Source organism: Leopardus geoffroyi, chromosome C1 (genome assembly GCF_018350155.1).
Source record: "Leopardus geoffroyi isolate Oge1 chromosome C1, O.geoffroyi_Oge1_pat1.0, whole genome shotgun sequence".
Classification (NCBI taxonomy): Eukaryota; Metazoa; Chordata; class Mammalia; order Carnivora; family Felidae; genus Leopardus; species Leopardus geoffroyi.
Window position 1 is genome coordinate 6,468 of NC_059328.1, and position 121,896 is coordinate 128,363.

At 55.8% G+C, this 121,896-nt stretch overlaps 6 protein-coding genes and 1 long non-coding RNA gene across 13 annotated transcripts; 3 read left to right on the forward strand and 4 right to left on the reverse strand.

The window, feature by feature from the left end:
- Positions 1-40,906: 40,906 nt before the first annotated feature.
- Positions 40,907-46,735, reverse strand: LOC123596981. Its single transcript, XR_006711908.1, has 2 exons — positions 46,527-46,735; positions 40,907-45,952 (listed from the first exon to the last, which is right to left on the reverse strand). It is a non-coding gene; the product is annotated as an uncharacterized LOC123596981 (long non-coding RNA).
- A 393-nt stretch (positions 46,736-47,128) lies between these two features.
- Positions 47,129-72,011, forward strand: SAMD11 (sterile alpha motif domain containing 11). The gene is made up of 14 exons (XM_045482063.1): positions 47,129-47,389; positions 47,947-48,587; positions 49,754-49,845; positions 53,808-53,988; positions 55,347-55,397; positions 59,376-59,500; positions 62,698-62,787; positions 62,961-63,095; positions 65,074-65,236; positions 66,321-66,436; positions 66,666-66,744; positions 66,830-67,344; positions 68,072-68,182; positions 68,300-72,011. The coding sequence occupies exons 1-14, from the start codon at positions 47,129-47,131 to the stop codon at positions 68,542-68,544; spliced, it is 2,805 nt and encodes a 934-aa protein (XP_045338019.1). The 3' UTR covers positions 68,545-72,011.
- Positions 68,620-82,212, reverse strand: NOC2L (NOC2 like nucleolar associated transcriptional repressor). The gene is given in 20 exon segments (XM_045475167.1): positions 68,620-69,355; positions 69,669-69,767; positions 70,147-70,282; positions 71,264-71,377; positions 71,502-71,645; positions 72,940-73,041; positions 73,364-73,440; positions 73,443-73,476; positions 75,070-75,181; positions 76,057-76,196; positions 76,551-76,739; positions 77,441-77,554; positions 78,040-78,150; positions 78,278-78,356; positions 78,972-79,062; positions 79,149-79,269; positions 79,950-80,072; positions 80,161-80,335; positions 81,778-81,930; positions 82,081-82,212. Coding segments are annotated over 20 exon segments (2,247 nt in total). The 5' UTR covers positions 82,107-82,212; the 3' UTR covers positions 68,620-69,248.
- Positions 82,213-83,620: 1,408 nt separating this feature from the next.
- On the forward strand, positions 83,621-89,669 carry KLHL17 (kelch like family member 17). 2 transcript variants are annotated; one of them, XM_045475170.1, is made up of 12 exons: positions 83,621-83,867; positions 84,749-85,008; positions 85,096-85,217; positions 85,370-85,591; positions 86,069-86,185; positions 86,392-86,605; positions 86,925-87,069; positions 87,154-87,321; positions 87,745-87,833; positions 87,945-88,018; positions 88,202-88,383; positions 88,784-89,669. In XM_045475170.1, the coding sequence occupies exons 1-12, from the start codon at positions 83,758-83,760 to the stop codon at positions 89,010-89,012; spliced, it is 1,932 nt and encodes a 643-aa protein (XP_045331126.1). In that variant the 5' UTR covers positions 83,621-83,757; the 3' UTR covers positions 89,013-89,669. The 2 variants fall into 2 exon arrangements, with proteins under 2 accessions (XP_045331126.1, XP_045331127.1); XM_045475171.1 differs by lacking the exon at positions 83,621-83,867 and adding an exon at positions 83,901-84,072.
- Positions 89,670-90,188: 519 nt separating this feature from the next.
- PLEKHN1 (pleckstrin homology domain containing N1) lies at positions 90,189-98,621 on the forward strand. 4 transcript variants are annotated; one of them, XM_045475172.1, is made up of 16 exons: positions 90,388-90,674; positions 90,786-90,885; positions 93,618-93,764; positions 93,868-93,948; positions 94,072-94,144; positions 94,487-94,614; positions 94,695-94,826; positions 95,015-95,095; positions 95,875-95,950; positions 96,068-96,216; positions 96,341-96,490; positions 96,712-96,852; positions 97,023-97,163; positions 97,321-97,530; positions 97,803-97,851; positions 97,937-98,621. In XM_045475172.1, exons 1-16 carry the CDS (start codon positions 90,592-90,594, stop codon positions 98,050-98,052), a joined length of 1,857 nt encoding a protein of 618 aa, XP_045331128.1. In that variant the 5' UTR covers positions 90,388-90,591; the 3' UTR covers positions 98,053-98,621. The 4 variants fall into 4 exon arrangements, with proteins under 4 accessions (XP_045331129.1, XP_045331128.1, XP_045331130.1 ...); XM_045475173.1 differs by lacking the exon at positions 96,341-96,490 and having other exon boundaries at positions 90,189-90,674; XM_045475174.1 differs by lacking the exon at positions 90,388-90,674 and having other exon boundaries at positions 90,800-90,885; positions 93,628-93,764; positions 93,852-93,948.
- On the reverse strand, positions 98,592-104,042 carry PERM1 (PPARGC1 and ESRR induced regulator, muscle 1). 2 transcript variants are annotated; one of them, XM_045475168.1, is made up of 4 exons: positions 103,794-104,042; positions 100,640-102,802; positions 99,947-100,072; positions 98,592-99,707 (listed from the first exon to the last, which is right to left on the reverse strand). In XM_045475168.1, exons 2-4 carry the CDS (start codon positions 102,639-102,641, stop codon positions 99,592-99,594), a joined length of 2,244 nt encoding a protein of 747 aa, XP_045331124.1. In that variant the 5' UTR covers positions 102,642-102,802; positions 103,794-104,042; the 3' UTR covers positions 98,592-99,591. The 2 variants fall into 2 exon arrangements, with proteins under 2 accessions (XP_045331124.1, XP_045331125.1); XM_045475169.1 differs by lacking the exon at positions 103,794-104,042 and having other exon boundaries at positions 100,640-102,837.
- Positions 104,043-117,953: 13,911 nt separating this feature from the next.
- Positions 117,954-121,662, reverse strand: HES4 (hes family bHLH transcription factor 4). Of its 2 annotated transcripts, none has more exons than XM_045475176.1 (4): positions 121,205-121,662; positions 121,029-121,124; positions 120,835-120,922; positions 117,954-120,738 (listed from the first exon to the last, which is right to left on the reverse strand). In XM_045475176.1, exons 1-4 carry the CDS (start codon positions 121,289-121,291, stop codon positions 120,377-120,379), a joined length of 633 nt encoding a protein of 210 aa, XP_045331132.1. In that variant the 5' UTR covers positions 121,292-121,662; the 3' UTR covers positions 117,954-120,376. The 2 variants fall into 2 exon arrangements, with proteins under 2 accessions (XP_045331132.1, XP_045331133.1); XM_045475177.1 differs by having other exon boundaries at positions 121,029-121,125; positions 121,238-121,660.
- Positions 121,663-121,896: the final 234 nt, after the last annotated feature.

Here is a 121,896-nt window from a genome sequence, read left to right on the forward strand (position 1 = left end):
ACAACATACATAAAAATAAATCCAACATGGATAAAGATCTATGTGTGAAACCTGAAACCATAAAAATCCCAGAGGATAACACAGGTAGTATCTTATTTGACATTGCCTGTACAAACGTCTTTGTAGATATATCTCCTGAGGCAAGGGAAACACAAGCAAAAATAATGGGACTTCATAAAAATAAAAAGCTTCCATCACCAAGGAAATAATCAGCAAAACTAGAACACCTACAGAATGATATTTGCAAACGACATCAGATAAAGGGTTAGTATCCAAAATAAATACAGTTATACAGCACCCAAAAAATGAGAAATCCAATTAAAAATGGGCAGAAGACACGAATGGACATTTTCCCAAGGAAGACATACACGTGGCCAAGAGACAATGAAACGATGCTCAACTATACTGATCTTCAGGGAAATAAAATTCAAAAGTACAATGAGATAACACATCACATCTGTCAGAATGACTAAAATCAATGAATGATGAAACAGCAGGTGTTGCCAAGGATGTGGGGAAAGAGGAAACCTCTCGCACTGTGGGGAGGAATGCAAACTGGTGCAGCCACTCTGGAAAACATCATGGAGATTCATAAAAAAAAAAAAAAAAAAAACTGGAAATAGAACTACCTTATGATCCAGCAATTTCACTACAAGATATTTCCACAAAGAATACAAAAATAATTCTTCAAAGAGATACATGTACCCTGATGTTTACAGCAGCACTTTCTACAACAGCCAAATTATGGAAACTGCCCAAGCATCCATCAACTGATGAATAAATTGAGATGGATGTAGTATATGGAATGTAATATTATTTAGCTGTAAAAACATGAAATCTTGTCATTTGCCACGAGGTGCAGGGAGAGAGAATGCTATGCTGGGTGAAATAAACCTGTCAGAGAAAGACAAATACCAGATGATTTCACTAACACATGGAAATAAAACAAAACAAAGGAGAGGGGGGGGAGGAAGAAGACAGTGACAAACAAACAGACTCTTAACCAGGAAACAAACTGAGGGCTTCCACAGCGAGGTGGGGAATGGGTGAAACAGCTGCTGGGGATTAAGAAGTGCACCTGGGATGAGCTCCGGGTGACGTGTGGAAGTGTTGCTCTATATTGTACACCTGAAACCAATATTACACTGTGTCTTTACTCACTGGAATTTAAATTAAAAGGTAACATAAGGTTAATGACAGGTACCTACCAGGTTTTCTGTAGTTTTCAATCACTTCATTAGGTTGGAAAAATAACCATGAAATTTTTTAAAAAGCATGTATCATGTGGGGGAGAGTTTGTGCCCTTACCTCGGTCTCTGGTTCAAGCAGGACTCGGAAAGTGGGTCCCAGCTCATTCTTCTAGAAGGTCGTGAGATGAGCATTTCATGTATTCACGTCCTAACGGAATGCAGCTCCTGTGCTTCTGAATTTCTGTCAAGGTTTCTTCCAGGAAACAAGCCTGAATCTGGAACAAACCATCTATGAGGTGATGTGGAATCCCGCAATCCACGAGTCCCTTAGTAAAATACATCTTGTTCAAATACTGTCCGGGAAGGGGAGGAATGAAACACGGGAACAGCCCAGAAAACGCAAAGGCCTGTGCAGCTCAGCAACCAGCTTGCCCAAGGAAGCCACCCAGCGCCCCCTCCTTAGTACTCAGTACAACAAGGCAGCTTCTCTCTGGCGACTCAGGAGATGCCAAGATGCTGCTAAACTCCCAAGGTCTCCCCTGGCCGGGGGGGGGGGGGGGGGGGCAGAACCTGCTGGAAATGCAGCTCTGCTCTCTGTACTGAGGCAGTGGCATAGGTCCTGAGTCCTCTGGGAGCAATAGAACCCCTTCCTGCTCTGAGATGCCCTGGGTCAGAAAAGCCGATGGTGCGCCCTCTGCTGGCCATCACTGCCCAGGCAGAGGAACCCGCCCCTCCGGGTCTGCGGTGCTCGAGCTCTCTCTGCTGGCCACCATGGGAATTCCTTCAATGTTGAAGGCCCTGGTTGCTCAGCTGAGAGACCCAAGGTGCTCTGGGCAACTAGGCCTGTTCTCCACATTGGGAAGGGTTTTAGTGACAGGGCCTGGGACACAAAGAAATCTTTTCCTTCTCGTTTCTTGTGAGTGAAGAATGAAACCGAATTTATTGACGTAATGACATATTTTGTAATGTTTTAAGCAATGTCCACAGAAAAATAGACTGCCAATTTACACATGCTGAACAAGAGGTCATTGTGTTTACCACCAAAATACTTAGGTTAGATAAAGAATGGACACCTTTGGGGCGCCTGGGGGGCGCAGTCGGTTAAGCGTCCGACTTCAGCCAGGTCACGATCTCGCGGTCCGTGAGTTCGAGCCCCGCGTCGGGCTCTGGGCTGATGGCTTGGAGCCTGGAGCCTGTTTCCGATTCTGTGTCTCCTTCTCTCTCTGCCCCTCCCCCGTTCATGCTCTGTCTCTCTCTGTCCCAAAAATAAATACACGTTGAAAAAAAAAATTAAAAAAAAAAAAAAAAAGAATGGACACCTTTGAGAGAGAGATACCAGCGTCCAGCTATGGAATGAATGAGTCCTAGGGATACAAGGGACAGCCAATGGAATGGAGTCAATCCTGTAATAATACTGTTGCATGCTTTCACATGATAGCTACACTTGTGGTTAAGTACAACATAATGTATAGAAATATGGAATGACTACAATTTATGCCTAAAACTAATACAACAAATGTGTGAACAATATTTCAATTAAAAAGACATCCTTTACACTATCTTTAATTTCTCCTTCTTTGCCAATAAACTATCATTCCTGGGGTGCTTGGGTGGCTTAGTTGGTTAAGCCTCCAACTTTGACTCAAGTCATGATCTTGCAGTCCATGAGTTTGAGCCACGCGTCAGGCTCTGTCCTGAGAGCTCAGAGCCTCGAGCCTGCCTCAGATTCGGTGTCTCCCACTCTCTCCCCCCTCCCCAGCTCGGGCTCTCTCAAAAAAAAAAAAAAACATTAAAAATGAAAAATCATTCCTCATTTAGAATCTGTGAAATTCCATTTATACCAGATTCTCTAACATGACCATCTTGATGTGGAGAGCTTATCTGAAAAGTCACTAATAATATCTTTGATGACACATATGTGACAAGGTCAGAATGCAACTTACAGGGAGCTACACCTCTGTTGTGAATTTACAGTATGTATCCTTGGCTAATATTTCCAAGAAATGTGCTTTAGGGATACGGATGGATGAAATAATGTCCATCAGTCATATAGGTCAATTTCCTATAGGACCATTATGCCTTCAATTACTAATTGCCATCCATTCAGAATTAAAAGAAAGCTGGGACAAGAAAATGTCTTTGAATTTGATGTAAGAGAAGACTATTGTGTTCCACTTACCTTCTGGAATCCTCAGATTGGTTGTGGACAGGAGGATAGCAACCCACGATTTTGATGCACACTGCTGGTCCCAGAGGGAGGATATGGACCTGATTGTCAAATATTTTTTTATCAGTATCACTAGTCCACCTCTGTCAGGTCCAGACTGCAGGACCTGGGAGCAACACTATGCCTGATGCCTGGGTTCAGAACTTGAGGAAGGCCAGCTGGTGGGGGGAGGGGGGAAATCCAACAGGGCCTGGGGCAGTGAGGGAGATGGCCCTGGGACACCTCCCCACAGGGCAGGCTCTGGAGTTTACCTGCCAAAGAGCAGCACACTCTCCCTCAAGACATCCCTCTCCATGACAGAACATAAGGCTGAGCCTCACAATTCCAGAAGAAATGAAGGATACCCATCTTTTCAATTGCAATGGCCTCTGAAGAGCTTGGACCCAGGGATGTTGGAGCCTTGGGGTCATGGAACTCTGATACCCATGATACAAGCCCTTTCTGCCCCAGCACTCAGAGCCACGTCATACATCCCCTCTCCCCTGGCCCATCTCACCCCATCCACATACCTGGACCAGGTCTCTACTTTCCTCCTTGTACTTCCTCTTTGTCTCTGTTTCTCTCTAAACACATCTCTCTCTGTTTCTTCCTTTCACTCTCTAGGGAGTGGTGTAACATACGGTGCGAAGCTTTATTCTTATACATGTGAATATCCAATTTTCCCAGCACCAGTTATTCAAGAGACTACTCTTCTCCACTGTGTATCCTTGACTCCCTTGTCAAATACTAGTTGACTATGCATGCATGGGTTTAGTTTGGGCTCTCAATTTCTGTTCATTGTCTTGTATGTGTGCTTATGCCAGTGACATAACTGAGTTCTTTGTGTTAGAATGAAGCTTGAAATCAAGAAGTGTGATGCGTCCTGTTTTGTTCTTTCTTGCGTTGGCTACTTGGGGTCTTTTTGTGGTTCCAAATACATTTTAGGATATGATTTTCTAATTGCATAAGAATTGCATCGGAGTCTTGATAGAGATTGCACTGACTCTCTAGATGGCTTTGGGTAGTATGGACATTGTATCTATATTAATTCCTCCAAAAGACGGACATGGGATGGCTTTTCACTGACTTGTGTGTTCTGTTTCTTTCATCCAAATTGAATACCTTCCATTTCTGCACACAGGTTTTATAGTTTTCTGTAGAGAGATCTTTCACCTCCTTGGCTAAATTTATTCCTATAAATTTTATTGTTTTTGATGCTATTGTAAATGGGATTGTTTTCCTTACTTCTTCTTAGACAATTTGGTTAGTGTATAGGAATGCTACAGAATTTGATATGGTGACTTTCTAGTTTGGAACTTTACTGCATTTCTTGATTAGATATTAACAGGATCTTTTACATTAAACTTTTTACTTCATTTATTTACCTTATTTAAAAAAAACATGTTATTTGGGAATAGCTGACACACTATGTTACATTAGTTGCAGATGAACAACATAGTGATTGGACAAGTGTATACATTCTGCTACGCTAACACAGGTGTAGCTATCATCTGTCACCATGCATCACTATTCCAGTACCATTCTCTATGTTCCCTATGCTATATCTTCTATCTGTGACTTATTCATTGCATAACCAGAAGCCTGCATCACCCAATCCCTTTCACATATCTAGGGCATCCTTGTCTTGTGCCTGATTTTAGTGGAAAATCTTCCACAATTTCACTATTGAGTATGATATTAGCTGTGGGCTTCACATACATGGCCTTTCTTATGTTGAGATATGTTCCTTCTACACTGAATTTTAAAGAGTTTTTTAGCACAAATGGATACTGAATTTTCTCAGAACTCTTTTTCTGTGTCTATTGACATCATCACATGAGTTTTCTTTTTATTTTTTAAAATGTATTTATTTAGTTTAGTTAAAATGTATTTATGTATTTCTTTAGTACTTATTTTTTCAAGTTTTTATTTAAATTCCTGTTGGTTAACATACAGTGTAATGTTGGTTTCAGGTATAGAATCTGGTCATCCATCACTTACATACAACACCCTGTGATCCTCACTACTAGCGCCCTCCTTAGCCCATCACCCATTTAACCCATCCCCCTGCCCACCTCCCTTCTAGTAACCTTCCATTTGCTCTTTATAGTTAAGAGTCTTGTTTCTGGTTGATTTTTCTTTCATTCAATTATGTGAGGGGTCACATTGATTGATTTGCATCTCCAAAACGTCCTTCCTTTGCAGGGAAAAAAACCCTTCATCACGGTCAATGATCCTTTTAATGTGCTGCTGAATTTGGTTTGCCTGTACATTATTGGGAATTATTCATATATATTCATCACAGGGATACTGGCCTAGAGATTTCTGTTCAGGTAGTATCCTTTTCTGGCTTCCTACCAGAGTAATTCCAGTCTCATGAAATGAGTTTATGGTGTTCATTCCTTTTGAATCAGTGAGATGACTGCTGTTAGTTCTTCTACAAACGTTTGGTCAAATTCACCAGTGAATCCACCTGGTCCTGGGCTTTTCTTCCCTGGGAGAACTTCGATTACTGATTCAATTTACTTGCATTGGTTATCTTCTTGTATTGATACAGTCTTCCTTTAATGGGTCTGTGCAAACCTTCTATATCTTCCTGATACAGTCTTGGTAGGTTGTGTGTTTCTAAGAACCTATCCATTTCTTCTAGGTAGGCGGTTTGCTGACATCTAATTTGGCCATAGTCACCTCTTTGCCTGCTTTATGTTTCTTTGGTATAAGGCGTAATGTCTTCTCTTTTATTTATAATTCTTTTGAATTGGGTCCTCCCTCTGTCTTAGCATAGTCTATGTATAGTCTTGACAATTTTGTTTCACTCTTCTGAAAACCCACTGTTGGTCTTCTTCATATTTTCTATTGACTTCATGGTCTCAGTTTCATTGGTTTGCACTCTCATATGGATTACTTTCTCCCTTTTGAGAACTTTTGAGAACTTTCTCCCTTTTGGACATAGATTGTTGTTTTTTTTCTAGTTCTTTGAAGTTAAACGTAGGTTGTTCATTGGAGTCCCAAATCTATCCTCCATGCGTGCAAATCCAGTGACTCATCAGAGAACCTTCAATAGGTCTTTTCTGTCCTATTTCTCATTCTCAGAACTCTGAGAAATAGAACCAGAAAATTTATTTGAAGACACAATAGATGAAAACTTCCCTAATGTGGGGAAGGAGACAGATCCAGAAGCAGGAGGCACAAAGAACCCCCAATATATTCAACAAAGCAGATCCACACCAAGTCATATAGTAATTAAAACGCAAAATGTCGTGATAAAGAAAAATTTTCACAGCAGGAAAACAAAAGATGACATTTACCTACAAGGGACACCCCATAAGGTTATCACTGGATGTTTTTCAGAAGAAACTTTGAAGCTGCAAGTGACCAGCATGGTATGGTAAAGGTGCTGAATGGAAAACATCTGCAGCCAAAGAGAGTCTATCCAGCAAACTATCATGCAGATGGAAGGAGAGATCAAGAGGTTCCCAAATAAATACTAAGCGAGTTCACAACCAAGAAACCACCCCTGCAAGAAATGTTAAAGGGGACTCTTTAAGTGGAAAAGAAACACCTGAGGTGACAATATTAAAGTGCGAAACGCAAAAGCAGTAAAAATGAGTATATCTGTAAAACATCAGTCAAGGTATTCACGATATGAAAGGTTTTGAAATAGGAACACTACATAGCTACAACACGGGGGAGAGAGGAGTAAAGAACTGGTTCAAACTTAAACAACTATCAACTTAATATACACTTCTATATGGAGAAGTGGTTAGGTACAAATCTAATAATAACCACAAACCAAACACCACTAATACATATGCAGAGTATAAAGACAAGCAATTTTAACTGTGGAATTGTGATGAAACCCAGCAAACCAAAAAAAGAGAAAGAGAAGAAAGGATCAGAAAAATTCAGAAACAACCAACATCAAGTAATAATAGGACAAGTACATGTCTATCAATTACTTTGAATGGTAACAGAATAAATGCTTAAATCAAAGGCACTGGGTGACAGATAGGGGCAACTGGATGGCTCAATCGCTTGAGATTTCAACTCTTGATTTCGGCTCAGGCTATGATCCCAGGATCATGGGATTGAGCCCCAATTGGGCTCTGCACTGAGCATGGAATTTGGTGAGGATTCATTCTCATTCTCATTCTCTCTCTCCCTCTCTCTCTTTGTCTCTCTCTTCCCCCCTTCCCCCCACCCTGCCCTCCAACGCCTGTGCTCTCTCTCTTCATAAAAAAAGGCACTGGGTGATAGAATGAATACAATATAGGACCCATCTATTTTCTACCTACAAAAGACTAGTTATAGAACTAAAGTATCAAAAGAAAACTGAAGTAGCCATACCTATATCAGACAAAATAGACTTAAAAATAAAACTGTAACAAGAGACAAAGAAGGACACTATACTAATAAAAGGTACCATCCAACAAAAAGATAGAACATTTGTAAACATATATGCGTTCAACTTGAGAGCATCCAAATACACAAAACAGTCCAAAACTAAATAAAGAATTGATAGTCATACAATCATAGTAGGGCACTTTAACAACCCAGTGACATCAATGCAGAGATCATTCCATCAGAAAATCAACAAGGAAGTAGTGACTGAATGATAGAGTAGACCAGATGGACTTAACCGATATATTTTAAACATTCCATCCTAAAACAGCACAATACACATTCTTTTCACGTGCACATGGAACATTCCCACACTCGATAAAATATTAGATCATAAAAGAAGCCAAAACAAAATCAAACCGATCGACGTCATACCATGTGTCTTTTCAGACCACAATGCTATGAAAGTAGAAGTCTACAACAAGAAAAAACATCTGGCAAAGGCACAAAAACAGGGAAGTTAAATAACATGCTACTAAACAATCAATGGCTCAACCAAGAAATCAAAGACAAAATCCAAAATGACATGGAAACAAATGAAAATGAAAACACAACAATCCAAACTCCTGTAAAGCAGGAAAACTGGTTCTAACAGAGAAGTTTATAGCAATACAGGACTGCCTCTGGAAAAAGAAAAAAAAAAAACCTGATGTAAACCCCATAACCTTATAACTGTAAAAGCTAGACAAAGGACAACAAACAAAACCCCCAAAAAATAGAATGAAGAAAATAATTAAAATCAGAGGAGAAATATGATATAGAGATTAAAACTATGCACACCATGCACCAAAATGGGATGAGACAGTATGTAAAATCGTACCATACCGAGTGAGGGCAGGGTGAGGGTGTGAAACACTCCAGATCCAAGCTGGAATGGGGTGAGGGGAGAACAACCTCCAGTGCAGAGAGCCAGAGGCGATAGCATGAACGCAATCCCTCCCAGATGGAGGGTGGTGTCCACAAATGAACATACTTACGCTCCAAGTGAGGGTGCAAGCATGACCTACTTCTTACCCTAGCCCTAACACTAACACTAACCCAAATCCCAACACCTAAACCTAGCAGCAAACCCTGACCATAACGTTAATACTAAACCCTACCCATATCCCTAAGCCTAAACCCAACCCTAACCTAACCAAACAGTAAAAGTAACACAACCCAAACTAACCTTAACATTGACCCTAACCCTCTAACACTAACCCTATAACTCTAACCCTAATCCTAACACTAATGTTCTAACTCCATCCATAACACTAAAACTATAATACCTAAAATTAACCTTAACCCTAAACATAAAACTCTAACACTAACCCTACGCTAAGCCCTAATCCAATCCCCGACCCATAACCCTATCCCAAGTCCTAGACCTAGACCTCACCTTAACCTTAAACCTAATGCAAACCCTAAACTAATGCTAACACCTAACCCTAACCCTACCATCTAATGATAACCCTAACTCTCAAACCCAAACCATAAGCCTAACCTAACACCCAAACCTAACTCTAACTACAAACCCTAACCCCTAAACATAACCCTAAACACTAACCATAACCCTAAACCCAACTCTAATGCATAAACCTAACTCTCAGCCCTGACACTAACCCCTAACATCAACCCTAACTGTAACCCTAACCCCTAACACCAAACCCAATCCCAAACCCTAACCCAACGCACACGAAACACAGGAATGGTGTCACATCGGCACTGGTGAAGTCCCTGGACAGAACATTAATCCTAATTAAGGATCTCTCTGGATGGGGACCCAGTTCCTATCTCTGAGAACACCACAAACAAAGGGCCCAAAGTGGTGCAGGATTACTTGGCATGGAACATGGAACATCATCATGACATTTCCAATGTCCGCATGGAGCTGCACAAGGGGGTTGATGAGGCCCAATTGAAGATGGCACACACACGAGGCTGGCCCTGGCACACAAAGACTAAGCCTGAACAGCCCGCTCCGATGAGGCCCATACTCAATACTCTGGGGAGACCACTACCCTGCTGGAGTTTCAGCGCTTGGAGCGTCCTGGGACCTAACCCTAAACTTACTCTGACACTCACATACCGCTCAAACTAAACCTCACGCCAACTCTAAACTTAACCCTACACATGACCTACACCCGCGCATGGACCCTCATTCAGCCCTCCAGGGTGATCATGGCATTAGTGTCGCTTCGGCCATGGCAACATCCCTGGACCGAACCTTAACCTTGGCTAAAGCTTTCTCCTTATGGGGACCCAATTCCTAAGTCTGAGGACATGACAGACATGGGGCGCAGAAGCAGAGGAGGATTACTCAGCATGGAATCTGGAACACCACCATGTCATTTCCAAAGACCAGAAGAAGCTCCACAGGGGACTTCTTGAGGCCTAACCGAGGAGTGGCCCTAGCACCCAAGACTCATCCTGACTGGGACCCTCCTTAGACCCTTCTACTCAGCCCTGCAGGGAGACAACTGCCCTACTGGGGTATAGTGCCAGGAGACTTCTGTGACCAAGCCCTAATCTTAACGGTGACCCACAGTATACATGTGAGCCTAAACCTCACCTCATCTTTAACACTCACCCTACACCTGATTGGCACCATGCATGTGCCCTCACATCATCGATACAGGGAGATCACAGGACTGGTGTCACTTCAGCCCTGGAGAGTTACCTGGCCCAAACCCTAACCGTAGCTAAAGCTTTCTCCACATGGGGACCGAATTCCACAGTCTGACAACAGCACGCACAAGGGGTTGAGAAGCGGTGCAGGATAATTCTGTGTGAAACGTGGAGCATCACCACATCATTTCCAAAGCACGGCTCCCAATGAACAGGAGGATTCCTGAGGCCTACCAAACAGTGCAGATATAGATGTCTGGCCTTGGAGCTCAAAGACTGATGCTGACCGGCACCCTCCCTTCTGCACTCCAGTCAGCCCTTAGGGAAAAAACTGCACTGCTGTAGGTTCAGGGCCTAAAACCTCCTGGGAACTAATCTTAATTCTAAACAGAACCGAAACCCTAACCCTAAACCTGAACCTAACACTATCTCTCACACTAACTACACCAGACCCACACCCACCCATGTGCCATGACTTCAGCCCTCCATGGAATTCACAACACTGGTGTCGCTTCAGCCCTGGCGACATCCCTGGACCAAACCCTAACCCTAGCTAAGGCTCTCTCCCCATGGCCCCAATTCCAAAGTGTGACAAAGCACACACACAGGTTAGAGCATCGGTGCAGAAATACTCGGCATGGAACGTGCAACATCACCATGTCATTTCCAGAGCACGAATGCAGCTGCATGGGAGGATTCCTGAGGCCGACCCAAAGGGTGGCCCACACATTTCTCTGGCCTTGGAACCTGAAGACTAATCCTGACCGGCACCCTCCCTTGTGCCCTCAACTCAGCCCTTCGTGGAGACAACTGCACTGCTGTGGGTTCAGCGCCTTGAGCCTCCTGGGACCTAACCCTAACCCTAACCAGAACTGTCAACCGAAACCTAACCCTATCTCGAACCCTAACCATACACTTGAGCCGCCCCGTCACATGGGCCCTCACTTCAGCCCTCGAGAGAGATCACGAGACTGGAGTCACTTCGGCCCTGGCGATGTCCCTGGACCGAAACCTAACCCTACCTAGCTAAGGCTCTCTCCCCATGGGGACCCAATACCAAAGTCTGACAACACCACACACCTGGGGGCCAGAAGCGGTGCAGGATCACTCGGCATAGAACCTGGACCATCACCAGGTCCTTTCGAGGCCGGGCAGCAGGTGCCCGAGAGGATTACTAAAGCCTACATGACTAGTGTACCATACAGTTGCCTGGCCTTGGAACCCAAAGACTAATCCTTAACAGGCACCATCACTTGTGCCCCCAAATCAGCCCTTCGGGGAAACAACTGCTCTGCTGTGGGTTCAGTGCCTGGAGCCTGCTGGGACCTAACCCTAACCCTAACCAGAACCCTCAACCGAAACCTAACCTGATTTCGAACTCTAACCCGCACTGTGGCATGGGCCCTCTCTTTACCCATCGAGGGAGATCACAAGACTGGAGTCGCTTCGGCCCTGGAGACGTCCCTGGACCGAACGCTAACTCTAGCTAAAGATATATCCCCATAGGGACCAATTACCAAAATTTGATGACACCACGTGCCTGGGGAACGGAAGCGGGGCAGGATCACTCAGCATAGAACCTGGAACATCACCATGTCGTTTCCAAGGCCCAGCTGCAGCTGCCCAGGAGGATTCCTGAAGCGTACCCGACCCGTGACCCATAGACTTGGCTGGCCTTGGAACCAAAGACGAATCCTGTCTGGCACCCTCCCTTGTGCCCCCAATTCAGCCCTTCAGGGAGACAACTGCAGTGCTGTGGGTTCAGCGCCTGGAGCCTCCTGGGACCTAACACTAACACTAACCAAACCCTCAACCGAAACCTAACCCTATCACGAACCCTAACCCTACACTTGACCCGCACTGTCGCATGGGTCGTCGCTTCAGCCATCGAGGGAGATTACGAGACTCCAGTCGTTCCCGCCCTGGTGACTTCCGTCGGCCGAATCCCAACCCTAGCTAGGGCTGTCTCCCCATGGGGACCCAATACCAAAGTCTGACAAAACCACCTGCCTGGGGTCCAGAAGCAGTGCAGGATCACTTGGCATAGAACCTGGAACATCACTATGCCCTTTTGAAGACAGGGTTGCAGCTGCCTGAGAGGATTCCTGAGGCCTACCCAACCAGTGGCCCATACGTTGTCTAGCCTTCGAACCAAAGACTAACCCTGACCAGCACCAACCCTTTTGCCCTCAACTCAGACCTTCAGGAAAAAACTGCACTACTGTGGGTTCAGCGCCTGGAGCCTCCTGAGACCTAACCCTAACCCTCACCCTAACCCTAACCCTACTCAGCCTTTGTGTTGTGTGTCTAATAGCCATCCTGAACTTAACATATCCAAACCTCAGTTCTTGATGCTTCCTAACAGCCGGACTTTCCCAGTCTTTCTGCACTCAGGAAATTATGCCATCGCCTTCCTGGTTGTTCAGGCCAAAACTCTTCCTTGTCACACTCTTCATCCAACTCTTTAGCACAATGTGTGGGTTCCACCTGAAAACCAACTCCAGAAGGTGACTACTTCTCATGAGCCCCACTGCTACTGTTCCCAGTAGGAGAGTCTGCATTATGTGAATGGAGGGCTTGGTTCTTGGATCCCCTGTGGAAGATTTACATGAGGACCCATGTTCAAATAAAGACAGCCAGAAGGAAGGTAGCAAGCACAACGCAGTTTATTAAGGACACTACACTCTCAAAAAGGAGAGTGAGCCTGGGGGTAGTAGCAACCGCACTGGGGTCAAGGGTGTCTTTTCTTTTTATGTTTGCTAAACAGCTAGGGTGGTCTCTGACTGAGGTTGTTTCCAGTCACCTAAGGGACTCTTCTTACTGGTTGAGAGAGGGAGTTTTGGGCCCTACAAAGTACTGTCAGGGCCATCTTCCCCAATGGGGGAGGTTGAAACCACAACGTAAATATATTATAATGAAGCTATAGGTTACCCTGGGGCAGAGGTTGAAGAGGAGAGTGCGTGTTCTGCACCTGTGGCTCTTGGTCTGTCAGCCCCCCAAAGTTCAGGGTGTTGTGCCCTCAGGCTTCTAATGTGTCACCTACTTATCACTGCCTTTGCCTCCAGCTCATGTCTAACTAACTGCCTACTCTGTCACTACCACCTGGCCAAAACCACTATCTCCTCTCACCTGCAGTGGCATTGATTGCAATAATGAGAATTATTAAATTATGCATGGCTCTTTCTCTCTACTAGGCACTGCTTTTAATACGCCCCCTGCATTAACTCTGTAAAAAATAAAATTCAGCTGAGTAAATTGGAAGATCTAATTGACTTATTAAACAATTTGTGAATCAGGCAGCATCCCATCTAGCAAGCAGAGAGGAGTTCCCTTGAGTTAGACATAGGAAAGGTTTTTAAAGACAGAGAGGGAGCAGGAAAAAGGAAATTATTAGCAAACGATCCTTTATTTTAGGCAAGGTTACAGTCCTAAGGAGAACAAAAGGTGTCTATAAGAAAATTTCCTAATGCTGACCACGAAATTCCCATGTTGACAGGTTAAAAGTGACATTCCTGGGGGCTTGAAACTGCAGTTAGGTTAGGTATTAAGTCTTGGTTAACCAACTTGGGACCTTAACCCAAGTGATGCCATCTGGGGCATGTGATTTTCTTTTTAACAATTCATGTAATCTTGACATCAACCCTATGAGGTAGATACTATTATTAGACTTAGTTTTCAGATGAGGGCACTGAGTCATAGAAGTGTTAACTGACTTGCCCAAGGTCACACCATGAGAAGACTTGTGAAATAACAAAAATTCAACAGGGTACATTTTAAAGATCTAGTTGGCCTTATTAAATGATTCATGAATGGGACTTCATCCTAGTTAGCAAACAGAGAGGATGTACGAAAGGGAAGGTTTTTATAGAAGGAACGTCGGACAAGAAAGTTATCAGCAAAAGGAATGGATTGTTTCATGCCACTTTCCCTTAGAGGGAAAAGTGAAGGTAATCTGCATCTTTCTTTGGAGGATAGAGAAGGCCCATGTGGCAGACTCAGGGGCCTTGACTGAACAATTCCTGACTGACCGGTGAAGACTACATTTCTGGGAGAGGTTGAAACTACGGTTAGATTAGGTATCCAGCCCCAGTTTGGTCTAAGTGACACCATTTGGGCCTGTGATTTTTTTTTCTTTTTTTTATGAGTTCTTTTATTACATTTATTTATTTTTGAGACACAGCACAAGTGAGGGAGGGGCAGAGAGAGAAGGAGACACAGAATCCAAAGCAGATTCCAGGCTCCGAGCAGTCAGCCCAGAGCCGGATGTGGGGCTCGAACCCACGAACTGTGAGATCACGCCCTGAGCCGAAGTCAGGGGAAGGGCAGAGAGAGAGGGAGAGACAGAATCCGAAGCAGGCTCCAGGGTCTGAGCTGTCAGCACAGAGCCAGACGCGGGGCTCGAGCCCGGGAAGCAGGAGATCATGACCTGGGCCGAAGTCGGAAGCTTAACGGACTGAGCCACCCAGGCGCCCCTATGTGCTTTTCTTTCTTTAAAGGTTCCCTCTGCTCAGCCCTTGCCCCTCTATAGGCCTTTTTAAATACAATAGCCAGAGTCATACAGTTAAAACTGCATCCAGGGCAGGGACGTTTTCAGGGCTTCCTATACAGCCTAGTGTGCAGCTGATGGTCAAATGCTATCGAATCAATGAACAAAATGGTGTGCGCGCGCCCTGCGTGGGGTGGTGTCCTCATAGAGGTGGGTGACACGTCAGCCAATAAAGTTGATGGACACAGTAAATGCTCCCACAACTAAAGGCGCACAAATAACGGGGCACTTGTGAGGGGCACTTGGCCCACCATGGGAGGGAGGGAGTCCAAAGACTTTCCTCACAACGAGGCGAAGAAGGCAGAAGAAGTGGGTACACGGCTGGAGAAAGCCGATCAGCCGAAAAGTACAGGCCCGTTTTGGTTGCCCAAGGCTGCGCAGAAAGCGGCGTGGACTACACTTCCCAGAAGGCTCAGCGCCACATCGGAAAGGACACGAACGACGCAGGCGGCGCGGCGTCTTCTGGGACTTGTAGTCCAGGGACCTGCGTGTCTGCGCTACTCCTGGGGCAAAGAAAGCGGATTCGCCTCATCATCGGGTGGATCCCCCTGGCGTGCAGATGGTCTCAGAGCTGGTCATTGGGATGGTGGAGGGGCCACGGGTTGCGGGAGAAGCGTCCAACAGACATGAATCGCGTTTCTGGTTTGCCTGGCGCTGTTCATCATAAATAACAGAGGAGAGCCCTGCCCCCCGGATGCTTGCACGGCCCAGAGGCAGAGGGACGAACGCGAAGGAAGAAAGAAGGCAGGCAGAGGGCGCTCCTCCGGGATGGGTAGCCCCTCCAGGCCGCCCTGCGGGAAGAGATGAGGCACCTGGCAGAGGGGGTGGAGGGGGTGGAGGGGGTGGAGGGGGCGGAGGGAGCGGAGGGGCGGGTGGGACGGGGAAGGCTGAGAAGAGAGAGTCGCGCAGGGGAACCCGCGAGCTGATCTGTGGTCCCACCACGAGGTCAAGAACAGACTGCCGATGAGGCAATAGCAACATGGCCCAGGGCGGTGGCGGTGGCGGTGGACAAAGAGGGGGTCAGATTCAGATAGAGGGGTGTAAAGTGTGACAAGAGAGGAGTTTGCGGGACAGGTAGGTTATCATTGTGGGAAACTAGACTCAGTCCTTTCGGAGACTTCATGGAGACCGTAGAACACAGCTCAGATTTGCACCCTGGCACGGATGGCTGAGAGTTTTTGTTCACTGACCCCCATCCATCTCTGGTAAGAGGCTGTTACCAGAGTATGAATTCTCTGGCACGTTGGACAAGAACGTTCCTGAAACCACAGAAAGCCCTCAGTAGAGTTCAGGAGCTTGCAATAAAAAACTGTAGGTGCGGGCACCTGGGTGGCTCGGTTGGTTGAGCTTCTGACTTCGGCTGAGGTCATGATCTCACAGTTGGTGAGCATGAGCCCTGCCTGGGGCTCTCCACTCTCAGCAGGAGGCTGCTTCAGATCCTCTGTCTCCCTCTCTCTCTGCCCCTCCCCCCCTAAACTAAATAAATAAATAAACATTAAAATTTTTTTTAAAAAAGGCTACAGGCGAGTGTGGAGGAAAGGTGGGAAAAGTGGGTGAGCTCTGACAGCATCAGCATCCATGAAGAGGTGTGAGCGTAGAGCTGGGCACGCAAATACAAGTCCATGTGAGAAGGAGGCTGGCGGGGAGGGGTATGTGTGGAGCCACCAGCGTGTGTATAACCAGATGGGATCATCACAGAGTCAGTGTGGACAGAGAAGAAGCCCAAGGACAAAGCCCTCCAGCATTTGGAGGTCTGGAAGAAGAAGGGATCAACTATAGGGCATGTTGCATTTACCAATATGGAGGTCAGCAATGACCTTACAGCGATGGTTCTGGGGGATTGGGACAGGAAACCTGACTAGAGAAGGCTCATTCTTTTAGTAGCTGCTCCCATTAATTCACCCTAGTAATGAAAAAATAAAATTTGAATGTAGGGGCAACTCTTGGTTTCGGATCAGGTCATGATCTCATGGTTTGTGGGTTCAAGCCCTGCATCAGGCTCTGCACTGATAGTGTGAAGCCTGCTTGGGATTCTCTCTCTCCCTCTCTCTCTGCCCCTCCAATGCTCGTTCTCTCTCTCTCTCTCTGTCTCTCTCTCTGCCCCTCCAATGCTTGTTCTCTCTCTCTCTCCCTCTCTGCCCCTCCAATGCTCGTTCTCTCTCTCTCTCTCTCTCTCTCTCTCTCTCTCAGAAATAAATAAACAAACGTTAAAAAAAATTGAATGTAAAGAATTATTGACTAGGAGAGCTGGGTAATAATGAAGGGGTAAAAGCCTTGCTGCCCTGCCCCTCCAGGTTTTCCTGCAGCCCAGATTTGCAGTCTCCATGGCCTGACCTCAACTGCCCTCTCTTCTGGGTCAAACGCCTTTTCAAATCGGACACCATGCGAGCCTCTGTGACAAAGGCCTTGGAGGCCACATCTGGAGATCAGTAAGCGGGACGGGAGCAAGTGCTGGCCTCAGGTTCCTGAGCTGCCCACCCGGTTAGGAACTGCTTATGTGCACACAAGACAAATAAGGTCCCCAAGTCTCCTAGGCACAGCAAGGAGGGGCTAGGACCATTTCTCTCTGAAAGAAATGCCCCAGACCACTCGACCAACCATACCCTGGCCCACAAAAAGCACTCTGTCCAGCCTCCCTGACCTGGAGTCTCTGGAGGGGGTCCCAGGGAAAAGATGCACTTGGAAAACCCCTCCCTTCCTTCTAGGTATGTGGGACAGGGAGGAGTCTATGTGAGAGAGGAGTCTGCACAGGCAACCAAGGGTGGGTGGGGTGAAGTGATGGGGGCATGGGCACGTGAGGAGGGGGTGTATGTACTGTGTGTATAACCTGTGGGTGGGCCAGGGTCCATGTGGACTGGGTGTTGGGGGACACGGATGACTGTGAAGGAGCAGGGTTACATCTGTATGTGTGTGGAGGGATGCCATGTACGTACACCCATGTGTAAGAATGTGTCTGTGTGTGCAAGGTGTCTAGGGGGTCAGCGAGTGTGACACTAAGCGGGATGGTGGGTGGGCAGGTAATTTTATTTACTAAGAGATGTCAGTGTGGAGGTGCCCTTGTGTGGCGGGGAGGAGAGTTCAGTCCTCGCACGCTACCCTGGGTTGAGGGACTGCCCATGCGTGATGAGTGTGAAGTAGTTTTCACCATAAGAGGGAAGGAGTCTTGGGGGTGCCTTGGCTGTGCCACCAAGTTAACCAATAGCCCCAAGATAACGACTTACTATCTGGGGTGCCATGGGAAACAGAAGGAAGGAACACTGGGCGGGCGGGGGTGCTCTCCTGGCCTGGGGTCCTGAGCTGTAACTGGGCAAAGCCTAAGAGTCTCCTGCAGACAAGCCTTCCACCCACCCTCAGGGTCTCATCCTAGCTGAAGGAGCCTGTTTGGGCCTGGTGACTCTGCCCCTCAGCCCGAACTGCCCCGGGAACCACGCTCCCCTGCGCTCCCTGTAAGGAGAAGCGGATGGGCCTCCCAGAGGGGAGAGGGGTGGGTTAGTGGGAGCCAGTTAATAACAACCCCCTCTCACCTGAGTCTGGAAAGTCTGTCGGCGTCCCCTCTGAAAGGCAAAGCTGGTTTGCAAGGAGTGCTGTTGTATGGAGCACTACCCACTCCAGATATATATGGGCAGCTGAGTGTTACTGTATCCGTTTGCCAGGCTGCCATCACTAACACCACAGATTGTGTGGCTTCAAAACCAGAAATTTATTTGCTCACAGCTCTAGAGGTTAGGAGTCCATTTTCATTATTCAAGCCACCCAGTCTATGGTGTTTTTGTCATGGGAGCCCAAGCCAGTAAGACAATGGCACACAGAAAAACCAAGAGAGCCACATTTTAACCTTTGGGCCTCAGAGCACTGGAGATTCTCCATCCCCCCTGTGAGACCCCAAGCCACCCCCTCAAGGAGGGTTCGGCAGGGATGGTGTCTAGAAGGTAGTCCTGAATGTAGGGAGAGAGAGGTAGGCAGACAAGTGACCCCTGCAGAGAGGTTGTTTGAGCACAGTTTTGGGGCAACTTCATTTGGGACAGGCCAAGCCTGAGTGTCTCTGGGCCTCCAGATGTGGGGCTGGAGATGGAACCCCAGGAAGGTCAGTGGGAGAGCGATCAGCATGGGGCCATGTGTGGGCTGCCCAGCACAGCGTCCTGAGAAGCATCCCCCCAAAGGGTTGTCCCATAGATGTCCTGCTGCACTGGCCAACAGGTCCACCTTTGCGTGCCAGGGCCTGGTTTCTGCCCACGTTTACCAGGACCTCTTGGCCATCAGCACACTGGACGCTTGTTTAAAAGCAGGGGAGTATAACTTGGAGAGAAAGGAGGGACGCAGGGACGAGATCCATGCGGGGTGTGGACCCTCTGGCCCCTGCCCCCACCGCAGAAGGAGGAGCCTGGCTGTAACTTTGTGAGGCTGCAGCTTCCAATCCCCGGAAAAGCAGACTGATGTCCTGCCAGCCCCAGCAGATGAGCAGGGGTTGTTCTGTTTTCAACACAAGCCAGCCCCAGCAGATGAGCAGGGGTTGTTCTGTTTTCAACACAAGCCAGGCTGAAGCCCACTCCCTTCTAATGGCCCTGAGTCCCAAGTCCCCTCCTCCTTCCGTGGGTCCCCAATGCCCCCCAGCCCCAAGGTCCTAGGCCCCCCCCCCTTCATTTTCTTCCCAACGGCACAGTTGAGAGAGGGGGAAGGGAGGAGTTGAAAAGTGGAAGGAGACTGTAATATCCCCCCAGGCTAAGCTCTGGGCAAGAGGACAGCAGGGTGCTAACTGCTCATACATAAGCAAAGGCTCAGGAAGGACAAGCTGAGAAAAAGCAGCAGGTAAGGAAAAGCCCAGCAGGTAAGGAAAGGCTGGGACACCTGGGGCAGGTACACTGCAGACACCTCCCAAGGGCAGCCAGGCCTCATGCTGACTGTCCTACTGGGAATCTGGGGACATGGTTAACTTCAGACATTCCTGATGCATGGCACTGCCTGCACAGGACTCAGCCATGAGCATGGACTATAGACTAGGTACCGCAGTGACTTTCGGGGAAGGGTTGGAGCTCAGACATTTCACCTGTATAAGGAAAGGAATGTAGTTTTTTGTCCAAAGGAGGAAAGGTGAGTTTGATGGCAGGGGAGCGTGGGGAGAGCAGAGAGGGGACATGGAAACAATGGGAGAGTGGCCTGGCATGTACATAGCATGTGACAGTCTTGTTGGAGGGTAAGAAACAGAGGGAGCTGCCTCGTGGAAGCTTTGAGAGGCTCTGGGCACAAGCAGGGGGCATCAGGCCTAGGGGCTGTAAACCCTTCGTGACTCTGTCCCTGATCAGGACAGCTGTGGTAGTCATCAGCAGTGGTGGCTGGCCGTGCCCTGCCACACTGTCAAGGTACTGATGGGAATGTGAATTGGAGAGGCGCCCCAGAGAAACCCCAGGTGCATCTGAGGACTTGCAGTGGGTGGCACTCAAGTGGTGTAGACTCCCTGCCTGCTAACTCCTCCACAAGGCCAGTCTGTTCGTTATCTACCTTCAGGCATTTCAATTCAACAGACTTCTGGTGGCTACCGCGTCCAGGATTGGGGCAGTCCAGTGCCTTTCCTGCAGCCTGCTTCATGCATCCCTTCTCTGGAGAAGTGGCTCCCATTCCCTCACCTCTCCCATTTCTCACCACCGCCGTCAGGATCTGTGTGGCGATTAGCAGCCTCCATGCGGCTGGTCCAGGACGATCTTCAGCCTCCTCCTCCCTGCCTTCTGACTAGCTTTGCTAACCATACAACCCTCGTGGGATACTCTTCCAAATGTCCCTCTGGCTCTCCTCCTCTGCCCCAGGGGTCGCTGTCCCCATAGGTGAAAGTTTCCTAGCTACCTTCAGAGCTTTGTCCACACACACACACACACACACACACACACACACCACTAGAGAATGCTCCCGTGGCTTCAAACCACTTGTGGCTTCACTTTACTGATACTTGCTCCCCCAAATATGCATCTACACACCAGACTTGTGCTCTAAACTCCAGACGCACGTATTCAAACTATGCACTCAAGACCTCTGCTTGGATGTCCCACTTAGAATGGACAGCTTTGAGCACACATCCTCTCCTTGTAATAAACTGTTAACTGTGAGCCTACGGTGCCAGCTCCTTCTCTCAGTCTGAGTGTCCCAGATTGTTGAACCTTGGAACATTCTTGGGCCCCAAGCTCTCAAGCCAGACTACTCACATTGCACCTTCCCTGCTCAGAGCCCAACCTCCCTCACCTGATCCACCGAAATTCTTTCCATGGCATCTCTTTCCTTTTCACTCACTACACTCCAGCCACACCAACCTTCTCTGTCCATGGAACATACCAAGCTTGTTCCGAGTCCGGGCCTCTTCCACCTTCCGGTGCCTGGTTCCTTCTCATGGGCTAAGCTCAGCTCAAATGTCATTGCCTCACAAAGCCCTTCCTGACCTTACAACCTGAATTACCCTACCTCCCAAGCCCTCTTTCTGTGAAGCTACTGGCCAGGTTTATGGTCTCATCTGAAGGCTTGACCCGAGGAACTTCACTTTCAAACTCAGTCAGGTGGTTGTGGTCAGGCCTTGTCCCTGTCCTTCATGAAGTTGCTTCACAACATGGTAACCAAGCTTATTCAGGGTGAGTATGGGGACGAGATGGAAGTCATGGTCTTTTTTTTTTAATTGAGGTATAATTGGGGGCGCCTGGGTGGCTTAGTCAGTTAAGCATCTGACTTTGGCTCAGGTCATCATCTCACAGTTCATGAGTTCAAGCCCCACATTGGGCTTGCTGCTGTCAGCACGGAGCCCACTTCAGATCCTCTGTCCCCCTCTCTCTCTGCACCTCCCGCTCTCGTGCCCTCTCTCTCTCTCTCTCTCTAAAAAATAAACATAAAGAAATATATATATATAATTGACATACAACACTCTATTAGTTTCCGTTGTGCAATGTAACGATTAGATTATTTGTGTGTGTCGTGAAATAATCACCACAAGTCTACTTAATACCCGCCACACACATATTACAGTTTTTTTCTTGTGATGAGAACGGTTAAGGTCCACTCTCTTAAATCTACTCTTTCAAATATGCAATACTCTATTACTAACTATAGTCATCATGCTATACATTACATCCCCATGACTTTATTAACTGGAAATTTGTACCTTGTGACCCCCTTCACTCATTTCACCTCCCCCACCCCCACCTCTGACAACCACCAATCTGTTCTCTGCATCTATGAGCTCAAGTTTTTTGTTTTTAGATTCCAAATATAAATGAGATCATAGTGTTTGTCTTTCTCTGTCTTATTTCACTTAGCATAACTCACTCAAGGTGCATCTACATTGTTGCAGATGGCAATCCCTTTTTTTTTTATTATTTTAAGTAGGTTTCACACCCAACATGGAGCTTTAACTCATGACCCCGAGATCAAGAGTCACACACTCCACAACTGAGCCAGCCAGGTGCCCCAAGACTTGGTCACTTTTTACGGCTGAGTAATAATATCCCATTGTGCGTGCATGCGTGTGTGTGTGTGTGTGTGTGTGTGTGTGTGTGTGTCACAACCTCTTTATCCACTTTTCTGTTGTATCTGAGGTTGTTTTCATGCCTTGGCTATTGTAAATAATGTTGCAATGAACATAGGAGTGCCTGTATATTTTTAAATTCGTGTTTTTGTTTTCTTTGGATGAACACCCATAAACAGAATTGCTGGATCATCTGGTATTTCCGTTTTTAATTGTTTGAGGAGCCTCCATACTGTTTCCAACTGTGACTGTACCATTGTACATTCTCATGATAGTGCACAAACATTCCCCTTTCTCTACATTCCAGCCAACACTTGTCAGCTGTGACGTGATATTTCATTTTGCTTTTGATTTGTATTTCCCTGATGATGAGTGATATTGTGCATCTATTCATGTGTCTGTTGGCCACGTGTGTCTTCTTTGGAAAAACCTATTCAGATCTTCTGCCCATTTTTTAATCGGATTATTTGTGTTTGCTATTGAGTTGTATGAGTTCTTCACATATTTTGGATATTAGCCCCTTACCAGATATATGATTTGCAAATATTTTCTCTCATTCTGTAGGTTGCCTTTTCATTTTGCTGGTGGTTTCCTTTGCTGTGTAGAAGCTCTTTAGTTTGATATAGTCCTGCTTATTTTTTTTTTTAATTTTTTTTTTCAACGTTTATTTATTTTTGGGACAGAGAGAGACAGAGCATGAACGGGGGAGGGGCAGAGAGAGAGGGAGACACAGAATCGGAAACAGGCTCCAGGCTCTGAGCCATCAGCCCAGAGCCCGATGCGGGGCTCGAACTCACGGACCGCGAGATCGTGACCTGGCTGAAGTCAGACGCTTAACCGACTGCGCCACCCAGGCGCCCCAAGCCCTGCTTATTTATGTTTACTTTTGTCACCAAATTTAAAAGTCATCACCAAGACCAATGTGAAGGAGCTTTCTGTCTATATTTTCTTCTTCTTTATGGTATTAGGTCTTACATTCAAGTCTTTATTTTTTTTTAATGTTTATTTATTTCTGAGAGAGAGACAGAGCATGAGTGGGGGAGGGGCAGAGAGAGAGGGAGACACAGGATCTGAAGCAGGCTCCAGGCTCTGAGCTGTCAGCACAGAGCCCGACGTGGGGCTCAAACTCACAAACCATGAGATCATGACCTGAGCCAAAGTCGGTAGCTCAACCAACTGAGCCACCCAGGCGCCCCTACATTCAAGTCTTTAATCCATATTTAGTTAATTTTTGTGTATGGCGTAAGAAAGTAGTCCAGTTTCATTCTTTTCCATGTAGCTGTCCAGTTCTCCCAACACCATTTACTGCAGGACTGTCCTTTCCCTCATTATATATTCTTGCCTCCTTTGTTTTAATTGTTTTTAATGTTTATTTATTTTTGAGAAAGAGAGAGAGAGAGAGAGAGAGAGAAAGCACAAGCCGGGAAGGGGCAAAGGCACAGAGACACAGAATTTGAAGCAGACTCCAGGCTCTGAGCTGTTAGCACAGAGGCCAATGTGGGGCTCGAACTCATGAGCTATGAGATCATGACCTGAGTCAAAGTCGGACGCTTAACCGACTGAGTCACCCAGGTGCCCCGATTCTTGCCTCCTTTGTAGTAAATTGAGCATATCTGCATGGGTTTATTTCTGGGCTCTCTATTCTCTTCCATTGATCTGGGAGCCTATTTTCACTCCAATATCATACTGCTTTGGTTACCATAATTTTGCAATATAGTTTGGGATCAGGGAGCACAATGCCTGTAGCTTTGTTCTTTCTCAAGATTGCTTTGGCTATCTAGGGTCTTTTGTTGTTCCATGCAAATTTTAGGATTTTTTTTTCTATTTCTGTGAAAAATATCACTGGAATTTTGATAGGAATTGCATGAATCTGTAGGTTGCTCTGGTTGGTATGGACATTTTAACAATATTAATTCTTTCCATTTTTGAGCACAAAATATTTCTCCATTTGTTTGTGTCATCTTCAATATCTTTCATCAATGCTTTATATCAATGTTTTCAGAGTATAGATCTTTCAACTCCTTGGTTCAGTTTATTCTTACTCATTTTATTCTTTTTGATACAACTATAAATGGGATTGCTTTCTTAGTTTCTCTTTCCAATAGTTCAATATTAGTATACAGAAATGCAACAGATTTTTTACATTGATTTTGTATCTTGTAACTTAAATGAATTCATTATTAGTTGTAACAGGCTTTTAGTGGGTTTCCTGTATATAATACGTCATCTGCAAATAGTGACAGTTTTACTCTTCCTTTCCAATTTGGGTGCGTTTAATTTCTTTTTCTCGCCTAACTGTTCTGGATAGGACTTCCAAAACTGTGTTGACTAAAAGTGCTGAGAGTGGGCATCCTTGTCTTGTTCATGACCTTAGAGGAAAAGCTTTCAGTTCTTCATTGTTGACTTTGATATTAGCTGTGGGCTAGTCGTATATGGCCTTTATTATGTTGAGGTACATTCCTTCTATAGCCACTTTGTTGAGAGCTTTTTTCAATCTGAAATGCATGTTGAAATGCGTCAAATGGTTTTTCTGCATCTGTTGAGATGATCGTATCATTTTTATCCTTAATTTTGTTAATACGGTATGTCGGATTGATTGATTTGTGGATGTTGAACCATCTTTGCATCCCTGTAATAAATCCTGCTTGATTACGGTGTATGATTATTTTAATGTATTATTGAATTCAATCTGCTAATATTTTGTTTGGGATTTTTGCATCTATATTCATCAGGATATTGGCCTTTGATTTTCTTTCCTTGTGGCATCTTTGTCTACTTGTAGTATCAAGGTAATGCCCTGTAAAATGAGTTTGGGAGTATTCCCTCCTCTTCTACTTTTTGGAAGAGTTTGAGAAGGATTGGGTTATAATTCTTCTTTGAATGTCTGGAAGAATTCACCAGTGAAGTCATCTGGTCCTGGATTTTTGTTTGGGGGGGGTGGTTTATATTACTGATTAAATCTTCTTACTAGTAATCGGTCTGTTCAGATTTTCTATTTCTTCATGATTAAGTCTTGGTAAGTTGTATGCTTCTAGAAATGTATCCATTTCTTCTAGGTCGTCAGATTTGTTGGCATATAATTGTTCACAGTAGTCTCTTGTGATATTTCTCTTTCATTTCTGATTTTATTTATTTGACCCCTCTCTTTCTCTCTTTTTTTCTTGGTGACTCTAACTAAAGTTTTGTCAATTTTCTTTATCTTTTCAAAGAACTGGCTCTTTGTTTCATTGATGTTTTCTATTGTCCTTTTGGTTTCTATTTCATTTAGTTCCACTCTGATGTTGTTATCTCCTTCCTTCTACTAACCTTGGAATTTGTTCTTTTTCTAGTTCCTTGAGGTATAAAGTTAGGTTGCTTATTTGAGATTTTTCTTGTTTCTTCATGTAGGCATGTATTGCTATGACTTTCCCTCTTAGAACTGCTTTTGCTGCATCCCATATGTTTTCATATGTCATGTTTCCATTTTCATTTGTCTCAAGGCATTTTTTGATTTATTCTTTGACCCATTGGTTGCTCAGTAGCATGTTTTGTGATCTCCACATATTTGTGAACAATTGATGTCTAATTTAATCCTGTTGTGCTCAGAAAAGGTGCTTCATATGATTTCAGTCTTCTTACATTTATTAAGACTTGTTTTGTGACTTAATGTATGTTTTATCCCAGAGAATATTTCATGTACACTTGAGAAAAATGATGTCTTTGGATGGAATGTTTTGTATACACTTGACCCTTGAACCATGCAGGGGTTAGGTGTGCTGACCCACTGCAGGGCAAAAACCCATGTAAAACTTTTCACTCTTCCAGAATTTAACCACTAATAGCATACTGTGGACCAGAGGCTTAATGATAACATACACAGTGGATTAACACACATTTTGTGTGTTGTATATATTATATACTTTATTCTGACAAAAAAGTAAGCTGGAGAAAAGCAAATGTTATTAAGAAAATCATAAGGAAGAGAAAATACATTTACAGTACTGTATTGTATTTCTTGAAAAAAATCCACATAAAAGTGGACTCCTGTAGTTCAAACCTGTGCTGTTCAAGGGTTAACTGTATATCTGTTAAGCCCATCTGGTCTCATATGTTAAGGCCAATTTTTCCTTTTTTATTCTCTTCTGAATGATCTGTCCACTGATGTAAGTGAGATATGGAAACCCCCTACTATTATTATATTGCTATTTTTCCCTTTAAGTTTGTTAATATTTGCTTCATACATTTAGGTGCTCTTATGTTGAGCACATAAATCTTTACAAATGTTATATCCTTTTGTTGGATTGACCCCTTTATTATTTTGTAATGCCCCTCTTTGCTGCTCATTAGTCTTTGTTTTAGGGTCTGTTTTGTCTGATATAAGTATAGCTACCCCAGTTCCTTTTGGTTTCCATTTGCAAAGAACATCTTTTTCCATCCTGTCACTTTCAGAGTGTGTGTGTCTTTACATCTAAAGTGAGTCCTGTAGGCAGCATACAGATGTGTATTGTTTTTTTATCCATTGAGTCACCCTATGTCTTTTGACTGGAGAATTTAGTCCATTTACACATAAAGTAAATATTGTTAAGTATGTACTTATTTACATTTTGTTAATTGCTTTGTGGTTGTTTTTATAGTTCCTCACTGTTCCTTTGTTCTCTTGCTCTCTTCCTTTGTAGCTTGAATTTCATTAGTGCTATGCTTAGAATCAGTTTTCTTTATCTTGTGAGTATCTACTACAGGTTTTTGGTTTGTCAATACCATGAGGCTTACATATAATGATATATTTTAATGGTCTATTTTAACTTGATAATAACTTCAGGTTGAATGCATTCTAAAGCTCTACGTTTTTACTATCCCACACACACTTTATGGTTTCGATGTCACATTTGACTTCTTTTTATCTTGTGTGTTCCTTAACTAACTATTGTAGTTACAGCTATTTTCTCCACTTTTGGCTTTTAACCTTCATACTAGTTTTATAAGTGATTAATCCACTACCTTTCTGTTACCAGTGATATTTATACTTTCATGTTTTCTTGTTCATAATTAGCACACTTTCTTTTCAGCTTTAAGAACTCCCTTTAACAATTCCTGTAAGGCCAGTCTAGCAGTGATGAACTTCTTTAGTTTTTGCTTGTCTGGAAAACTCTTTATTTCTCCTTCAGTTCTGAATGTTAACTTTGCCAGGGAGATTATTCTTGGTTGCAAGCTTTTTCTTTCAGCGTTTTATTTTTTTAAGTAATTTTATTTATTTTTATTTCTTTTTTAGTCTTTTTAATGTTTATTTCTTTTTGAGAGAGAAAGAGACAGAGCGTGAGCAGGGGAGAGGCAGAGAGAGAGGGAAAGACAGAATCGGAAGCAGGTTCCAGACTCTGAGCTGTCAGCACAGAGCCTGATATGGGACTCAAACCCACAAACCGGGAGATCGTGACCTGAGCCGAACTCTGGCACTTAACCGACTGAGCCACCCAGGCGCCCCCATTTTTATTTTATTTCTATTTCTATTTTTAACCAAGCCCTACACCCACTGTGGGGTTTGAACTCATGACCCTGAGATCAAATGTTGCATGCTCCACTGGCATGAGCCAGCCAGTCACACACCCCCACCCCCACCCCCAACAGCGCTTTAAATATATCATGCCACTCCTTTCTGGCCTGGCAAGTTTCTGCCGAAAACTCTGCTAACAGTCTTGTGAGGATTCCTTTGTAGGTAATAAGTTGTTTTTTCTCTTGATGCTTTTACCATTCTCTCCTGTCATTAAATTTTGACATTTTAATTATGATGTGTGTTGGTGTTGGTGTCTTTGAGTTCATCTTATTTGGAATTCTGTTTGCCTCCTGGGTTCAAATGTCTTTCCTCCCTCGGGTTAAGGAAGTTTTCAGCCATTACTTCATGGTATACTCAAAGCCCCGCCTCTGAGCAACTGCCAGCATCTATACATACTGGGCACTTAGGAGCTGAGACTAAATGAACACCCCACATCTGCCAACATGTGTTCATCTCCCTCCTCTAGACCGTTCCCCCCACTCTCCCCCCCCCCCCCCACAGCTCATCAATTCATCTACAAGGCCCTCATCAGAGACCCCAGGGCCTGTCATTGGAAAGGAATCCAGAGGCTGATGTTCTTTGGACACTAGCTCTGCCTCCTCACTAGGCCTTACATAATTTTATGTTAATCTACGTAAATCCATACTATTGTGGAGGGTAATTCGTAAAGGTTGGCCCTTTAGCTAGAAAAACATTTCCAAAATGTCAGAAAAAAGGTTGCACACTAGGCTTGTGCAGGAGGACACGGGGGAGAGTCCAGGGGAGCCCTTCCCTCTGCTGGTGAGGAACGAACCAACACCAGAGGGGACATCAGCAAGCCGCAGACAGCATCACCAACAACCAGTCCCAAGAAAGAGCTTGGATCTGGGCCAGGGGGACCTGGAATTCCGTACAAGTGAAGGATCTCTCAGGGAGACAGAGGCAGCTCTAGACTAAACCACTGCAGCCTGAGTTCCCTCTGTCGCTGCAATGTCTCCGTATCAGTGAGAATAACTGAGCCACGCAAAGCCACCAGAGCTCATGGATGAGCTCTGTGCCAGTCACACAGGATGGTGTGAGCCCCAGTGTCCCCGAACTCTTGTCTTACCGTTTTGTTGTTTGAAGCAAGGCCTTCTACCCCTCAGTGACTCATCTATTGTGTCACCAGGCTCTTCTCAGAAGCCCCCGTGAAGTCCAGGGACAGCAGCAGGAGGGTGGTAGGGCCTACACTAGGCCACCACTTCTCAAGAGCCAGAGCTTTGAAAATATGAGTGTGGAGGTCCCTTTCCACCCTCAAACCTGTGAGGTCCAAAGAGGCCCCTGCTCCCAGGAGTTTGGTGAGGCTCCACTGATACCCTTCCCATTGCCCAAGAAGCAGGACCCGTGGGGCTTGGGGTGCCGGGCCCATGTGCTTGCTCACACTTGCCTTTCCTCGTCCAGTACCTGGATGGCTGAGGGGCTTCCCCTTCCTGCCCTCCTCGCATCCGTGTCCTGTCCCTAGATACCACGGGCTCCTGCCTACGGGTCCCTGAGAGGGCACGGATCCCCATCCGTGGTCCTGATTCCCCAGGCTGGACCAGCTGTGGGTCCTTCACGAAGGAGCGCAGCGCCGCCACGAGGGGGCGCTGCTCCTCCTTGAAATGCTGCTCCAACCTTCCCTGGACTTCCTACACATTGCTTGCTGAAGAATTTCAAAAAATAAACGTGTGGAAATAAGAGTGAGCAAATAGGAAGCTTTGCGGCGGGGGCGGGGGGGGGGGGAGACATCATAACAATGGCCAGGTTCCCTAAATTCTAGACCCCTGGTTCACAGAAAGAGGCACATGTTCCAGCAAGTATCTGCCTATAGAAATTTGCTCCTGACATCTACCCAATCCCCCACTTCTGGGTGAATATATGTGGGATTTTGTTTGAGCTCATCTGGGGACCAAATGTCCCAAGACTTATAGGGACAACAGGGAATAGAGGAGAAGGGGGCTTTGGAAAATTTTTCCTGGGGTAAGAAGCTACATGTCCCTAAGCAAGTCCCCCAGCCTCTGTGAGGCTATTTTGTCATAGAGATAAAAGTGCCTCCCAGAGGGCTGTTAGAACCATCAGAGGCAATGTGTACAGTTCTCACCCCATCACCAGGCAGCTCGATCTTCTCTCCCACCCCACTGGTAAATCGCTGCCACCTGAAACCACTGTTCATCCGAGAAAACGAATACACCTGGTACCACTCCATATCCACTAGAATGGCTGTAACAAAAAAGAAAAAAGAAAAATAACTAGTCTTGGTGAAGATGTACAGAAGTTCGAGTCTTCATACACTCCTGGTGAGAATGTAAAATGGTCCAGCCACTGAGGAAAACAACCGGATGGTTCTTGAAAAAGTTAAACACAGAATTGCCATATGATCCTATAATCCCACTCCTAGGCACATACACCCAAAGAACTGAACGTTGGTACTCAAATATATATGCATATATTTGCATATAAATAAATATATATACACATACGTCCACTGAAGCACTGTTTGCAATGGCCAAAAAGTGGAAACAACCCGAATATTCACCAGCTGATGAATGGATAAGCAAATTGTGGTAGATCCGCACAATAGAAATGTGACGGAGGGAGAGAGGAAGGTGCAGGAGCAGGGATGGAGGGGGCGTTAGTCCCGGAGCAGGAGACAGGACCCTGTTCAGCTTCCTCTACTGTGACTTTGGTCTCTCTGGACCCGTTTCCTCATCTGCAACCCGGGGCAACACCGTGATCGTTGGCTTCATGACTTGAATTAACAGCACAGTGCCTACCACACTAATAATACTAGTAAAAACAGTCATTGCTTTTAGTACGTCCTTATTGCGATATTGGGAAGAACCACAGGAGCGCAGATATGGCTGCAGAGAACCTGGGGGGATGGGGTAGGGTAGAGTATGGGACCAAGGATTGAGGTGTAGTCTCCTTAGTGACCTGGGAGACGCCACTGACCACAGATGGGGCCAGAGGACCCAGCTGGGCAGGTCCCCGCACTTGCAGCCTGCTGAGGCTGCCCAGCAGGATCTCTGTCTGGGCGGTGCAACCAGGCCCCAAGGACACTCCAAGCTCCGCAGGCCAGACTCGGACCCTCCACACACACACACCCCAGCCGCCGCGCCCCCCCCCCCCCCACCCCCAGCTCCGTGCCAGCATCCAGACTGAATCACCTGGGATGGGAGAGGCCACTCCCCTGGCCTGCAGTCCAACCCGGCGGGGAACGGGGAGGGGAGGGAAGGGTTAAGTTACCGGCGCGCGCGCCGGGTAGGGGGTTGGAAGGGGGAGCCGACGCCGCCGGCGAGTCGTCGCGATTGGCTCGGGCGCAGGACCCGGGGGCAGCTGCGGGCGGACGGCCGCCCAGACTTCCCGGACGCGCCTGGCGCCTCCGCTGCGCCGCCGGCGGCCTCCGGGGACGCGCTGCCCGGCTGCCTGGGGACAGCTCTGCTCCTGCGCCAGCCCCCCACCCCGCAAGTCTCCCGCCCCCGTTGGGGGACTGGCGGGGACTGTCTTTCTCGGTGCTCGTCAACCGCGGTGACAGCGAGGTTGTCAGAGCGCTCCAGCGCGTGCCAGTAGGAAGAGCGCCCGCCAGCCAGCCAACATTGTGCCCCTCCCCGCGGGAGAGCGGGCAGGGTCCCAGGTCCCCAGTAGGGGCTGAATCTGTCTGTCCTGGTGTCTAGCCATGGGGCAACCTGCCAGGTCATGAAGCTGGGGGAGGAGCTGATCACACCTAGGGGAAAGCCGGGGCTGGATGCTTTCATCCCCCCTCCCAGACCCCAGGAACTTCGCCTGCCATACAAACAGGGGTGGACTTGTTCCCTCGGCACCCCGTGGAGCCCTCAGCCACCCCACTATGGCCAGGGACCTCGGTGGTGGCTGAGCAGGCCAGCACTCCCACCCCCGCCCACCACCACCACCACCACCACTGCCAGCCAGCCATTCAGGCTAGAATCCTAACTGGAGCCACAGAGGCTCCAGAAAATCCAAAACTATAGGCTCTAAATCTATGTGACAAGTGTGGATAGTCTTGGTTATTTTGAAAAGTGTACATGTGCTCATGCTGGTGAGACGGGCACTGGTGAAAAGAATATCGATTCAGAGAGTTTCACCGCAAAAAGAAGACAAGGTTAAGATCAAGATGAGGAAAAGATTATGGAGGTTTTCAGAGAAAAGTTTTCTCCACTTTCTCTGTCTGGACACTGGAGCCACATACCTGCAACCACCCCAGTAGGACCCTCTGGGCCTCGGCCCTGCACAAGATTTGGGGGGAAGGACATGTCTGCTTCCTTACTTTGGCCTTGCCTCATCTTCTTCATGGGGGGCCAGGACCTAGTCCGTGTCCTTCTACTCCCCAACCCCACTCCCACCGTGGCCCTGCCAGCCACCCTATCTTGGCTCCCCTCCTGCTCCCCCCTCCTAGGCTGCTCTCCCTTTATAAAAGGGCAAGAATCTCCTTGCAGGCTCCCTCTCTGAGGGGAGGGAGGCAGTGAGGCGATCACCTGTCCCACTCCCTCATCTATCACCCTGAACTGTGTTTCACGATAAAATTACTCATCCTCAGCCAGTGATAAATGAAATCAGTCTAGAGGCGACCATACGGAGTGGGGGTGGGGTGCCCCATTCAGGGTTTCTGGGCCTGGGTGAGGGAAACCCGGGGTGAATTATCTCTGTGCTAGCGCATAGCCCGGCGAGGGCCAAGTTAGTAGATTTGTGCGTCCTCACGTGTACTCTTGGTGAAAAGACATGTGTGATTCTGTGTCTATCCTCTGCAGAGTAATGGTGGGATGGGGGCTGGGGGCTGAGCCTTGTAGCAGCTGGGATTCAGAGTCTAGGCAAGGCCACAGATAGGAAAGGCTATATCCCCAGATGAAGGGCCTGGAGGGACCAGAAAACTGTGGTGAGCCACGGAGTAGGGTGCTAGGGCAGACAGGAGGAGGGTCTGGGTATCTAGGAGCTTTGCCTGGTGCTGAGGGAAGGAAGCAGGCAGCTCATGAGCGTACAGGCAGGACGACCAGTGGCCATGTAGCTGCAGGTGAGCACAGCAAAGAAGCCTCCAACAGCTTCAGGTGTCAGATGAGCCCTTGCCCATCCTAACTGGAGCCTCTGGACCCTGAGACAGCTAGAGGTCAGGCAACTCTTAGTACCAGTCCCAGGCAGCAGAATGATATCCGATGGCTCCTCTGGATCCTACTGGATCCCCTGCTGTCTTCTTCTTTCAGCCCAGGAATTCGTGAGAAGTCCTTTGCTGATAACTAAGGGGTTAATTAATAATCAAAATGATGACCTCAGGGGCACACCGTGGCCCAGAGCAGCTGTGGGCTCCTTTGGTAAAGCACAGAGGTCCAGAGGCCCAGATCTCAAAGCTATTCCACCACCTGCCAGCTGTCATCTATAAAAGAAGGTGGAAAGAGCACCGACCACACAGGTTGCTCTAAGGGCACTTGAGATTATGCTTGTGAACTGCTGAGTCGTTGTGACACTTATTTCCAAGGCCTCCTGAGAGCTGACTGGCCCCTGGAGTAGAGATGAGACCCCTCTGGGGCTGACAGATCAGGTAGGAATATCAGATTCCTGTGCCAGCCAGATCCAGAGTCAGAGTTCTGGAAATGCAGGGAAGTGTGCTCGGGTGTTCAAGGGACAATGGACTCATTCTGACCAGAGAGCTCTAGGAAGCTTCAAAGAGGACGCAGCACTTGAAATTAGCATGGAAGGACAAGTAGGATCGGACAGAGGGGACTGGTGTCAAAGTGCTGTCCTGGAATGTGGATGGTCCCACCCGCTTCAGGGAGCCCCTTTTCCGTCTCCTGCACCAGGAAGAAAGGGCTGTGTGAACCATTCACCTTTGTGCCTGGGTGGGCAACACTGTGACAGGCACAGAGTCCGACTCAGTGCTGATGAAACAGACCAGGGATAAATAATAAGTGTGTGTTCATCTTGCAGGCAGTGGAGCCATGGAGTTAATGAGTCGAGAAATGACAGGTCAAACACTCTGGGCCGTACAGGAGAGGCCAGTGGAGAGACAGCAGTACCCTAAGCGGGCTGCCCACAAGGCCAGGCATGGGGCGGGGGCAAGGCAAGACTCTAAAAGGGGAGCGAGGGTGGGACAAGAAGGAGGGGGCTCATCAGAGACAGCTCGGGGCTGGGGGGGAAAATGGCTCTGTAGAGTGTCTGTGGTGCCTGCTATTTGGGCACTGAGCTTCCCAAACTCACTGCCTTTGAGAATAGTGCCTTGTGGGGACAGAGGTCACCCCCCAGGAGTAACACTGGTCTCCAAGCTCCCCTGGGGTGGCTGGTGGCAGCATCCTTTCCCCGTGGAAGCCTCTGACATGGGGTTCCCGGATGCTCTACCCTGATGCTGGCTGTGCTGAAGGTGGGTGGCGTTCGGGACTGGGCCCAGGTTCTCTCTCTGAGAAAGAGGTTCACCTGTCACTCAAAGAATGCCTGGCTCGTAGGAGCCTTTGGATCCAACCTGTCCCCCAAACAGAAGAAACAGAGCCCAGTTCAAACCCAAGACTCAGGTAGATGGTGCCCTCACTCCCCTCCTTTCTGTCCCTCCACACTGCTCTGGAATACCCCATTCCTGATGCTGTCTGCCCATCTATCTGCAAAGGTAGAAGTCAAGGCCCCTGTTTGCCTGCAGGTTAGCTGTCCACCTCTTCCAGGTACCATGCCCCGGGTTGCTTCTTCAGCTAGAGGGCCAGCTGCAAAGAGTTCCCCCACCCCGAGCTCCCCATGTCAGAGACACCGTCCTTGGAGTCCCTGGGTAGCGATCGGCCAAGATCTGAACCCACCTCAGTTTCAGGAAATGTCCACTCCTGCCTGTGTCTCGTGTGTACACGCATGTTAGCAAATGCACAGCCTTGCGTGGCACGTGTGTGTGTGTTTATGACCGAAGCTGCTGCTCATACAGTCCACAGATACCATTTCCAGGCAGTAAAGAAAACCCAGCATCTTTAAGGCTTCTCTCCGTTCCCAGGGACTCACCGAGATGGAATTTCCTCCCCCAGTGACAGCATCCTAGGGCACTGGTGATGAGGCCCTCCCTGCTGAGGGATGGATTCCTGGCCCAGGGTCCATCGCGCTCTCCCCAGAGTGGACGTAGCCCCCGCTCCCAGCTCTTGTTGCTCCAGGCATGGGGCGAACCTTCACAGTTCCTGTGCTGTGGCCCATTCCCTCTTTCCCTGTCCTCCTGGTCCCCACAGCAAAGCTGCTAGTCACCCCAGGCAGCAGGGATTGGCCCAAGGTCCTGGAGGTGGAAGTGGCCAGTGGGTACCACGATGGGGGTGCTTCAGGGAGCTGTGGCTCCCAGGCCCCTGACCGTGGAATCCCCTCTGATGCCCCTTTCCTGGGCTGAAGTTCAGGATGACCCAGCTTTACCAGGCTGTGATCGGGTCAGCAAGTGATGGGGCCAGGGGTCTGGTGTGCTGCAGGTTGTATGGGCCACAGAACTGGGTCACATAAAGACCTCAGGCATGCTCAGAAAACATTCACTGAGAGCTTCCTATATGCCAGGTCCTACACCAGGTACGGAGCACATCGTAGGCACACTCATGGGACAGGCAGATGGATAAGACAGAGCAGCCAAACTTACCCTCCTGCCAGAAAAAAAAAAAGCAAAAAAAACCTCAAATACCAGACAAATACAGAAAACATGGCCTTCAAGACACTGGGTATCATGTGATGAAGAGGGAGCCCCTGAGAGGCCCAGCTCACTTCCCAGAGCATTTCCAGCTGTAGTACAGGGAGGGGACCCGGCAGGCTCAGGGGTCCCCACGAGGGGAGAGAAGGAGCTGAGAGTCCCGGGAAGCTAAGGCAGCTAGAGTTTGCAGGAGGCAGCACGGGAGAGGGGAGTCCTAGACATCTGCAGAGCGTGAGGAACGTGCTTGAACGTGCCAGGAAAACCAGCGAGAGGGTCACAGCAAGTCCTGCCCGGAGCTCACACGGGGCTGTGAAGAGTGCTCGGTCCAGGGGCCAGTCCGGAAGACCTCAACTCAAAGCAGGACAAAATTAGCCCTAGACCAAACGCTGCTCTGGTCCTCCCAGCAAAGCTTAAACGCAAGACCTAGAGGAACCAAACTTCCTCTCAACGACTTCCTGATGTCCAGAGCAAAGTACAAGAATATTCATGAAAATATTCAGCACCCGTCAAAGTTCACAATCCTGGTCACCCAACTAAAAACCACCAGGCAGGAAGCAGGAAAACACGACCCATGAGAAGGACAGTCAGTCACGTGATGCTGACCCAGAAATGGTGGGGTTGGCAGAGTGAGCACACAAGGGCATGAAGAGGCCCGCTACAGCTGTCTCCAGGTGTCCAAGAAGTCCGAAGACAGACTGTGTTTAGTGGGGACCTTCTGGGGCTTCCCAGAAGAGGTCAGTTCTGGGAAGAGGGCAGACTTCTTGGATGTGGACACAGCAGCATCTCTGCCAGGGGGACTTGGGCTCAGACCCAGATCCTGCAGGTGGCCGCCCGGCAGGCCCGGCTCCCGGGAGGCCTCATCTCCATCCCACGGTACGCAGACTTCGGATGCCTGGGGCACAGCTGGTGCTCGGTATATATTAATTGCCTTGTTTCATTCTCATTCCCATTTACAGAGAGGTTAAAGGTCTTCCCAAGGCCATGAAGCCAGGAAGGGGTGGGTGCAGGTCCCCGGGCTCGCAGCCTCAGGCACTCTGTGCAGCACACCTCCAGCCACCAGGTCTCACCAACCTGGCGGGTTCAAGGCAGCCTTAGGGTATAACCCCAGTCCCCCAGGAAGCAAGCCAAGGCAGGAGGCACATCAGAGTTCAGGTCCGATACCAGTAGCTGGTAGGAGGCAGATGTCAGTGCCCGCACCCAGATTCGCAGCCGGATTCTGTCTGCACCCTCCATCCAGGATATGGGGAGTCTAGGGCAGAGCCCCCCCCCCAACCCAATTTCCCAACCTCGCCTCGGCCTCCCCAGATTGTGGGTGGAGACAGGGAACGGCAGTGGGCAGGCTGGGAGCCCTGCCTGAGGGTGCTCATTTCTGTAATTACCATAATTGCCTTAATCACCACTTGGGCCGGAACACTCATCTGCAGCCTTTGCGTTCAGCCCCCCTCCTCTGCACACCTCAGAGCTCCATCTGGGGGTACAGATGCACAGCCCAGGGGCGCAGCATGATCTCCCAGCCACCCCAACAGGCCCCAGCCTTCTGCAGCTTGGGCACTGGGTGCCTCCATCAGCACCCTTGCCTAGACTATTTGCTCAGTGCCTGCCTACCAATGCTGGACACAGGAAAACAAAATGAGCCAGGGAGCAAATGCCAAGTCTGCAGGTATGACACTCAGGTACAGGTGTTTGCTCTGAGTCCCACCCAGGAAGGCAGAGACATACTCGGAGGAGCTGACACAAACCCAGATACAGGCCTTTCCTTTCCCCTGATCTGGGGCGGCGGTGGGGGGTGGGGGGGGGTGGTCGGTAGGGGGGGCCGTCTGTGGGCCTCTGTTGTGTTGCCCATAATGACCGCTGCCCTTCTTGAGCTCGTGCCATGGGCCAGGAGCGTGTGGTTGCTTTCCCAACCTCCAGTGCTTTGGCTTCAGTTACAGAGAGGGAGAGTCTGAGGCTCAGAGCACAAGAGCTGAAACCCCAAAGTTCCCCTAGCTCCAGAATTGGCCTCCATGCCAGCTGCAGCCCCTCAGCCCACACGGAGGCTCCAGGGTCCCACCAGTGAGGGACAACGAGGGTCCGCACCCAGAGTCTCCACAGCAAGCAGCAGCTGAGAGCCAGGCCAAGGCAGGCAGTGGAACTGCCGCTGGCTCCTGCTAGGCCCCTGGCAGCATGAGCGATGGCAGGCTGAGCGATAAGAAACTAATAATTTATGTTTCCAGCTCCCGCGGCCCCGGCGCCAAGGGAAGGCTGGGCCACAGCCTCCTCCTCACGCTGAGCGGCCGCAATCCTTTATTGCACAAATTATTAACGACCAAAGAATGAATGACTCCGTAATCAGATCAGGACTGCCAGCACTTTTCATTTCGTTTATTTGTACAAATTCTGAAGTCAGGGTCTAGTCTGAGCTCAGAAAGCCAGCCTCACGCTGGATGGGTGCTCAGACCCCCACCTGGACAGAGCACACCCCCTCCTTCACCCTCACCCGGAACCCAAGGGGATGTGAAGACAGACGGTGCCAAGGAGGAGACAGAGAGGTGGGGTGACTGAAGTGTGCCCACTTCAACCTCATTAGGCACCGTGCCCCTGGGCCAGGGTCAGAACTCTGTCCTTCAACCTGCCTCAGGGCCATCTCCTACCTGTTCTCGGGGCCAGGGGCTAGCCCAGGGCTTGGCAGTGAGAGAAAGCGCCCCTGTTCCTGCATGACAACCTCTGCTCCCTCCCTCTCTTTATCCTTCTCCCCCAGTGTTTGCCTCATCAGACATTGCTGGCCTGGGCCATCAGTGGCCCCAGCCCTGTGCCCTGCTCCCCCTGCTTCTCCTGCCTGCCTCCCATCGTCTTCCCCCTACTCAGGCTGGTCTCTCCCCTGCCTTCCTTTTTCCTGTCCTGGTGCTGGGCTGGGCTGTCCTCCCTTGGGACTCAGAGACTCAGGCCATGAGGTTTCTGTGGCAGCACGGAGGAGTGAGCCGCCTGTGGCTCTCTCACGAGCCCACTTTTAATCCCATTGACCTCTCGTTATACTACAGCGCATAAATTCAGATTTGGAGAGCTTATGTTCCATCATAAATTGGGCTGGCAGACTTCCGATCAACAAGATAAAGCTGTCTCCTGTGAGGTGGGTGTTTTATTGGTCTTGGCTTCAGTGCTGCAGGCGCCAGAATTGGGGGGGAGGGGTGAGTCCTCTGCTCTGGAACCCTCCTGTGCTGTTCAGAGTAGCCTGGTGGTGCCCAGGGATCAGTCTTTCCTGTCGTCATGGGCAGGCACCAGGAACTGAGGCATGCCCTGGACCTGGTCTGTAACTGCCCTTAGATCCCCATCCCCAGAGCAGCAGACTGAGCAGCCACTATGATTCCCCAGGCCGGGCACTCAGGGGTCAAGACGGAGACCCGGTGTGCACCCAGGCATGCATATGTCTGTGCCCCTTCCTCCCTGGTGGACCTTCGGGAACCCAGCCAGAGCCAGAGTGGGCTTTGGGGGTTGGGGGAAGCGGGACTTGCCTGGGAATTCTGGGGGCCAAATGGCTGCGGGGGCGGGGGGGGGGGCCAGAAAGAGGGAAGTCAAGCCCCTGCCTCCAGAGATGTGGCAGCCTGGTCCGGCCCTACCTGCAGGTACAGACACAACCTGTCCAGAGTCCCCACAGGCGGACACGGGAAGGTCTTGGCAGCTACGGGCCACCCTGGGCCTGGGATCCTGCCACCCAGAACTGGGAATATTATCTGCTGGCCTTGCCCGCCCCTCTCTAGAGGTCAAGTCTTTCTTCCCAATCTCAGTCTCTGCCAATACCACCTCTCTCTGCTACTGATCCTTCCAGCCCAGCCTCTGCACCAGCCAGCCAGGATTGCTTCTAAGTGAGGTCACCCAAATCAGCATCCCCACGGGGACTTCACCTGGCCCCTCTGAACACCCTCATCTGCCCCGGGCCTCAGCAGCACAGGAGTAAATCTGTGGCGCCAGGGTATGTGCTGGTGTCCTGGGGTACAAGGGACCCTGACAGGAATGGAGTATACTCCTAGGAGGCTTCTTGGAGGAGGGGGTGCTGCTGTGAGTCTTAAAGATAAGTAGGTGGTGGCAGGGCCAACATTACCACCAGGTGAGGGAAGCACAGAACCTGGACTCCTGGTACTATTAGAGACCACAAAACATTTTACTCTTAATTTCCCTTAAAACCAGAATGAAAAAATAATACAATAACAATGAATACTGAAGAATGAATCTATCATGGGCTCTATTTATCTTTATACCAATAGAGTTATAAGTTATAATTTAAAACTTTTCAGGGGCGCCTGGGTGGTGTAGTCGGTTAAGCGTCCGACTTCAGCCAGGTCACGATCTCGCGGTCCGTGAGTTCGAGCCCCGCATCAGGCTCTGGGCTGATGGCTCGGAGCCTGGAGCCTGTTTCGGATTCTGTGTCTCCCTCTCTCTCTGCCCCTCCCCCGTTCATGCTCTGTCTCTCTCTGTCCCAAAAATAAATAAACGTTGACAAAAAAAAAAAAAAAAAAAAAAAATTTAAAACTTTTCAATGGAGGAAAGGACTCCCAAATACAAAAGGTGCTACACGGGTGGTAACGGGGCCATTGGTTAGTGATTCTAGGGAGTGGCACTCCTGGGCAGAGGAAACAACTCAGCCTCACTCAGAGACACTGGGGGGAGACAAGGAAACAGGAAGTTGGGCCCTGGGGAAGAGGCAAGGCCTGGAGGCCAGGGGTCCTGGACTATTCCCAAAGGAGCCCCTGGAGAACAAGTTGGCCAGATGCGCCCATCAGGCACTGGGTGAGTGCAGGCAGAGTCTGGGGGTATCAGAGAAACATGATCGGTGAGAGGGGCCAGGTTAGGTATTCAGCAGTGAGAGGAATCTAGAAGGGAGCATAGACGAACCTAGCTGCTTGGCTCATGGGGAGGAGTGTAGTGCCAGCTCAGTGACTGCAAGAGAGGTAGGCATGACAGCATGATGGTGGAAAAGGGACCCAGGGGACCATGGGGTGGACGCGTATGGCAGGCTATAGACTCTTGAGCGTCTGGACTGAAGATAGGCTTTCAGATTCCATAACCTGTAAAGAAGTACACATGAAAGAGAGGGGTGCCTAGAGTGGAAGCCTAACCCACTCACCCTTTCACCCATCATACACTCGTTCGCCCATCAATCCATCCCCCCACCCATCCTGTGCTTGAGGGGTGGGTGAGGCAGAAGAGGGTCCTGAAGGAAGGAATGAGAGGGGAGGCTGAGCTGAGAGGAGGGTCTCAGGGCCCATGAGTGCAGCTCATCTAATACATAGCAAGGCGTCAACTAGAAGCACCAAGAAAAGTCCCAACGTGTTGATGCCAAACAAGGTTTATGCAGAAGCTGACAAGTTTGCTGAGGGCCATGTTCCCGGCTGGAAGATGGGATGACCCAGCCCAAGTCCTGGCTCTGCCCCTCGCCGGTCATGAATCACCCCATCCTGTCTCTGAAGCCCCAGGAGCCCGGGAGCCCACACACACCTGCTGGACTCAGACACACAGTTACTCAACTGCTAACATGTGGCAAACTCAGGCTTTTGCAAGGCCACCCAGTCTGAAAGAACGGTCTATCTGTGCTGCTGGAAGGAGTCTGCAGCACGCTGACATCTGTTAGCCTCTGCACGTACACAGAGCACGAAAGGTCAGGCTCCTTTGTTCTGAGCAGGGCATGAGGACTCCACATCTGGGGATGCCCACCCTCCTCTATGCAGAGGGAAAACCCCCTCTGACCGGCCCCAGTCCTGCCAGGTGTCTCTTCCGCTCACGCTTTCCATGGGCCTCCAAGCAGCCTGGCCAGTCTACAGGTGGGAAGGCCCCCAGGACCCACCTGGGACTTTGTTAAACGCCCTGGAGAAAGTGCCAAGTTGTGGCCTTGGACAGAACCCTGGAATCGCTGCCCTTCCCCTGCCCACGGCAGGTGTGGGTCCGGCCTCCGCAGGCGGGTTCTGCTCAGTGTCTCAGCCCACACCAGGCTGTGCTCTTCGGTCCCACACACTTCTGGGGCTGCACCTGGGGCGCCGTGCAGAACTTCAAAGGGTCGGACATCACAGAGTTCCCGCTCTCATGGCAAAATGTGCAGAGCTACTCTGTTGTGAAACCGCAGACGGCAACGCGGAAGATGAAATGACCCGGTGGAGGACGTGGACAGTTGCAGTAATAAAGGAACCCTCACACCCAGACGGGCACCCACAGCGACATCATCGCACTCAGCAGGCATATCGCCAACTCAACCAAGCCTTGCAAGGAGGACTGGGCCTTGGATGGGGTCAGGCTAAGTCATCACCTCAGAAAGCCAGCCTGGGCTGCAGTTGTGAAACAGTGAAACTCACTGACCACCTCAGCATGCTACTTCTGAAAAGCCCTGATGTGACAAATCAATGATGACAAGGTGACTGTTGGTCGTCTGGGTGACCCTGATGGTGGAACTGTGCGTGAAGTACGCCCAAACAACCCACCCCTCCTCCCAGGGTAGGCAGGCACAGAGTTGCAACCCTGCTGGAGCGTGGTAGATGAGGCCGGGGCCAAGAGATTCCCCCAGACTTGGGAGTTTCGCTGTCTCTCTGAAGAAGACGATGTCTGTGGCCAAACCTTAAGAAGCTTCTGGGGATAGGAAGGTATTCAGAGTCCTGCCTGGGCAGAAGCCCAGTGGGCAGGTGCTGGGAGAAGAGGTTAGCAGGCCTGGGGCTGCCTCAGGCCAGGGAGGCCAAGCCGGGAGGGTGGAGGGGGCCACACCAGGGTGGAGCCCTGTAAAAAGCCTCAAACGCTGACACGTGGTGGGTATGTCAGAAAACAAACAAAAGTCCTGCTCGCAGGGAGCTCACAGTTAGCAGGAAGTCCAACATAAACAGTCACTTCCAGGGCCAGTCTGGGCTCGCTGTGGAGGCTGGGAGTCTCTCAGAGCTGGGCCTGGGGGCAGTACCTTCCAGCCACCCACCCTCCTAGCCCTCCACCAACTGGCCCCTTACCTCCAGCTTCTCTCTTGCTCCGGGATTTCTGTGCCGAGGGTCCCCACCTGAACGTCCTTTCTCCTTCAACTTCCACTAACAGTCCTGGCAGAGGCCCCCCTGAGCCCATTCCTCACACCCAGAGGCCTGACGGCTGCCCTGTGACTGAGGGTGGCACATCCTAGTGTCTCTATCAGGACCGTGGTAGGTTCCGAATGCTCACAGGTCTTCCCAGGCCAAAACAGGTGAGCAGGCCAAGAGTGAACATGTGAACGGCACGGCTGGGATTGACCCTCCAGGGGCTACACCCCCACAAGGAGGAGCATGGGTCCCCAAGGCCTTCATGTGGGATCTGCACTGAGCGTGAGCAGCAGGACTGTGGTCACAGGAGGAGGAAAGCACACTCACGCATAAGCACACAGCATAGACACACGTGAGCACACGGGTAGCCCTACACTCTCGGGTAAGGGTCCGCTCTTCCCTCACAATCAGCCCCTGCTGGCACACTCCCGAGACGTGGGGGTGTAACGGGACCGGAACTGAGTCTGCGTGCAGCACCACTCTGATAGCTCTGCCACTCCACTCTGGTCGTCTCCCTGACCTGACATCTGAAAGATTACGGTGCCGCAGTGGCTTGTGCCACGAGGGATAAGGACCACAACCTCATGGACACACAGCAGGACAGCAGCTGCAGCCAGGGGTCCCCTCGACCCCCTTCCCACCCCAGGCCATGTCCAGGCAGCAGACCAGGTGATGTTTGCAGGGACAGAAAGGGGTGGAACCAGCCCACGTGCCCATTCATTGGGACAGATTCTTCTGTCTCCGGGGGCCCTAGAAGACTCTATTCCTGCCCTTTGCTTGGCCCTACCTTGGGGCGAACCCATCCCCCAGCTCCTGTACTCTGGGCCCATTTACGGAGAAAGCATCAAGAGTGTGCTAGGCCTGCCTCACCGTGCTGACCAGGGCACCTGTAGCCACATTTCACCCTGACTGCTCTGCTCCGGGCCAAAGGACCCCACAGATTTTGAACCCCTATCTCATTTTCAGATGGAGAAAGTAAGGTCCTGAGAAGGGCAGAGAAGGCTGGGCCATTCAGTGGCTGGCTAGGAGGGCCCAAATCTCAGGCCACTGAAGGGTCTGCCACCTTTACCACCTGTGTCAGCCTAACTCCAGCACAACCCAGGCCCAAGAGGGGCCACAGCACGTGACAGGCTGCCTGAGGCAGGTGCTGCTCTCTGTCCCCGGTGACACCAGTGAGTGGGTGTCTTCACTCCTCCTGCAGAGGAACTTGGCTTGCAGAGCCAGTGGTAGCCGGGACTCCCATTCACGTTGCCAGACCAACAACTCCCTCTGTATGGCTTCCGAGTGTATCCAGTGCACCCTGTGGTGTGTCAAGCTCACCTGTGTCACTGTGTTTTTGCCTGGGGTCACTGTGTGTGTGTGTGTGTGTGTGTCTGCTTATGCGTGATGCAGCAGGTGAATATCATGGTATATGTTACCAATGCTCTGGCAGCGTGTGCCCTGTCGGTGCCCCGAGTCTGCGAACCCACAGGGGAATGTAGGGTTGACCCTAAGCCCTATCTCTCTACTCCTTCATATAGCATCAGTTAAGGTCGGTGAACAGGCCGGCCTTGGAAACATGTCTACTCCTGAGGCATGGCCTGCAGCCAGCTCACGGCGGGCCGAAGGCAAGGCAAGTCTTAGCAGGGCAGCCCCTCCTGTGTCTGACCTGCAGCTGGGAACCGACACCTTCCTGGAAGCTCTGACCACTCTAGCAGGGAGTGTAAAGGAGCCCTAGCTGATTCGCCACTGACCTCCGACCTCCCAGGCTAAGCCTTCCGAGTGGAACACTGCTGCCAGCCAGCAGACCCTTGCTCCAGACACGCTGTCTTGGGTATGACGGCTATATCCATCTGGTGCTCATGCTGCAGGCCTGTGTGTCTATGTATGCTTTTGCACAGGTGTCGGTGGTGTCTTTGATCTTGGATGTCAGTTAACACACATACTGTCTGTGCATGTTTGTGGTGAGGATGTCAGCCTCTGTGCTGTGTGTGCAGCTTGGGGAGCTGCTGTGCGTGCATATGGAAGCATATAGGCATGAGCTTTTGAGAATGCATGCATCTGTTGGTGGCTTTGGGCACATGTATGTGTACCCGTGGATGTGTTTCCTCACAGCTGTGTCAGCTGTGCCCACACCTGTGTGATCTGTCCCTACATGCCTTCCTGTGTCTGGCATGTCTGGGCCTGCTCTCCCACCGCGACAGTCACCCTAGATGAGCTCAGGAAGACTAAGGCTGAGGGAGCGGGTCTCCTCTGCATCTCTCTTCTTCCAACCTCGCCCATCTCTCTTCCCGGGGTTCCACATCTGGTGCTCAATAAATGATTGCTTGGTGAAGGAATGGCTCAAAAGGGGGCTTTAAGGGGAGCAGTCTGGGGATGAGGGTAGGTAGGCACTCCAGGATGGGAGGGAGGCTTCTGGCAGGAACGCCGGTTGTGGACAGGGTCAGATAGCGCCAGAGGAGGCGGTCATGGCTGGCCGAGCCCCGGGTTGGGGGCAGCAGGGTCTACGGGCTGCCCCGCGTTCCCCGGAGACGTCTCGGGTCACAGTCTGCGCTGCTCAGGCCGAGCCGCCCCGCGGGTTATTTATGACCCCCCTCCCCCTCCCTGGCGGCGGCGGCGGCGGCGGCGGTGGCGGTGGCGGCGGCCGCGGCTCCGGCCTCGGCCCAGCGGCGGAGGGCCCCCAGAGGGGGTACCGCGAGGAGCGAGGGCGCCGCGGAGGCCCGGAGGAAAGGGAGGGGGCGGGGCCTCTGCGGGTCGGAGGAGGGGCTTTGGCCGCCTAGCCCACCAGTGTTCCCCCGGGGTGCCGCCAGGCCAGAACGCGAGGCGAGGGGTGGTTCTAGAGCCAAAATTCTGTCCGTCTGACTTCTGGCTCAGTCAGAAGTGCAGAGGAGCACACGGGGCCCCAGATGCCAAACCAGGACAGAGGTGGATAGGAGGGAAGAAGTGAGCAGATCCTTGTGGAAGGAGTATGATGTCCAGGACTAAGGACGTCTGATCCCTGTGGGAAAGTGGCTCCGACCCTGTGGGCAGAGAGGTCTATTTCCCATGAAGAGGGGGAAACAGGTAGGGGTGGGGGTAGGGGTGAACTGATTAGCCAAAGCCCTGGACAGCCCCTGGAAGGGGGTCTCCTGGGAGTCAGGGAGTGGCCCTTGGAGGAGAAGGGGTTCTGCAGGGAACTTTGACCCCAGTCATGGTCGTTTCAGGAAGGCACCTTGGTCCTCCAAAGAGAGGTGGGGCAAGACAGTAGCATGGAGGTTAGGTTGGGTGAGCTAGGTTAGCCCCCATACCTTGCCAGCTGGATCCTGCTCCTGAAAGCCAAGGTTGGGGCCTTCTATGCCCCTCCTTCCCCACTGTGGGCCTGTTCAGGATGAAAGAGGCCAGGGGTGAGTGAGGGGTGGTCCTGCAGAAAGGAAGGGAGGCTCCCTCCGCAGGCTACATGGTACCTTCTCAGATCTAGAGACATACTTCACTAGGCTTCCCTCCCCAAACCTTAGTTTAAAGGTCAGGGGTTAGGAGGCCTAAGGATCCGTGAACAGGTGCAGACAAACATGAGAAGAAGTGAGTGGAGGAAACCATCTTTTGAAAGCAGTGTCAGGGCTGTGGCCAGACAAGACAGTTGGCCCCCCTCTGAGTCCTGACAGCCTCTCCACCACTGTGCCATGACCACAGATTAACATGATGGCTGCTCCGTGGGCCATGGCTCTTGGGCAGCAACAGCCTCCTGCATCTATTAGAGACAGAGGCACCACACCTGAGAGCAAGACAAGGGCCACCAAAGGTGAATGTGCATCTAGGGTCCGACGTTTTCTGGACACCCTGCCAAACGCATCTCACAGGGCTGGCGGGGGGAGGGGGGTGCTGTCTACGTGCTGGGTTTGGATCTGAGGCTACTTTCTAGCTTGTCCAAAATAACACACCGGGGAAAGACAAACCTGTCTCAGCAGCCGCTAGTGGGTTTCTGTTTCTTCTCCTAATGCTCCTGCTGCAAGCTGACATGCTGCTGTGCAGGGAGACGGGCGGGAAAAGCTACCCTCATTCCAGACCTGCTACCTCAGGACACCAAAGTGGACATGGATGTAGCGGGTTCCTCTTCCCCAGACCGGCTCCGAACAGGGAACGGAAATGTTCTCAAGTGCACAATCCCACATTCATTGGCCCCTCCTCTTCCCCACATCCCCCCGACCCTCACTCAGACAGGGCCCAGCCCACCTTCCGGCCCCACAACGTGGCTCAGATATTGTCTGTCCTGGTGTCAGACGGCCTGGATTTCAAGCAGCTGTGTGACATCAAGAGAGTTACTTGACCTCTCCGTGTCTCACCTTCCTCATCTATAAATGAAACAATGAGGAAAACTCACTGAGACGATCAAGTGAACTAAGGCACGTAAAGCGCATAGTAAGGTGGCAATAGCTGACAGAATTGTTGTTACTCACAGAGCATGAAGCCTCCCCAACACATCTGCTGAGGCCACACACCACAAACCCACAGCCTCACGCCCTGCCGATGCAGAGGAGACCACCCACGCCCGACAGTAATGCCCACCACCCACCGCCGCTGTGCCAACACTCCTACCCAGAGCCGCCACTCAAGCAGGCAGTCCCAGATCACCGATCCCCCATCGGCTAGGAGCCCACTCCGGGTCCTGGGCCCGCCCCCTCCCCACGTGCAGTCCCGGACTCCAGCTGCGCCCAGCGACTCCCTCAACAATGGCGCGCAGCTTCTCGCTGGCATACGCCCCTTCGCACACCCGGGACTCCCTTTCTCCTATCCTCGTCCACTCGGGAATGAGGCAAGGGTGCGTGCAGCCCCGTCCCGCCACCCCCCGCCGCCAGCCGCGTGAGCCCAGTCGGCCGTCACGCACCCCCTGCCGGAGCCCGCGCCCGCCCGCCCGCCGCGCCGGGGCCGTTTAAATGGGCCAAGTTGTGGCGGCGGCGGCGGCGGCGGCGGCGGCGGCGGCGGCGGCGGCGGCGGGAGTCTCCCAAGTCCCCGCCGGGCGGGCGCGCGCCAGTGTACGCGGGTGCGCGGCCGGGGCGGCGGGGCGGCGAGGCGGCGAGGCGGGACCTGGGCCTGGGACCCCGGGCGGGGCGGGGCGAAGGGCCGCAGACTTCCCGACTCCACTGCCAGGCTGGGCCCGGCGGGCAGTCCGGCGAGCGGGGCGCGGGGCCGCCTCACGGGGCGCGGGCGCAGGTGGCCCGGCGCCCTGTGGAGCCCTGGCGCTCCGGAGCGCGATAGGAGATCGATAGCAGCTCCCGCGGCACCATGACTCGGGCAGCCGAGGCCCCGCCAGCCGGCCGGGAAGCGGTCCGAGGTGGCCCGGCGGGCGGCGCGGCGGCAGGTGCCGGGGTGCAGTAGCGGATAGGGCGGGCGCGCGGCCAGGCGACTCCTGGGCCCCCGGCCCTCGAGCTCCAACTCCAGCCCGGGCCCAAGCAAGTTGCGCCGGCGGCGGAGAGCCGGGCTGCAGGGCCACCGGCCCGCCATGCCGGCGGTCAAGAAGGAGCTCCCAGGCCGCGAGGACCTGGCCCTGGCTCTGGCCGCCTTCCGTCCGACCCTGGCCGCACTACCACTGCCGCCGCTCCCAGGCTACCTGACACCACTGCCAGCTTCGGCCGCCCTGCCCCCGGCCGCCTCGCTACCCGCCGCGACCGCCGGCTACGAGGCGCTGTTGGCTCCGTCACTCCGCTCGCCGCGCGCCTACCTGAGCCTACACGAGGCCGCCCCGTACCTCCACCTGCCCCGGGACCCCCTGGCCCTCGAGCGCTTCTCTGCCACTGCGGCCGCAGCACCGGATTTCCAGCCGCTGCTCGACAACGGCGAGCCGTGCATCGAGGTGGAGTGCGGCGCCAACCGCGCGCTCCTTTACGTGCGCAAACTCTGCCAGGGCAGCAAAGGTCCGTCCATCCGCCACCGCGGGGAGTGGCTCACACCCAACGAGTTCCAGTTCGTCAGCGGCCGGGAGACGGCCAAGGACTGGAAGCGCAGCATCCGCCACAAAGGTGCGGCCGCCACCGTCCCTCCTCTACGCTCCCCGAGGACCCCTGGGTCGGGACCCCCTCATTCTGCCACCTGGGAGACTCCGTCTCCGCCCAGAGAGGGCGCTGCGGCTCCGGGGCTGCAGCAGAGACACTCCCCCGCCAGCCCTCCCAAACCCCCCCCCCCCGCCCCCTCCCACCTCCGCAGCACGGTCGCCTTGGTGGACCGAGGCAGAGCTCCCTCGGCCTCCACCGTCACCCCAGCTTGGGCCGCGGTGCTCTGGACTCCCAACTGCACGCAAGCCGGCCCCTCCTCCCACTCGGAAGGTCTTTGCGGGATTCCTGGGCATTGTGGCTCAGGGGAAGTTTACGGGAACTCGGGAAATTGCGGGAGACCGGCTGGGCGGGACACACTTCCCTCCCTGGTCGGTGAGCCCCCAGGATCCGGCGGGAGTCGAGGGACACACATGCGGCCGGGCTGCGGGTGGGACTTGGTGGAGGGAAGGGGAAGGTGTGTGGGTGGCGCAGGCAGGTGGGGGCCGCGGGGGCGCGCGTCGGGGGCGGGGGCGCGCGCGGAGCTGGAAAGGCAGCGGGGCTGGTAGCAGCCTGCTTGGAGAATTCAGGAATCTGGCTCCGAGGGCGCGAGGTGCGGGCGCCTGAGCAGGCAAGCAGGGGAGGCGCGGCGAGCGCCAGGCGCGGGGGTCGGGGGTCGTTAGAAAGTTAGGGACCCGGTCGCGCTGGGCTTTGGGGTTCGCGGCTCGGCTGTGGCTGCCCTCTTCCCGCTGCGGGGTCACGCGCAGTCCCGGGTCCTGGCGGCGCCGTTCACCTGCGCGCTGGATCGACCTTCCTGGGCCCGGTTCCCAGTCCCGGCAGACAGGCCTGGAGAGGGTTAGAGCGCGGGAGGGGGGACGCAGGGGGCGGGGAGGAGGCGGCTTTTGGTCAGGGGAGGGCGCTCGCCGGGAACTAGAGTTTCTGAGCTCTGCAGATCCCCGTGGCTTCCGCGAGGGTGGGGTGGGCGGCAGGGCCTGGGGGTGGGTTCGGAAGTTGGACTGAGGTGGCTGTTCACACACGTGCCGGGAGGGGGAGCGGGCCTTGCAGTTTACTGCGCCCAGAAAGCGTTCCTGCGTGCGTCGACTCTACCTGTGCCCAGCCCTGCTCTCTCACCGGTTCTGCCTCGGCCCTCCTCACAGGAAAAAGTCTGAAGACGCTTATGTCCAAGGGGATTCTGCAGGTGCACCCTCCGATCTGCGACTGTCCAGGCTGTCGAATATCCTCCCCAGTGGTGAGATGTGGGAGAAAAGTTGGGGCTTTGGGATCTTCTTTCTCCCCTGCAGAGCTTGTGCCTGTTTTCTAGGATCCAGAGTCCGTGCCAGTGTGCAGGAGGGAGCCCCTGAAGAGCAAACAGGGGAGACTTTGCTTTGGGTGGGAATCCTGGGGGAGCCCTCTCCCCTTTGGATGCAGGGCCTGATCATGCCTATCTTGGAGCCACTCCTTGGGGAGGCTTGGAGCTGCTTCTCCTGAGGTCCTGGGGACAGGGTGTGAAGGTGTCCTCCCTGGACATGTCATCCAGCCGTGGCCTGGGGATCCTGCCCTGTCACATGTCGGGGGGGGGGGGTCCCCACTGTGTCAGCTGGCCCAGGTTGGGAGAGAGGCTGGTCCCAGGGTAAAACTTGTTCTGGGATATAAGAGTGTTGGCTGGCCTGGATGTGCATTCTGGGGTGGTCACAGCTTAGCTGTGACTAACATGTGTCTCTGGGATGCCAAGAGCTAGACCCCTGCTGGGCAAGGCTCTGGATGTCCAGGAGAGTCTGAAGATACAACCCAATTAGGGGCAGAATCTGAGCAGTGTGGGCCTTTAGTGTCAAGAACTGGGGTTGGAGGCTGATGTGGGGTCCCCAACCCAGCGCAGACATATACGACCCCCTCATTGGCCTAGCGGAGCAGCAGAGATCGGGGTGCTGTGCCTGCCCCTGAAGTACTGTCTTCCATGTCACATGTCCTCCAGGCAGCGGTAGTTGGAGGGTTGATCTGAAGAGGAAATTGTCTCTTGAGAGGAACCAGTTTTGAGCTTCTGGGGGAGAGCCGCTTAGGGCCCTGGCTCTTGGTGGCAGTTAGGGTTATGCCACTGTTCCTGGCACCATCAGCAGCACCCTCTCACAGGAGGTGGTGAGAGAGGACCCGAGACACCCACCTTCGGCTTCTTTGCTTTGGACTAGAGGTAGGAAGGAGAAAGGGACGTCTTGGTTTCCTTGTGGACCCCGGAGGTAGCTGAGCTGGGCGAGCTGGGAAGCCACAGACACCCCTGTGAAGACAGACACCAGATCAGACGCACAGATTGGACAGGGGAAGGGGGATACAGCCACGCCTCCCCTGTGTACCTATCCCAATCACGTGCCTGACACGGGCTTATCGCCAGAGTCTGTTGCACAGGCAGCCGGCCTCCTGCCCACCACCACGGTTCCTGCCTGGGGCAAGAGACTGAGTTCCTTCCCCACATATGCACCTTTCCAAGGAGCTGGTACTGGAGAAGAGTCCTCTGGGCACCTTCCAGGCTGGCCTGGAGTTTCTCCTTGGGTCGGAGGGGACCAGCCCCTCCCAACCCACTCTTCCAGAGATCTCTCCCAAGAGTGTGGGGTACAGGTGGCCTGAGCCCAGTATCAGTTTCCCCAGGACACTGCTTGGATTGGGGGCAGGGTGGCCGGGTAGGTCAGACAGGGATGAGGCCCAGCCTAGAACTGCCTACTTGTCTGGGGCTCTCAGGTCACTGCCCTACAGGAGGGATGCCTCAGACCTGGGCCTACCTCTCCTGAACCTGGTCCCTCCCAAGCCTATCGCTGTCCCTCACCCTTAGGAAGGAGCTCCACAGACTTCCTTGTCTTTCTAGCATCCACCTTAGCCACATAGAGACTGTCTTGCTCTACACCCCCCCCCCCGCCCCGCCCCCCAGCCAGGCCCAAAGGTACGTACGCACTTCAGAGTCACAGATACTCCAGGGGCAGAATGTGGGTGTGCATGTGGCGCAGGGATCGTGCAGCCATGCAAGCTGGCTTTCACGTACCCACGCTCGCACTCTGAGGGGCCAGTGCTTGGCGAGGGGCAGAGGCTGGGCACCCAGCTTTCAGATCTGTGCTGCTGAGCACGGGTTGAGGTCTTGGGTGTGCCTGGGAGGCACGTATGTTCTCTGTCCTTGGCTGGGGCCCTGGTCCCTCTTCCTCAGTTCCCCTTCACAGGAGCCACTCCAGGCCAGCACAGCTGGTCAGGCTCCGTCCCAGGTGGCAGTCTTACTGCTGTCATTTCCCTCTCCTCTTCCTTGTCTTACAGATGAGAAGCAGAGGGAAATGCATTTCCTTTCTTCTCGAGAGAATAGTTTAACTAAAGCAGAAAGGAGAGGAGGTCCAGGTGCTTGGGCTACAATAGGCTAGAGAAGGGCAGGGCTGAGGGGACTTCCCAGCAGTGCACACTTCAGACAGGCCAGGGGCTGTTGAAAACACTTCCCCCTGGAGCCCACTAGCTGGCACAGAGAGGCACGGGGACCAGACAGGCGGTCACACCTACAGCCTCACCCACTCTCTGCTATTTCCAATAGAGCACAGGGCCAAGGCCAGGGTCTCAGAAGGGGCCACAAAGCAGGCCCTTTCATCTTTCAGGCCTACCCTCAGACTCCATTGCCCCACCCACCCCCATGCTGTCCCGTATATCTCATTGAGTGTGTTGCAGAGAGGAACATGAGGGTGTCCCAAATGGATTCATAAGGGCTGGCTTATGGAGACTGGCTCCTGGAGTCTGGGGATGGGGCTAATTGTGGTCCCCAGACCCAGTTGAGGAGGGGGAGAAGACCAGGGCTCCCTGGCTCTCGGCACCACTGCCCAAATCTGGAGCTTGAGTGGGCTGGGTCTGAAGAGAAGGACCCTTACTCTGGAGGACAGGACTACTGTGGTGGCTGCGCAGCTGTCCATTAGGTCCAGGATGACACTGGTGAGGCAAGACCCTCCTTCACACCTTCCTCCTCGGGCCCCCGGGTATGGTGGCATTGTCCTGGCAACAGGGAAGAGGGTGTCTGAGGAGGCCTCAGTAACTGAAAGGATGAGAGAGAATTAGATAATCCCAAGATCCCTGCCACCTCCAGGAGACAGCAACCTGTTATTAAATAAGAAAAAGCTTCCTGCCCACCAGAAAATAATCAGTAACTTTTTTCTTCCACTGGGGCGGCAGGACCTAAAGACACTGGAGGGAGCGGTGGTATATAGGGACCTTGCCTGTCCCACTGGTGTGTGAGCGTGCTCTGAGCGTGGACAAGCTCAGTGCGGACTGGCCTCCACATCTGTTCAAATGCCTCCTGCTCTGATCTCCCAGCACACGGCACACACGTGCATCCACGTACTCACAACATGGGTGCAGGGTGGGGAGAAGTAGGTATTGTGAGAGATACTGAATCTCTGCTTCTGACCCAGAGGCTGGGCCCCGAGAGGCGCAGGGGGAAGGCTGGGCCCCCAGAGGCTGGGTCAAAGGGTCTGGGCTGGTAAGGCCTCCCCACCAGGTGACCTGCGAACCCCAGGACTGCAGTTTGCAAGGGGTCGGCAGGCTCAGGCCCCAGACTCAGGCTTCACACTGCCCTTGAACTGGACCCGGCATGGCACTAGCAGAACAGAAAAAGGACCTGGCATCGGTTGGGGGTTCACACGGGAGCTGTGTGGGATCGTCCGGCAAACACACGCAGACGGTGGTAACGGCACGTCGGACAAGCGGCAGAACACAGACCTCTGTTGTGGGGGCTCTCACGGCCTCTTGGGGCTCCCTGGCGCCAGGAGAGCTGGGGCTGGCCTCCAGGTGGACATCCCCACGCTCAGGCTGATCGCCTGTGGAGGGAGCGAGGCTGGACTATGGGGTCTGGACGAGGCATGTGTCATGAGCAGCCTGGCCAGGGCCCACAGCCCTTCGCCTCACCCCACTCCAGGGTGGCATGGAGCAAGGAAGGTGGTCTGTGGAGGGGTCGCCGACCCAGGCCTCAGCTCTCTGCTCCTGTCTTCACCTGTGGCCACCGGGGCTCATGTGGACCCTGGGGCCGGCACTGCCGGCTAGAAGCCCCTTAGCAGGGCCTTTGATGGTCCCTATTTGATCTTAGTGGTTGCTGTGAGGGCTTCTGTCGCCCGGGCCCTGCCCGAAGGATGGGCCTGGGGTGCAAGCTGCCCAGGAGGCTGAGGGTCCCGATTGAGCCTAACCTGCCTCTGCTCCCTCCCTTCCCAGAACCGGGGCGGCTGGCAGACAAGAGGACGGTTGCCCTCCCCACTGCGCGGGTCCTAAAGAAGGAGCTGACCACCAGCTTCTCGGCCAGTGATGGTGACAGCGATGGGAATGGCCCCGCCTATGGGCAGCGGCCAGGCTTGAAGCAGGAGGACGCCCCACATGTCCGTATCATGAAGAGAAGGTACTTTTACCGATGACCAGGTGGGGAGGGCACGTGGGCTCTGGCTGTGGTGGTGAGGGAGGGACATCAAGACTGGGGCCTCCAGGCAGCTGAAAGCCAGGCCAGGGTGAGGGCCCTTGGACCTCAGGACAGGGCCCAAGTTTGGATTTTCTTGTCTTGGTGTCTGCCGAAGCTGAAATAGCCTGAACCCCTCCATGCCACGGGACCGTAGTGAGAACCCACCCGGAGGGAGGGGCCGACATGGTTCTGTGGGGGGGAGGAAGGAGGCTGGGCCAGCGGCTCTAGGAGGAGGGCAGTCAGGGAGACCCAGGAAGGGATGGCCTGGCGCCACCACAGCCAGGCAGAGAGGAGGAGGCTGAGCAGCCCCTAAAACGCTCGTGCTCATTCTCCTTGGCAAGCAGCGGCTCCCCTGGCTTCTCACCGTCCCTTCCAGCCTTGAGGGTCACTATTCCTGACTTCCCACCCTCTCCGCTCCTGGCAGAGGCACCTCCCTCTGTCCACTCACCTCTTCATCCCTCCATCTGTCTGTCTGTCCATCCAGCACATGTCACACGTCCCCAGAGTCTCGAGGCCTTTTCTCTTCTCGCCTAGTCTTTTAACATGTTCCAATTTCTCCTACCCTCAAGTGACCCTCCCAAACCCCCAACATCCCCACTTCCCAGCCCCCATACCCCCGTTGGCTAAGTTGACACGCCCACACAGGCTTCCAACCACCTTCCTTCAGCCCGAGGGTCTTTGTGGGAGCACTGCTGTGGGTGAGGACACAGGCACAGGGCAGAGCTGTTTCCTTACTTGACTGCCGTACTGTTGTTCTGGCATCCCTCCTACCTACGGGGTGCGGTGCTCACTTTCAAGAGGCAGACTGGTAGCACCTGGGACCCAGGGAGCTGCACCCACCTGGGCTGACACTGAACCATTGGTGCTAGCGGCAGTCTGGGGGCTTGCTCCGTGCCCTAGTTCCAGCCTGGCCGAAGCAGCTCTAACAACAAGCAGTTTGGGTTCAGTCATCTGGCTGCTGGGCAGAAGAAGCCTTAGGCTGCCCGGCCCCCTCTGCACAACGTGGCAGCTCTTCTGGGTTCACTGCACCAAGAGGCAGAGGTATGGCAGCCTCGATTCCGTCCTTCCCAGTTTCTTTGTTCCGTGAGACCAGGAACTGGCTCCCACCCCATGCTTCTATCCTGATGTCAGCCACCGGCTGGTTGAGCTGGTACCAGACGGCACAGGAGACAAAGCTGAGCCAGCCCAGTTCCCTTGGGGCCAGCGCTCTGGGGCAGATGAGGGCTATGCCATACCCATGCCCTGCTGTTCACGTACTAGGTCCCAGAGGCCACTTTGACCCTCTGCTTCTCTCCTTGCAGAGTCCACACCCACTGGGACGTGAACATCTCCTTCCGAGAGACGTCCTGCAGGTAGGGTTCGGGTCTGGGCCAGGCGTTTCCCCATACCCTGTGCATGGGCAGGATGGAGACCTGTTGCCCCATGTCCCCTGGGTCTGCTGCTAAATCTCTCTAGCTCCCTCCCTTCCTCCCCTCCTTACTCTGTGGTCTGTCTGTCGACTTGTGCCCGGGCCTTGACAGCAGCACAGGCATGGGTTCTGGGCAGCCCAATCCTGGAGCCAACGTGCACTCCCCTTCCCAAATGGGACTGGCCATTTGAGTCGATCTGCCCAAAGATGAGGCCGTGACCTCTCCCTCTCACCCTCCCAAAGACCCACCAGGAGGTGAGAATGGTGGTGTGTACATGGGATCTTACAGGATGCATAGGCGTTTACTAGGGAAAGAGGAAGTCTGCAAAGGTGTGGAAGAACAAGGCAAGGGGATGTGTGGGGTGGGGGTGGGGGCTTGGGGGAACTGGCAGGTCTGACTCAATTGAATGCTAGAGAACTTTGGATGCTGAGGCTGTAGGACAGGGTCCTCCAGGCAGTGAGGAGCCACCAGGAGTTCTTGAGCAGAGGACTGACAGAGTGTTTTGAGGGGGTCGTTCTTGGAGGCCCTGCCCAGGAGGTTGGAGGTTTGCTCCAGTACACGGCACTTCAGGCTTGTAGAAGCATGGTGGAGGGCGGGGGGGCTGCAAACCCAAGACTTAGTAAGGAGAGAAGATGAGGGGACCTGACGAGGAGGTTGGGGGACATTGAGAAGGCCCAAGTTCCAGGTCCCAGAGGGGCAGAGGATGGTCAGTCTGTGGATGCAGCCCAGGCTGTGGTTTCTGGCCAGCGGGGTCAAGTCTTGCCCTGGGGCTTCCAGGGAGGACGCAGGAAGGGGCCAGCCCAGCAGGTTAGGGGCTTGCGCTCCCCACCCCCAGCCTGGCCCTGTGCCATATGTGTTCTTAGTGACACCTCTGAAAATGTTTGGGTCCTGGAGCCGGATTACAACGAAAACACCTTCAAACTTATTTCCGCCTCATTCTGAAGTTGCCCACTCAACTGTTCATTTTTATGAACCGTCATGAACATTGATGACATTTTATGAGCCTTTTACTTGGGAAGCTACAGGATAAATTTGTCAGCGAAGCTTATAGGGAACCCAAGGGAGGCTCCTGCATTCCTAGAATGACTCCTCCTGCCTGCAGCCCCCTCCTCACCCACCCCAGCCTTGTAAAGTGAGAGAAGGTCCCAGGTGTCCAGACGCAGGGGGCCCCTGGTAAGGGGCCAAGTCCAAGTGCGTGTGGGGTCCTTCGCTCTTGCACAAGCTCCCAGAGGTGGCTGGGATGACTTTCTGGATTTTACCAGAGGGGAGCTTGCAGTTTGGGGGCAGGGGCAGAGCATGGTCAAGAGGACTTACAGCCCATCCGCCCACTACCTGCTGATACGGCCCCTCGGCCTCTGGCCAGGCACACAGCCCAGCTGCCTCACACTGCCCCCTCCCCGGCTCTGTCTTTGTCTCTTCCTGGCTCCTTTTGGCCCCGTCTGTCTGTCCTCGTCTCCTGTCTGTTCTCTAGGCTCTGTCCGCCCGTCTCTCTGCTATTCTCAGCCTTTCGATCTCTGCATCCGTCCACTCGATAGTCTGTCTGCTCGAACGTCCTCATCTGTCACTCTCCGTTTGTCTGTCTCTCTCCATCCATTGGCCTGCCTGCTTGGAACTCCCACCTCAGGGGCCATGCACCCCAGGCAGCGGGCAGAGGATATGGTCCCTGCCCTCCCGAGGCCCCTGAGTTGGCTAGGATATGGGCAAGGATTGGACAGTATGACAGTCGCTGAGGGAGCCTGGAGGAGCCCAGGGTGCCCCTCAGAGAGAGTTGGGGTCCAAGGGGCAAGACCCTTCTCCCTCATCCTCGCAGCATACCCTCCTCCATGTAGCCCCTTCTGTCACTCAAGCTCTCCCCCTCACCTTATGACACACAGCCCCACTCCATGGTGCCACAGAGAGCCTCCCAAGTCCCTCATGGGCTTTGTCCCTTGTGCACAGCAGGACGCAGCAGAGGGTGTTTCCATGGCCACAGGAACCCCGTACTTGGGATGCCAAATGCAAGGCTTACGCATTTTCAGCCTGCTGTTTCTTTGTAGTCCTTTATATAAAACCTGGCATATTTTGTTCAGTGAGTGGCCAGATGACCAGAACATGTTTTCCAGGCTGTCTTGGGCCCTGTGGGATAAACCCCCAAGGCAGAGAGCAGGGGTGGGGTGGGCGGCAGTGTTCTGATTCCCACTAGGCCTCACTTCCACCGTGCCACAGCACCTGGGCCCGAATAACTGACCTGTCAGTAACAGAACTGATGGCCATAGTGGGGGGGGGGGGCGGGGGGTACAGTCCAAGGTCCCTGTGTGGGCGCTGGACTAAGGGTTCATGGGGAACAAACCGACGGGCTCTTTCCTCACCTATCCGGTCTGCAGGTAGGTGGTTCACTTCCTATAGGAGCCCTGGGGACACCAGAATTGGATCCCCTCAGGGGAGAACTCGGAGGCGTCTCTAGACACCCCCGCACCCCCTCCCTAGTGCTGAGGACAGCAGTTCTCTCCTCAACACCTTCGCATTGATGAGGATGATAGAGGGATGAGAATTGCTGCCAATTAATCCCATAAAGTACTTACTCCCACCCCACCTGCACTCCTGTTTGCGTAGGGGGGGGCCTTCTCTCCTCCTGGGAGAGGCGGTGGGGGTGGGGAGAGAACCCACATCTGGGTCTCCCAGAAGGCTCTAGAGCCCAGCCCTGGAGTCTTTGGGGGCTGAAACTGATCTGCTTAGGGGCCAGCCTGGATTAGCCTACTCCAGCCGCCCAGGCCAGGGGGGCTGGGGGCTACTTAATGAGGTTTAGGGTCGGTTCCCAGGTCACTCCGTGGAGGCCCTCTAGCAGGGGCCCAGCTGGGAGGCTGCTCTGGTACAGGTGGGCCAGGGAACAATGGTCCTGGGGAGGGTGGGGCGCCAAGGGCCCTCCCTGCTCCTCTCCTGTTCTGTCTTGACTTCCTGTTGCTCTAGGCTGTATCTGTGAGATGGCGGGTGACCCTTCCCTGTGCCAAGAACATCAACAGCAAATGGGGCCATTTACACACACAGTCGCACTGAGATCTCACTCCTTCTTTTCTCTGGGACTCTGTGGTGTAGGATTGAGCTGATTTAGCAGGAAGAGAAATGAGGAAACAAAAGAGTTAAATACATGCTTATTCCAGGCCCGCACATGCCTGGTGGCCGAGGCTCTTAGCTGGGAGCCTTGGGGAGAGCAGAGTGTCCTGAACACACGGGAGGACCAGGCTCCCCATTCGTGTTGTGTGTCTGTGTGTCTGTGTGTGTCTGTAGGTGCATGCTCTTTAGGCCCTTTGGGTGAGTGTACACACGTCCCTGTGTGTGCACACACCTCATTGGCTGCAGGACTTTGGTCTGAATGTTGGTTTCCTTATTTGAAGAAATTGAGGGTCTGTGGGTGGTTACGAGTTTTAGCTGAAAGAGCGCGTGCAACTTCCTTAGTGAAGCACAGTAGTTAAGTGCTAGATAAGTGATATGCGCACGTATGACAGCGTGTGTCCTCTCTGGGCACCTTCTCATGAGCAGACCCCACCCCCCACCCCCCCCTTGCCTGGTGATTGCTCTGGTCACTCTGGGGAGAGCATGGCAAAACTGAGCTGGGCTCCTGAGCTCTGTACACGCCCTCCCTGGGGACCACGGTGGGGCCTGAGTGTAAGGTCCCGTGCCAGGTAGACACTTGGCAGGTCCTAGTGGTCTTGGGTGGGGCTGGATAGGTCACACCCACTAGATGTTTCCCCTGGGACCGGCCGTGGGGATGCCCACATGTGTGCTGTCACAGGCCACAGAGAGGTGTGTAGGAGGCCTTGCACTTTTGTGTTGTCCTCGGGCTCTATGTGTGCCCACACTCGAGCTCGGTCAGGCATTTGCTGTACCCAGCACTGGGCACACGGCCTCTTGGGGTCTCACCCTCACTGTCTTGCTTCACGACAGCCAGGACAGTGACCTGCCCACCCTCATATCCAGCGTCCATCGTAGCCGCCACCTCGTTATGCCCGAGCATCAGAGCCGCTGTGAATTCCAGAGAGGTGGTGTGGAGATCGGCCTGGGAGCTGCAGGTGAGGAGCTGGGGGGCGGGGGGGGGGGGGGGAGAGAACAGGGCTGCCAGGGCCACTGCAGCTCAGCCTGGGGACAGCCTGCCCTGCCACCCTCCCAGTGTCTCTGCTCAGCAGCTCTGGATGCCGCCACCCCCAGCAGCCTTGGCTGGCAGCCAGGGAGGCCAGCGGAGGCGGGAGGTGGCAAGGCCGGCTGTCCCCTGGGGCTCCATGTGATGGTAATTGTGTTAATCCCGGCCAGCTGGGCAGACAGGAGGCACAGGCAGTGGCTCCACCGTGGCTGCTTCTGGGGTGGGCTTGGAGTGGCCAAGGCCACTGCCATCCCCTTCCCATAGGAGCAGAAGCAGGAGGACAGTCACGGATGTGCAGGCCTCATAGAGGCTCAGAAATGCACATCGTGAATGGCTCACTTGAGGGCAGGGACATGCTCTACACGCATGAAAGTGCCCACCGACCCCACGGAGCACAGGCGCCTGGAGGAAGGGGGTCCATCACCTAAGAGAGGGGGCATCTCTGCAGGGGTGAGGCAGGAGAGTGCTAGCTCAGAAGCTCCTGGGGTCATCTCAGAGGGACAGCTCCTGGGGCAGCAGGAGCTCAGAAGGAGGGAGCAGCTGGGGGACACCGCGCCCCCCCCCCCCCAACAGAGGAATAGGCCAGAGGGGACTTGGCCACAAGGCTTTGCTGCAGAGAATGGGGCATGGCTGAGCTTCGGCTAAAGGGGAGGTAAGAGGAGCTGGCAGGGGCCCCTCGCAGTCCTACGGACCCTGGGCAGGGAAGTTTCCGGCTCTCAGAAAGGCTGGGGAGAAGACAGTCATCCCCCATTAGCGCCCCCAGGCGTGCCTGTGCCTGGGAAGGCCTTTGTGGGGTGGGTGTGAGGGGGCTGCTTCTGGAACCTTGTTGGAGGCGGCTGAGCAGGCAGCTGATAAAATCTAATTGCCCCATCGATCGGGCGGAGCTGCGGGAGCCACACAGTGATTGAGATATTCTAAGCCAGCAGGCCCTCCCCATGCTGCCCGTACACATGGAGACCTCCCCACGGTACACAGCACGAGTGTGCACGCGTGCCCTGCTCCCAGCTGGGGCTGCATGCCTGGGGCCTTCGCGTGGCCCCGCACCCAGCTCACACCCCGTGTCTGGGTGTCACCATGCCACACACCTGTGTCCTCACTCTCGCTTTATGCTGAGACGGGCGTACAAGCGTGTCAGGGGTCACAGGTGGTCTGCATGGAGTGTCACATGTGTGTGCTGTGCCCAGGTTTTGTCAGAGTTTGCCCTCTCCTCGGGGCTGCAGTCCCCCATTGGCTTCCACTTGTGCCTGTGGGCCCTTGGGTGGAGACATTTGCCTGCCGTCACCCCCTGTTGCTTCTCCGGGAGCCGCTTGTCAATCTTATTCCCACAACCCCAGCCCTGCTCCTTCCCTGGATCCTAGACAGGAAGGGCCGCGGAGGACTGTGAGGGGCTCAGCTGGGGTCCATGCTGGCATCTTACGACTGTGTGTGTGGGTCTGTGAGTGAGTGTGGCCCTCGTCAGGGACTGGTGGGCCCCCAGATCTCCATGGCGGGATCTTACTGTAGTCACAGGGCTGAGTCTCACTGTGGGCCCTTCTGCCTCCAGCAGCACCTCCCCCAGACAGAGGGGAGCCTTCATCCCCCAAGAGAAAGGGGAAGGGGAGGTTCCACTGTGGAAAATGGGAAACAGAACTCAGGGAAGTGAGGGTGCTGGGTTTTCTGCTAAACCCAGAAGGGGTGTATGCAGGATGGGGTGCGGACCCAGCCCAAAGCCACTTCCAGGCCCAGCACAGCTGGATGTTGTGGCCCTCCTGCCCTGAGGCCCCAAGGCTGTTGGGGGCTGGCCCTCATGCTGGTTGTGCCCCCTACCTGTCCTGCCAGGTCACTGAGGTGGGGACCCTTCAACCAAGCAGTGAGGACCTCGTCTCCCAGGGCAGGGGTTGGGCTGCCGAGCCCAGGCCAGTGGCAGCGAGGTGGCTGAGATCAATAAGTTATTAGCACCATTCTGTCAGCTGTAAAGTGGAGATTGATCGGCCTCTCACTGCTGCCGCACTTCCCCGGCCTGATAAAAATGACAGATTAAGGGAATAAGAGAAAGGAATTAGGCTCTGGGAATTAGGCTTCTGGGAAGCCTGCCTTGCTGAGGTGTCATGGCAGGCCTGGTTCACAGAGGGGGTAGCCCCCTCACCCCACCCACCCAGGCGGCCTCTCAGGTCAGAGAGGGGGCCAGAGCACAGGATCTGGCCTGGAGGCCAGCACTGGAATGGTCCCAGGAGAGCAGGGCATCTGCTGAGCTGTTCAGCAGAGACCCCCACCCCAGCTCCTGAGCTCAGGAAGGAGGGATTAGGGCCTGGGATGGAAAGGGGCTGCCTTGGGGAGACAGATGAGTATGGTGGGGCTGCCCCTCCCCCCACTACTGTGGCCAGGCTGTGTAGAGCAGGTGAGACTGCTCAGGGGTGCCCTCAGGAGCTCAGAGCCCAGCTGGGCAGGTAGGCAGGTGTGTGGCCGGAAAGGCCAGGGTGCTGGCTCAGGCCTTCTGAGGGCAGTGAGGGGTGTGGCCTCGGTGGAGGTACCCAGGAGTTGGTGTGGCAGGTGTGCCTGACCTTGGAGGCTTCAAGGTGGCCTTGGGGGCCTGCTGCCTAGGGACTTCCCTGAGCAGGTAGAGGACAGGGGAGGTAAAGTGGCTTCCAGTCTAAACCAAAGCCTTCCATTCCCCTTTAGCGGAATGACCAGGAGGGGCCATTACTTTGTACAGGAGACTAATCTGGCTGGGTAGGGGCAGCAGGGTGCCTGTGGGGTCCTGAGTTGCCACCTGAGCTGTTACCACAAACCTCCTGTCACATACACACATACCCCAAAGCCCAGGATCAGAACTGTCCCTCGACCTGTCCAAAGCCTGGCAAGATGTCCTTTGGGAGCCCGGGCTGGGAAAGGCTTTGACCTGGCCAGGATCCAAGGGCACCTGAGCAATGATGGATTTGGTTCCCCAGCATCTCTACCACCTGGGCCTCCCCAGCCATGGTACGTGCCCCCTCCCCATGGCACGGTCCCCTACCCACGTGTGCTAGGCTCTGAGCTGCGGTTGGCAGGGACCGAGGCCTGGGCTGGGTCCCTCCCTGCCCCTGGCCTTCCCAGCCTCCATCCCCTCCAAGCCCTGAGACACAGGGCGGGGCTCACTCTCCCCTCCCCCAGGTGACCTGTTGGGCAAGAGGCCAGGCCGCACCCCCCACGTCAGCGGTGAGTGCCCACTGGAGAAGAAGGCACGAAGCAAGCCACCCCAAGGTGGGAACTCAACTTCAAGGTGGAGGGACAGGTCCCAGAGGAGGGAGGGGGTAACTTAGACCCTGCCACGGCAAAATCAGCCCCACAGCAGGGTCTAAGAGGGGAGGTTCTGCTTCTCTCCCATGGTGGTATCTGAAGGAGAATCCCTTTACCTTATGCTCCTCCCAACACAGAGACTCTGTTGCTGCCAGAACTAGGGCCAAGCATGGCCCCTGAGGATCACTACCGCCGGCTTGTGTCTGCCCTGAGTGAGGCCGGCACCTTTGAGGACCCGCAGCGTCTCTACCACCTGGGCCTCCCCAGCCACGGTATGTGCCCCCTCCCCATGGCACGATCCCCCACCAAGTGTCTACCCACATGTGCTAGGCTCTAACTATCCCTGGAGGCCTCTGCTCAGTGTGAAAAGAGGCCCTGGGGTCTTTGGCTGCTGAGACCAAATCTGGGCCTGGATGTGGGTCTGTAGGCCCCTCGGTCCCTACAGGCCCCTTGTAGGTGGGCAACGAGGAGTCACTCTCCTCCCCTTCTGCCCAGGCAGCCACTTGCCTGGGCAGATGTGGGGGATCCCCCACCTGCATACCCCACTGTCTCCCAGACTGTCTCGCAGAGCCATGCCTCACTTGTGACACGCAAACACTGTCATTTCACAGACACAGAAAACAGAGTCTGAGGTGAACCCCGGTGAGAGTGGGAGGTGGGGACTGAACCAGGCCTACCTGCTTCTCTCCAGTACATGCAGCTTCTCTTTGTCCCCGGGTCTATATGCTGTAGTCCTTCCTACTCCAGCTGTCAGAGCCATGTGTGAGATTGTGCTAGCCACCTCACCTGGGGGTCAGCCTGGGTCTCTAGGTGGGAGGGGCCAAGAGGAGGGGAGTAGTCAGGCTAGGACATCCAGAAGGCAGGATGGGCGGCAGTTGGGATGTGGCTACCAGGACCTCACTGGTGCTCAGGAGAAGCTCCAGCTGGAGGCGGGGACCCTGCCCCGCCCGGTTCCCCACCCTGTGCTCTGTCCATCTGTCCTTCCTGCCTCTCATGGACACACCTCGCCCACCCACCATCTGGCACCCTGACCAGCTGCACCTTAGCCTGGCAGACCCCAGCCCACGGTGCTGCCGCTAGCTTGGCTTTTCTGGCTGGAGGTGGGTGAGGGGTGCTGGGAAAGGGGGCAGGATTTCTTCTCCTCACACAAGGCACTGTCCCCCAGGGCAGTCAGGCACCGAGAGCCTGAATAATTCACCAAATGTTAATAATTTAAAAATCTTCCTTTTTAATTGCTTTCCCTGCCCTGCCTGGGGCCCGCTCGGCTGGCCTGCGCGGGGGAGGGGGCGCCGGCCACCGGGGAGCAGCACCGGGAGCCGGGCTGTCAATCATGGCCCTGCGCCGCCGCCCCCGCCGCGGAGCCGACTGTAAATAACCGAGGCCGTCGGGCGGGCGCGGGGGCGAGGGGCCCCGCTGGGATCGATGCAGGCGGCCGCGCCGGCTGGGCTCTGCGGGCTGGCACCCGGCCCGGGCAGGGCCCACCTCCGCTTTTCGGGTAATTAATTTATAAACAGGCGGCGGCGGCGGCCACGGCTGGGGCTGCGCAGGGCGGGGGGGGGGGGGGGGGGGGGGGGGGGGGGGGGGGGGGGGAGGGTGATGGTGGGAGTGGGGGAAGACACTCAGACTCAGAGGCCCGGCGGAGCAGGATGGAGGGACCCGGATGGGGAGCAGAGGGCTAGACTCCTCGAGTGTGCACGGAGTGTTACCGGGAAGGAAGTCACCTGGGCATCGTCTGTCCAGGGCTGGAGACCCATCCCCACGCCTCCAGGAGCAGGCCTGCCTGAGGATCCCTCACTCTTGGGTCTTTGCACAACACCATCCCTCAAGGCCCCCTGCAGCCTTGATCTCCATAACCTCTGAACTCCTGTCAATATCAACATTCAGAGGCCACAGAATCCCCTGAAAGGGAGGCCTTCCCCTCCCTCCCACTGCATCTTGGTTACTGGCATCCCCACATCGCTTTCAATGCTAACCTGCCCCTCTCTCAATACAGGTGGGTGCCTCCCCACGCCCACTCCCAGCGCCATACAAAGCTAGCGGTACTGTTAAGGGTTTGGTCTCCCCTGCCCTGTGGCCCTCTGTTCATCTTTCTGTCCCCATGACCAAACGGCAAGGTCGCTCTGAGGACATGCTCTTATCAGCACCTGGTCTCCTTGGTGTCCTTGGCCAATGTCCTATGTTCACCAGCCCTGGGGGAGTCTGGCCTCTAGACCACCACTGACCATCCCCACCCCCCCCCAACCCCCCCAGATCTCCTGAGGGTCCGGCAAGAGGTGGCAGCGGCATCTGTGAGGAGCCCCAGTGGCCTGGAAGTCCACTTACCCTCATCCACGGCAGGTCAGCGCCGAAAGCAGGGCCTGGCTCAGCACCGAGAGGGCACCGTGCCAGCTGGCACCCCATCCTTCTCAGAGAGGTACTGGGTGCCCACATCAGAAAAGGCCCCATATTCTCTTTGCTGGCTTCTCAGATACACCTAGCACCTGGTTTCTGCAGGTCACGTCCACAGCCTGCATCTGCCCTCAATCGTGCACACACTCTCCTCCCCCGCCACAGTCACACGCAGCCATGTTGGTACAGAAAGTGTGCCAGGCAGTGTGCTGGCCCTAGGTTCATGGTCTGACCCCGAGTTGGTCAGAGGCCTAGAACACTCCTGGAATAGAATGTGTGTGTGTGGGGGGGGGGGGGGGTGACCCCTCCTCTGGGCAGGGTGCTAAGGGTGATGGCACTTTCTGTTGAGCAACTGTGGGACTGGCTGAATCCAGCTCCAGAAACAGCTGAGGGCTTTGCTCCCCCAACAGGTAGGTGTGGGGGCTGGAGGCAGATTGGGGGAGTCCGTGGAGAGGAGGGTGTGGAGGGGGCAGAAGGCAGAAGATGGGAGCAGGAGCAGTGCGAGGCCTGGAAACCTTGAAGTCAGCCGAGAGCTGGGGAAGGGAGCCCTCACCCCCCCACCCCCCGCCCGCCCTCCGTCCACCTGCAGAGGCCAAGGGGTGAGCGAGCTAGGGGGCGGGAAGGGCTGTGGCGGCTCTCGGTGGTCTCCAGCCGGGCCCCAGGGTACAACCCCCAACAACGCCGAGCCCCCGGCCCTCCGCACCGCCCCCCCCCCCCAACGGAGCGCTATTTGCAGCTGCCTCCACCGCCTCCAGGATTGCAGCTAATTGCGCCCCCGCCCCCCTGGCCGCCCAGGGTCCGTGGGGAGCGGGGAGGCGGGGGCCCGGCGCGCCCCGCGCGGTAATTACCGCTGCAGTCGCCGCCGCCCGCCGGGTCAGCGCCTCCGCGCCGCCGCCGAGATTAATTGGCGCCGCCAGCCGGGGGCGGGGGCGGCGCGCGACCCGGAGCCGTAACGAGCGGTGCATCGACCGCCCGCGGGGCCGGCAATTAGTAGAGGCGGCGGCGGCGGCGGCGGCAAGGGGGGTGGGGCGCAGGGCAGTTACGGGAATAGAGGGGGCGCGCGGGGCCGGGGCCTGCGGCGCGCACTCTTACCGCCCCGTCGTCCACAGGGAGCTGTCGCAGCCGCCCCCCTTGCTGTCGCCCCAGAATGCCCCTCACATCGCCCTGGGCCCCCACCTTCGGCCTCCCTTTTTGGGGGTGCCCTCGGCCCTGTGCCAGACCCCAGGTGAGGAGTAGGCGGGTGCGCGACCCTGTGCTAAGGGCCTCGTGAGCGCGCACGCCGGGAGGCCGTTGGTGTGGGTGCACCCGGGTTTGCCTATGACCGACCCGGTTTCCACGAGGGCTTCCGTAGCACCAACCCTCGCCCCTGCCGAAGCCAAGGACGGACCAGGTGGGCTTGGGCGGCCCTAGACCACTCGGCCACCTGGCCTCGTGGTCTGTCCCCTTCCCACCAGGTTACGGCTTCCTGCCCCCTGCCCAGGCGGAGATGCTCGCCCGGCAGCAGGAGCTCCTGCGGAAGCAGAACCTGGCCCGGTAGGTGCCGTGGCGGCGACCGGTGAGGAGGAGGTGACCTTCCGAGCCACATGACCCACACTACTGTCTGCTTTTCCTGGTCCAGACTGGAGATGTCGGCAGAGCTGCTGCGTCAGAAGGAGCTGGAGAGCGCGCACCGGCCGCAGCTGCTGGCGCCCGAAGCCACCCTGCGCCCCGCCGACGGCGCCGAGGAGTTGCAGCGGCGCGGGGCCATGCTGGTGCTGAGACACAGCTCCGCGCCGCTGCTGGCCCTGCCCCCCCAGGGACCCCCGGGCCCCGGCCCACCCACCCCTCCCCGGGAGCCTGTCCGCCGAGCCCCTCGGAAGGGGGGACCCAGCCCTGCCTCAGCCCACTCCAGTGAGTCCAAGGAGACCACGGGGGCTGGGCTCTGGGCACAAGATGGCTCTGAGGATGAGCCCCCAAAGGATTCAGAAGGAGAGGACCCTGAGATGGTGGCCGCCGGGGGCCAGGGCCCCACCCTGGGCCAAGCCCCAACTGGACGGGCCAGCCCTGAGGGGAAGGGGCTTCTCTCAGGGTCCATGCTGCCCCCTCCACTGCCCCTGGGCTTACCCTACGCCGTCAGCCCCTACTTCCACACAGGTGGGCATCCCCTCTCCATGCTAGAGATCTCCATGGGGTGGAAAGAATCCTAGCTCCCCTTCTGCGCCCCCTCCCCCCACCACGCCCTGGGTCTTAGGGAGGGTGTCCATGGGAAGAAAAATCCTTTTTAGTGTTCAGTCCAACATCTCTGAACATTTTGGGCAAAGGTCAGCAGACAGGGGTGGGAGCCTAGGAAAGAGCTGGCCATAGTCCTAGTAATACCACCCCCCCCCCCCAACCCAGGCACCATGGGGGGACTCTTCATGGATGGGGAGGAGGCCACAGCCCCTGAGGACCTCAGCAAGTGGACAGTGGACGATGTCTGCAGCTTTGTGGGGGGCCTTTCTGGCTGTGGAGAATATGCACCGGTGAGGGGGGTGGGGGGACACCTTCCTGAGATGGTTCCGAGCGCCTCTCCCGCCCCTCCCCATCTCCCCTCCTCAACAGTGTGTGGGGAGGAAGGGGATGCTGTTGCATGCTTCCCCCTGCCCTGTGCCGCGTCAGTGCCTCTGCCTCCGACACTGGCACGTACGCGCTCCACACACAGACCTTCCTTCCATTTGCAAGCTTTTCTGGCACACTGTGCCAGCAGCTTCCCTTGGCCCTGCTCTCGCTGGAAAGCCTTGAGGCAACCCCAGACACTCAGTATTTGGTGGGCTGGAGGGACTCAGCAGGGCGGGCGGGCACTGGTCCCAGCACTCAGGCCCGGACCTCTGCCCGCCCCCAGGTCTTCAGAGAACAGGGGATCGACGGGGAGACCTTGCCCCTGCTGACAGAGGAGCACCTCCTGACCACCATGGGGCTGAAGCTCGGGCCTGCTCTCAAGATCCGGGCCCAGGTGAGTGCCAGCTGGGGGCAGCAGTCTCCACACAATGGTGGGTCAGCACTGAGGCTCTTTGTGGCTGCAGGCCAGCAACCCAGAAGGCCCCCCCCACCCAGGCCCATCTCTCCACAGGTGGCCAAGCGCTGGGCCGAGTCTTCTACATGGCCAGCTTCCCTGTGGCTTTGCCACTGCAGCCACCAACACTACGGGCCCCAGAGCGGGAGCTCACCTCTGGAGAGCAGGCCCTGTCCCCAGCATTGGCCCCTTCCCCCTATGGTGGGGGGCACCCCCCTGCTGGGAGAGCCTCGCCCAAGCAAGAGAATGGAACTGTGGCTCTACTCCCAGGGCCTGCAGACCCCTCCCAGCCTCTGTGCTAACCTGGTGGGTGGACCACCCTAAGCCCTAAGCCCTTCGGTGCCAGCAGCTCTGATACAAAGGACCCACTCCACAGCTTCTCTTCCTTTTGGTTTTGGATGCAAAAACAAAAGATTTTTTTAAAGGAAAACATGACATCAAAGGAAAAGAGTTTCTGAAACTTTCTGGGAGTAGAGTCAGGTGCAGACAGCCTGGGGACCCAAACCTGAGCCCAGGCACAGGGACTCTGCATCCTGGGGACCTGCAGACAAACCAAAGAATGACAGAGGAGGCGGAGAAGGCACATCATGCCACACTGGCCTTGGCCATGCCTGCTGGCTCGCTCTGGAACCGGGACAGTTCTCTGCGAGATTCTCAGCATCCTGCCATCGGGTGAGAGGTCAGGGCAGAGTCCCACTCCAGACCAGCTTCCCTCACGGGGCTGATGTATCTAACCCAGCAGTGCGGTATGCACCGTGGGCAGGCTCCACGGTGCTGGTTTCCATCCCCACAGCCGCCACTCCAGGGATCTGCACAGGGCTCGGTACTTTCTGGTCTTTCATGTTGCGAAAATAAAGCCCGGTCCACCATCTACTGCCCTCCCCCGCACTGCGCAGGCCCTGGCCTCGGGTCTCAGCACCGGCCAAGAAGACACAAGCCTGGCTGCCTGGTAAGGTGGGAACACTGCACGGCAGTCCCCGCAGGCCCCGCCCCAGGCCGGCAGCCCTCAATCCTCCTCAGAGAGCTGTAGCTCCTCCAACTCATCCTCTGGTCCCTGGGCCAGCCGCCACAGCTCCCCGAGGTGCAGCCCCGCCTCTGTGTCTGGGTCTCCATCTGCAGGGAGAGACCGAGGCTACATAAATTCTGCTTTATCGGGAAGAAGCCAGCCTTGGAGATTACTCATCACTAATTAATCACAGCCCTAATTAATTTATTGGTGCCACTGTTACTGGCTGCCAGAGCCAGCGGGAACGGAGCAGCTGGCGTGGCAACCTCAAGGAGGGGTGTGAGCCCAGCTTAGAGCCATTCTCCCACCCAATGGCCCCTCCCACCCACCGACGAAGTGACGCCCACGACAGCCTTGGGTTCCTGAACAGACAGGTTCAAAGGGCTACAGCACCACCCCTCACTCCCAGGAATCACTCACCCTTTGAATTGCTGACTTCCTCTTGGCTGCTAAGGCTGCCATCCTCCTCCTGCTTTTCCTCCTCTACCCTCTGCCAAGCTCTCGGGGACCCAGGCATCCCTGGGGACCAAAAGAGCCCATGGGAGTAAGCCCACCAGCAAATACATACTGGGGACAGCTAATGTAGGAGGGTGGGCCAGGCTCAGAAGCCCGTACCCACCCACCCTTCCCTCAGGCCCCCTTCATACAGGTGGAAAGGATTCAGAAGTGTCCAGCCAATAGTACAGGTGAGGGAATAAGGTCTTGGGACACGTGTCCCAACTCTGGGAGGCCCTCACCTCAAAGCAAGTGAAGTGGTGGGAGAAGGGGCACCGCAAACGTGAGCAGCCAGGGGGAAGCAGGCACCCTCTTCTGGTCCCAGGAGACGTGTCAGGAAGCCTTCCAGGGCCACCTACCCCTTCCCCACAGGGAGCTCAGGCTCAGGAGTCCAGGCCCCTACCTCTCTCTGAGAAACCCATGGTACTGTCTTCCTCGTCACTGTCCAGATCAAAGAGGTCCTTAAATTCCACTCTGTCTTCATCCTTATTGCCTCCCACTTTCCGCCGCTTTATCTCTGGGAAGTTCAAGTCTTCCAGCTGCAAAGACCCAAAACCAGAGTAGTGAGGGTGGTCTGGCGGCCATGAGAGAACCCACCTGGCCCAATCCCCAACCCACCATGTCTCAGCCCTGGGCCCCACCCTCCACTTCAAGGCTTAGCTCACAGCCACAGCTGGGTCACATCATGCGTCATGCAGCAAGAGCCTTGACCGCAGCTACTGTCCTTCCCTCCCGTTCCCAAAGACAGACTTTACCCAAACCCAGCATCCTGTTCCCTTTTCCATTTCCCTTCAGGCCTTGCCTCCCAACCCGTCCCCCACACAGACTCTGCTTGGCCAACTTGGCCAGACATCGCTGGGTAGGACTCCTGGACAGCCACCCTGCCAGGCAGGTGAGGGGGCCCCAGCCACGCACACTGGCCACTAAGTACCATCAAAAGCATAGTTACACCCACTGGCTGAAGGCCCAGCTATAGCCCCCCCCCCACCCCCACCACCTTTGTGTCTCCACGTCTTTAGTCATCACGTCATGGGATTGCAGACCCATGATACCAGGACAGGGATACAGTCACAGGCATGCCACTCAGCACGAAACTGTCCCCTCAAGTCACACCATGCCACACCCACTGGCACAGCTCCTCCTGCCCCTCCCTGCCTGCCCTCCTGGTGTCCACAGGCTGGCCTGAGAAATAAGGTCAGTCTGGCCACTTATTCCCCCAAAATCCCCAGCCCAGTCAGGCCTGACAAGGCGTAAGGACCTCCTCCTGGAGGTCATGAGAGAAGCCCCCTGGTCACCCAGTAATGCATGAGGTCTGCCCCTCCAGAGCAGCCCCAGGACAGGCTGCAGCTGGGAACAGGCCCCAACCGTCCTAGTGACCTCGTCCCTGAGACTATTTCCTCCCACAAGCCCCCTTCCCCACTCTGGTCTTAAAGTCAGAGCCAGGGTGCTAGACCCTGGTCTCAGAACACACCAGGTGGTCATGCCCACATCCCCGCTCCGAGCCTCCCCTGCAGACATACCCGCTCTTTGCCACTGATCTCCAGCTGGATCTCTCGCTCTCTCAGCTTCCGCCACTGGCTATAGTACTTGGTGAGAGGTGTCCCCTCTTCTCGGGTCTGCTTCTCCCAGGTGTCCTATGGGGAGAGTTTCAGGATCGTGTCCACCCTGGGGAAACCTCCAAACCCCAGCCCTGCACTGACCAGTGCCCTCAGGCAGTGCTGCCCCCCCCACCCACCCAGACACCAGCTCCCAACTGACCACTGCATGCTGGTCAGCCACACCGAAGGAGGCCCTCTGGCGGCGACTGCAGATATACTCAGCGTTCTCCTGCACCTTCTCTAGCAGCTGGCGTAGCTGCCGACAGTAGTTGGCCACCTTGCATTCCCGGAGGAAGGATTTCAACTGCAAAAGGAAGGGGGGGGGGGCCGGGGGGGGGGCGCGGTGCTCAGCCTAGGTCCAGGCACAGACCATGATCTGCCGGGATCACACATGACCACAGGGAGGTGATGGGGGAGCAGGAAACGTGTGTCTCACAGCCCGAGGGCACACAGTTGGGGAACGGGGCAGTTACGTCGGTGTGGGGTGGGGGCCGCGGCGTGGTGCCGCATGACCCCTGTTGTCTGGGCCCTGTGGGGGCTGGAGAGCAGACGGCCCACCCTACGGGCCGGGCAGAGGAACAGGCGGCATGGATCTACCCTCCAGGGCACATCCCACCCTCAGCCTGTCTGTGTAAATAAAGCTGTATTGATACACATCCACACTCCTTCACTTAGGCATTTCTGTGGATTTTTTGTACTTCAAAGAGGAGACCTGAGCAGTTGTGAGAAACCACATGACTGACTGTAAAGCCTAAAATACCATTTAGCTCTCTCTGCCGGAACAGTTTGCTGACCCATGTTCTAGACCGAGATTCTGGGACCTGGAGTCCAGAAATAAAGCCTTGCCTACACGGCCACGTGCGTCTGGATGGGCCTCTGAACCAGGTGCAGTTCGGGTGTGGGCAGCCCACCCCTACTCACCAAGCAGGCCTACAGCTGGGGGAGCTGACTCTGCCCACCAGAATCAGGGACAGGACCTGGCCCTTCCCGTGAAAGGCCCCTGCCTCCTTGAGATGGCAAACACCTGGGCTGAGAGCAAGTGGACCTCTGACAGGCCCAGAAGGGACTTGTGAGAGAAAGGACTCCAACCCCACCCTTGTATCACCTGAAGGAAAACTGGGGCAGGGTTGGTGCTGAGGCTGACCGGGACTTCCTCCTGCCCCAAACCTGCACGCGGGACCATTTGGGAAAGTATACAGTCAGGAGACCAGCTTGACCCAGGGCTGGGGGGCCGGGTCCAGCCCGCTCCACCAGGACTACTCCTAGAAGAAAATTCTTGGTCGGTCTGGTCCCTGGGCTGTGACAGGCCTGGGGAGGAGCTAGCAAGTCCGAGGGTCCCCGTTAACTCGCCTGCGCCAACCCCACCCCTCAGGACTCCACACCCCTATGTTCGTGCTACCTACGATGAGGCAGCGCCAACATGAAACCCCGCAGCAGGTTAGGCTCTGCTACTGGCCCTGTGTGGCTGTGACAAGGATGCCTCCTTCTGGCCCCTGTGTCAATGGGAAGCTGAGCCCATGAAGACAGCCTAGTCTGCCACGAAGCACGCCATCGAGGCATCTGGGAAAGGAAGAGGGAGCCGGACAGCTGGCACACACCTGCAGCACAGCGGGCAGCGCCAGTTCGGGGAAGGCAATGCTCTGGGCCTGGCTGTGCAGGTACTCCAGGGTGAGGTCGTACAGCTGCTCCACCAGACCATCCTGAGGCAGCGGAGAAGAAAGGAGAACTCAGCCCTCTTCACGCCTGCTCGCTATCAGGGTGGAAATCGGAGGATGTGCCTCCACAGCCTCCCCGGAAGCCACACTCTGGCTCAATATGGCTGAGGCCAAGGAGCACCACCTCCCCCGCAAGAGCCCCATGAAGGCCCACACAGACTGGAGGGCAGCAAGCCCCCTCCCGTCCACACTAACTGGACTCCAGTCACCCCGTACACTGACCTCGGTGCCCTAGAACATCCTGCTATGACCCCGCCCAAGGTATTTTCCCAAGCGTCTCCACAGGAGGCCTGGAGGCCAGCCTTACCCGGTACGCCTTCTCCTGTAGGTTGACCTTGGACAGCTTTAGGATCACAGTGAAGTTGATGGGCTTGGAGCTCATGCGCCCGGCCTCTTATTGAAGTCGACCTGCTGGAAAACCTGTCCCCAAAGCCACTTCAGCTTGGCCTGCTGTGCCTCATGCCCCACTGTATCCCACCCCCCCCCATCTGTACCCCAGATCCTTAGAGGCCCCAAAACCAGGGAGAGGTAGCCACGTGCAGTGCCAGTCCTGTGGCCCCAGAGACCCCCTGCCTTCCAGAGCTCCGGCCTCCAAGGCCATCACTTCATTGCAGAGCGGGATTCTGGCCAATGGGGGCAGGACCAGAGGCACACCCGTGCACACTGCTACCGACCCTCTCCTAAAACCAGACCAGGAAGCCCTAAGAACCAGCGTCTGGAAACAAAAGAAAGGTCCTTTCTGTACAGGGTCACTGACACTGCAACGTCCTCACCCATGACTGCATTCCCAAGGCCTGGTCCCAACCCCAAGGCTGCATCCTGGGAGTGATATGCCAATGGCCAGAGGGTCTCAGCAAGGGCCTGAGGAGCTCATAACCCCTCATCCTCCACAGAGACCACAGGCTGTGCCCATCGGCCTCTGCCTCTCAGGGAAGTCCTCCCCGTGTCCGAAGGCTGCGGGCTGTCCTGGGATAGCGGAGCGGGAGCCATGCCTGGCCCCTCCTCACCACCCTCGAGCAGGGGTGATCCAGGATGTTGTCCTGAGGGGGGTGGGTGGCCGATGCTGAAGACACCACAGAGCAGAGGATGATGCTTCATAGCTGAGCTCAGCACAGCTCCAGATAAAAAGCACCCATGACTGTGCTAACAACAGGTTTCCCTAGGGGAGCACTGCCCTTTCTCTAGCCTGGCTCAGCCTGAGGTGGAGCAGGGGCTGCTCTCAGCACCCCTTCCCACCCACCCAGGGAGGCAAGGGCAAAAACGCCCTGGGGGCAAAGAGCTTTCCTTCTGCCTCTGTGACTTATTTTCTCTGGAAAGGACAGGCCTGCACCTGTGGATGTAAAAAGGACATGCCGGTCTATGGCATGCTGACGCAGGGACCAGCACGAGGGCTGTGCAAAAAGAAAACACGAAATCAGAAGAGAAACCCCCGGGGCTCCCTTCTCTCCCCTACTTTGGTAAACCGGTGCAGACCACAGCTCTGGCCACATTGAGCCACTAATCCGGCCCATCCAGCAGGTGGCACTAAGGGCCTCTCTAGTAGGGAGATGGGAAGTCCTAAGTAGAAGGTGGGGTGGGGCCTAACCCCCGGGGCATGCAAGCATGCACACAGATCCGCACAGACACGCACAGACACACGCATACACAAAGGAGCATGCAAAAAGAAACGCAGCTTTGGAATCAGATCTAGGGTTCCAGCCCAGCTCTCCTGCCCACTGGAATAGACTCAAGCGTGTCCTAAAACCAGCACCCTCAGGCCAGCCCTGCAGAGCAGCTGTCCTTGTCCTCCCTGCCACTCGCCTGCCAACACACACCCCAGCTGGGGCAGGTAGCAAGGCGCTGCACAGAGCAAGGTCCTCATACAACCTCCTCTACAGATGAGAACACCAGCACTCAGGAGGGTTACACTGCATCTCGGGACAGGCGGTCTGTGCGCAGCAAGGAGCGCCTCCAAGCAGAGCACAGAGGCACTGTGTTGCCCCCTCCCGCCCCAAGGGACAGGCACCCTCTCACCTCCAGTATGAAGGGCAGCACTGGGATGAAGGTGCCGGTGCTCTCCGAGAGCAGGGTCAGAGCACGCACGCAGTGCATGCGCAGGGGGTAGAAGCGGGCAGTGGGAACCAGCCTGGGGGCATGGAAAGGCAGGAGTGAGCAGAGGCCCTAGCCTCACCATCCCAGCCTGGCTCCCCATGACCTGTTTCCACCCATGGGGCTCGAACCTCAGGAAGGGCGCCTCTTGGTCACTTCTGTCAGGGTCAGTGGCCACACCTGCCCTATCTGATTCCTCCAGACAGAACAGGGCAGACCAAAAGTCCCTGACTAAAATCCGGGTCTTAAGGACCTGCCTCCTCACTCAATTATCGGGTGAGAGAACATCCCACGCGGCTTTTAACTTAATTTCGCTTTAATGCAGGAGGAGAGCAGCGGGAGATGGTTCATTCAAAGCTTTCTTTCTTCCCAGCTCCCTGCTTTCAAGGCTCCTCCTTCAGGAGCACAGGGGCGACCCCTCCTGGCTAACAAAGGCAGCCACCTGGGCACACACGGCTCCTCCATTCTCTGCCCCCAGAAACCAAAGCTCAATGGTTACAACTGAAATGTGGCGCGTTGTACTAGACCCGCTACCCAAGAACCCCATGGTAAGACAGACACCCAAACTCCCTTCAAACCGCACATAGTCCCTTCTACCCAGCATCTCCCAGAATGCATGAATCCGGGGCATTCTCCCATGCTGACCTCTGGGCCACAGATGGCGCCACTCCCGGTCCTTCCACATGGGCTGCCAAGTAACAGACCCCAGGGCCCAGGGATGGCTCATACCCTTGGAGAACTAGCTCCTCCTGACCCTCCAGGATGCCTCCCTGTGTAACCCTCTCCTCTAAACCAGCCTCCCATGACCTTGTCCAAAGACAGTCTGTACAACCCTGACCCCGAAACAGCCCACATAACCCTGGCCCTGACCTCCTTTGGCCCTCAGGGCGGCCCCGCCCATCCGTGACTCACTTGATGCAGCCAATCACCACTTGCGAGAGGGGGTAGATCAAGGGCTGCAGGGCTTCGCTGGGGTACACAGTGCTGAGAGCACGACACCACAGGTAGAGACAGTGCACGAACTGCCAGTTGTACACTGACTGGTAGGTCTCCTGGGCACAGAGCGAAGTCCGTTTCCCAGTCAGCCCAGGGGTCCCAGAAGGATCCAGCCCTCCCTCACCCACGGTGTGCACGGGGTCCCAGCCAGCAGCAGCAGCGACCACCTACCCCACCCCCTCCCCTGACCCACCCTCAGAGCTGCCCGAACCCTCCACCTGTTCCCCGAGCCCCCACCGGCAAGGGCCCTGAGCCCTCCAAGGCACTGGGTTGTCTCTCCCCAGGGCTACACAGGAATACGGAGGCTTCCAGGAGGCCCCAGCCCCTCAGCCGTGGAGCCCTAAGTATACGGTGGGGTGGGGCCCGACCCCGGACATGCCAACCCCCATCCCGTAAGCCCAACCACGCACTTTCTTGCGTGTGGTCATGGCATTGCGCAGGTGGATGGCGAGCTGGCGAATGTAGAGGAAGGCATGCTGGTAGGCGATGCCAGTGTCCAGGGCAAGCAACTCGGTCAGGGTCCGCTGCATGAAGCTGATGAAGGGCAGGGTGCCGGGGGAGGTGAACTTGCAGTTCCTCACGTAGGTGATGTACATTTGCTGCCAGAAAGATCCCAGTCAGGGCCACGCGAGCTGCCAGGGCACTGTGCACCCGCTACCCAGCTCCAAGCCGCTGCCAGACACCTGGCCTTTCCTCAGTGGGAGCCACGGCTGGCCACGTCTGCTGCAGGCCCCTCCCCCTACGTGGCACTTGCTCCTCGGGCCCTCTGCTGCTCAGCTGCCACACACGTATACCCACACAGAGTCTGCCGCGCACGGAACAGGAGACTTATAGGGAGGGTGCGGTGCCGAGGAAAACGCAGCGCGAATAACTGCAGGAAGAGGCAAGGAGACCACGGAGGCGCTGGGAAGGAGGGGCTAGAAAAGCTGCAGCTACAGGCCAGGCCCACGCAGGGGTTTCTAGAGGGTCACTGTGTGGGACACATCACCCCAGGCGTGCAGCCAAGCAGCAGGGTCCCTGTCCCTCTCCACACCTGATGTCCTCATCTGCTGAGGGGAGAGCTGTGCAGAGCAGTCTACGTGGAGCCCCAGAGCACCAAGAGCTCCCATCCCTGTCACTGTCCCCCACTTCCTAGGGAGAGAACTGCAGTGATGGCCTGGGTCAGCCCAGAGCCACAGCCTCAGCCAGAGGAGCTGACCACAAAGGCAGCCGCCCAGACCTCAGACCAAGACTTGCAACCCAGACTCTAATGGACACAGACTGGGGGGCATCGGAGGCAGGAGCCGGGGGTCCACACTACCTTGAGGATAGGACTCAGGAAGACAGCCTTCTTGTGCCGACAGACCCTGACGAGGACCAGGAACGCCAGTACGCGCAACGTCTCTTCACCTGTGCTCCACAGAATCACCATCCTCTGCAGAAGGAGAGACATCACCGCCTGCCCCAGCCTCCCCAAGCCCAGCCAGAGGCCCCTGTGGCCACTGCTAGGAGACAGCCCTTCCCAAAGCACCTCAGGATAGAGCTACGGTCACGCCTCAGTGAAAAAGTAACAAAAACGTGAAAGGTAACACGAGGCTCCCCAAGAAGGCTGTACCACAGAAGCACAGCTTTGTTGTTAGGCACGTATCCAGAAAGGCACGTTAGGGGGCACCCGGGGGGCTCAGTCGGTTAAGCAGAAAGGCACGCTCGTCTTGCTACAGCTCTTGTCAGAAAGCGGTTGCCTCACACGACCGGGCCTGCGGCACCAAGGGCAGAGAGCTGACCGAAACAGAACCCCAGCGGGGCGTAGGGTGGGGGGCGGGCGCAGACGCCACCCCCACTCTGGCTGGGAGCGGGGCACGCTGGAGGGGTGGCCACGCGCGCCTCCGATCACAGCGCCAAAGGGAGAGAGCCGGGTACCTTGAGTAGCATGCGGCACTGCTTGGGAAAGGCCAAGTAGTACGGCACGGAACTGCTGACGTGCTGGAGCACGGCCGCCGCTGCTGTCGCCTCCGTCACGCAGGCCACCAGCTGGGGAAGCAGGAGGGTCAGCGAGGCCCCAAACCCACGCACGTCTGGGACACAAGGAAGGACTGCACCACTGGCTTCAGCCAGGCCTCGCGGGATACAGGAGGCCCCCTCCCTGCTGGAACTGCACCTGTACGACTGAGCTCAGGTAGACCTTGACGTCCAGCCGGAGCTTCCCCCACAGCGGGCTACTGGACGGCTGCAGCACCCTGAAGAGAGACCAAGCCCACCCCATCTTGAGCGAACCCCCCCCCCCGCACCGCACACCTCCCCTCAAAGCCCCCCACCCTTCACGGTGGCTGCTCTCCCAGTGCAGCGGCCCCCTTCGCACAAGAGTCTGTGCCTGGCCGATGCCAGCACCACTCACGACACGTGTTTGCTGCCCACTCGCCCAACGGCTATCCCCTCCACCATCACCTGTCGGCTTCCTCGATGAGGCCCCTACCTACAGATACACACAGCATCCCCAGAGCAAACAGCAGAAGGGTGGATGAAATATTCACTTGAAGAAAAGAAAAGAGTGAAAAGGGGAGAATCCTGACCCAAGGAACTAGTGGTGCAAAGCCAAGCACACACTCTGGGCCCCCCGAGGAACTGTGGGCAGAGAATGTACCTTTTCAGAAGGAAAACAGAAAGGAGGAAGGACAAAGCCACCCAACCGGCCCCGCCCAGCCTCTCCCGGAGCCCGGCAAAGGGCCTGGTTCCGTCTTCGGCATCCCTCTGTGCTGGTTGGGTCGAGAGGGGGACTGCCAGATCACAAGGCCTCTGCCTTCCCCAGTGCGGGGTCCTGACCACACCCCCCTACCTCCCCTCCTCCCTTTCACCTGCTGTTGTCCTTGGGGGCTTTCCCAAACAGTAGCTTCTGGAGACAACCAAAAAGATCTCTAATGCAGAAGGTGACCAGGGCGTTGAACACTGCAATGAGGGGACCACAGATGCCACTCACAGGACAGAAGACAGAACAGAGAGCCTGCATCCCAGGTCCCCTCACCCCAGCTCACCAGCACTGTCCGTGACCTGGAACTTGCTGACTTCAGCACCTTCCTGGTCTCCTTGGGTGGTGACCACAGCAGCTCGGAATGCCTGCACAACTTCATGGAACAGCTTCGGGGTAAGGTGCTGCTAAATTAGGGATAAGAGGACCCAGAACGTTGGGGAAGCGGTCAGCTGTGTTGGACAGAGCAATAGGCAACCAAAGCTCCAGAAACCTGCTGTGACAGAAAGGCACCCCTCGCCCACATTCTGAGACACGGAGCAGAGGTGGAGGCAGTGTTGCTGAGCCACGTGCAGGGAAAAACAACAAAAAACCAGAGTCCAGAATCTTCCTGGAAGGGCAGGGAGCCTGGCTCAGGGGAGAGGCTGAAGGTCCCAGATCTGGATGGTGGCCTGCACCAGGTGGTTTCTAGGGTTCTCCCTTCTGTCCTTTCCTATCTCTGCAGAAACCAACGTAAATCCCTTGGAGGAAGGGCTCTAGCTCCTGACAAAGGCAGAGACTATGTCCTAACCCACAACAGACTTCAGGGCACAGGGAGCCCGAGAGAGGCACTGAGTGGAAGAGAGCAGAAAGAGCCCCTAGAATCTCTGACCGAAGGGGAGAATGCAATCCTGGAGCCTCTTAGCATAAAGGCAGAACCATGCGACATCCTTCACGTGAGGGTCTGGTGCAGAAGAGGACCCCAGTGTGGGTGCTCAGAGAAGGGGCTCCTCCCGTCTGCCACAGACCCAGGAAACTAAAATGAGTCAAGGGCAGACTCCTAAAGGGGCGGGGGGTGTCCAGCTGCCCACACCATGCCACTTCTCACCATTGCTGCCTGCTTCCACCTCTCAACCATGGCCAGGGTCACAGGAGCAGAATCCCTTTTCTTCCCCTTCAGTCCTCTGGGGACCTCATCCTCATCCGAATCCTCCTCCTCCCCACTTGCTTCCTGCACCAGACACAGAGGACCAGGCTGGAGCAGGATGCAGAGGCCATAAGTGTGCCCCTGCCCCCACCAACTCTGCCTAAGCCCTCACTTCCAACGTGTCGGGCAGAGTGTGCAGCTGCTCCTCCTCGTCCTCGGTGCTGTCCGAATCACTGAAGTTCAACAAGCTCTGGTCATTCTCCTGCAGGAACTTGTAGAACTCCGGGTCTTTGTCCTTCAGCCGAGAGAGCTGGTCCTTATGCTCAGACGCACGACCTTTACGCCGACTGAGAAGGCAGGGGTCGTCAAGTCCACAGGACAGGCATAGCCCACAGGACTGGGGAGTAGGGGACGTGGGGTAAGGCTTCCTGTCCTCCACACTGTACACTCGCCAGCCTCCACAGGGAAACTACAGGGCTTGATCTGCTCTCTCCACAACAGCTACCCACAACCGAGGTAGGGGATTTCCAGCAGTAAGTTTTCAGCAGATTCCTCTCTCCCCCAAACTCCACACTCGCACAGCCAACTGCCTCAACACCTGCCATTTCAAACCCACGTACAACACTGAACTTGTGGTTTCCCCCAAACTTGCTCTGCCAGCTCAGTTGTGGGTAACTCTACCTTTACAGGCACTCAGGTGAAAGACAACCTCTGCCTCTCATACCCAGCATGCAATGTGCCATGAGACCTAATTAGCAAAAGCCCTTCAGAGCCTCTCACGCCTCCTAGTTAAACCAGCACCATCTCGGGGCGCCTGGGTGGCTCGGTCGGTTAAGCGTCCGACTCCGGCTCAGGTCATGATCTCACGGTCCGTGAGTTCGAGCCCCGTGTCGGGCTCTGTGCTGACCGCTCAGAGCCTGAAGCCTGTTTCAGATTCTGTGTCTCCCTCTCTGTCTGCCCCTCCCCTGTTCATGCTCTGTCTCTCTCTGTCTCAAAGATAAATAAACGTTAAAAAAAAAAATTTAAAAAAAAAAAACAAAAAAACCCAACACCATCTCTCAATTCTCCCAATTACCACAGTGGTCTCTCCCTATCTCCACACCCACCACCTCCAACCTACTCTCAACACAGCAGCCCAAGTGACTCTTGAACTGCATGTCACAGGACGTGACTTCACAGCTCAAAACCCTGAGACGACTTCCCATTTTAGCGCATGTCTTATAAACTGTCTACAAAATCTGACCCCGTTATCATCTCTCCTGGTTCACCTCCTACTACTCTCTCCCTCGCTCCTCCACACACACTCACCTCTGTGTCAGACCCGCTCCCACTTCAGGAGCTTGGCTGTTCCTGCTGCATGAAACACCAAAGCATTCTTCCCGCCTGCGTGGCTTACTCCCCCAAGTCTCTGTCCAACTACCACCTCCTCAAAGGGCCTTCTCCACTAAACACAGCAACAGCTGGTGCCCAACATGCTCCCCGTTTCTCTACCCCTTCTATTTTTCCTGTTTGCCGCACTCATTTCTTCTCACATACCACACGTCGTGAATCACCCGAGACTGAGCGATTTCCTCTACACCAGAAAAGGGCCTATTATTCACCAATGTACGTTTGTCACAAAACAGAACCTCAGCAAACACGGGAAGAAAGAATGGGTAAGGCGAAGGGTCTGGGGAAGGGGTCAGCGATCCTCAGGCCCCAGGACTGGTCAGCATACACGTGACGGGTGGGCCAGGACGGTGAAGAGGGTCTGGCTTTACAGACGTCCCGCGGGAAACGCTCCCCTCACCTGGACGAGGGGCTTCCGCCTGGCTCATCCACACTCCGGTCGGCTCCACACGCCGCCCACGTCTCCGCTTCTGGGGCTCCTTCGGGATCCGATTCAGACTCAGAATCAAAGCCCGAAGCCAAGAACTCGTCCACCGTCAGCTCCGCCAGCCGCCTGCGGGTTACGACATCTGGATCAGGACTCCCTGCCAGGCCGGTTTGCCCCAGCCTTGCTGCACCAGGAACGCGTTTAAGCTCAAGGAGAGCCCCTGTGAATATAAGGGTCCCCTGGAAAGCCGAACCGATCCTCGGAGCCTCAACTTACCGCTTGGTGCCCCGCACCACCGCCATTACTGCCAAACCTCAGCGTGCGCCCGACTTCCGGCTCCAGAATGCCGTGCGTTAGCCGCACTTCCTCCAGGAGGGCCCCGCCCCCAATACCGCCCCTCCGCGCCCCACCGGTGGCTCTAAGTTTCTCCAGCGGTGGCTCCGGAGGCATCCAGGCGGAAGGGCGCATTCACATCCTCCTGGCTCCGGGCTCCCACGGTGGCCGGCGGAATTGGGGCTAATGGCGCAGGCCTGGTTCAGTCATGGGTCCCGCACACATCACTGAGTGAGGGGCTGTAGCTCTCGAAAATCGGGCAGAACTGCATATGATAGAATCCTGACCTGCTGCTCACAAATCTGTGTCCTTCCTGGTTCTAAGAGACAGTAATAGCGGTACCTGTCTGAGGGAAGGTACCTCTCCCAGCCCTGCCCGCAGCCTCCCTAGAGCTCCATGGCACGTGCCTGTGAGATGTCAACGCACTGACAGTGGACAAAATGCATCCAGATGGAAACACTTGACAGAGAGGACTTCTATGCAACAAGCTTTTACAAATCAATAATGAAAAGCCAACAACCTAGTAGGAAAAACGGTCTAGTTGAAAAGGCAATGCCTTGGATGGGCAGTTCGCCAAAAAAAAACAACAACCAAAAAAAAACCACTGAGGGACAGGCAAGTCTCATCCGGATCAAACGAGGATGAGAATGATGAGAGTCATTACAATTTCACTGGACAGGCCACATCACGGGGCGGGAGGGGGCGGGGGGTGGGCAATGGACAGATCCCAGAGCCCTTACTGAAGTCCGTTCGGCCAAATCTTCCTTAAAGTACTGTGCCTGGACTTCAGTCCAGCGAGTCTTCTGCCGGGAACTTGCCTATGAATACACTAGCCCTAGTCCACATACGGGGCTGGGCATGAATGGCCGCTTTTCCTCTGCCCTGTCCTGGGTACGGCAGGTACAAAGGCCCAGAGGCTGGAAGTTTGCCTTGCCTGGAGAAGAAAGGAGGTGGAAGGCCAGCTTGTGCCCTCTTTCCCTCCACCCATCTACCTAAAGGCGAGGCTCTGTGGGCCTGGACAGCCAGATCCCACAGCCCTCTTGGGAGCAGTCGTGGCTCCTGCCAGGTCCCCCAGGCCATGCACCCCTGTCCTACCACACCCTACCCCGCCCCACCCAGTTCAAGGCCTGGTACTTGTAGGGGTTCATGGAGCGAACTCAGCAAAGGCCAGACAGGCAAAGTGGTCTGCGTGGGGTCACAAAGGGTCAGGGAGGATGTGGTCCTGGGCTGCCTCAGGCCCCAGGGGCGGCAGGGCCTTCCAAGCTTCGGGTCCAGGGTGCTAACAGGGGCGGGGCTTCTTGAATGAATTGGCGGGGATGGATGATGGTCGGTGAGGCTTCTCCTAGGCAGGCGGCGGGCGGGGCCCAGGGGGGCTTCCTGGAGGAGGAGGCAGGCAGAGCGCCCAGACAGTTGGGAGGATTAGAGTGCCTCGTTCAGTCCCCAAAGACGCGGGCTGCGCGGGAGGCGGAGCGGGCGGCGCCGAGAAACAGCGGCTGCGGGCAGGCGGCGGGACCGAGGGAAGCTGAGCCGGCCGCCACCGCCTAGCAGCCCTCCAGCCGTCAGTGCGTCCGTTCATCTGTGCGTTCTCCGCGGATCGCGGCGGGTCCGGCGGCCGAGACCATGCAGCCGCGCAGCGAGCGCCCGGCTGGCAGGACACAAAGCCCGGAGCACGGCAGTCCGGGGCCCGGGCCGGAGGCGCCGCCGCCGCCACCGCCGCCGCAGCCGCCGGCGTGAGTGGGCCGAGGGTCTGGGGACCGTAAGCCAGACCTGGGGCTGAGTGGGTCCGGAAAGGAGACAAGGAGGGGCGCGCGCCGACCCTGGCAGGCTGCCCGGAGGAGGCGGCCTCTGCGCCCCGCAGACTCGGCCGGCCGGTGGAGGGTACAACTCCTCCTCCGTTTGTCGCGCACACAGAGACCTGGGACAGGACGTCCAGAGGTGGCTGCTTCCCGGAGGCTCTGTCCTCTCCCGCCGCCCTTGAATTCCGGCTGCGCTCTTTAGACTCAGGCGGCTTGTCTGCAGGATGCGTGTTGGGGGGGGGGGGGGGCGGGGGGAGAGGGGCGGGTGGAGCCGCTCCGGAGGGTCAAGTGGGGTCAGGCCTGATGGTGGGCATAGGGGTCTTCTTCAGAGCTGTCACACAGCATTAGCCAGTTTCGCTTCATGCACGTCCTGTGTGCCCAGCTCGTGCGGAGGGAAACAGGAACGGTGGCCGGTCACAGACAGAAGAGAACCTGGTCCCAAGGAGGGCAGAGGAAGCCTGGTTCTTGGGAGAGTCACAGGCAGAGGGGGTCCTGGTTCTTACGGGTACACCTGGGCAGGGGGGAGTGTGGTGCCAGGAGGGTCCCAGCAGAGGAAGCCGTACAGGCCCGACAGTCGACATCAGGTGCGTGACTGAAGCTCACGCTGGGAACAGGGACGGGGCAGTTTTGCTGGACTCCAGGCAGGCTCCCCGTATGTGAGGAAAAGTTGAGGAGGGTGGTCCTTGATGGAAGCCAGGTACGGGCTGCTGGACGGAGGGGCGACCTCCTGGGTGTCCTGGCCCTGCCCGAGGTTTCCGGGGTGGGTGGACACCTCCCTGCAGAGTGCACCCTGACCTGGCACTACCCACCTGCAGCCCAGAGGCAGAGCGTGCGCGTCCTCGGCAGGCCCGGCCCACGGCCCCCATGGAGGGTGCAATGCAGCTGCTGAGCCGTGAGGGCCACACTGTGTCCCACAACTCCAAACGGCACTATCACGACGCCTTCGTGGCCATGAGCCGCATGAGGCAGCGTGGCCTCCTGTGTGACATCGTCCTGCACGTGGCAGCCAAGGAGATCCGAGCACACAAGGTGGTGCTAGCCTCCTGCAGCCCCTACTTCCACGCCATGTTCACAAGCAAGTACCACCACGTCCGGTCTGGGCGCTTGGGGGGCTCCGCAGATCGCACAGGGCGGGGACCGGCCTGACCCGCTGTCCCCACAGATGAGATGAGTGAGAGCCGCCAGACGCACGTGACGCTGCACGACATTGACCCTCAGGCCTTGGACCAGCTGGTGCAGTTTGCGTACACTGCCGAGATCGTCGTGGGCGAGGGCAACGTGCAGGTGAGGGTGCCTCATCTCACGACCCACGGCACCTCTCCTGGGCCTCGTGCCTCCGCTCCCGGTGTCTTCTCGTGCCTCTCCCTGTCCCTCAGTGCCTCACGTCCCGTTTCTCCGTCCCTCTTCCCCTGGCTCTCTCTCATCTCACCCCACAGACTCTGCTCCCAGCTGCCAGCCTCCTGCAGCTGAATGGCGTCCGTGACGCCTGCTGCAAGTTCCTGCTGAGTCAGCTCGACCCCTCCAACTGCCTGGGCATCCGGGGCTTTGCTGACACACATTCCTGCGGTGACCTGCTCAAGGCAGCACACAGGTACGTGCTGCAGCACTTCGTGGATGTGGCCAAGACTGAGGAGTTCATGCTGTTGCCACTAAAGCAGGTAACGTGCCAGCTGGCACACAGCCTCGACCCTGACCCAGTCCCTAGACCCTGGACCCCAGACCCCGTCCTTAGACCCCTGGCTCCCTTCATCTTGGCCCTTAAGACCTGGCCCTTTGCCCCCCTCCCCCCGCCCCCAACCTCTGACCCACGCTCCGGGCTCACGACCCATCCCCTGACCAAGCCCCACAACCTCGTCCCCATTTTCCGACCCACCTAAGCGTTCAGCCTTTGACTTCTGATCCCATCCTGCCCTGACCACATTCCTGCCTGCAACCTCTAGTCCCTGGTCCCACGTCCCCAGGACTGCTCTGGGCCTAGGCCCCCAGGAACCAAATCTGTGGCTCCTGACCTTGCTTGGCCCCTTCTCATAGGAACTCTGGGCTCCCTCTCAGACTCTCCCTCCCAGGCACCTTCAGGGCTCCATGGGCCCCCAAGACCCTCCCCAGATCTCAGGTCTGAGGGTCCCCACCTCCAGGTGCTGGAACTGGTCTCCAGCGACAGCCTGAACGTGCCTTCGGAGGAGGACGTCTACCGTGCCGTCCTGAGCTGGGTCAAGCACGACGTGGACTCCCGGAGACAGCATGTCCCAAGGGTGAGGCCAGCGCCTGGGGGGGCCCGGTGTCCCCGGGAGGGGCCGCACAGTGGCTGAGGGCCTGGGTGCACCTGGGCTCTGCCGTGTCCAGAGACCCTTCACAGGAGTGATGCAGGCACGTGTTTCAGGAAGGGTCCAGGGTGTCTGAGAGTGAGTCTCTTCACTGGGGCCTGCCCCCTGACCATGGCACCCCCTGCACCCCCCAGCTGATGAAGTGTGTGCGCCTGCCCCTGCTGAGCCGGGACTTCCTGCTGGGCCACGTGGATGCCGAGAGCCTGGTGAGGCACCACCCTGACTGCAAGGACCTGCTCATTGAGGCCCTCAAGTTCCACCTGCTGCCTGAGCAGAGGGGCGTTCTGGGCACCAGCCGTACGCGGCCCCGGCGCTGTGAGGGCGCTGGCCCTGTGCTCTTTGCTGTGGGTATGTTCGCCTATTGTGCCCCCTGGTTTCCAGGCCCCCCACATCACCTCCTTCTCCCCTCCCATCCCTGACCTATGCCTTCTATCTGTAAGCCAGCGCCAGCCTACCCCCCGTTATATTGGTCACATCCTGCACCCACCCCACACCGGCTCCTCTTGTCAGCCTGCGGAGGACCCCGGGTGGTGTGACCCGCTCACCAATCCCCACCCCCACCCACCCTTCGAGCCCCCATACTCTTGACCTTGACCTATGCTAGAGACCCCCAGCCCATTGCCTCCCTGGGGCCCCTTGTCCTGCCCTGTCACCTCCTCATCCCTAGGTGGAGGGAGCCTGTTCGCCATCCACGGGGACTGTGAAGCATACGACACACGCACTGACCGCTGGCACGTGGTGGCCTCCATGTCCACGCGCCGGGCCCGGGTGGGCGTGGCAGCAGTTGGGAACCGGCTGTATGCCGTGGGTGGGTAAGTGCGGAGGCTGGTCTGGGGTCAGGGGCTCAGCATATACCCGCTGGGCCAATCCTGACCGGCAACGGACCCCTCCCCTAGTTACGATGGGACTTCAGACCTGGCCACCGTAGAGTCGTACGACCCCGTGACCAACACCTGGCAGCCTGAGGTGTCCATGGGCACAAGGCGCAGCTGCCTGGGTGTGGCCGCCCTGCATGGGCTCCTGTATGCAGCTGGTGGCTACGATGGGGCCTCCTGCCTCAACAGGTAGTGGCCGGGGTCAGGGCCGGGTGGCCTCTTGGGGTTGGTTTGGCTGTAGGTGTGGCTGCATCAGGATTGCAGAAGTCATGCCTGAGGGGAGCAAAGAGGGATCCCACCTGACTCGAGTCACCCGGTGCCCTGGGCTTCTCCATCTGCACCAGCCCAGCTGCCCTTTCTTTTCCTCTCAAGTTCTTCCCAGCGGCCCAGGGGCTGGGCCCATGTGGACACTTGCCCAGGGTCCTTCAGGCAGCCAGCCAGTGGCTCATGCCCACCCAGAAGGCCTGCTTCTTGCTGCAGTGGGATTCTGGGGTCAGTCTCTGTGACTGCCCGGCATGGGACTGTAGTCATCCCGTAGGGGAGGGCAGGTCCTGGAACCAGGGCAGCCTTTCTGCCACTGCTCAAGGTCAGTAGCAGACCTGGTGTCCACAGTGCTGAGCGCTATGACCCTCTGACGGGAACATGGACGTCCATCGCTGCCATGAGCACCCGGAGGCGATACGTGCGTGTGGCCATGCTTGGTGGGTGACAGAGCCTGCTTCGTGTAGTGCCCACACCCCCACCCCTACCTGCCCCCACCCTGAGGACCCCACACGTAGCAAGCGCGCCGTGGGTATGTTGACTCTCTGCAGATGGGAACTTGTACGCGGTGGGTGGTTACGACAGCTCATCGCACCTGGCAACGGTGGAGAAGTATGAGCCCCAGGTACGAACCCTCACATTGATTTCCCTTTCTAAGAGCTGTTTGAGGTCATCACTCTGGTCACCCACGTCACCCAGAGGGTCAACCCTCTGCATCCCATCATACCCTGCCCCGGAGTAGGGGTCTGCGCTGTGGAGAAGGGAGGCTTGTGGTGGGTCTGCCCCCAGCCACTTTCCTCAACCACAGGTGAACGCGTGGACCCCCGTGGCTTCCATGTTGAGCCGACGAAGCTCAGCAGGGGTGGCCGTGCTGGAGGGGGCTCTCTACGTGGCCGGCGGCAATGATGGCACCAGCTGCCTCAACTCTGTGGAGAGATACAGCCCTAAGGCGGGTGCCTGGGAGAGTGTAGCACCCATGAACATCCGAAGGTGCGCTCGCCCCTCCTCCACAGCCCGGGGGTCGTCACCACCACCTACCAGCGCCTGGCAGATAGGTCTTAGGGCCTCACCCCTGTGGGGTGTGCCGACCCCTCCCATCTGTAACCCCCCCCCCCCCAGCTCCAGGTCCCCGCCCCCAGAGGCTCCTCCCCTGGCCCTGCCCCCAGAAGTTCCGCCCCTGGTCCCACCCTAGAAGCGCCTCCCTGGTTCCGCCCCCAGAAGGTTCTCTCCCACACCCCCCCCCCCCCCCCCCCCCCGTCTCCGTCCCGCCTCCAGAAGCTCCTTCCTGGCCCCGCCCCCAGAAGCTCCACCCCCTGGCCCCGCCCCCAGAAGCTCCTCCCTGGCCCCACCCCCAAGGCTCACCACCCCGACCCCACCCCCACGCCTCTAGGAGCACCCACGACCTAGTGGCCATGGACGGCTGGCTGTACGCGGTGGGGGGCAACGATGGCAGCTCCAGCCTCAACTCCATCGAGAAGTATAACCCGAGGACCAACAAGTGGGTGGCCGCGTCCTGCATGTTCACGCGGCGCAGCAGCGTGGGCGCGGCGGTGCTCGAGCTGCTCAACTTCCCGCCGCCCTCTTCACCCACGCTGTCCGTGTCGTCCACCAGCCTCTGAGCCGCCGCGCGGATTGCACAGAGACCCGGCCCCGCGGCCTCCCACATGCCTTAAGCCCCAAGGGGTGGCCCCAGCGCCTCGTGTGTCGGGGGCGGGGTGCTCGACCCCCACCGGGAAAGTCCTGCCCTGTGTGTCCCTGTCTCTCTGCGTCCAGGCTGTCCATTTCTGTGTTCGTTCCTCGGTGTTTGTGTGTGTACCGTTTATTTACTTAATGGTTGGTTTATTCATTGTTTATTGATCGATGAGCAGCGCAGCACCCACCAGTTTACAGTTTCCCCTTGAAGTGTCCTCTGTCTCTGGGACCAAGCTGCCTTCCCCTGAGTCCTGCGGCCCCACTGGGGGCACCAGGGAGAGATGGGTCAGGGGTGAACTCAGACTCTGCAGACCGAGATGGACTGAGGGGCAGATGCAGAGCAGCAGGCCAGGGTTAGTGGGGTGGGGGCTTTCTGCGCAGGTGCAGACCCTTCCAGCCTGGGCTTTGCACACCACCCCTACCATGCCCAGCCAGGCACACTCCCAAGGAAGTCATGAAGCAGCAGGCTTCCTTCTCGTGGGCATGGTGTCTTTTCTGGATCCTGCACTGAGCTGAGCACAAGCGTGCCACAGACCCCACACAGCAATACGAGCCAACTTGAACAATAAACATGTTTCTTGGGCTCTGTGGGCTTGAGGCTGAGTGTACATCTCCACCCTTTGGGGTCCTGCCTGGAATGACCGGGAGGGCGCGGGGACAGGCGTGCGGCTGGGTGAGGCTCCGTGCTGGCAGCTGGCGGCTTTGAGGCAGCATCGTCACATCCAGGTGGGACAGGGAGGCGATGTTGTGGACAAGCACCCGGCCAGGAGTGTGGTTTGCTGTCAGCACGGTCCGGAGAGGCCTTCATGGTCCCATCTCATCATCCCAGGCTCTGGAGAGGGGGGTGGGTGTACACAGCATTACCCCTGCCTCACCGTGATGGTCCTGGGGACACCCAGGAGGTTTGTGGCCTCCTTTCTGGGCATCGGCCAGGGACGGAGAGGTTGGGGGAGGGTCCTGGCTTCCCCTTCCCTAAAGTTGCACACTCCTGTTTCAGCAGCTGGGAGTAAGCACACACCCCCTTAGTCAGTGGTGACTCAATGGCATTTGGGTGGAAACAGGATGTGTGCTCTCAGTGGGGAGGGGTTGTATCAGGCAGGGGAGAGAGGGGGGGATCCTTGGGCTCACGGAGCTCCAGCCCCAGGCAACCCCAACCTGAGTGTTGGCAGGCCACATACTCATAAACCAGGCCTTTGAGGCGACTGCTGTACAGACTGGAGGCCAAGATGGGTGCTCTTGGCTGGACCCCAGGAGAAGACTCTTCCTACCCCCACCCCAACTCCAGCCTAGCCTGTGTGTGTGTGGAGGACCAGGTCAGAGAGCTGAAAGGCTTGGGCCCAGGGAAGGGTGGGTCCCTCCCTCCCAGAAAGGCTCCACCCTCGTCCGGCCCTTAGGTATAGGGCAAGACTTCCCAGAGCCCCGCCTGGGAGGCGGGACGTGAGGCTCAGTACCGAGGGACACAGACCAGTCGACCTGTTCCACTGGGGCACGCCACTACCGCCGCCCATGGGGAACAGCCACTGCGTCCCTCAGGCCCCTAGGAGGCTCCGGGCCTCCTTCTCCAGAAAGCCCTCGCTGAAGGGAAATAGGTGAGGGCGGGGAGGGGGAGCGGGGAGCTCAGCCTTGGCCGCTAGGTCACAGGGTGTCCCTCAGTCTGCCTCTGGGGCCAGGCTGTGAGCCCCCACTTCGCTTGTCCCCAGAGAGGATGGCGCGAGGAAGCTGGCTGGCCTGTTTGGCACCGAGGCCGGTCCTGACGGGGACGCCACTGCTGACAAGATCTTCTACTACGTCCCTGGGACGGTGAGCAGGCGGGTGGGCGTGTCCCAGCTCACAGGGGTGCGGTGGCGGTGGTCTCCGTGCGGCTGTGTGTGCCTGTCCTATCTTCGCTCAGCCCAGGGTCTTACCCCCTCAGCCTGGGGGGAGTCAGATCCCAAGCGAGGTGAGGAAGCAGACGCTGCCCCACCCCCGGGAGCTCATGCGGCCGAAAGTCTGAGTGGAGAGCGAAACCAAGAGACACTGAGTCAGTGGGGCGAGGGAGCACCGGGCGGGGGCGGGCCACAGGCGGGGCCTCCAGGAGTCTCTCTGCTCCGCGGGAGGGGGCCCCAAGGTCAGGCCGTCCACTCAGAACCGTACCTGTGGTGTCTGCCCACCCCCAGGACTTGGGCGCGGGACAGCATGTCCAGGCGTATTCGAGATGGACCAAGCACATGTGTCTATGTCGCCGCATGGGCGCGGGTGTCACGGTGGTGGTGTGGCTGTGAACCCCCACCCTCTGTCATTACTCTGAGAGGAAGAGGCTTTAGGTGAACAGTGAGCCAGCCTCTCACCTACTCCGGACCCGTTTCTCCCAGGGGGTATCTCGGCATCCGCTACTGCCTCATTCCACAGCAGCCCACTGTGCCCCGCCGCCCCCCCCACCCAAGGCCACACAGCAGGGATGTGGCTCCCGTGTGCTAGGCCCGCCTCTGAACTGAATTCCACCCCCTCTCACCCTGCCCACCTCCTTGAGGCTAAGGATTAGCTGAGTGGGGAGAGACCCCAAGCCCTCTTCCCCAGCTTGGATGGCATTGGGTAGGGGTGAGGCTCTGCTGTGTGCAGAGACCCCGGCACGTGAGGGAAGTGAGCCTCCAATTTCTTGGGAGACATAGAAGCAGTAACAGTTACGACTCTGGGCCAGGGCCCACGCCCTGCATCCCTCTGTCCTCGCGCTGCCCCTTTGAGGCCCAGCAGCTGGTGTGGGCTTCCGGAGCTCACCTTTCCAACGTGTTCCTCTCGGGCTGGGAAGCCCACCCCGTCCCCTCTCTTGCCCTCTGTGGTCCCGGGGCTCTCCGCAGGCAAAGTGCTGGCTTGAGAACCATGCTGCCTCAGAGAAGTGGGCTGGGCTGGGCTGGAGTCCCTCCATGTGGTCGCATCTCAGACCTCGACTCTCTCGGTCCCAGCCTGGGACACATCATGTGACCCTGGTGGAGTCACGTGAGGTGCGGTGGCCCCGGTGGTCCTCTTTTGCCAGGACATAGCAAGAAAGGGGACCAGGCAGGTTGAACCTACAAATGAACCAACCTTGCCACAGCTGTGAGCTAACTCCTCCCTGGGCCCTAAGGCTGGGCCCGGGACACAGGGACAGCTGTGTGGCCCTTCCTGCTCCATGGCCTGATTTTCATGGGTCCCATCCCTGAGCTGTTCCCCACACTGGGTGTGGGTACAGGAGGCCCCACCCAGAGTCAGGGAGGCCAGGAAGCCGTGAGCCTGTTCACATTCCTGGGCTTGCCCAAGGGGTGGCTTAGCTTGGCCAGGACTCAGCAGCCTTTGAGACGGCCCCTGCTAGCACCCAAATGAAGCATGGCCCCAGCTCGCCCCTGAGCCCCTAGACCTCAGCCCTTCCAGCCAGGGTGTCAGGTCAACACCTATCCCTATCCGACTCCCAATCTGATGATTAACCGCCCCCCCCCCCGACTACAGAGGATCCCCTGTGTGCCAGAATCAGCTAAGTGTGTGTGGGCACTGACAACACCTCCCCTCAACAGACAGGCACTGAACCTCCAGCACATCCCAGGCCTGGCCTAGGCCCTGGGGATACAGCAGTGGGCAAAATAGACGAAGACCCCATTCTCTTGGTATTCCCATCCCTGTGACAGAGCCAGATAACAAGTAAAAGATACGATAAGTCAGATGTGGTGGCGTTAGGGAGAAAAGTAAAGGAGGAAAGGTGTGCAGAGGGATCAGGGAAGGTTACAAAGTTACCCAGAAGGGATCTCCTAGAGAAGGTGACATCTGAGCCAAGTCCTGATGGGTGAGAAGACAGTTGGCCTGAGTAGTCCAGGCAGAGGGACAGCAAGTACAAAGGCCCTGAGGCAGCCTGTGCCTGATACGAGAGAACAGGACTAGAGGAGGGGGCAGATCACAGAGGACCCTTTGAGCCATTTCCAGGACCTTCTCTGTGGGTGAAGTTAAGGGGCCCGCTGTGGTGTGCCAAAGCTGTCGGCACAGACTCTCAAGGGCTGATCTGATGCATCTTTTTCCAGCTCCCCAGTCACTGACATGCTGGTAGTTTGAAATGGGCCATGGTGGGAGTATTTACATCGAAATCGCCTCCCCCACTTTGTAGAACCAGGTATTAAATATTTACAGCCAACACTACAAGCATGGGAGTGTTTTGAGCACCGTCTCCGTCAGATGCCCCCAAACCCCTCTGACCGACAAGTCTTTGGAGGCTGAGTAGCTGACACAAGGGTACGCAGCTGAGGAAATGTCTAAAATGAGGGTTGGATGTCCGCTGAGTTCAGACTTCGCTGTCTCTACCACTGGGCCATGTAATTTTATGACTGGCAGGCAGTGTTCGCTCGTGTGTGTATCTTCCCACTATTTCCACGTTAAGAAGCTGTGAGTGTGTATACGGTTCTGTACCTATGAGCGATGGTGTGTGTGTGTGTGTGTGTGTTCCTAACCTTTGTATTGTGCAACGGTAGGGGTGTGTCTGGGCGGGGCAGCTGGTCCCAGGTCAGGCCCCCTCCCCTGAGCTCTGCTCCCCGCAGGACATCCCAGATTTGGAGAGCCAGCGAGAAAATCTAGAGCAGCCGTTCCTGAGTGTGTTCAAGAAGGGGCGGCGGAGGGTGCCTGTGAGGAATCTGGGCAAGGTTATACACTATGCCAAGGTCCAGCTGCGATTCCAGCACAGCCAGGTGGGGCCAGGCCGGGCCGAGCGGGGAGGGGGCAGGGGTGCTCGGGTACCAGCCTGGGGCCTGACCCCCAGCCCGTCACACCGGCAGCCCTGCTCTCCCCCAGGACATCAGCGACTGCTTCCTGGAGCTGTTCCCCTCTTACCTGTACTTCCAGGCCCATGGTTCCAAAGGACTCACCTTCCAGGTGCGGGGAAACAGGCAAAGGGCGGAGGCTAGGGGTAGAGGAAGAGAGCGGCCTCCTGGGAGGTGGGTGTCCGCGTCCCACTAGGGGTCCCCCAGCCCTCCTCTCCCCCACGTGCTCTGGCAGGGGCTGTTACCACTGATGGAGCTGAGTGTCTGCCCGCTCGAGGGATCCAGAGAGCATGCCTTCCAGATCACAGGTGTGTGGGGCGCAGGAGTGGACCTGGCCCCCAGGAGGGACCTCTAGCTGGGGCTGCCCAGGGACCACGGTCTGGCTGAGCTTCAGAACAGTGGAGGGACCCTGAGTGCACTGGGGGATCCTGGCTTTTCCTCCAGTGTGCCCATGAGCGTTTGCTGGGCAGGGGTGCAAGGTGGCGGGTAGGGGACCTCCAGGGCTGTGAACGTGGCCCTGTTAGCGGCCGACGGGCCCAGATGGTGTCACAGGCTCCTCCTGTTCCAGGCCTTGGGGTGCCCACGGATCCCTTGGGCAGGGCCTTTCCTGTGGGCTGCCGGCCCAGCCCACTCCACTCCTCCACCCCCAGGCCCGCTGCCTGCTCCCCTTCTCGTGCTCTGCTCCAGCCAGGCTGAGCTGGGCCGCTGGCTGTACCACCTGGAAAAGCAGATGGCCCTCGTGGGAGGGCTGCAGCACTGCCACTCATCGCCCCCGCAGGTGAGTGCCAGGAACCCCACCCCCCTTTCCATGCCCCCTGCGCCCACACCCTCTGCCTGCCCCTGACCCCCCTCCACTAGGGCCTCCCTGAGGACGAGCTGCCCTGGACTCTACAGCGCAGACTGACCCGGCTGCGGACAGCATCGGAGCGTCAGATGGTGGGTAGTGCCATCTGTGCCTCGAGGGTCAAGCTTCAGCATCTGCCTTCACAGGTGCGTGGGAGGCGGGGGGACCCAGGGGTGACAGGAGATGGGGCCACAGGGATGAAGACATGGGGGCACAGGACGGATGGGAGGGGGAATGGAGGAGGGGACAAAAGATGGGGGAGGGGTGAGGAATGGGGTCCAGGCCCTGGCACACACTGGTCGAGCCCCCCCCTCTGCCTTTGGCTCCCTTGCAGGAACAGTGGGACCGGCTCTTGGTCCTGTACCCAACATCACTGGCCATTTTCTCTGAGGAAGCAGATGGGCTTTGCTTTAAGGTGGGTCCCTCCCCACTGTGGACCTGCCCCAGGGAGACACCCTGTGTGTGGGGGTGGGAGAGGGCAGTGGCTCCGGAGGAACCTGTATTTCGGGGCCTGTTGGGACAGAGTGTGCTGGCCCCACCCACCTGGCCCGCTGCCCTGGTCAGTCTGGTCTCAGCTGTGATGTGGCTAAGGAGGGACCCCTGCGTAGGACCCCTTATTATGCTAGAGCATCCTCCACCACCAGCAGGACCGTCACCGAGGCAGGGTGCATGGGGGCAGAACCCCTCCTGGGAGGCACTCTTGTGTTGGCCCCCAGTATCTCTGAGAGGGGCCTATACCTCCGAGCGGACATTTTCCAGTGTGTGTGTGTGTGTGTGTGTGTGTGTGTGTGTGTGAGGGTCCTCTCGAGCTGGAGTGTGTCTGTCATGTGTATCACAGTAACCTTCTACCCTCAGTCACTGAGGAACATACAGGGGTCTCCTGCATGATCCCTCCCACCCTACCCGCAGTCTTAATAGGTGACCCAGGGGACCAGTCCCCAGAAGCATCCATCTGTGCCTGCCACTGGCTGATGGAGGCCCTACCCAGAGTCCAGGGGTAAAGGTATCCCTCAGGAGAGACAGGGAGCACTGACCTCCCTCGGGGATGCCAGCTGCAGCCTGCCTTGCCCTCTGCCTGTGCTCTGAGGGCCCAGCCCGGCTCTGGAGGGTGAGACGGAATTATGGGCCCAGGCAGAGGCACAGGGTTGCACCCACCCCAGACTGAGGCTCCGTCTTTCGTCACTGCCCCCACAGGGGGAGCTCCCACTCAGCGCCATCCACATCAACCTGGAGGAGAAGGAGAAGCAGATCCGCTCTTTCCTCATCGAAGGTGGGTGGAGGCCTGGGCTGGGAGGGAGGGCATGGGCCTCCCGGGTGCCCCAGCTCTCCAGTGGGGCCTTGCGGGGGGCTCCTGTTGCCAGGCCCCCTCACAGTGTCTGTGTGCTAGGCCGTCTCATCAACACCATTCGCGTGCTGTGTGCCAGCTACGAGGACTACAGCCACTGGCTGCTCTGCCTGCAGACGGTCTCCCACAGGGACGGAGCTGCCCCACTGCCTGGCCCTGAGAGCTTCCCAGGGCTGCGGGTGTCCACACAGGTGAGGGGCCAGCAAGGACAGATGCTGCACCCACCTCTCGGGTTCCGGGCAGAAGGGTGGGTGGGGAGGGAGAGGGGTCCTGCTGTCTGTCTCACCTCCCCTCTGCCTGCCCCCTGGTGTCCAGGTCATGGGTGGTGGCCGAGGCTCACTCTCCTCAGATGGACGAACCAGCTGGGGCTCAGGGTGCCCAGCACCCCCGTCCACGCACACCAGCCACTCTCTCCCTGAATCCTCAGTGCCGTCCGCCACAGGCTGCCCCGCCCAGCCTGTGCCTGTGAGCATCTGGGAGTGGGGAGGGATAGGCAGAAGAAGGGGGCAGGGAGTCACGAGGACAGTTTGTGTTGGGGAACCTGGACCCCCATGGCACCCCGTTTCAAGCAGGACCCTAGTTCCCCAGGGGAGGAGACTCAGACCGAAGGGAACTTTGTGCGGCCTCATGGGGTTGAGTGGGTCAGGGCCCTAGGGAACCTTCTGGAAGGTCTTTGGTCCCCACAGGACCAGGCCAACCCTGGCGGCACCGGCACCAGCAGGCAGAGGGCAGAGCTGAGACGGAGCAGCAGCAGTCGGTCACCCAGGATCAAGGCCCGGGCTGAGGGGCCCGGCCTGGCCACCTCGTTGTTTTTGGACCTGACCAAGGTGAGCCCAGCACGCCGACCCAGTTCTCCATCCCACCCTTCTTCTCCCTGGCCTCCATTTCTCAGGCCCAGGTGGCCCTGGAGCCACCTGGAGGCCTTCTTGCTCAGAGAAGGGAGGACTCAGGCCACCTCCTCTTCAGGAAACCTGTCCCTCTTGCCTCTTGCCTGCAGCCAAGCAAGCACAGCCCGGAGGGCAACCCCGAGGCCCGAGAGCAGCCTCCGGAGGCCCCACGGTCCCCGCTCTATGCTGATCCCTACACACCACCTGCTACCTCCTACCACAAGATCACGGATGTCCAGGGCCTGGACGAGGTCAGTTCCCTGGGGGGGGGACGGAAAGGGCCGGATGTGTCCCCAGCCTGAGGCCCACTCAGCCACGATGAGAGGCCAAGGCATTTCGGGGACAGGGATCCCTCAGCTCTACCGAGGTTCTGGTCCGGAGCCTCAGGTCACCACCCCTTTCTTGCAGTTCCTCAGCGCGATGCAGAGTTCACTTGGACCTGAGTCCTCGAGCGCATTCCCCTCGGTCCCTGTGTCTGTGCCTGTCTCTGACCCCAGCTCTGGGCTCTCCGGTCCCCACTTGCTCTCCAAGAAGGGAGCCCTGCAGCCGCGAGCCTCTCAGCGGCACCGAGGCTCTGTCCAGGGCCAGGGTCCACCACCCCCAGACTCCCCTCAGCATGTGAGTAGCAGCACCCACCCCTGCTGGGCAAAGGGTTCTGCGGGGAGGTGGAGACAGTGTGTGGCCTCCGGGACCCTGGGGGAGCAGGACAGACGGAAACAGGGAAGATATGGCAGGTCAAGGACAGGAAGCAGCAGCAGGCTGGGGGGAGGCTGTAGGAAGGGTAGATGCGGGAGGAAAAGGTAGGGGTGGGATCTGGCAGATTCGTGGGCTGGTCTCCAAGCGTCCCCCCCCCAGGGCTCAGATCTCAGACTTGTGGTTGGGGTCCCCAGGTCTCCCCTGTGAGAGAAGTCTCACCCGACCCCCTGCTGCCTCCCTCAGGTGAGTGAAGGCCCTTGCCTCTTTCTGAGGGGAGCTCTGGGTGTTGCTTCCCGAAGGCACATGCATCTCTGTCCCCCCCCACCAGGTGGCCATCCCCTCAGGAGCTATGACAACATCTGGGACAAAGCTTCATCTCCTTCCCACAAGCGCTGGCCCCGCGGAGCACCTGAGGCTGGTGGGGGGCTCATCCAGTGGATCTGATGGCCCCTGGGCCGGCTGGTTCTTGGGACTACCCACCAGCATTAACCCGGGAGTGGGGGGTCTGCAGCAGAGCTGGGTCTTTCTTTGTAGGGCCACAGGCTGACCAGCATCCAATACCTGAACGCCGTCGAAGGCTGAGTCAGTGTCTGACCCCAGCAGGGTGCAGGGGTCTCCAGAACTCTGAGTCTCCCTGGGCTCTGGAGGGGCCAGGCAGACGGCCTCATGCCAAAGATGGCCTGGTGACACCGCTCAGGTCAGACACAGATCGGAGCAGGAGGCATGGAGGGACCGAACTTGAACCATTCCTCCAGGGAAGACACGGGGAGGCCACTTGGTGCAGGCTTTACCTGGGGGTGGGAGAACAGCGTAGGTGTGAAGGCCAGAGGGCCGAGAAAGATTAGTGAGGGTCAGAGCACGTGAGGTCAGAGAGCACAAGGGTGGGAGGTCAGCGAAGTCTGAGACATCACAGGCAGAGGCAGGAGGGTGTTCTGGGCAAATGTGAGTGGACTGCGGCCGGCTGGGAGAAACTGACGAGAGACTAAACAAGAAAGATAAAGATTTTATTTGTGCTGCGTGTCCCCGCGTTTTCCACTCAGCAGCCAGAAGTCCCCTGTCCTGGGGACCCTGTGCACATGCCGACCCGGCACCCAGCTTGGTAGCCTCCGTTGCTCTGCCGCCACCAGCCTCCCACCCGCGTTCCTGCCCCATCTCTGGCTCCTCAAAGCCCCGGGACAAGCCCAAATGTTCAGTCCCTTTACCTGACACCACCATATTCTGCCCCTGTACCTCGTCCAGGGTTCCCCACAGGAGGGGCTCCAGCCTCTGCCCTACAGACCCTCACCCTGCTAGGGCCGCCCTCCTATAGGCCCCTGGGGGCTCCTGCTCACGGTCTCAGGAGCCAGGAAGGCCTTGGCCACACGCCCCTGGGGTTCAGGGGTCAAAGAGGCCTCAGAGGTTTTCACTGCCCCAGTCCACTTGGAAACAGGGCAGATAGTCTGTGGGACTATCTGGAGGGGGCCCCACCTGAAGGCCACCCAGTCTCCTCGCCCTTGCCCCCTGCCCGGATTTCCAGCTGCAGCCTTGCTGCTGCTGCACTGACACCTTCCAGTTTCCAGCACTTTGTCCTGCTTCTCACCCCAGCTCACCAGATGAAACATAGGACACCCCGTTAAATTTGATTTCAGATAAGCCACGCGTAATTTAGCACAATCTCCAATACTGCATGTCTGAAATGCAAGTTTCACCGGACACCCTATGTTTTTATTTGCTAATCTGGCCACCTTACTAACCAGCTCCTTGCTCAGCCCTACCCACCCAGCCTTCCAGAATCTCCCTCTTTCCAGGTGTGGGGCACAGCCTTGGCCTCAGCCACTGGCTAGACCTTTGGGTGGAATCCAAGGGAGCCAGGACCGAGGACACTGGCTCCTTCCTAGATGCCATAGGACACAGGGATCAAAGGGCAAGACCTGAGGCAGCACCTCGTCCTGAGCCCCTGGGGCCACTTCTTTGTCCTGTGTCTTCCTGGACCAAGCCTGGATCCTACCAGCTGGGGCTGGGGCTGCGGCTGCGGCTGGGCCTGCGGCTGCGGCGCCCCTGCCCCACGTGCCGGCGGAAGTAGTGGATGGCAGAGATGGTACCGATATTGGCCAACAAGACTGCAAGAGAAGCACGAGAGAGCCGCCTGAGTGCCGGCTGCCTTCCGGTCTGGCCACTGTCTTCTATCCACACGGCCTGGCCCTCAAAGGGCAGGAGGCGGCCAGCGGAACTAGGGGTGGGTCAGGGGAGAAATCTGTGCCTCTCCACGCACCCCTCATCCCTGCTGGCCCGGCAGCTGAGACTGGACACCAGCTGTCACCCTGGGCACCAGCCCACTCCTCCCCCAGGGCCCCCAAACCTGTTTTCCAGGCGTCTGGGGTGTGCAGATCTGATGTTCTCACAGCCCAGGTGGCAAAGGCCACGAACACCAGGCACATGTCATTCTGGCTGAAGGTAAACGAGGTGAGAGGCTCCCGGGGCTCTCCTAGGGAAAAGAAGCATGCTCTGTGCTCCGGCTCCACCCAGGCTCGTCTGTCCCAGACACGCTGTCTGAGTCACTTCTTCCGTGTAGTACCCCGTCCCGAGACACAGGGTAGTGTGTGGCACAGTTGAGTCGAGCTGACCTCAGCAGGATTTGCCGCTGGGGTACCATTTCCTGGTTTGTAAAATATCTTGCAGGGAAATGTGAGAGAAAGTCTGTTGAGTGCCCGACCCAGCAGGCAGCAAGGCCTGAGCGTGAGCTGTCCCGGTGTCTACTGTGCTAGAGGCCGGGGGCAGGGCACTGCTGTCATCTGGGCCCGGACACAGAATGACGGTCAGTGCAGAGACAAGTTCCTGAGTGGCCGTGGTGTCTGGCCTCATCCACCCCACCTGGACTGTGTCCTGGGATGGCCAGGAGCTAGTCCATCCTTCCCGGATCATCCCTAAGGCCCCCCTAAGGGCTCATGACCCGGGGTCCTAGCCTGCCCCTCCCCAGCAGTCCTCCTGGCTGAGCTCTCTGGACAGTCCGTTCCCGGGACCTGGACAGCCCCGGGGCCCACGCGACACTCACCTGCTTGCCTGACTGCCAGGCTGAGCTGCTCTGCTGCGACTGGGCTAGGCTCTGGTGAGGTTCCAGACCCCACTCCCCAGGGGACCGACCCGGGAGGCTCTGTGGCCTGCAGCTGGAGAAGGGCAGCCGGCTCTAGCACGCCCCCCGCCACGTCCTCCCCAAGGAAGTGTTCATAGGCCTCGGGGATGGAGATGGGCACGGGGTCTCCAGGCGGACAGGCTGGCACAGGCTCAGCTTGTGGGGGGTGGGCCACGGAGTGGCCCCCCCAGTGCCCTGACCTGTGGGCTCGGCGGTCCTGGAAGAAGAACTCGCACGTGTCCGGCCACTGTACTCTGGCCAGCGCCTGGTCAGCTTCTGCCGCCTCCACGGCATCTTTATCCTCCTCCTCGATAGTGTCACAAAAAAAGAACTCGTAGGCCTCTGGGAGGGTCACTGCAAAGCTGCTCCTGGGCCTAGACCCCACAGAGGCAGAGGGGGGAGGGGAAGGCAGGCGTTTGAGGATCCGAGGCTGGGGGGACCGGGGCCCGACTGCCATGGCATCCCAGCCTCCAGGCCTGTCTCGGCCCCGGGCTGCTGTCCTGGGAGGCGCGGGCCGGGCTGTGGCTGGTGAGGGTGGGCCTGAGGTTTCTCCCAAAGCTGGCTCCTCGGGGCTGGGCACGGCCACGGAAAATCGCACTCTCTTCTTCTTGGGTGCTTGAACAGAGCCTGGTGGGGGGGGCTCCCCCGAGTGATGTCCAGGGGCACCTGCTGAAGGCTCCCCTCTGGGTTTCTCTTGGTGTCCTCCTGGAGACACAACAGAGCTCAAACACAGCCTGGCCATTGAGGCAGCCTCCACCTCCACCAAGTCAGGCCCAGCCCGGGGAAGGGGAGCAGGTGTAGGCACACCTGCATCGGATCGGGTCTTGGAAACAAGGCGAGGCAGAGCAAGGGTAGATGAGCCCACCTCCGGCTTAACCACTGGGCCCAGCACGGGTAGGTCCGTGTCCAGTCTAGACTTGGGGGCAGGCGTGGACAGAGCCATGTCAGGTTGAAGCTTGGAGGCGAGTGTCGACGGAGCCACATCGGACTTAGCTGCGGAGATATCTGGATGAGTCTCCCGGGCAGGTGTGGACGCGGTGTGTGGCTCGGCTCTGGGGGTCATTCTGAGTGGGTCTGTACCTTGCTCAGTCGCAGGGACTGGTGTAGACAGACCCAGATCTGTTCCTTGCTTGGTCACCTGCGCAGGCGCTCCTGCAGACTCTGGACTCAGTCCATTCTGCCTGCTTCCTGGTGTCTGCTCTGCTGTTCCAGCCGAGAGACCCTTCCCCCTGGACCCAGCCAGACCGAGGTCCTCCTTGGGCCTGGCCTCAGCAGGCAGCAGGGAGCCCAGGTGGGTGGGAGCAGAGCCCGGAGTATTCGAGCACCGGCCCCCCTTGGCTCCGGCCGCGTGCCTCTTCTTTCGGCCAGGGCTGCGCGGCGCAGCTCCAGGAGTGCCGGGGGGCCTCTGGGGAGCAGCGGTGCAGCCGGGAGACTCGGGGCTCTGAGGAGACTCGCCAGGGGGACTAGGATCAGGGTCCTGGGGGGCTGGCCCCTGCAGAAGTCTCTGCATCTCGTCTCTGGAAGACGCCGGCCCTGGGAGCGACGAGCTGTGACCTAGAGGGGCGGCGTCAGATGCGAGGGACGGCAAAGCTTCTGACTGTGCGGACGTGCCGGGCATCTGCTGATCAGCCCCCAGGGCCAAGACAGGCTCACGCCAAGACCTGCTGACCAGTGGCCGGGCAGCGGCCTCGTCGTCCTTCTTGAAACCAGGCCAGCCCCTCCCCCCAGCAGCCGGCTGCCCCTCGAGGAGGGGTGGAGGCCCAGGGGGACTGTGGCCACTGCTGTCCCCTTGGTCAATGTCACTGGACAAGAGCTCATCCGCAGAGGCCAGGCTGGCCTGCGGGAGGCCACACTCTTCAGCCGTGGCTGCAAACTCGGCCCAGTCCTGGTCACTCAGCTGGATGCTGTACTGGAAGTTTTCCATCTCAGGTCAGCAGAGGCGCTTGAGCAGCACAGCCTGAGGCTAGGAGGGATCTTCACGGACCCAGGCCCCGGACACAGGCCAGCATACGCTGCCACCACCCTGCCCCGTCCCCGGGGTGCCCCCCACCTCCTTGGCTCGGGGGCCGGCACTCCATCTATGTCCTGCAAGAGAGCAGAAAAGCGAATCCGGAGGGAAGCTGAGCTGCTGTCAAACCCGACCTTTCCTCCGAGTTAGAGAACGCGCGGCTCCCGCTTTGCCTGCTTCCACACTGACCCGTAACAATAACCGTGTAATGACATATGTTGCATTCTGCAAATCAAAGAGTGAGGCACACTAAGAAAATAGGGTTCCTGGTGTTTGAATTTTTGTCCCCAGAAGTGGTTTACGTCACATCTTTGAGCATTTTCTGTGCAGCTAGGTCAGCCTCACCTTCTCCAACTTTCCTGCAGGACGGTAGGTACCAAAGTAAACTTCATACAGCAAAACCCATTTCAAGGGTCACTCACTGGGAGTCAGTTCACGTGGGGGATGGTCAACTCTGGCCTGTCCCCACGGGCCCACGGTGGCAGCTGGCCACGGAGGAGGGGTGGCAGCGTCCAGCAAGCGACCAGCCTTTGGGGTTAGGGTTACCTTCCACCATCCTTGGCTGGGACAGGTTTCCGGGCTTCCCCTGAGTTCAAGGTCACTCTAGTGCTGGCCAGAGCCCACTCAGAGGTCACCAGGGAGCACCAGGCTCTGCCCCTTGCCTAGGCAGGAGGTCACAGAGCAGAAATGAGCCTCCTAACTCCCAGTGGGTTACTAGAGCCATCCTCAAGGTCTGCGCCCCTGACCCAGGCCTGCCCAGCTAGCAGAGCCCCCTTGTCTGCCTCATCTCTGTGAACAAAGGCGACCCCAACTGCCTGAGAGCCCCTAGTGTCTCAGCCTCCTACGGGAGGTGACCTTTGACCTTTGGCCAGCCACCACCGCACCCTGGGAGGTGGGAGGTCACTCTGGTCAGGCCGGTGCTGAGATGAAGATTCCTTGAGACCAGAGCATTGTGGCTTCCTGACCCACTGAAATGTCCCCTCCTCTCTGACCCTTGGGGAAGTCCCTCTGGGGCTGTCTGACTTTTGGACTTCTTGGGGTGGGAACAAGGGACTAACAGTGTCATACCTGGGACCCTGTGGCCAGCCAGGGCAGTGGAGCTGGGCGTCCGAGCTGCCTGTCCCAGAGCGGCATGGTGCTGGGCTCACCACACAGGCCCCACCCCCACTGCCAAAAATACCCCTTCCCTGTGGTCACATGTCTCCTGCCAGCCGTCAAGGTCCAGGCCACAAATAGATGGCATTTGAGGGGCCTCCAGCTACGTGACGGACACCTTCCTGGGCAGGTCAGATGCTGGCCAGAGAATGCGAACCTGCAATCAGTTCTGCACGGGCCTCCTCCTTCCCAAGCTGAAGGCCACACTGCACTCTTGGCCCGGGCTGACTCTTCCTCTTCAAGTGGCCTCACCTGCCATGAACCCTCCCCCCTGCCAGCAGCGCCGCCCCCACCTCCCACCAGCCCAGGCCTGTCTGGGTCTTAGGGCCTTGCCCTGTCGTCTGTGTGGAATAGAGAGGGTTACTGAGTGATGATAAAGGGGAAGTGACCTTTCCAGAATGTTCCTAGAGATCCTTTGGAGGTGGGCCGCTGATGACTGGGTGTGGAATAGTGGAGCGAGGCGTGCACCTCTCTCCTCCGGCCTCCAGAGGGTTACTGGCCCCTTCCCAGGCAGCACCGTTGCACCTGCTGGTGGGGGCAAAGGGACAAGTGGGGCCACTGAGGGCTCTTGGTAGCCAGCATGCCGAAGGGGAATGGGCTTTGGCCTCTAGAGAGGGTTGGGAGGGTTCAGGGGAGGAAAGTGCATTACTCTGCACCAGCATCTCTCCTGACCTAGACGCCGGTGGTGGGCGCAAGAAGGAAGAGGCAAAACGGAGTCTGTTCCTTCAAGAAAGGGGGCCTGGTGCTGCCACCCCCAGCGCAACCAGTCACCAAGAGTAGGCAGGCAGGGGTAACAGTGCCTCAGAGATGGGCCTCCAGAGTGCGCCTCCTCTGCCAGGCCTCCCTGAGCACTCTTTCCAAAACTTATCCATCCTGGGAGGGGGCACAAAGAAGACCCTGTTTTCAGAGTTGAGCCTGGTGAGGCACAGAGAGGGTGAGCGACTCCTGCCTGACCACACAGCTAGCAAACGGCAGAGCTAGGACCCAGCGCCCTTAGCTGCGCTCCAGGCCATCCTGATCTCGGGGCTGATAGTGCCCATCCCACACAGGTCATTGTAACACACACTTGTGGCTTCCAGGCTATAAGGGATGGGAAGGGGGAGTAAGGGAGCCAGACAGCAAACATCTAAACGGACAGGTAGATGAGATCATCTCCGACAGCAACACGATGGAAGAAGGAAGTATTGTGGAGAGAAGGGGTGCCCTGGAGACTTCTCTGAGGAGAGGGCCTTGGACTAAAAGGCCTTTGAGAGCCTGAGGGACAGGAGGACTCAGTGGGTGGGAGACAGAGAGGGCCAAGGCCATAAGGGTGATGGTGGAGAGGCAGCTTCACACAGGGGGAGCAAGGCCGGGGCGCTTCGATTCCCAGTAAGCCAGCCAATGTATGACATGTGCAGGAAGGGCACAAACTGTGTAGGAAAGGACCCTGCCTGTCGGTGTGTGCCACCTGGCCACCTCGTGCAGGCCAGCCTGGCCCATAGTGAACTTTACATAAGTGGAGTTGTGCCCTAAGAACCTCTCCGCGTCTGTGTAAAAAGAAAAACTAGTTTCCTACTCACACTGTTCTCCTGTGAGTCTCCTGTGCTACCCACACAACACACTTCACTTCTGTTTCTGACACCAGCTGGGTGTCCTACGGTTTAACTCAACTCTGACACCATCCACCTGGAGACAGCATGAGATCCCCAGGTGAAGGGCTCAGTCCCACAAGACTGCCCGCCCCCCTTCCGAGTTTAGTCACAGGTAGTGGGTCCCCAGGTCACCCACAACTTGTTGGCTACGAACCAGTTTCCCATGACCCTTCCCCCTTGGATTTGATTAACTTACTAGAGCAGCTCACGGAAGTCAGGGAAACATTTACTTACGTTTACCGGTTTACTGTACGAGGGTATGATAAAGGGTACAGATGAACAGCCGGATGGAAGAGATGCGTGGGGTGAATTATGGCCTGGGTGCCACTCCCCCCACACCTGCACATGTTCAGCAACATGGAAACGCTGTGAACCCCATACGATCGGGATTTTATGGAGGCTTCCTCACATAGGCATGATGGGTCATTAAATCCAATTCCAGCCCCTCTCTCTCCGGAAGAGGGGGTGCTGCTGGGGCTGAAATTTCCAAGCTTCTAATCATGGCGGGTCCTTCTGGTGAGTATCTCTATCCCAGGGCCCACCCGGAGTCAGCTCATTAGAACAAAAGGTGGTCCTGGTGCTCTTATCACTTAGGAATTCACAAGGGTTTCAGTAGCTCTGGGCCAGGAACTGGGAGCAGAAACGAATATGTGTATTTTCTACAATCTCACGTCTGCCTCCTCGGAGCCTCAACGTGATTCGGAGTCAGGCACCTCGGGGGCTGTGCTGGTCAGTTTCACCACCGACAGTGGCCTCGTCTCTGCATCATGTTTCTGTGGAAGGAGATTTGGGTTGTTTCCACTTCACAGTCGCAAACGTGCCCGAACGTTTCTCTCGGAAAACCTGTGTACTTGGCCTCGGAGAGGCCAGAGGGTCGGGTCGGGCGGCGAGCTTGCTCAGCTTCAGAAGCCACTGCCCGACGGTTTCCCGAGTGGCTGTGCATCTGCTCCGACTGCAGGACACGCGCAGGTCGTCTCTGTGCTGCGCGTCCTCACGGACCGCCGTCTCTGCCACTCGGCGCTCTGGTGGCTCCGTGGTCATGCCACACCGCCATTTAATCCACATTCCCTTTGGCCCCTGGCCTTTCTATTCCCTTGAGGGTGTGTCTTCTCGGTGCTTGTGCCACCTTCATATGCCTTCTCCTCACTGGTTTGTAGGGCTTGTGCACTCTGGACGAGAACGCCTCACCGCTGTCTGTATTATCAATACCTTCCCTCAGTCTCACATTCTCACTCTCTTAACAGTGCCTTTTGGTAAACAGTTTTAAATTTTAATGTGGTGCAAGTGATCAACAGCTTCCTTTATGGTATCACCATTTCCGTTCTTTTAAAGAACCTTTGCCTGCCCCAAAGTCATGAAGATTTCATAAAGGTGTCCTTGTACATTTTGTTACAGCTTTGCCGTTTTAGCTTTCAAATTGTATCTGCAACCCACCTGGTATTGATGGGAGGTCCTGCCACACTTTTTTGTCTCCGTGTGGACACCTAGTTGGCCCAGTGCCATGTCAAGGCTTGGGTGGCACACGTGTGTGGGCTTATCTGTCTACAGGGGCAAAGCAGCACAGCCCCACATGGGGTTGGAGCCCCATAAGGTGAGGAGGTTTGGAGGGTTTGGGACAGGGGCTTTTTAACAATTGCCCTGGCTGCCCTGGGAGAGGCAGGGAGACCAGCTCTGAGACTGCGGGGAGGGAGCAGGGGGACTAGGGTGAGGCCACGTGAGGACTGAGCTCTACCCAGAGGCTTTCCTTTCCTCCTCTCCCACCCAATCTTGGAGGACCTCATCGTGGGGGGCAGTGGAGGGATGTCTGCTGTAGGAGGAGGAAACCAGGCAGAGCTCTATAGCACATCAGGATATGTTCCACAGTGGATGTTAAGTCTTGGTGGAGACCTGGGCCAGGGGGAACAAGTGATGGATAGATGGGCAGTCAGACACACATTCCATGGAGCCGGGAGCATGGGCCCAAGCAGGGGGAAAGGTGCAGGGAGAGGGAAGCAGAGGGCAGCCTGCTGTACCCCCAGGGACCACATGAGGGCACCAGAGTTCCACCGGAAGCAGACAGAGCTCAGCCCTTCCGGCCCTTACCCAGGTCTGAGGGAATGGACACTTAGGGGATGCTAGGCTCCCTTTCCTGAAGCCATGTAGTCCCCTTGAGCCCTTGAACTTGAGACAGTAAAAGTAAGCCACTTCCGATGAGTAGCTATTATGTGCCAAGGAGCCTTTCTCTTTTCTTTAAGTTTTATTTTAAGTAGACTCCACTCCCAACACGGGGCTTGAACTCACGAGGCTGAAATCCTGAGATCAAGATTCCCATGCTCTACCAAATGAGCCAGCCAGACACCCCACATGCCAAGCAGTCGTAAACGCTTCACACAAATTATGAGCTTTTAACTTTAAAAAAAAAAAAGTTTTATTGAGGTATAACTTACATACAATAAACTGCACATATTTGAGTGTAAAATTTGCTAAGTTTTGACATTTGTGATGCCCAGGAAGCCATCACCATAATCCAGAGAGTGAACATGCTCATCACCCCTAAAGGTTCCTATGCTCTTGGTGATACCTCCTTCCCCTACTCCCAAGGTAACCACCAATCTGCATTTGGTAACTATAGTTAGGTGACACTGTCCAGAACTATTATGCTAACAGAAATAAGTCAGTCAGAGAAAGATAAATATATGACTTTACTCATATGTGGAATTTAAGAAACAAAACATGAATATAGGGGAAGAGAGGCAAAAATAAGATAAAAACAGAGAGGGAGACAAACCATAAGAGACTCTTCAATACAGAGAACAAACTAAGGGCTGCTGGAGGGGCACTGGGTGGGGGGATGGGCTCGATGGGGGATGGGCATTAAGGAGGACACTTGTCAGGATGAGCACTGGGTGTAAGTGATGAATCGCTAAATTCTATTCCTGAAATCATTATTATACTGCATGTTAACTAACTTGGATAAAAAACAAAAAACTAATTGTGCTTGAGCCATAAAAAATAAGTTGAAAAAAGAAAATATCAAATAAATAAATAAAATGGCTGCACCATTTTACATTCTTATCAACAATGTAAAAGTGTTCTAATTTCTCCACAAGTTTGCTAACACCCCCATCTGTACTTTAACATTTTTTTTAATTTTATTTTATTATTTTTCACAGTAATCTTGGGCACCTAGGTAGCTCAGTCGGTTAAGCGTACGACTTCAGCTCAGGTCATGATTTCGCAGTTCGTGAGTTCGAGCCCTGCCTCGGGTTCTGTGCTGACAGCTCAGAGCCTGGAGCCTGGAGTTCTGTGTGTGTCTCTCTCTCTCAAAAATAAATAAACATTAGGGGCGCCTGGGTGGCTCAGTTGGTTGAGCGTCCGACTTCGGCTCAGGTCACGATCTCACGGTTCGTGAGTTCGGGCCCCGCGTCGGGCTCTGGGCTGATGGCTCAGAGCCTGGAGCCTGTTTCCGATTCTGTGTCTCCCTCTCTCTCTGCCCCTCCCCCGTTCATGCTCTGTGTCTCTCTGTCCCAAAAATAAATAAACGTTAAAAAAAAAAAATTAAAAAAAAAAAATAAAAATAAATAAACATTAAAAAAAATAAGTAAATAATAATCTCTATACCCAATGTGGGGCTCTCACTCATGACCCTGAGATCAAGAGTCACATGCTGTACTGACGGGGCCAGTCTTTTTGTTGTTTTTTTTTTTTTTTTTTTTTGAGAGGGAGAGAGAGAAACCACCAGTGGGGGAGAGGGGCAGAGGGTGAGAGAGAATTTTAGGCAGGCTCAGAGCTCAGCGCAAAGCCCAATGCAGGGCTCAATCTTAGGACCCTGGGCTTGTGACCCGAGCTGAAATCAAGAGTCAGACACTCAACCGACTGAGCCACCCAGACGCCCCTTTTTAATTATACCTATCCTGGTGGGTGTGAAGTGGTATCTCATTGTGGTTTTGATTTAAATTTCCATGATGGCTATGATGCTGAGTGGCTTTTCAGGTGTTTGTTGGCCATTTATATATCTTTGGAGAAATGTCTGTTCAGATTTTTCACCCATTTTTTTTTAGTTGGGTTGTCTTTTTATTATTGAGTTGAGAGTTATCTATATATTATATATATATAATACCTATTAATACATATTTATATATTATACGCATGTTTTGCAATGTTTTTCTCCTCTGTCTTTCAAATTTTTTTGGATAATGCCTGTTGAGGCACAGGTTTTAATTTTACAAAGTTCAGTTTATCCTTTCTCTTTTGTCACTTATGCTTTTAGTATCATGCCTAAAAAGGCTTTGCTTAAGGCCCTTCATCACCCAAGATCATTTTCTTCTAAACATTTTACGAAAGTTTTAGCTCTTACATTTATGTGTAGTATCTGCTTTGAGTTAATTTCTGTGTATCGTGTGAGGAAGGGAATGGCTGATCAGCTGTCCCAACATTTGTTGAAATGACTCTTCCCACATTAGGTTGTCCTGACATTCTTGTTGAAAATGAACTGACTGTAAATCTGACGGCTCATTTCTGAACTCTCGGTTCTATTCCACCAGTCACTACGCTTAACCTCATGCTAGTTCCACACTGTCTTAATTATTATTGCTTTGTCGTAAGTTTTGAAATCAGGAAGTTTGAGCCCTCCAACTTTGCTTTTCTTTTTCAAGACCATTTTGGATATTCAGGGTTGCTTAAATTTCCATATGAATTTGGAAATTCAGCTTGTCTGTTTCTGCAAAAATCTTAGCTAAAACCTTGTTAGAGATTGCATTAAAACCAAAGGCCTATTTGTAAAGTATTAGCATCTTTTTTTTTTAAGTTTATGTATTTTGAGAAAGAGAGAGAGAGAGAGAGAGAGAGAGAGGGAGAGAGCGAGCAGGAGAAGCAGAGACACGGAGCTTGATGCGGCGGCTTGGAACCCATAAACCATGAGATCATGACCTGAGCTGAGATCAAGGGCCAGATGTTCAATTGTCTACGCCACCCAGGCACCCCTGTGAAGTATCAATATCTGAACAATGTTTAATCTTCTGATCCATGACATACCTTTTCATTTATTTAGAACTTCTTTAATCTCTTTCAGTAAACGTTCTGTTGTTTTAAAGCCTGAATTTTGCACTTTTTATTAAATATATTCCTAAGTATTTTATTCTTTTTGATGTTATTATTAGTGAAAGATTTCTTAATTTCATTTTCAAAAGTATTTGATGCCAGTGTTTAGAAATACTACTGATTTTTAAAATATCTATTTTGCACCCTGCAACCTCACTTAATTCATGTATTAGTTTTAATAGTTTTCCTAGTGGATTTCTTTGCATGTAAGGTCATGTCACTTGAACACAGGCACCTTTACTTCTTCCTGTCTGATACGGGTGACTTCTATTTCATTTCCTTGCCTAATTGGCTTGAACTCCCTCCACCGCCGGACAGAAGTGGCAAGAATGGACACCATTGTTTTCGCCCCGTATCGCAGCAGTTTGATTATGTGGCTCCTTGACGTAGTTTTCTTCAAATTTCTTAGGCTTGAGTTTCAATGAGCTTCTTGGATCTGTGGGTTTATAGTTTACATCAATATTGGAAAAATTCTATTCATTATTTCTCTCAGTGGTTTTTTGTTGTTGTTGTTTTTTGCCTCCTCTTCCTCCTCCTTCTTGGACTCCAATTACATGTATATTAAGCCACTTGAAGTTGTCCCACAACTAGCTAATGTGCTTTTCTTGTCTTCACTTCTTTTCCACTTTTTAAGTCTCTTTCACTTTGAATGGGTTTGGGTATATTTGCAGTTCACTATTACTAGTATTTTCCTCCTCAATGTCTAATCTGCCATCACACCCACGTCTAGAAGCTCAGTGGGTTTCTATGAAGGTCTCTCAAACCTTCAGTCTTTCCTGTAGCTTCTTGAACATATGAACTATGACTGTAACAACAGTTTTAATGTCTTTGTCTACTGTTTCTATTACCTGTGACATTTCTGGTTTACTTCGACTGATCGATTTTTCTCCTATCATGGGTCATATTTTCCTGCTTCCTTGTATGCCTGGTAATTTTTTACTGGCTGCCAGACATCATGAATAGTAATTGTTGGGTGCTGGATATTTCTGTGTTCCAATAGATATTCCTGGGCTTTGTTCTGGGGCTTTGTCTGGAGACAGCTTGATCCCCTGGGGCCTTGTTCATAAACTTTATTAGGAACAGCACTCACTGTAAGGCTAATTATCCCTCACTACTGGAACAAGTCCTTCTGAATACTCTACCATGTGGCCTATGAATTACGGGCTTTTCCAATCTGGCTAGAGATGAGCCTGGGGTAAACTCAGAGGATTTTTCTCTCTAATCGTTTCTGGTGGCTCCTTTCCTGGCCTCAAGGAGTTTCCTCCCAGTGTGATCCAATCAGCCTTCAGGGAGACCCTCTGCATGTCTCTGGAGTCCCCTCTGTGGCTTCTCTCTCCTTGCTGACACTCTGTCACAGGACTCCAGCCGCAGTGGTCCCCTCAGCCCCACCCTGTCAGCTCTGCCTCCTGGACTCAGGAAGTCTGCTAAGCTCTGCCTGGCTTCCCCTCCCTGAGGTCAAGGCCTAAACACCGTCTTCTGACACCCGGGGCAACACAGGGCTCACTTCACTGGTTTCTCACTTCTCAGGGACCCTACTGAGGGAAAAGCCTACTATCTCATATATTCTGCCCAGTTTTTAGTTGTTTCAGGCAAGAAAGTACATCTGGTCCCTGCTACTCCATCTTTGCGGGAAACAACTGTCATTATGCAGATTATTTACTTAATCCCTTCAACCACACAGCACTACCAGGGAGGTACTATTACTAACCTTATTTTACATGTGAGATTCTGTAACTTGCCCAAGGTCACACAACGAAGTGACAGAAATAAAATTCAGTATCAGTCTGTGCTAGAAGCCTTCCCTCAACCACTCCTGTGCTGACAAGACCTTGAGGGGGTGCCCAACACGGGTGCCCCACCCAGAGATTGTGGGTGGGGGATGCATGTCTGTGGCCTTCCCAAACACAGAGCACACTGAAGGAAGTTCAAGGACATGGGAGAGACGGTCTGAGTCTGTATGTCTTTGTGGGAGAGGCCTTGGCCACCTCTGAGGGGGTCTCTATCTCTATGTAACTCGGTCTCTAGCTCTGACCGTGGCACTGTGTGTCTCTGGCACTGCATGTCTGTCCCCCTCAGTCACCCGCCCAGGTGGAGCCCAGTTCTAGGCGGGACAACCCCTGGAAGCCCAGAGGCAGGTGCTGCTCTAGGAACAGCAGGTAACTGCTTCTCCGCCCCCCCCCCCCACCACCTTCGTTCTCCAAACTTCCCCCGACATCACATTGCAGGTCTGAGGGGACTGTGTCCCCCAGACTCCATTGGATGGCAGCCAAGAAACCCACAGCCCAGTTACCACGTGCACACGCAGTTGCAGCCACAGGCCGCGCAGTCACAGCTGCCAGCTCTAAGAACTTCTTGGGGACTGGAACATTCTGGCACTATTTCGTTCATTTCACACAACCCTCCCAAGCTCCAGACGGGGGCGGCCCAGACATTCCCCAGAGTTCTGGGGCTCATGCTGGGCAGGCAGGTCTCCCCACCCAGGAGAAAGCTGCCTTGCTGCCTTTGGGGAAAAGGTCAGATTGGAGGCAGGTGATGAGGCTCATGGGGGTTGGGGGGAAGCCCACGGCTCCTCAGGCCCCACCCTCCCAACTGTCTGTGCCTGTGTGCCAGGGAAGGACCCCGTGTGTGCCCTCTGCGGGGGGTCCTTCTGTGTACCCTAGTGCCAGGGAGGAGCCACATACACAAAAGAGCATTAGCCTAGACATCCGAACCTTAGTTTCTGTCTTCAGAGGGGCAGGCATTCGCCCGGCGACTTCTGGAAAGTCAGCAACAGCCTCCTGCCACCAGTCTACTTGGTAACAGTTAGCTCTGGTGTCTAATCCTCTGGGGACCACAGGCTGGGCGGCTTATCCACAACAGAAACATATGTCTCACAGTTCTGGAACCTGGAAGTCCGAGATCAGGGTGCCAAAGGGGGTCTGGTTTTGGTGAGGGCCCTCTTCCAGGAAAAGTCTGCCCAAAGATTGCCAGCTCTAAGTGGGCAGACTGGTCAGCTCAGATCCTGGGATGTGACCCTCACCTCTTAATTTTACAAACCAAACTCCTAGAGCCAATTCATGGAACTTTCCCTTTTCCCAAAGCAGAAAAGGAGAGAAGGAAATTGCTTGCTCACGCAGCCAGATGATGGCCTGTCCCACCCCAGCGTCGCATTCAGAGCTGGTCTCAATGTACAGAAAGAAGCTCGGCCAGAACTTACATACGTGACACTTTTCCTGACCCTAGACTGGCAGCAGAGCTGAGGTCCAGGGCACCCGCTGCAGGGCGCGCGGCCTCAAAGAACAATGAGAAGGGAGTCCAGTCAGCCCCCAGGCCCCTGGGTGTGAGTGTTTGGCACAAGTTGGGGGGTGAGCGCGGGGGCTGGGATGGACACTGCCACCTCCCTACATCCAGGGGCTGCTGAGCTCCCCCTCACTGTGCTAAACAGGGCCTGGCAGGGCCTAGCTCAGCCGGTTAAGCGCCCGACTCTTGATTTTGGCTCCCGGGCGCTTTTTTTGTTGTTAGTTCAAGGTCACAGTTTGTGGGATCGAGCCCTGCCGTCAGGCTCTGCGCCGACAGCATGGAGTCTGCTTGAGATTCTCCCTCTCCCTCTGCCCCTTCCCCACTCTCTCTCTCTCACACAGTAAATAAACATTAAAAAATAAACAGGGCAAGGGATGCTGGGGGGACCGTGAGTGCGGGGAGAGGCAGAGCTGGAGAAGCGTTCCTCTCCACCAGCCTCTGGCCGGCACAAGCAGCTGCAGGGAGGTTCCCCTTCCTGGCCCACTGGGTAGGATGTTCCTGCTGGCTCAGGTGTGTGAACCTCCGTTACATTAAGGTCAGGGCTTGATGAGGATCAAGCCCAGGGCTTCAAGCGTCCAACACTGACTTTCTACTCCTTGCTGAGCCCCTATCTCCCCACACAGACATTAAGACTCCTAGGGGCGCCTGGGTGGCTTGGTTGGTTAAGAGTCCGACTTCGGCTCAGGTCATGATCTCACAGTCCGTGAGTTCGAGCCCCGCGTCGGGCTCTGTGCTGACAGCTCAGAGCCTGGAGCCTGTTTCAGATTCTGTGTCTCCCTCTCTCTCTGCTCCTCCCCTGTTCATGCTCTGTCTCTCTCTGTCTCAAAAATAAATAAACGTTAAAAACATTAAAAAAAAAAAAAAAAAAAAAAAGACTCCTGACTGTGGAGGCCCAGGAAATGAGCCCAAAGCGACCAGGTAGGCGGGCGTCAGGTGGGACACCAGGAGGAAACACCTTCGAGGCAGCAGCAACCAGGTACTTTTTGGTAACCATGGTTACCAGGCTGCCAAAAGAACTGAGGCACCCCACCGAGGAGAAGCGCAGTGTGGCCTGAGTGTCACAGGGTCTGTGCTGGGGGGGGGGGGGGGGGGGGGCAGGGCCAGCTGCCCATCCAGGGTGGTACGCGCTGTGGCTCTAGCATGAAGCATCCCTCATCTACTGGAAACCTGTAGCCTGTGAATCCCCAACCCCATGCTCTGACTCAGGGTGCCCTATCACTTACACCACAGAAAGGATCCCCAGTCTCACCTGGATCCCTCAGGGGTGGACCCGGACTGTGGCTGGTCAGCACCATGGCAGGGCCCTGGACCTGTCACTGTACCCATCCACTTGGGGCTTGCTAGGAACTGCTTCCAGATCAAAGCCAGACTGGCCAAAAGCAGAATCAATCCACCCTCCGCTTATGACCACAGCTGTAGGGACTATTTCTGGGGTTACTCTCCCCAAAAGTCCAGTCCTCACCCCCACCCAACCTCTTCCACCATTCCATTGTCAGGAAGGCAGGTGGGGATGACTCGTCAGGTGACCGTGGGTACGTTAGCTGTTTATCGCTATTATTTATTTTACGTACAACTTATTGTTACTTACTGCCACATAACAAATTAACGTATGATAGCTTAAAACGACACATCACACAGTTTCTGAGACAGGAGTCCAGGAGCTGCTCAGCTGGGTGGTTCTGGCTCAGGATCTCTCATTAAGTTGTTGTCAAGATGTTGAAAGTGGCTGGGATCTCACCTGAAGCCTCGAGGGGCTGGAGAACCTACTTCTAAACTCACTCTCACTCAGGTCCACACTGTGTTGGCCTCTCCACACTAAAGGACAGCTGGCCTCCCCCAGAGTGAATATGGCTGACACAGAACAAGATGTACCTGCAGCCTAACCTCAAAGAGACATCCCGTCACTTCTGCAGGACCTTATTGGTCACATTCACAAGGCTGCAAACCAGGAGGGGACCACCGGTGGCCTTCCAGGAAGTGGTCGACTCCAAGGCCTTTTTCCTTGACCACGGTACATCCCAGGATGGATACAGTCTGGGGAGCAGAGACAGAGAAGCCAGACACAGCTGTGGGAACTTTCAGCTCAGCTTTCCCCTCTGGAAAGGAGCAGGTCCTGGAGTCAGAGTGAGGCACAGCTTGCCAGGTGACGGGAGGAGGCTGCCGGGGCCCGGAGACAATCAGGGCGGCCACTGCAGCTTTGGTGCCAGAGCGAAGGCCTCACCTCTCACAAATCAGGGCTCCAAACAGCCCAGCCCCTCCCCTACTCTGAATTTCCAACTGACTGCAGTTTCATGGACCTATTCTTCTGTCACCATAGGGACTGATTCTCCAAATTCCAAAAACCTAGGATTTGCTGTCATCGATTGGTCCCCCAGCTCTGGCCCCACAGGCAGAAGGGACCCGGACAAACAGGGCTCCCACACCCACAGAGGCAGGCAATTCTGCTGACCGTGCGTATGGATTCAGCACACATTTATTGACCCTTGATCCTTGCCAGGAACTGGGCTGGAAGGAAACGCAGATACTGAATGAGACTCTGCCTGCTCATGGAAGGGAACCGACCCAGGAGGAGGAGGTCCGGACCCCTCCCCCACTCCTACCACACAGCCTGGCCAGGAGACGGTGCTTCCTAAGTGTCTGCAGGGCAAACGCTGAGACAGAAATAGCTGGCTGGTTGGGTAGGAGGCTGGAGTCAAAGGAATAACCAAGAGCCCATCTGGGGGCTGGGGTGGGGGTGGAGGGGGCAGAAACGGGTGGAAGAGTGGGGAGTGTGGGAAGGAGAACCCCTGATGAGGGAGGGATTACTGCAAACCTGGGGCCATAACTCCTCCCACTGAGGCCTTGTAGAAACTGCTGGAGGGGGTCTGCTGGACTGGGCTGGTGTCCAGGCTGGGCGTGGGGAGGGGTGGGATGCTCTCCACAGCCGGAGGCAAGGATGCTGTTCCTGAAAACCAGGTGCCCTCAGCTGCTGAGAAGGGGCAGGCTGGGGAGGGGGCCAGCTTCAGGCTGAGCTGTGCTGGCTCAGACCTCCCGAATCTCAGCAAGAATGACACCGCTCTCAGCTATAAAAAAGAATGAGACCTTGCCATTTGTGACAACACAGACCCAGAAGGTATTGTGCTAAGTGAAATGAGTCAGACAGAAAAAGATAAATACCATGTGCTTTCACTTGCAGGTGGAATCTAAAAAACAAGACAAATGATCAAAAAATAGACTCTTGGGGCACCTGGCTGACTTAATCGGAGCACGCTACTCTTGATCTCGGGGTTGTGAGTTCAAACCCCGTATTTGGTGTAGAGATTACTTAAAAAATAAAATCTTTAAAAAAACAGATTCTGGGGCGCCTGGGTGGCGCAGTCGGTTAAGCGTCCGACTTCAGCCAGGTCACGATCTCGCGGTCCGTGAGTTCGAGCCCCGCGTCGGGCTCTGGGCGGATGGCTCAGAGCCTGGAGCCTGTTTCTGATTCTGTGTCTCCCTCTCTCTCTGCCCCTCCCCCGTTCATGCTCTGTCTCTCTCTGTCCCAAAAATAAATAAACGTTGAAAAAAAAATTTAAAAAAACAGATTCAAATACAGAGAAACAAACTGGTGGTTGTCAGAGGGAAGGTGGGTGGGGGGCTATGTGAAACAGGCAATGGGGATCAAGAGGTACAAACTTCCAGTTATATAATAAATAAGTCACCGGGGTGCCTGGGTGGCTCCGTCGGTTAAGTGTCTGACTCTCGTCCGTTCAGATCATGATCCTGCAGCTCGTGAGTTTGAGTCCCACATCGGGCTCTGCACCAACCATAAGGAGCCTGCTTTGGGATTCTCTCTTTCCCTCCATGTTTGCCCCTCCCCTGCTCACACTCTCTCTCAAAATAAGTAAAATAAACATTTAAAAATTTTTTTAAAATTGGGGCAGCTGGGTGGCTCAATCAGTTAAGCGTCTGACTCTTGGTTTCGGCTTAGGTCATGATCTCGTTGTTTCGTGGGTTCGAGCCCTGCATCGGGCTCTGCACTGGCAATGCAGAGCCTGCGGGGATTCTCTCCCTCTCTCTCTGTGCCTCCCCTGCTCTCTCTCTCTCCCAAAATAAATAAACTTCATAAATTAAAAAAAAAATTTTTTTAAATAAAATAAATAAGTCACGATGAAAAGTACAGCACAGGGAATATGCTCAATAATACCGTAATAACTTTGTACCCTGACAGACGGTGGCTACTCCAATCACAGCGAGCACTGTATGTTGAACCCCTGAAATTAATATAACATCGTACATCACCTATACCTCAAAAATAACAAAAGACGCTCTTCTCAAACCTCCTGACTCCATCCAAATTAATCAAGTCAGTATGAATTGAGCCATTCCAAGCAACTGTGAGGACAAAGGTGGTTGACACAGACATGGCCCTGGCCTCTGGAGCCCACGGAGACCGGTGGGAAAGTGGGGAGAGAATTCCAGCCAGAAGGCTGAGTTCAAAGACACAGAGTTCCGAAGGGGCTTGTGTGGCTGAGGAACTGTGTGTGGTCCCCGACAGAGCCTGAGAGACCCTTGGAGGGTCCTCACTGCAAATCTCCCTTTGGCAACAGCGTTCAGACATTACCAGAAACAGGAAGTAAAGGTAGCATGGGGGTGCAGGTGGGGGTGGGAAGGACAGGGAGTAAGACAGGCAGGAAATGGGACACCAGGGATCTGGTCTAGAGTTATCACTGCCCTTTTATGGGAGGAGGGAGAGCATGACAGCCCCAAGTTCCAGGTGATTTCCCCAGGTGGCTCTTTTTCATTTGGCCACACAGGTAGGGAGGACCCTCTCTTTCCTGCAGGGTGTGTGGGCCCCTGCTTTGTACAAACTCTACCCACCCAGCAGCCCTCCCCCCCACCAGGCTTCACATCCCCCCCCCACCCCTCTTCTGCACTGAGGCCCTCCCTGAGCAACTGCTCTCCCCCAACCAAGCTGAGCTCCCTGCTCCAGCAATAGACCCTGGGCAGGTCTCTTGCCAAAGAGGGCTTCCCAGGCCTTGTTCACCTGTTCTTTCCCCACGGCCCTGCCAGAGCTGCAGCTCCGAGACAGAGGGACTACTTTGAGGTTCCGCCAGGGCCAGGATCACTGAACGTGTGTATCTCCAAGGCCCACGTGGCTGCCACCATCTAGCACCACTGACCCAGGTCCTTGACTCTCAGGGAGATGGGCAAAGCAGCCAGAGGGCGGGGAAGACAAGCTTGGTGGGGACTTGGAAGTCCCTGACAGGTGAGCATGGCTGAGTGTAGGAGAACCAGGTGATTCCCGCCTATGACACGGCCACGGAGGCCACTGGAGGAGCAGCAGACTAACCTCTGTCAGTGACCCACCCTTTCTCCCTGAAGAGCCCTGGCCAAGCAGGAGGCAGGCAACCATCTGATGAACTCGGCTGCAGTTGGGAAATGAATCTTGGCGCAGCCTCAGATGGGCTCAGGGTGAGACACTCCAGTCTCAGCCTATGTGGCTCAGAACACCCCCTCGTTGCACCTGGAGCACAGCCCCCTGCAGCAGCTCAGGAAGACCTGGGACCGCAGGACAGTGACTCCAGGGCTGATGTCCAATGCTGCCTAGTATCACTGCCTGGCACTGTATGGCTGACACAGTAGGTACTCAGGAAAAAGGCACGGGCGGGACCACCCTCCAGTCTTCTCCCACTAGCAGAGACCTCCCTCCCAGGGCACGCGTCAAGACTGGACTCTGGTGGGGGAGTACCCCTCCCCCTCCCACCGCTAGCACTAAGTGTTCTTTGCTAGTCTTGCCCCAGTTCCTTGTCCCCAGGGCTCAGACACCCCCTCCTGGGCAGATGCTGCCCTGGGGCTGACTCAGTCCTGGGAGCTTTGTGTTGAAGGAACCAAGAGACCAAGTAGGAAGTGGACCAGGCCAGTGCTGAAGCTTCAGGGCAAGCTTTTGACTCTGGCCACAGCTCAGCTGCCCAAGACAAGTGTGTGACTATGTCTCCACCTTCCAAGGTCCACAGAAGTGGGAGTGGGGTAAAGTACCTTAAAAAAACAAAAACAAACAAACAAACATCTTGCCCAATGACGCTGCACAACTGCTTTCCCACGCTGGAATACATTCTGGGAAACGTGATGACTGTCACCTTCCCGCTGAGCCTCCTGAGGGGCCTCTCACCCCCCCCCCCCCCCCCACTTCTAGGAGGGTCGCTGGCCTCTGAACCGTCGCAGGCGCACCAGCCAGGCTGGGCGGGGGGGGGGGGGGGGGGGGGGGGGGGGGGGAGGGGAAGGGAAGGGCCGACCCGAGGGTGCAAACTGTGGGGAAGAGCCACCCGAAGTCCCGCCCCGGAAGTCCAGCGCAAAGTAACCAGCAGACCGCCCCCACCCCCACCCCCACCCCCAGCTAAGCGCTGAAAGAGACGTCAGACTAGACTCTTCACAAGGACAAAAAAAGATAAAAACTCTCTCAATGTGGGCCCTGGAAACAAATACTCTCTGGTCCACTCCCGGCAAAGGCCGCGGCCCTAGAACGGGGTGCAGCTTCTGCTACAGTCCTCACCGCAGCCACGGCCTCCAAGGCGCGCCCCGGCCCTGCAGGCCAGCCCTGGGGGCGGCGAGGGGCGCCCCGGTCAGGCCTGGCGGGAGCCGCAGCGCCAAGACCGACCCGGGGCGCGGCAGGGGGAAGAAGGGACCGTCGAAGGCCGCGAGCGGCGGGCAGCCGTAGAACTGGGCCGGGGGGACGGGGCGGCGCGAGGGCCCCAGCTGGCGCAGGCAGGCCGCCAGGTGGCCCAGCAGGCGAGAACGCACGTCAGCCGGGACGCCCTCGCAGCCGGCCAAGAAGCGATTCACCTCCTCCAGACACTCGTTGAAGCCGGCGCGGTACTTGCCCAGGACGGCGGGGTCAGCGCCGAGCGCGGCTGCGGGGGCGGCAGGGGACAGGCGGTCGGTTCCCGCCGCGGTGGCCCTGAGCGCCTTCCGTCACCTCCCCCTCCCGCGCCCCGCCCGCGCCTCACCTGTCACCTGTACGCGTCGCAGGCTTTGCAAGTGCCTCACGGTCATCTCCAGGATGTCCGCTTTCTCCAGCTTCGAATGGCGGGAGCTCTGGGGACAGGGACGGTGTGGGCGGCTGGCAACACAGCGGCGCGCCCAGGCTCCCGGCACCCGCCCCCCCTCCGCCCCTCGATCCCACCTCCGGACCCCGACTCACATCCTTCCTGAAGGCATCCAGGACGAGGGTCTTGAGCTGCGCGAGGCTTTCGTTGATGCGCGCTCGGCGCCGCTTCTCCATGACCGGCTTGGAGGACTGCGGGCCGGGCTGTGGCTGAGTCCCGCGTGCGTCCGCCCCACCCCACGCCCCCCACCCCGCGCCCGGCAGGTCCCCACCTTTCGGTGTTCCGCCGCGCTCCGGGGCTTAGCCGGCGCTCCGGCCGGCGGCGAGGCTCTCGGCTTCCCCGGGGTCTCCGCGGGCATGGTGCGCCCCCGCGCCTCCGGGCCCGCGCGGAGCGTCGCCGGCCGCCGGGCTACTTAAGGCGGCGCGGCCGCAGGGCGTGTGAACTCGGCTCCGCATTCTTTCCCACGCTCGCGCCAGCCAATGAGCGGCTGCGCTCCCCCTCCCCGCTCCCCCCAGCACACTCGCGGGCTGCGCGCGGGGCCGCCCGCCCCCGGCCGCGGCCCCCACCAAACGTCAGTCAAGCCTGCGCTGCGGGCCCGCGACAAAGGCCACCGGAGGCGTCCTGCCCGCGCCCGCCTCCAGCTAGGCCGGGACGACGCGGGAAGGGCGCCTGCCCCCGCCTCTGCAGCCGCGGCCGGAGCCGCACGCCTGCGCCGGGCCTCTCCGGCCCGCCCCGGGCAGCGGACCCCGCCCCGCCCCGCCCCCCTCCCCGGGCGGGGCGGAGTCGCAGTCGCGAGGCTCTCACTGAAGCCCAGTGGAGTCCGGGTGGGGGTGGGGCGCGGAGTTCACGGTGGGCGGCGCGGGAAATCTGAAAGGAGAATTCTCCAGGGGAAGTGGGTCACACGCCCCACCCCCGCCCGCCCCGGGATTGGCGAGCCTTAGTCCACAGGCCTCCCGTTTTCCT

Coding starts and splice junctions, on each gene's coding strand:
- SAMD11 (XM_045482063.1), top strand. CDS start 47,129: ATGCCCACCACCCACCGCCGCTGTGCCAACACTCCTACCCAGAGCCGC. Junction 59,501..62,697: donor GATCGGCCTGGGAGCTGCAG/GTGAGGAGCTGG, acceptor CCCCTCCCCCAG/GTGACCTGTTGGGCAAGAGG. Junction 66,745..66,829: donor CGGAAGCAGAACCTGGCCCG/GTAGGTGCCGTG, acceptor TTCCTGGTCCAG/ACTGGAGATGTCGGCAGAGC.
- KLHL17 (XM_045475170.1), top strand. CDS start 83,758: ATGCAGCCGCGCAGCGAGCGCCCGGCTGGCAGGACACAAAGCCCGGAG. Junction 85,009..85,095: donor CTTCCACGCCATGTTCACAA/GCAAGTACCACC, acceptor CTGTCCCCACAG/ATGAGATGAGTGAGAGCCGC. Junction 86,606..86,924: donor CCCTGTGCTCTTTGCTGTGG/GTATGTTCGCCT, acceptor CCTCATCCCTAG/GTGGAGGGAGCCTGTTCGCC.
- PLEKHN1 (XM_045475172.1), top strand. CDS start 90,592: ATGGGGAACAGCCACTGCGTCCCTCAGGCCCCTAGGAGGCTCCGGGCC. Junction 93,949..94,071: donor CCAAAGGACTCACCTTCCAG/GTGCGGGGAAAC, acceptor GTGCTCTGGCAG/GGGCTGTTACCACTGATGGA. Junction 95,096..95,874: donor CAGATGGGCTTTGCTTTAAG/GTGGGTCCCTCC, acceptor CTGCCCCCACAG/GGGGAGCTCCCACTCAGCGC.
- PERM1 (XM_045475168.1), bottom strand. CDS start 102,641: ATGGAAAACTTCCAGTACAGCATCCAGCTGAGTGACCAGGACTGGGCC. Junction 100,073..100,639: donor CCTGGCAGTCAGGCAAGCAG/GTGAGTGTCGCG, acceptor TCTTTTCCCTAG/GAGAGCCCCGGGAGCCTCTC. Junction 99,708..99,946: donor CCCAGACGCCTGGAAAACAG/GTTTGGGGGCCC, acceptor CTTCTCTTGCAG/TCTTGTTGGCCAATATCGGT.
- HES4 (XM_045475176.1), bottom strand. CDS start 121,291: ATGCCCGCGGAGACCCCGGGGAAGCCGAGAGCCTCGCCGCCGGCCGGA. Junction 121,125..121,204: donor GCGCGGCGGAACACCGAAAG/GTGGGGACCTGC, acceptor CCCGGCCCGCAG/TCCTCCAAGCCGGTCATGGA. Junction 120,739..120,834: donor GCGACGCGTACAGGTGACAG/GTGAGGCGCGGG, acceptor CCGCCCCCGCAG/CCGCGCTCGGCGCTGACCCC.